We start from the raw sequence: 105,528 nt of genomic DNA on the forward strand, positions 1-105,528 counted from the left end.
AAAAAAAAAAAGTTTTTATATCTCATTTTAGTATATTTTTTGTAGCCCTGAAAAGGACTGTGGATTTTTGTTTTGATTTCAACTTTGTTTTTCATTGAAATGGAAATTTTACTTCTTTGCCTTTTTAACAGCGACTGCCTTTTTTGGCTTGGCTGCTGCTGTGGCTGATTTTGCTTTTGGCACTTTAGGTTTAGGCGCGGCTGCCTTTGCTTTTGTTGGCTTTGCCTTAACTGCACTCGTTTTTTTAACACTTTTCACTTTTGGTTTTTCCACCTTCTTTTTATCTGCACTGGCACTTTTTTTTGTTGTGGCGGCTACTTTTTTTACTTTCTTTTCACCAGACACTTTTTTTAATTTTTTGTCACCAGCAGCGGCAGCTTTTGGTTTGGCGGCAGATTTTTTCTTCTCAGCAGACTTGGCCTTTGGTTCCTTGTTGGCACTAGGCGACAATTTAAAAGAACCCGCAGCTCCTTTTCCTTTGGTTTGCACTAATTTACCACTTATTACAGCACCTTTTAAATATTTTTTTATAAACGGAGCAAGTTTTTGTACATCAACTTTGTAAGTAGCAGCAATATATTTTTTGATTGCCAAAAGGGAAGAACCACCGCGATCTTTCAATGTTTTAATTGCCGCATCCACCATTTGCTGAGTCGGAGGATGAGTTGGTGCCGATTTTGGTTTTTTTGACCCACTTGCGGCGGCAGCTTTTTTTGGTTTTTTTTCCGCAACGATTGCAGGAGACGTAGCTACAGTATCTGCCATTTTGAATTCACTATTATTAATCACTTTAGAGCACAATTTTAAGAAATAGAAACACGTTTTTGTTAAAATTGCGCCAAATCCGCACCTACAGAAACGGCTAAATGAGAATCAAAGAGAGCGAAGGTATACAAAAAATTCATTTTGTACATAATTTGTACACTTTTGCAACTTAGTTTCCTCTTAAAACTTCAAAAATTTACGTCTTTTCGACCTAAATATTATAAAACAATTGACAAAATTTATTCTTACAATAATAATAGATAATTTAATAAATAATTTGATTGAAAAAACACTATCTATCAATGCATTAATAACAATTAAAGTAAATGTTTGGTGGTATTTTTTTAATACTTACCAACAAGAATGTTTATATTTAATAAATTAAACATATTTTCAGCTTGAAATTATTTTTAACATAAAGCTGATAGTTTATTTAAACTAAATAACTAAAAATTTCATCAAATTCTTACTTAATTTCTTTTTAATAAAATTAAAACAATATGGGTAATGAAACGCGTAGCATTTTTTCCCTAGGCTGTGACTTTTTCTTAGAAAATTTGTTAAACATTATCCCAAGCAAGAAAACAAATGAAAAACTATATTTATATTATTTTGTTCATAAATATTAAATATTTAATCCATAACAAACATTAAAATACCAAAAATTTAAACAAATAATCAAGCAATCAAAACTCATAAACTATCGAATATTCGCTTGCCAAGGTTTACAAATTCACATTTGTATTACAAAAATCTGTACATTGAAAAAAAAACTTTCTTGCTTCAAAATTTGCCTTCAGATATATAAAAAAAAAACAAAGCATAGACTTATAAAATACATCATTGAAATATTAAAACACACAAAACTCAAACATTTTCGAGTATTGACTTGCTTACTAGACAAATTCACATTTTTACGAGTATTACAAAAAACTGTACATAGAAAAAAATTCTTACTTGAAAATTTGCCTTCAGACATAAAAAAAAGAAGCAATGCCTTATAAAATAACTATAATTAAAAAAGAAAAACAAAATTCATAAATTTTCGAGCATTGGCTTGCGTAGGTATAAATATTTTCATTTGTATGATAAAAACTATGCATAGAAAGCAAGCAATAACATTTTCAAAATTTGCCTTCAAAGTAAATTATCACATTATCTTTCTACCTAAAATAAAAAAAAAATCGTGGAAATCGATAGGTACGTAATTACTAGATTGAATTAAAATTCATTTATATCTCTTTTAAATATTTTGTGGTCCTGAAAAGGACCGTTGAATATTTTTTTTAACCTCGATGATTTAAGCACGTTCGCCACGGATGCGTCTGGCCAATTGAATGTCTTTTGGCATAATTGTGACACGTTTGGCATGGATGGCGCACAAATTTGTGTCTTCAAACAGGCCAACCAAATAAGCTTCACTTGCTTCTTGAAGCGCCATAACAGCTGAGCTCTGGAAACGCAAATCTGTTTTGAAATCTTGAGCAATTTCACGAACTAAACGTTGGAAAGGCAATTTACGAATTAACAATTCGGTGCTTTTCTGATAACGACGAATCTCACGAAGAGCCACTGTTCCAGGACGATAACGATGTGGTTTCTTTACACCTCCTGTTGCTGGAGCACTTTTACGAGCTGCCTTTGTTGCCAGTTGCTTACGTGGGGCTTTTCCACCAGTCGATTTACGGGCAGTTTGCTTTGTACGAGCCATGATTTCACTTTTTTTCACTTCACTAATAAACACAACACTTTTGTTCACAATTTTTTTAGAAAAATCGAATGTAGATTTCTGTTTAAGTCATTAAATTGGCTATTCATGTTTCCGTTCGACTGTTTTTTTCATTTTCGTTGTCGATTTATTTGGCCAATCAAAATTAAGAATTGTTATGAAAAATAAGTATAAATACTTGTGGTATTTCGAGCGAAGAGCCACAGTTTAACAGTGACTCTTGTGCAGTGCAGTTCTCTAGTTCAGTTTAAGTGTTTTTTTAATTAAATAAATAAAAATGACTGGTCGTGGTAAAGGAGGAAAAGGTTTGGGCAAAGGCGGAGCTAAGCGGCATCGTAAGGTATTGCGTGATAACATTCAAGGAATCACGAAACCAGCAATTCGTCGATTGGCTCGTCGTGGAGGTGTAAAACGTATTTCTGGTTTGATTTACGAAGAAACACGTGGAGTGTTGAAAGTTTTTCTGGAAAATGTTATCCGAGATGCCGTTACTTACACCGAACACGCTAAGCGTAAGACAGTTACAGCTATGGATGTAGTTTACGCTTTGAAGAGACAAGGGCGTACTCTTTACGGTTTCGGAGGTTAAGAATTTTATTCGAAACAAACAATCGGTCCTTTTCAGGACCACAATTAAATATAAAAGAGATTGAAAATAGAAATCATACACCGTTGACGAACAAAATACCTAATTTTTTTTCATTTGCCAATGAATATATGTATGTATATACCTGATGATTATCAAAAAAAATTATTTTGCTAATTTACTTACTTTTTTGTACCAAAATATTTTTTTTGAAATGGAAACATAAAATAAAATTCCTTTTTGTGAAAAATTTTTTTTTTTGCTTTAGTCGCAAAAACATATTTTATTCCTTGTATTATTCTTTTTTCGAAATGGAAACAAAAATTAAATAAAATTCCTTTTTCTGAAATTTTTTTTGTTGCTTTGCATATTTTATTCTTTTTTCCGTAGAAAAATTTTTTTTTTTTGCTGCTTAACGGATTGGATACGAACAAATATTTCTTTTTCCAAAGGAAGAAAAAACATTTGTTTGTTGCTTTCTTTTTCTTCGTACGAGAATATTTTAGAATATATACAAAAAATTGAAAAATAAACACATCTCTTAATAGAAATTATTGGATACGAACAAATATTTCTTTTTGCAGAGGAAGAAAAAAACATTTTTTGTTTGTTGGTTTCTTTTTCTTTGAAAAAAAATAAAAAATATTTTTTCCGAACTGAAAAAAAAATGTTTTGTTGCTTTACGGATTGGATACGAACAAATATTTCTTTTTCTTCGTACCAGAATATTTTAAAATTGCTATATACCTACAAGAAATTGAAAAATAACCACATCTTTTAACAGAAATTAGAATTGCATACGAACAAATATTTCTTTTTCCAAAGAAAGAAAAAAACATGTTTGTTGGTTTCTATTTCTTTGAAAAAAAAAAAATAAAAAATATTTTTTCCGAACTGAAAAAAAAATGTTTTGTTGCTTTACGGATTGGATACGAACAAATATTTCTTTTTGCAAAGGAAGAAAAAACATTTGTTTGGTTTCTTCTTCTTTGAAAAAAAAATGTGTTGCTTTACGGATTGGATACAAACAAATATTTCTTTTTGCAAAGAAAGAAAAAACATTTGTTTGTTGGTTTCTTCTTCTTCGTATTTTAAAATATATAAAAAAAATGAAAAATATACACATCTCTTAATAGAAATTATTTGTCGTCCTGAAAAGGACGGTTTTTTTTTTGTTTGCTGTCACTACATAGATTTAAGCACTTTTCTCTGTCTTCTTTGGCAACAAAACAGCTTGAATATTTGGAAGAACACCTCCTTGTGCGATTGTGACTCCAGAAAGTAATTTATTCAATTCCTCGTCGTTCCGAATAGCCAATTGCAAATGGCGGGGAATAATTCTAGTTTTTTTGTTGTCACGAGCAGCATTTCCCGCCAATTCCAAGACTTCTGCCGCCAAATATTCCATCACAGCTGCCAAATACACAGGGGCACCGGCTCCGACGCGCTCAGCATAGTTTCCCTTTCGCAGCAGACGATGAATACGACCAACAGGGAATTGTAATCCAGCACGATTAGAGCGGGACTTTGCCTTTCCCTTCACTTTTCCACCTTTACCACGACCAGACATTTTATATTATTGTTTTTTAAATATTTTTTACAAAAGAAAAAACACAAGAGAGCTCACTATTTCACTGTTCACTGTATCACTGCACACTGTAGAATGACAAAATTTTCGAACTGTGCGCTGTCTTTTATCTAAATTTTCGTATGCTCGCACACAGAAAAAAGAGGGTTGTGGCCTTAGAAAGCCGTTGTGGAAAGAGACAATATAATTCGTGAGTTTTTCAGAAAAATTCACAGTTCTCGTTCAGTCGTCATTGTGTGCAGTTCGTTAATAGTGAAAGTGAAGTGAATTATAAAAATAAAATGCCGCCAAAAACTAGTGGTAAAGCAGCTAAAAAAGCCGGAAAGGCACAAAAAAATATCACCAAGACCGATAAGAAGAAGAAGCGCAAGAGGAAGGAAAGCTACGCAATCTACATTTACAAAGTTTTGAAGCAAGTTCATCCTGACACTGGAATTTCATCGAAGGCCATGAGCATCATGAATAGTTTTGTGAACGACATCTTCGAAAGAATTGCTGCTGAAGCCTCTCGCTTAGCTCACTACAACAAGCGTTCAACAATCACAAGTCGGGAAATCCAGACTGCCGTGCGATTGTTGTTGCCTGGTGAACTAGCCAAGCATGCTGTTAGTGAAGGAACAAAGGCGGTTACCAAATACACAAGCTCGAAGTAATTTTTTTTTTATTGAATTTCTTCAAAAATGGCCCTTTTCAGGGCCGCAAAAATATCAATAAGAGATTAGAGAATTGAAAAAAAAATATTTTTTCTACCTGCGGAAAAATTCGTTAAATAAATATTTTTATTTGTGATTGAAGTAATTTTTTTTTATTTAATTTCTTCAAAAATGGCCCTTTTCAGGGCCGCAAAAATATCAATAAGAGATTAGAGAATTGACAAAAAAATATATTTTTTTTTCTACCTGCGGAAAAATTCGTTAAATAAATATTTTTATTTGTGATTGTAAGAGTATTTTCTATGAAAAAAATAAATTTTGTAAATTGTTCCAGACGCCACGTGAATCATGTCGCGTCCAATAGAAACACAAACATTTTTTTTATTGTTCTACGCATCGTGTACAGTCTCGAAGCGTCGCAAAAGTTTTAATAAGAAACTAGAGATTTGAGAAGAAAGGTATATACATATATTTTTTTTGCCTGTGGAATGATTTTATGAATCTATTTTGTTTTTCTTTGTGATTTTTGATTAGAAAATATATTTTCTATCAAAAGAAATACAAAAGTTAGTTCTGTTAATTGTTCCAGAACCACGTGTATCGTGCCGAGTCAAGTAGAAACGAAAAACATACAAAAAATACATTTTATTAAATAATTTTGTTTGTTTTGTTCTACCCATCGTGTCCAGTTATGTCGCTATGTGTACAGTGTACAGTCACGTAGCGTCACAAAAATATCTATAAAATATTAGAGAATTAAATTTGTTTGTGTTTTTTGATGTCAGATGTATGTAATTTCTATGAAAAGAAATACAAAATTCTTGTTATTTTGTTTAAGATTTTTTTTATTGTTCTACGCATCGAGTACAGTCTCGAAGCGTCACAAAATTTTTAATAAGAAACTAGAGAATTTAAAGAAATGTATGTTTTCTTTGCCTGTGGAATACATATTGTTTTTTGTTTTAATTTTTGATTACAAAATATATTTTCTATGAAAAGAAATACAAAACTTACTTTTGTTGATTGTTCCAGACACGACGTGTATCATGCCGAGTCAACTAAAAACAAAAAAATATAAATTTTGTTTGTATTGTTCTACCCATCGTGTCCAGTTATGTCGCTATGTGTACAGTCACGTAGCGTCGCAAAAACATCTAGGTATAAAATATTAGAGAATTAAATTTGTTTGTGTTTTTTGATGTCAGATGTACGTATGTAATTTCTATGAAAAGAAATACAACACTCTTGATATTTTGTTTAAGAATTTTCTTAATTGTTGCGGATATACTTCATGTCGCGTCCAGTCGATAAAAATATATGAAAATATATGTAATTTCTATGAAAAGAAATACAAAACTCTTGATAAATTGTGTAAGAATTTTTTTATTTGTTGCAGGAATGCGTCATGTCGCGTCCAGTCGATAAAAATATATGAAAAACATATGTAATTCCTGAAATAAAATACAAAACTCTTGATATTTTGTTTAAGAATTTTGTAAATTGTTGCAGGTATACGTCATGTCGCGTCTAGTCCATAAAAATACATGAAAACAAATACCTACATTTTGCCAAAGTATTTCGTTTGTATTTTTCTACGCATCGTGTACAGTCACATAGCGTGGAAACATTTCAATAATTACGTAGGTATTAGAGAAATGCAAAAAAAGAAAAATATGTTGTTGTCTTATTTGATAGTAAAAGTATTTTCTATGAAAGATATTTATTGTTGAAGGCATCGCATCGCGTCCAATCACAAAAAAGTAGAAAATAAACAGTACAGTCTCGCCCATACATATCGCATCGTACCTAGTAGCTGTAGTTAGAAAATAGGCGCAAAAATATATATTATTTATTTGTATTGATATTTCCTTTCTTTCTGCCCAATGAGAAATACATATGAATACAAATAAATTAAGTTTGCTTTTGAATACCTATTTCATAAAAAAACTATTTTCTGTAGAACAAAAAAAGGACGAAAATAAATGCAAAACTAAATACGTTTTCGGTTGTTCAGTCTCGCCCAGACAAATCGCATCGTGCCTAGCAGCTGTAGTAAGAAAATAGGCGCAAAAATATATTATTTATTTGTATTGATATTTCCTTTCTTTCTGCCCAATGAGAAAAACATATGAATACAAATAAATGAAGTTTGCATTTGCAATACCTATTTCATTAAAAAAAGTATTTTCTGTAGAACAAAAAAGCGCGAAAATAAATGCAAAACAAAATACGTTTCCGTTTGTTCAGTAGTGGTAGTCCCGTAGCGGCGACAGCGCGCGCCGGCCGCGCGGCGACGTCGCATCGCATCCAGCCACTTCACCACTTATCCCGTCGCCGTTGCTCCACCAGCCCATCGCATCTCAACGCTATCATCGAGATAGTCCAAAAATTCTCCCTCCTTTTTAATAAAAAATTAAAAAAAAAAAGTTTTTATATCTCATTTTAGTATATTTTTTGTAGCCCTGAAAAGGACTGTGGATTTTTGTTTTGATTTCAACTTTGTTTTTCATTGAAATGGAAATTTTACTTCTTTGCCTTTTTAACAGCGACTGCCTTTTTTGGCTTGGCTGCTGCTGTGGCTGATTTTGCTTTTGGCACTTTAGGTTTAGGCGCGGCTGCCTTTGCTTTTGTTGGCTTTGCCTTAACTGCACTCGTTTTTTTAACACTTTTCACTTTTGGTTTTTCCACCTTCTTTTTATCTGCACTGGCACTTTTTTTTGTTGTGGCGGCTACTTTTTTTACTTTCTTTTCACCAGACACTTTTTTTAATTTTTTGTCACCTGCAGCGGCAGCTTTTGGTTTGGCGGCAGATTTTTTCTTCTCAGCAGACTTGGCCTTTGGTTCCTTGTTGGCACTAGGCGACAATTTAAAAGAACCCGCAGCTCCTTTTCCTTTGGTTTGCACTAATTTACCACTTATTACAGCACCTTTTAAATATTTTTTTATAAACGGAGCAAGTTTTTGTACATCAACTTTGTAAGTAGCAGCAATATATTTTTTGATTGCCAAAAGGGAAGAACCACCGCGATCTTTCAATGTTTTAATTGCCGCATCCACCATTTGCTGAGTCGGAGGATGAGTTGGTGCCGATTTTGGTTTTTTTGACCCACTTGCGGCGGCAGCTTTTTTTGGTTTTTTTTCCGCAACGATTGCAGGAGACGTAGCTACAGTATCTGCCATTTTGAATTCACTATTATTAATCACTTTAGAGCACAATTTTAAGAAATAGAAACACGTTTTTGTTAAAATTGCGCCAAATCCGCACCTACAGAAACGGCTAAATGAGAATCAAAGAGAGCGAAGGTATACAAAAAATTCATTTTGTACATAATTTGTACACTTTTGCAACTTAGTTTCCTCTTAAAACTTCAAAAATTTACGTCTTTTCGACCTAAATATTATAAAACAATTGACAAAATTTATTCTTACAATAATAATAGATAATTTAATAAATAATTTGATTGAAAAAACACTATCTATCAATGCATTAATAACAATTAAAGTAAATGTTTGGTGGTATTTTTTTAATACTTACCAACAAGAATGTTTATATTTAATAAATTAAACATATTTTCAGCTTGAAATTATTTTTAACATAAAGCTGATAGTTTATTTAAACTAAATAACTAAAAATTTCATCAAATTCTTACTTAATTTCTTTTTAATAAAATTAAAACAATATGGGTAATGAAACGCGTAGCATTTTTTCCCTAGGCTGTGACTTTTTCTTAGAAAATTTGTTAAACATTATCCCAAGCAAGAAAACAAATGAAAAACTATATTTATATTATTTTGTTCATAAATATTAAATATTTAATCCATAACAAACATTAAAATACCAAAAATTTAAACAAATAATCAAGCAATCAAAACTCATAAACTATCGAATATTCGCTTGCCAAGGTTTACAAATTCACATTTGTATTACAAAAATCTGTACATTGAAAAAAAAACTTTCTTGCTTCAAAATTTGCCTTCAGATATATAAAAAAAAAACAAAGCATAGACTTATAAAATACATCATTGAAATATTAAAACACACAAAACTCAAACATTTTCGAGTATTGACTTGCTTACTAGACAAATTCACATTTTTACGAGTATTACAAAAAACTGTACATAGAAAAAAATTCTTACTTGAAAATTTGCCTTCAGACATAAAAAAAAGAAGCAATGCCTTATAAAATAACTATAATTAAAAAAGAAAAACAAAATTCATAAATTTTCGAGCATTGGCTTGCGTAGGTATAAATATTTTCATTTGTATGATAAAAACTATGCATAGAAAGCAAGCAATAACATTTTCAAAATTTGCCTTCAAAGTAAATTATCACATTATCTTTCTACCTAAAATAAAAAAAAAATCGTGGAAATCGATAGGTACGTAATTACTAGATTGAATTAAAATTCATTTATATCTCTTTTAAATATTTTGTGGTCCTGAAAAGGACCGTTGAATATTTTTTTTAACCTCGATGATTTAAGCACGTTCGCCACGGATGCGTCTGGCCAATTGAATGTCTTTTGGCATAATTGTGACACGTTTGGCATGGATGGCGCACAAATTTGTGTCTTCAAACAGGCCAACCAAATAAGCTTCACTTGCTTCTTGAAGCGCCATAACAGCTGAGCTCTGGAAACGCAAATCTGTTTTGAAATCTTGAGCAATTTCACGAACTAAACGTTGGAAAGGCAATTTACGAATTAACAATTCGGTGCTTTTCTGATAACGACGAATCTCACGAAGAGCCACTGTTCCAGGACGATAACGATGTGGTTTCTTTACACCTCCTGTTGCTGGAGCACTTTTACGAGCTGCCTTTGTTGCCAGTTGCTTACGTGGGGCTTTTCCACCAGTCGATTTACGGGCAGTTTGCTTTGTACGAGCCATGATTTCACTTTTTTTCACTTCACTAATAAACACAACACTTTTGTTCACAATTTTTTTAGAAAAATCGAATGTAGATTTCTGTTTAAGTCATTAAATTGGCTATTCATGTTTCCGTTCGACTGTTTTTTTCATTTTCGTTGTCGATTTATTTGGCCAATCAAAATTAAGAATTGTTATGAAAAATAAGTATAAATACTTGTGGTATTTCGAGCGAAGAGCCACAGTTTAACAGTGACTCTTGTGCAGTGCAGTTCTCTAGTTCAGTTTAAGTGTTTTTTTAATTAAATAAATAAAAATGACTGGTCGTGGTAAAGGAGGAAAAGGTTTGGGCAAAGGCGGAGCTAAGCGGCATCGTAAGGTATTGCGTGATAACATTCAAGGAATCACGAAACCAGCAATTCGTCGATTGGCTCGTCGTGGAGGTGTAAAACGTATTTCTGGTTTGATTTACGAAGAAACACGTGGAGTGTTGAAAGTTTTTCTGGAAAATGTTATCCGAGATGCCGTTACTTACACCGAACACGCTAAGCGTAAGACAGTTACAGCTATGGATGTAGTTTACGCTTTGAAGAGACAAGGGCGTACTCTTTACGGTTTCGGAGGTTAAGAATTTTATTCGAAACAAACAATCGGTCCTTTTCAGGACCACAATTAAATATAAAAGAGATTGAAAATAGAAATCATACACCGTTGACGAACAAAATACCTAATTTTTTTTCATTTGCCAATGAATATATGTATGTATATACCTGATGATTATCAAAAAAAATTATTTTGCTAATTTACTTACTTTTTTGTACCAAAATATTTTTTTTGAAATGGAAACATAAAATAAAATTCCTTTTTGTGAAAAATTTTTTTTTTTGCTTTAGTCGCAAAAACATATTTTATTCCTTGTATTATTCTTTTTTCGAAATGGAAACAAAAATTAAATAAAATTCCTTTTTCTGAAATTTTTTTTGTTGCTTTGCATATTTTATTCTTTTTTCCGTAGAAAAATTTTTTTTTTTTGCTGCTTAACGGATTGGATACGAACAAATATTTCTTTTTCCAAAGGAAGAAAAAACATTTGTTTGTTGCTTTCTTTTTCTTCGTACGAGAATATTTTAGAATATATACAAAAAATTGAAAAATAAACACATCTCTTAATAGAAATTATTGGATACGAACAAATATTTCTTTTTGCAGAGGAAGAAAAAAACATTTTTTGTTTGTTGGTTTCTTTTTCTTTGAAAAAAAATAAAAAATATTTTTTCCGAACTGAAAAAAAAATGTTTTGTTGCTTTACGGATTGGATACGAACAAATATTTCTTTTTCTTCGTACCAGAATATTTTAAAATTGCTATATACCTACAAGAAATTGAAAAATAACCACATCTTTTAACAGAAATTAGAATTGCATACGAACAAATATTTCTTTTTCCAAAGAAAGAAAAAAACATGTTTGTTGGTTTCTATTTCTTTGAAAAAAAAAAAAAATAAAAAATATTTTTTCCGAACTGAAAAAAAAATGTTTTGTTGCTTTACGGATTGGATACGAACAAATATTTCTTTTTGCAAAGGAAGAAAAAACATTTGTTTGGTTTCTTCTTCTTTGAAAAAAAAAATGTGTTGCTTTACGGATTGGATACAAACAAATATTTCTTTTTGCAAAGAAAGAAAAAACATTTGTTTGTTGGTTTCTTCTTCTTCGTATTTTAAAATATATAAAAAAAATGAAAAATATACACATCTCTTAATAGAAATTATTTGTCGTCCTGAAAAGGACGGTTTTTTTTTTGTTTGCTGTCACTACATAGATTTAAGCACTTTTCTCTGTCTTCTTTGGCAACAAAACAGCTTGAATATTTGGAAGAACACCTCCTTGTGCGATTGTGACTCCAGAAAGTAATTTATTCAATTCCTCGTCGTTCCGAATAGCCAATTGCAAATGGCGGGGAATAATTCTAGTTTTTTTGTTGTCACGAGCAGCATTTCCCGCCAATTCCAAGACTTCTGCCGCCAAATATTCCATCACAGCTGCCAAATACACAGGGGCACCGGCTCCGACGCGCTCAGCATAGTTTCCCTTTCGCAGCAGACGATGAATACGACCAACAGGGAATTGTAATCCAGCACGATTAGAGCGGGACTTTGCCTTTCCCTTCACTTTTCCACCTTTACCACGACCAGACATTTTATATTATTGTTTTTTAAATATTTTTTACAAAAGAAAAAACACAAGAGAGCTCACTATTTCACTGTTCACTGTATCACTGCACACTGTAGAATGACAAAATTTTCGAACTGTGCGCTGTCTTTTATCTAAATTTTCGTATGCTCGCACACAGAAAAAAGAGGGTTGTGGCCTTAGAAAGCCGTTGTGGAAAGAGACAATATAATTCGTGAGTTTTTCAGAAAAATTCACAGTTCTCGTTCAGTCGTCATTGTGTGCAGTTCGTTAATAGTGAAAGTGAAGTGAATTATAAAAATAAAATGCCGCCAAAAACTAGTGGTAAAGCAGCTAAAAAAGCCGGAAAGGCACAAAAAAATATCACCAAGACCGATAAGAAGAAGAAGCGCAAGAGGAAGGAAAGCTACGCAATCTACATTTACAAAGTTTTGAAGCAAGTTCATCCTGACACTGGAATTTCATCGAAGGCCATGAGCATCATGAATAGTTTTGTGAACGACATCTTCGAAAGAATTGCTGCTGAAGCCTCTCGCTTAGCTCACTACAACAAGCGTTCAACAATCACAAGTCGGGAAATCCAGACTGCCGTGCGATTGTTGTTGCCTGGTGAACTAGCCAAGCATGCTGTTAGTGAAGGAACAAAGGCGGTTACCAAATACACAAGCTCGAAGTAATTTTTTTTTTATTGAATTTCTTCAAAAATGGCCCTTTTCAGGGCCGCAAAAATATCAATAAGAGATTAGAGAATTGAAAAAAAAATATTTTTTCTACCTGCGGAAAAATTCGTTAAATAAATATTTTTATTTGTGATTGAAGTAATTTTTTTTTATTTAATTTCTTCAAAAATGGCCCTTTTCAGGGCCGCAAAAATATCAATAAGAGATTAGAGAATTGACAAAAAAATATATTTTTTTTTCTACCTGCGGAAAAATTCGTTAAATAAATATTTTTATTTGTGATTGTAAGAGTATTTTCTATGAAAAAAATAAATTTTGTAAATTGTTCCAGACGCCACGTGAATCATGTCGCGTCCAATAGAAACACAAACATTTTTTTTATTGTTCTACGCATCGTGTACAGTCTCGAAGCGTCGCAAAAGTTTTAATAAGAAACTAGAGATTTGAGAAGAAAGGTATATACATATATTTTTTTTGCCTGTGGAATGATTTTATGAATCTATTTTGTTTTTCTTTGTGATTTTTGATTAGAAAATATATTTTCTATCAAAAGAAATACAAAAGTTAGTTCTGTTAATTGTTCCAGAACCACGTGTATCGTGCCGAGTCAAGTAGAAACGAAAAACATACAAAAAATACATTTTATTAAATAATTTTGTTTGTTTTGTTCTACCCATCGTGTCCAGTTATGTCGCTATGTGTACAGTGTACAGTCACGTAGCGTCACAAAAATATCTATAAAATATTAGAGAATTAAATTTGTTTGTGTTTTTTGATGTCAGATGTATGTAATTTCTATGAAAAGAAATACAAAATTCTTGTTATTTTGTTTAAGATTTTTTTTATTGTTCTACGCATCGAGTACAGTCTCGAAGCGTCACAAAATTTTTAATAAGAAACTAGAGAATTTAAAGAAATGTATGTTTTCTTTGCCTGTGGAATACATATTGTTTTTTGTTTTAATTTTTGATTACAAAATATATTTTCTATGAAAAGAAATACAAAACTTACTTTTGTTGATTGTTCCAGACACGACGTGTATCATGCCGAGTCAACTAAAAACAAAAAAATATAAATTTTGTTTGTATTGTTCTACCCATCGTGTCCAGTTATGTCGCTATGTGTACAGTCACGTAGCGTCGCAAAAACATCTAGGTATAAAATATTAGAGAATTAAATTTGTTTGTGTTTTTTGATGTCAGATGTACGTATGTAATTTCTATGAAAAGAAATACAACACTCTTGATATTTTGTTTAAGAATTTTCTTAATTGTTGCGGATATACTTCATGTCGCGTCCAGTCGATAAAAATATATGAAAATATATGTAATTTCTATGAAAAGAAATACAAAACTCTTGATAAATTGTGTAAGAATTTTTTTATTTGTTGCAGGAATGCGTCATGTCGCGTCCAGTCGATAAAAATATATGAAAAACATATGTAATTCCTGAAATAAAATACAAAACTCTTGATATTTTGTTTAAGAATTTTGTAAATTGTTGCAGGTATACGTCATGTCGCGTCTAGTCCATAAAAATACATGAAAACAAATACCTACATTTTGCCAAAGTATTTCGTTTGTATTTTTCTACGCATCGTGTACAGTCACATAGCGTGGAAACATTTCAATAATTACGTAGGTATTAGAGAAATGCAAAAAAAGAAAAATATGTTGTTGTCTTATTTGATAGTAAAAGTATTTTCTATGAAAGATATTTATTGTTGAAGGCATCGCATCGCGTCCAATCACAAAAAAGTAGAAAATAAACAGTACAGTCTCGCCCATACATATCGCATCGTACCTAGTAGCTGTAGTTAGAAAATAGGCGCAAAAATATATATTATTTATTTGTATTGATATTTCCTTTCTTTCTGCCCAATGAGAAATACATATGAATACAAATAAATTAAGTTTGCTTTTGAATACCTATTTCATAAAAAAACTATTTTCTGTAGAACAAAAAAAGGACGAAAATAAATGCAAAACTAAATACGTTTTCGGTTGTTCAGTCTCGCCCAGACAAATCGCATCGTGCCTAGCAGCTGTAGTAAGAAAATAGGCGCAAAAATATATTATTTATTTGTATTGATATTTCCTTTCTTTCTGCCCAATGAGAAAAACATATGAATACAAATAAATGAAGTTTGCATTTGCAATACCTATTTCATTAAAAAAAGTATTTTCTGTAGAACAAAAAAGCGCGAAAATAAATGCAAAACAAAATACGTTTCCGTTTGTTCAGTAGTGGTAGTCCCGTAGCGGCGACAGCGCGCGCCGGCCGCGCGGCGACGTCGCATCGCATCCAGCCACTTCACCACTTATCCCGTCGCCGTTGCTCCACCAGCCCATCGCATCTCAACGCTATCATCGAGATAGTCCAAAAATTCTCCCTCCTTTTTAATAAAAAATTAAAAAAAAAAAGTTTTTATATCTCATTTTAGTATATTTTTTGTAGCCCTGAAAAGGACTGTGGATTTTCGTTTTGATTTCAACTTTGTTTTTCATTGAAATGGAAATTTTACTTCTTTGCCTTTTTAACAGCGACTGCCTTTTTTGGCTTGGCTGCTGCTGTGGCTGATTTTGCTTTTGGCACTTTAGGTTTAGGCGCGGCTGCCTTTGCTTTTGTTGGCTTTGCCTTAACTGCACTCGTTTTTTTAACACTTTTCACTTTTGGTTTTTCCACCTTCTTTTTATCTGCACTGGCACTTTTTTTTGTTGTGGCGGCTACTTTTTTTACTTTCTTTTCACCAGACACTTTTTTTAATTTTTTGTCACCAGCAGCGGCAGCTTTTGGTTTGGCGGCAGATTTTTTCTTCTCAGCAGACTTGGCCTTTGGTTCCTTGTTGGCACTAGGCGACAATTTAAAAGAACCCGCAGCTCCTTTTCCTTTGGTTTGCACTAATTTACCACTTATTACAGCACCTTTTAAATATTTTTTTATAAACGGAGCAAGTTTTTGTACATCAACTTTGTAAGTAGCAGCAATATATTTTTTGATTGCCAAAAGGGAAGAACCACCGCGATCTTTCAATGTTTTAATTGCCGCATCCACCATTTGCTGAGTCGGAGGATGAGTTGGTGCCGATTTTGGTTTTTTTGACCCACTTGCGGCGGCAGCTTTTTTTGGTTTTTTTTCCGCAACAATTGCAGGAGACGTAGCTACAGTATCTGCCATTTTGAATTCACTATTATTAATCACTTTAGAGCACAATTTTAAGAAATAGAAACACGTTTTTGTTAAAATTGCGCCAAATCCGCACCTACAGAAACGGCTAAATGAGAATCAAAGAGAGCGAAGGTATACAAAAAATTCATTTTGTACATAATTTGTACACTTTTGCAACTTAGTTTCCTCTTAAAACTTCAAAAATTTACGTCTTTTCGACCTAAATATTATAAAACAATTGACAAAATTTATTCTTACAATAATAATAGATAATTTAATAAATAATTTGATTGAAAAAACACTATCTATCAATGCATTAATAACAATTAAAGTAAATGTTTGGTGGTATTTTTTTAATACTTACCAACAAGAATGTTTATATTTAATAAATTAAACATATTTTCAGCTTGAAATTATTTTTAACATAAAGCTGATAGTTTATTTAAACTAAATAACTAAAAATTTCATCAAATTCTTACTTAATTTCTTTTTAATAAAATTAAAACAATATGGGTAATGAAACGCGTAGCATTTTTTCCCTAGGCTGTGACTTTTTCTTAGAAAATTTGTTAAACATTATCCCAAGCAAGAAAACAAATGAAAAACTATATTTATATTATTTTGTTCATAAATATTAAATATTTAATCCATAACAAACATTAAAATACCAAAAATTTAAACAAATAATCAAGCAATCAAAACTCATAAACTATCGAATATTCGCTTGCCAAGGTTTACAAATTCACATTTGTATTACAAAAATCTGTACATTGAAAAAAAAACTTTCTTGCTTCAAAATTTGCCTTCAGATATATAAAAAAAAAACAAAGCATAGACTTATAAAATACATCATTGAAATATTAAAACACACAAAACTCAAACATTTTCGAGTATTGACTTGCTTACTAGACAAATTCACATTTTTACGAGTATTACAAAAAACTGTACATAGAAAAAAATTCTTACTTGAAAATTTGCCTTCAGACATAAAAAAAAGAAGCAATGCCTTATAAAATAACTATAATTAAAAAAGAAAAACAAAATTCATAAATTTTCGAGCATTGGCTTGCGTAGGTATAAATATTTTCATTTGTATGATAAAAACTATGCATAGAAAGCAAGCAATAACATTTTCAAAATTTGCCTTCAAAGTAAATTATCACATTATCTTTCTACCTAAAATAAAAAAAAAATCGTGGAAATCGATAGGTACGTAATTATTAGATTGAATTAAAATTCATTTATATCTCTTTTAAATATTTTGTGGTCCTGAAAAGGACCGTTGAATATTTTTTTTAACCTCGATGATTTAAGCACGTTCGCCACGGATGCGTCTGGCCAATTGAATGTCTTTTGGCATAATTGTGACACGTTTGGCATGGATGGCGCACAAATTTGTGTCTTCAAACAGGCCAACCAAATAAGCTTCACTTGCTTCTTGAAGCGCCATAACAGCTGAGCTCTGGAAACGCAAATCTGTTTTGAAATCTTGAGCAATTTCACGAACTAAACGTTGGAAAGGCAATTTACGAATTAACAATTCGGTGCTTTTCTGATAACGACGAATCTCACGAAGAGCCACTGTTCCAGGACGATAACGATGTGGTTTCTTTACACCTCCTGTTGCTGGAGCACTTTTACGAGCTGCCTTTGTTGCCAGTTGCTTACGTGGGGCTTTTCCACCAGTCGATTTACGGGCAGTTTGCTTTGTACGAGCCATGATTTCACTTTTTTTCACTTCACTAATAAACACAACACTTTTGTTCACAATTTTTTTAGAAAAATCGAATGTAGATTTCTGTTTAAGTCATTAAATTGGCTATTCATGTTTCCGTTCGACTGTTTTTTTCATTTTCGTTGTCGATTTATTTGGCCAATCAAAATTAAGAATTGTTATGAAAAATAAGTATAAATACTTGTGGTATTTCGAGCGAAGAGCCACAGTTTAACAGTGACTCTTGTGCAGTGCAGTTCTCTAGTTCAGTTTAAGTGTTTTTTTAATTAAATAAATAAAAATGACTGGTCGTGGTAAAGGAGGAAAAGGTTTGGGCAAAGGCGGAGCTAAGCGGCATCGTAAGGTATTGCGTGATAACATTCAAGGAATCACGAAACCAGCAATTCGTCGATTGGCTCGTCGTGGAGGTGTAAAACGTATTTCTGGTTTGATTTACGAAGAAACACGTGGAGTGTTGAAAGTTTTTCTGGAAAATGTTATCCGAGATGCCGTTACTTACACCGAACACGCTAAGCGTAAGACAGTTACAGCTATGGATGTAGTTTACGCTTTGAAGAGACAAGGGCGTACTCTTTACGGTTTCGGAGGTTAAGAATTTTATTCGAAACAAACAATCGGTCCTTTTCAGGACCACAATTAAATATAAAAGAGATTGAAAATAGAAATCATACACCGTTGACGAACAAAATACCTAATTTTTTTTCATTTGCCAATGAATATATGTATGTATATACCTGATGATTATCAAAAAAAATTATTTTGCTAATTTACTTACTTTTTTGTACCAAAATATTTTTTTTGAAATGGAAACATAAAATAAAATTCCTTTTTGTGAAAAATTTTTTTTTTTGCTTTAGTCGCAAAAACATATTTTATTCCTTGTATTATTCTTTTTTCGAAATGGAAACAAAAATTAAATAAAATTCCTTTTTCTGAAATTTTTTTTGTTGCTTTGCATATTTTATTCTTTTTTCCGTAGAAAAATTTTTTTTTTTTGCTGCTTAACGGATTGGATACGAACAAATATTTCTTTTTCCAAAGGAAGAAAAAACATTTGTTTGTTGCTTTCTTTTTCTTCGTACGAGAATATTTTAGAATATATACAAAAAATTGAAAAATAAACACATCTCTTAATAGAAATTATTGGATACGAACAAATATTTCTTTTTGCAGAGGAAGAAAAAAACATTTTTTGTTTGTTGGTTTCTTTTTCTTTGAAAAAAAATAAAAAATATTTTTTCCGAACTGAAAAAAAAATGTTTTGTTGCTTTACGGATTGGATACGAACAAATATTTCTTTTTCTTCGTACCAGAATATTTTAAAATTGCTATATACCTACAAGAAATTGAAAAATAACCACATCTTTTAACAGAAATTAGAATTGCATACGAACAAATATTTCTTTTTCCAAAGAAAGAAAAAAACATGTTTGTTGGTTTCTATTTCTTTGAAAAAAAAAAAAAATAAAAAATATTTTTTCCGAACTGAAAAAAAAATGTTTTGTTGCTTTACGGATTGGATACGAACAAATATTTCTTTTTGCAAAGGAAGAAAAAACATTTGTTTGGTTTCTTCTTCTTTGAAAAAAAAATGTGTTGCTTTACGGATTGGATACAAACAAATATTTCTTTTTGCAAAGAAAGAAAAAACATTTGTTTGTTGGTTTCTTCTTCTTCGTATTTTAAAATATATAAAAAAAATGAAAAATATACACATCTCTTAATAGAAATTATTTGTCGTCCTGAAAAGGACGGTTTTTTTTTTGTTTGCTGTCACTACATAGATTTAAGCACTTTTCTCTGTCTTCTTTGGCAACAAAACAGCTTGAATATTTGGAAGAACACCTCCTTGTGCGATTGTGACTCCAGAAAGTAATTTATTCAATTCCTCGTCGTTCCGAATAGCCAATTGCAAATGGCGGGGAATAATTCTAGTTTTTTTGTTGTCACGAGCAGCATTTCCCGCCAATTCCAAGACTTCTGCCGCCAAATATTCCATCACAGCTGCCAAATACACAGGGGCACCGGCTCCGACGCGCTCAGCATAGTTTCCCTTTCGCAGCAGACGATGAATACGACCAACAGGGAATTGTAATCCAGCACGATTAGAGCGGGACTTTGCCTTTCCCTTCACTTTTCCACCTTTACCACGACCAGACATTTTATATTATTGTTTTTTAAATATTTTTTACAAAAGAAAAAACACAAGAGAGCTCACTATTTCACTGTTCACTGTATCACTGCACACTGTAGAATGACAAAATTTTCGAACTGTGCGCTGTCTTTTATCTAAATTTTCGTATGCTCGCACACAGAAAAAAGAGGGTTGTGGCCTTAGAAAGCCGTTGTGGAAAGAGACAATATAATTCGTGAGTTTTTCAGAAAAATTCACAGTTCTCGTTCAGTCGTCATTGTGTGCAGTTCGTTAATAGTGAAAGTGAAGTGAATTATAAAAATAAAATGCCGCCAAAAACTAGTGGTAAAGCAGCTAAAAAAGCCGGAAAGGCACAAAAAAATATCACCAAGACCGATAAGAAGAAGAAGCGCAAGAGGAAGGAAAGCTACGCAATCTACATTTACAAAGTTTTGAAGCAAGTTCATCCTGACACTGGAATTTCATCGAAGGCCATGAGCATCATGAATAGTTTTGTGAACGACATCTTCGAAAGAATTGCTGCTGAAGCCTCTCGCTTAGCTCACTACAACAAGCGTTCAACAATCACAAGTCGGGAAATCCAGACTGCCGTGCGATTGTTGTTGCCTGGTGAACTAGCCAAGCATGCTGTTAGTGAAGGAACAAAGGCGGTTACCAAATACACAAGCTCGAAGTAATTTTTTTTTTATTGAATTTCTTCAAAAATGGCCCTTTTCAGGGCCGCAAAAATATCAATAAGAGATTAGAGAATTGAAAAAAAAAATATTTTTTCTACCTGCGGAAAAATTCGTTAAATAAATATTTTTATTTGTGATTGAAGTAATTTTTTTTTTATTTAATTTCTTCAAAAATGGCCCTTTTCAGGGCCGCAAAAATATCAATAAGAGATTAGAGAATTGACAAAAAAATATATTTTTTTTTCTACCTGCGGAAAAATTCGTTAAATAAATATTTTTATTTGTGATTGTAAGAGTATTTTCTATGAAAAAAATAAATTTTGTAAATTGTTCCAGACGCCACGTGAATCATGTCGCGTCCAATAGAAACACAAACATTTTTTTTATTGTTCTACGCATCGTGTACAGTCTCGAAGCGTCGCAAAAGTTTTAATAAGAAACTAGAGATTTGAGAAGAAAGGTATATACATATATTTTTTTTGCCTGTGGAATGATTTTATGAATCTATTTTGTTTTTCTTTGTGATTTTTGATTAGAAAATATATTTTCTATCAAAAGAAATACAAAAGTTAGTTCTGTTAATTGTTCCAGAACCACGTGTATCGTGCCGAGTCAAGTAGAAACGAAAAACATACAAAAAATACATTTTATTAAATAATTTTGTTTGTTTTGTTCTACCCATCGTGTCCAGTTATGTCGCTATGTGTACAGTGTACAGTCACGTAGCGTCACAAAAATATCTATAAAATATTAGAGAATTAAATTTGTTTGTGTTTTTTGATGTCAGATGTATGTAATTTCTATGAAAAGAAATACAAAATTCTTGTTATTTTGTTTAAGATTTTTTTTATTGTTCTACGCATCGAGTACAGTCTCGAAGCGTCACAAAATTTTTAATAAGAAACTAGAGAATTTAAAGAAATGTATGTTTTCTTTGCCTGTGGAATACATATTGTTTTTTGTTTTAATTTTTGATTACAAAATATATTTTCTATGAAAAGAAATACAAAACTTACTTTTGTTGATTGTTCCAGACACGACGTGTATCATGCCGAGTCAACTAAAAACAAAAAAATATAAATTTTGTTTGTATTGTTCTACCCATCGTGTCCAGTTATGTCGCTATGTGTACAGTCACGTAGCGTCGCAAAAACATCTAGGTATAAAATATTAGAGAATTAAATTTGTTTGTGTTTTTTGATGTCAGATGTACGTATGTAATTTCTATGAAAAGAAATACAACACTCTTGATATTTTGTTTAAGAATTTTCTTAATTGTTGCGGATATACTTCATGTCGCGTCCAGTCGATAAAAATATATGAAAATATATGTAATTTCTATGAAAAGAAATACAAAACTCTTGATAAATTGTGTAAGAATTTTTTTATTTGTTGCAGGAATGCGTCATGTCGCGTCCAGTCGATAAAAATATATGAAAAACATATGTAATTCCTGAAATAAAATACAAAACTCTTGATATTTTGTTTAAGAATTTTGTAAATTGTTGCAGGTATACGTCATGTCGCGTCTAGTCCATAAAAATACATGAAAACAAATACCTACATTTTGCCAAAGTATTTCGTTTGTATTTTTCTACGCATCGTGTACAGTCACATAGCGTGGAAACATTTCAATAATTACGTAGGTATTAGAGAAATGCAAAAAAAGAAAAATATGTTGTTGTCTTATTTGATAGTAAAAGTATTTTCTATGAAAGATATTTATTGTTGAAGGCATCGCATCGCGTCCAATCACAAAAAAGTAGAAAATAAACAGTACAGTCTCGCCCATACATATCGCATCGTACCTAGTAGCTGTAGTTAGAAAATAGGCGCAAAAATATATATTATTTATTTGTATTGATATTTCCTTTCTTTCTGCCCAATGAGAAATACATATGAATACAAATAAATTAAGTTTGCTTTTGAATACCTATTTCATAAAAAAACTATTTTCTGTAGAACAAAAAAAGGACGAAAATAAATGCAAAACTAAATACGTTTTCGGTTGTTCAGTCTCGCCCAGACAAATCGCATCGTGCCTAGCAGCTGTAGTAAGAAAATAGGCGCAAAAATATATTATTTATTTGTATTGATATTTCCTTTCTTTCTGCCCAATGAGAAAAACATATGAATACAAATAAATGAAGTTTGCATTTGCAATACCTATTTCATTAAAAAAAGTATTTTCTGTAGAACAAAAAAGCGCGAAAATAAATGCAAAACAAAATACGTTTCCGTTTGTTCAGTAGTGGTAGTCCCGTAGCGGCGACAGCGCGCGCCGGCCGCGCGGCGACGTCGCATCGCATCCAGCCACTTCACCACTTATCCCGTCGCCGTTGCTCCACCAGCCCATCGCATCTCAACGCTATCATCGAGATAGTCCAAAAATTCTCCCTCCTTTTTAATAAAAAATTAAAAAAAAAAAGTTTTTATATCTCATTTTAGTATATTTTTTGTAGCCCTGAAAAGGACTGTGGATTTTTGTTTTGATTTCAACTTTGTTTTTCATTGAAATGGAAATTTTACTTCTTTGCCTTTTTAACAGCGACTGCCTTTTTTGGCTTGGCTGCTGCTGTGGCTGATTTTGCTTTTGGCACTTTAGGTTTAGGCGCGGCTGCCTTTGCTTTTGTTGGCTTTGCCTTAACTGCACTCGTTTTTTTAACACTTTTCACTTTTGGTTTTTCCACCTTCTTTTTATCTGCACTGGCACTTTTTTTTGTTGTGGCGGCTACTTTTTTTACTTTCTTTTCACCAGACACTTTTTTTAATTTTTTGTCACCAGCAGCGGCAGCTTTTGGTTTGGCGGCAGATTTTTTCTTCTCAGCAGACTTGGCCTTTGGTTCCTTGTTGGCACTAGGCGACAATTTAAAAGAACCCGCAGCTCCTTTTCCTTTGGTTTGCACTAATTTACCACTTATTACAGCACCTTTTAAATATTTTTTTATAAACGGAGCAAGTTTTTGTACATCAACTTTGTAAGTAGCAGCAATATATTTTTTGATTGCCAAAAGGGAAGAACCACCGCGATCTTTCAATGTTTTAATTGCCGCATCCACCATTTGCTGAGTCGGAGGATGAGTTGGTGCCGATTTTGGTTTTTTTGACCCACTTGCGGCGGCAGCTTTTTTTGGTTTTTTTTCCGCAACGATTGCAGGAGACGTAGCTACAGTATCTGCCATTTTGAATTCACTATTATTAATCACTTTAGAGCACAATTTTAAGAAATAGAAACACGTTTTTGTTAAAATTGCGCCAAATCCGCACCTACAGAAACGGCTAAATGAGAATCAAAGAGAGCGAAGGTATACAAAAAATTCATTTTGTACATAATTTGTACACTTTTGCAACTTAGTTTCCTCTTAAAACTTCAAAAATTTACGTCTTTTCGACCTAAATATTATAAAACAATTGACAAAATTTATTCTTACAATAATAATAGATAATTTAATAAATAATTTGATTGAAAAAACACTATCTATCAATGCATTAATAACAATTAAAGTAAATGTTTGGTGGTATTTTTTTAATACTTACCAACAAGAATGTTTATATTTAATAAATTAAACATATTTTCAGCTTGAAATTATTTTTAACATAAAGCTGATAGTTTATTTAAACTAAATAACTAAAAATTTCATCAAATTCTTACTTAATTTCTTTTTAATAAAATTAAAACAATATGGGTAATGAAACGCGTAGCATTTTTTCCCTAGGCTGTGACTTTTTCTTAGAAAATTTGTTAAACATTATCCCAAGCAAGAAAACAAATGAAAAACTATATTTATATTATTTTGTTCATAAATATTAAATATTTAATCCATAACAAACATTAAAATACCAAAAATTTAAACAAATAATCAAGCAATCAAAACTCATAAACTATCGAATATTCGCTTGCCAAGGTTTACAAATTCACATTTGTATTACAAAAATCTGTACATTGAAAAAAAAACTTTCTTGCTTCAAAATTTGCCTTCAGATATATAAAAAAAAAACAAAGCATAGACTTATAAAATACATCATTGAAATATTAAAACACACAAAACTCAAACATTTTCGAGTATTGACTTGCTTACTAGACAAATTCACATTTTTACGAGTATTACAAAAAACTGTACATAGAAAAAAATTCTTACTTGAAAATTTGCCTTCAGACATAAAAAAAAGAAGCAATGCCTTATAAAATAACTATAATTAAAAAAGAAAAACAAAATTCATAAATTTTCGAGCATTGGCTTGCGTAGGTATAAATATTTTCATTTGTATGATAAAAACTATGCATAGAAAGCAAGCAATAACATTTTCAAAATTTGCCTTCAAAGTAAATTATCACATTATCTTTCTACCTAAAATAAAAAAAAAATCGTGGAAATCGATAGGTACGTAATTACTAGATTGAATTAAAATTCATTTATATCTCTTTTAAATATTTTGTGGTCCTGAAAAGGACCGTTGAATATTTTTTTTAACCTCGATGATTTAAGCACGTTCGCCACGGATGCGTCTGGCCAATTGAATGTCTTTTGGCATAATTGTGACACGTTTGGCATGGATGGCGCACAAATTTGTGTCTTCAAACAGGCCAACCAAATAAGCTTCACTTGCTTCTTGAAGCGCCATAACAGCTGAGCTCTGGAAACGCAAATCTGTTTTGAAATCTTGAGCAATTTCACGAACTAAACGTTGGAAAGGCAATTTACGAATTAACAATTCGGTGCTTTTCTGATAACGACGAATCTCACGAAGAGCCACTGTTCCAGGACGATAACGATGTGGTTTCTTTACACCTCCTGTTGCTGGAGCACTTTTACGAGCTGCCTTTGTTGCCAGTTGCTTACGTGGGGCTTTTCCACCAGTCGATTTACGGGCAGTTTGCTTTGTACGAGCCATGATTTCACTTTTTTTCACTTCACTAATAAACACAACACTTTTGTTCACAATTTTTTTAGAAAAATCGAATGTAGATTTCTGTTTAAGTCATTAAATTGGCTATTCATGTTTCCGTTCGACTGTTTTTTTCATTTTCGTTGTCGATTTATTTGGCCAATCAAAATTAAGAATTGTTATGAAAAATAAGTATAAATACTTGTGGTATTTCGAGCGAAGAGCCACAGTTTAACAGTGACTCTTGTGCAGTGCAGTTCTCTAGTTCAGTTTAAGTGTTTTTTTAATTAAATAAATAAAAATGACTGGTCGTGGTAAAGGAGGAAAAGGTTTGGGCAAAGGCGGAGCTAAGCGGCATCGTAAGGTATTGCGTGATAACATTCAAGGAATCACGAAACCAGCAATTCGTCGATTGGCTCGTCGTGGAGGTGTAAAACGTATTTCTGGTTTGATTTACGAAGAAACACGTGGAGTGTTGAAAGTTTTTCTGGAAAATGTTATCCGAGATGCCGTTACTTACACCGAACACGCTAAGCGTAAGACAGTTACAGCTATGGATGTAGTTTACGCTTTGAAGAGACAAGGGCGTACTCTTTACGGTTTCGGAGGTTAAGAATTTTATTCGAAACAAACAATCGGTCCTTTTCAGGACCACAATTAAATATAAAAGAGATTGAAAATAGAAATCATACACCGTTGACGAACAAAATACCTAATTTTTTTTCATTTGCCAATGAATATATGTATGTATATACCTGATGATTATCAAAAAAAATTATTTTGCTAATTTACTTACTTTTTTGTACCAAAATATTTTTTTTGAAATGGAAACATAAAATAAAATTCCTTTTTGTGAAAAATTTTTTTTTTTGCTTTAGTCGCAAAAACATATTTTATTCCTTGTATTATTCTTTTTTCGAAATGGAAACAAAAATTAAATAAAATTCCTTTTTCTGAAATTTTTTTTGTTGCTTTGCATATTTTATTCTTTTTTCCGTAGAAAAATTTTTTTTTTTTGCTGCTTAACGGATTGGATACGAACAAATATTTCTTTTTCCAAAGGAAGAAAAAACATTTGTTTGTTGCTTTCTTTTTCTTCGTACGAGAATATTTTAGAATATATACAAAAAATTGAAAAATAAACACATCTCTTAATAGAAATTATTGGATACGAACAAATATTTCTTTTTGCAGAGGAAGAAAAAAACATTTTTTGTTTGTTGGTTTCTTTTTCTTTGAAAAAAAATAAAAAATATTTTTTCCGAACTGAAAAAAAAATGTTTTGTTGCTTTACGGATTGGATACGAACAAATATTTCTTTTTCTTCGTACCAGAATATTTTAAAATTGCTATATACCTACAAGAAATTGAAAAATAACCACATCTTTTAACAGAAATTAGAATTGCATACGAACAAATATTTCTTTTTCCAAAGAAAGAAAAAAACATGTTTGTTGGTTTCTATTTCTTTGAAAAAAAAAAAAATAAAAAATATTTTTTCCGAACTGAAAAAAAAATGTTTTGTTGCTTTACGGATTGGATACGAACAAATATTTCTTTTTGCAAAGGAAGAAAAAACATTTGTTTGGTTTCTTCTTCTTTGAAAAAAAAATGTGTTGCTTTACGGATTGGATACAAACAAATATTTCTTTTTGCAAAGAAAGAAAAAACATTTGTTTGTTGGTTTCTTCTTCTTCGTATTTTAAAATATATAAAAAAAATGAAAAATATACACATCTCTTAATAGAAATTATTTGTCGTCCTGAAAAGGACGGTTTTTTTTTTGTTTGCTGTCACTACATAGATTTAAGCACTTTTCTCTGTCTTCTTTGGCAACAAAACAGCTTGAATATTTGGAAGAACACCTCCTTGTGCGATTGTGACTCCAGAAAGTAATTTATTCAATTCCTCGTCGTTCCGAATAGCCAATTGCAAATGGCGGGGAATAATTCTAGTTTTTTTGTTGTCACGAGCAGCATTTCCCGCCAATTCCAAGACTTCTGCCGCCAAATATTCCATCACAGCTGCCAAATACACAGGGGCACCGGCTCCGACGCGCTCAGCATAGTTTCCCTTTCGCAGCAGACGATGAATACGACCAACAGGGAATTGTAATCCAGCACGATTAGAGCGGGACTTTGCCTTTCCCTTCACTTTTCCACCTTTACCACGACCAGACATTTTATATTATTGTTTTTTAAATATTTTTTACAAAAGAAAAAACACAAGAGAGCTCACTATTTCACTGTATCACTGCACACTGTAGAATGACAAAATTTTCGAACTGTGCGCTGTCTTTTATCTAAATTTTCGTATGCTCGCACACAGAAAAAAGAGGGTTGTGGCCTTAGAAAGCCGTTGTGGAAAGAGACAATATAATTCGTGAGTTTTTCAGAAAAATTCACAGTTCTCGTTCAGTCGTCATTGTGTGCAGTTCGTTAATAGTGAAAGTGAAGTGAATTATAAAAATAAAATGCCGCCAAAAACTAGTGGTAAAGCAGCTAAAAAAGCCGGAAAGGCACAAAAAAATATCACCAAGACCGATAAGAAGAAGAAGCGCAAGAGGAAGGAAAGCTACGCAATCTACATTTACAAAGTTTTGAAGCAAGTTCATCCTGACACTGGAATTTCATCGAAGGCCATGAGCATCATGAATAGTTTTGTGAACGACATCTTCGAAAGAATTGCTGCTGAAGCCTCTCGCTTAGCTCACTACAACAAGCGTTCAACAATCACAAGTCGGGAAATCCAGACTGCCGTGCGATTGTTGTTGCCTGGTGAACTAGCCAAGCATGCTGTTAGTGAAGGAACAAAGGCGGTTACCAAATACACAAGCTCGAAGTAATTTTTTTTTTATTGAATTTCTTCAAAAATGGCCCTTTTCAGGGCCGCAAAAATATCAATAAGAGATTAGAGAATTGAAAAAAAAATATTTTTTCTACCTGCGGAAAAATTCGTTAAATAAATATTTTTATTTGTGATTGAAGTAATTTTTTTTTATTTAATTTCTTCAAAAATGGCCCTTTTCAGGGCCGCAAAAATATCAATAAGAGATTAGAGAATTGACAAAAAAATATATTTTTTTTTCTACCTGCGGAAAAATTCGTTAAATAAATATTTTTATTTGTGATTGTAAGAGTATTTTCTATGAAAAAAATAAATTTTGTAAATTGTTCCAGACGCCACGTGAATCATGTCGCGTCCAATAGAAACACAAACATTTTTTTTATTGTTCTACGCATCGTGTACAGTCTCGAAGCGTCGCAAAAGTTTTAATAAGAAACTAGAGATTTGAGAAGAAAGGTATATACATATATTTTTTTTGCCTGTGGAATGATTTTATGAATCTATTTTGTTTTTCTTTGTGATTTTTGATTAGAAAATATATTTTCTATCAAAAGAAATACAAAAGTTAGTTCTGTTAATTGTTCCAGAACCACGTGTATCGTGCCGAGTCAAGTAGAAACGAAAAACATACAAAAAATACATTTTATTAAATAATTTTGTTTGTTTTGTTCTACCCATCGTGTCCAGTTATGTCGCTATGTGTACAGTGTACAGTCACGTAGCGTCACAAAAATATCTATAAAATATTAGAGAATTAAATTTGTTTGTGTTTTTTGATGTCAGATGTATGTAATTTCTATGAAAAGAAATACAAAATTCTTGTTATTTTGTTTAAGATTTTTTTTATTGTTCTACGCATCGAGTACAGTCTCGAAGCGTCACAAAATTTTTAATAAGAAACTAGAGAATTTAAAGAAATGTATGTTTTCTTTGCCTGTGGAATACATATTGTTTTTTGTTTTAATTTTTGATTACAAAATATATTTTCTATGAAAAGAAATACAAAACTTACTTTTGTTGATTGTTCCAGACACGACGTGTATCATGCCGAGTCAACTAAAAACAAAAAAATATAAATTTTGTTTGTATTGTTCTACCCATCGTGTCCAGTTATGTCGCTATGTGTACAGTCACGTAGCGTCGCAAAAACATCTAGGTATAAAATATTAGAGAATTAAATTTGTTTGTGTTTTTTGATGTCAGATGTACGTATGTAATTTCTATGAAAAGAAATACAACACTCTTGATATTTTGTTTAAGAATTTTCTTAATTGTTGCGGATATACTTCATGTCGCGTCCAGTCGATAAAAATATATGAAAATATATGTAATTTCTATGAAAAGAAATACAAAACTCTTGATAAATTGTGTAAGAATTTTTTTATTTGTTGCAGGAATGCGTCATGTCGCGTCCAGTCGATAAAAATATATGAAAAACATATGTAATTCCTGAAATAAAATACAAAACTCTTGATATTTTGTTTAAGAATTTTGTAAATTGTTGCAGGTATACGTCATGTCGCGTCTAGTCCATAAAAATACATGAAAACAAATACCTACATTTTGCCAAAGTATTTCGTTTGTATTTTTCTACGCATCGTGTACAGTCACATAGCGTGGAAACATTTCAATAATTACGTAGGTATTAGAGAAATGCAAAAAAAGAAAAATATGTTGTTGTCTTATTTGATAGTAAAAGTATTTTCTATGAAAGATATTTATTGTTGAAGGCATCGCATCGCGTCCAATCACAAAAAAGTAGAAAATAAACAGTACAGTCTCGCCCATACATATCGCATCGTACCTAGTAGCTGTAGTTAGAAAATAGGCGCAAAAATATATATTATTTATTTGTATTGATATTTCCTTTCTTTCTGCCCAATGAGAAATACATATGAATACAAATAAATTAAGTTTGCTTTTGAATACCTATTTCATAAAAAAACTATTTTCTGTAGAACAAAAAAAGGACGAAAATAAATGCAAAACTAAATACGTTTTCGGTTGTTCAGTCTCGCCCAGACAAATCGCATCGTGCCTAGCAGCTGTAGTAAGAAAATAGGCGCAAAAATATATTATTTATTTGTATTGATATTTCCTTTCTTTCTGCCCAATGAGAAAAACATATGAATACAAATAAATGAAGTTTGCATTTGCAATACCTATTTCATTAAAAAAAGTATTTTCTGTAGAACAAAAAAGCGCGAAAATAAATGCAAAACAAAATACGTTTCCGTTTGTTCAGTAGTGGTAGTCCCGTAGCGGCGACAGCGCGCGCCGGCCGCGCGGCGACGTCGCATCGCATCCAGCCACTTCACCACTTATCCCGTCGCCGTTGCTCCACCAGCCCATCGCATCTCAACGCTATCATCGAGATAGTCCAAAAATTCTCCCTCCTTTTTAATAAAAAATTAAAAAAAAAAAGTTTTTATATCTCATTTTAGTATATTTTTTGTAGCCCTGAAAAGGACTGTGGATTTTTGTTTTGATTTCAACTTTGTTTTTCATTGAAATGGAAATTTTACTTCTTTGCCTTTTTAACAGCGACTGCCTTTTTTGGCTTGGCTGCTGCTGTGGCTGATTTTGCTTTTGGCACTTTAGGTTTAGGCGCGGCTGCCTTTGCTTTTGTTGGCTTTGCCTTAACTGCACTCGTTTTTTTAACACTTTTCACTTTTGGTTTTTCCACCTTCTTTTTATCTGCACTGGCACTTTTTTTTGTTGTGGCGGCTACTTTTTTTACTTTCTTTTCACCAGACACTTTTTTTAATTTTTTGTCACCAGCAGCGGCAGCTTTTGGTTTGGCGGCAGATTTTTTCTTCTCAGCAGACTTGGCCTTTGGTTCCTTGTTGGCACTAGGCGACAATTTAAAAGAACCCGCAGCTCCTTTTCCTTTGGTTTGCACTAATTTACCACTTATTACAGCACCTTTTAAATATTTTTTTATAAACGGAGCAAGTTTTTGTACATCAACTTTGTAAGTAGCAGCAATATATTTTTTGATTGCCAAAAGGGAAGAACCACCGCGATCTTTCAATGTTTTAATTGCCGCATCCACCATTTGCTGAGTCGGAGGATGAGTTGGTGCCGATTTTGGTTTTTTTGACCCACTTGCGGCGGCAGCTTTTTTTGGTTTTTTTTCCGCAACGATTGCAGGAGACGTAGCTACAGTATCTGCCATTTTGAATTCACTATTATTAATCACTTTAGAGCACAATTTTAAGAAATAGAAACACGTTTTTGTTAAAATTGCGCCAAATCCGCACCTACAGAAACGGCTAAATGAGAATCAAAGAGAGCGAAGGTATACAAAAAATTCATTTTGTACATAATTTGTACACTTTTGCAACTTAGTTTCCTCTTAAAACTTCAAAAATTTACGTCTTTTCGACCTAAATATTATAAAACAATTGACAAAATTTATTCTTACAATAATAATAGATAATTTAATAAATAATTTGATTGAAAAAACACTATCTATCAATGCATTAATAACAATTAAAGTAAATGTTTGGTGGTATTTTTTTAATACTTACCAACAAGAATGTTTATATTTAATAAATTAAACATATTTTCAGCTTGAAATTATTTTTAACATAAAGCTGATAGTTTATTTAAACTAAATAACTAAAAATTTCATCAAATTCTTACTTAATTTCTTTTTAATAAAATTAAAACAATATGGGTAATGAAACGCAACAATATGGGTAATGAAACGCGTAGCATTTTTTCCCTAGGCTGTGACTTTTTCTTAGAAAATTTGTTAAACATTATCCCAAGCAAGAAAACAAATGAAAAACTATATTTATATTATTTTGTTCATAAATATTAAATATTTAATCCATAACAAACATTAAAATACCAAAAATTTAAACAAATAATCAAGCAATCAAAACTCATAAACTATCGAATATTCGCTTGCCAAGGTTTACAAATTCACATTTGTATTACAAAAATCTGTACATTGAAAAAAAAACTTTCTTGCTTCAAAATTTGCCTTCAGATATATAAAAAAAAACAAAGCATAGACTTATAAAATACATCATTGAAATATTAAAAATTAAAACACACAAAACTCAAACATTTTCGAGTATTGACTTGCTTAGTAGACAAATTCACATTTTTACGAGTATTACAAAAAACTGTACATAGAAAAAAATTCTTACTTGAAAATTTGCCTTCAGACATAAAAAAAAGAAGCAATGCCTTATAAAATAACTATAATTAAAAAAGAAAAACAAAATTCATAAATTTTCGAGCATTGGCTTGCGTAGGTATAAATATTTTCATTTGTATGATAAAAACTATGCATAGAAAGCAAGCAATAACATTTTCAAAATTTGCCTTCAAAGTAAATTATCACATTATCTTTCTACCTAAAATAAAAAAAAAATCGTGGAAATCGATAGGTACGTAATTACTAGATTGAATTAAAATTCATTTATATCTCTTTTAAATATTTTGTGGTCCTGAAAAGGACCGTTGAATATTTTTTTTAACCTCGATGATTTAAGCACGTTCGCCACGGATGCGTCTGGCCAATTGAATGTCTTTTGGCATAATTGTGACACGTTTGGCATGGATGGCGCACAAATTTGTGTCTTCAAACAGGCCAACCAAATAAGCTTCACTTGCTTCTTGAAGCGCCATAACAGCTGAGCTCTGGAAACGCAAATCTGTTTTGAAATCTTGAGCAATTTCACGAACTAAACGTTGGAAAGGCAATTTACGAATTAACAATTCGGTGCTTTTCTGATAACGACGAATCTCACGAAGAGCCACTGTTCCAGGACGATAACGATGTGGTTTCTTTACACCTCCTGTTGCTGGAGCACTTTTACGAGCTGCCTTTGTTGCCAGTTGCTTACGTGGGGCTTTTCCACCAGTCGATTTACGGGCAGTTTGCTTTGTACGAGCCATGATTTCACTTTTTTTCACTTCACTAATAAACACAACACTTTTGTTCACAATTTTTTTAGAAAAATCGAATGTAGATTTCTGTTTAAGTCATTAAATTGGCTATTCATGTTTCCGTTCGACTGTTTTTTTCATTTTCGTTGTCGATTTATTTGGCCAATCAAAATTAAGAATTGTTATGAAAAATAAGTATAAATACTTGTGGTATTTCGAGCGAAGAGCCACAGTTTAACAGTGACTCTTGTGCAGTGCAGTTCTCTAGTTCAGTTTAAGTGTTTTTTTAATTAAATAAATAAAAATGACTGGTCGTGGTAAAGGAGGAAAAGGTTTGGGCAAAGGCGGAGCTAAGCGGCATCGTAAGGTATTGCGTGATAACATTCAAGGAATCACGAAACCAGCAATTCGTCGATTGGCTCGTCGTGGAGGTGTAAAACGTATTTCTGGTTTGATTTACGAAGAAACACGTGGAGTGTTGAAAGTTTTTCTGGAAAATGTTATCCGAGATGCCGTTACTTACACCGAACACGCTAAGCGTAAGACAGTTACAGCTATGGATGTAGTTTACGCTTTGAAGAGACAAGGGCGTACTCTTTACGGTTTCGGAGGTTAAGAATTTTATTCGAAACAAACAATCGGTCCTTTTCAGGACCACAATTAAATATAAAAGAGATTGAAAATAGAAATCATACACCGTTGACGAACAAAATACCTAATTTTTTTTCATTTGCCAATGAATATATGTATGTATATACCTGATGATTATCAAAAAAAATTATTTTGCTAATTTACTTACTTTTTTGTACCAAAATATTTTTTTTGAAATGGAAACATAAAATAAAATTCCTTTTTGTGAAAAATTTTTTTTTTTGCTTTAGTCGCAAAAACATATTTTATTCCTTGTATTATTCTTTTTTCGAAATGGAAACAAAAATTAAATAAAATTCCTTTTTCTGAAATTTTTTTTGTTGCTTTGCATATTTTATTCTTTTTTCCGTAGAAAAATTTTTTTTTTTGCTGCTTTACGGATTGGATACGAACAAATATTTCTTTTTCCAAAGGAAGAAAAAACATTTGTTTGTTGCTTTCTTTTTCTTCGTACGAGAATATTTTAGAATATATACAAAAAATTGAAAAATAAACACATCTCTTAATAGAAATTATTGGATACGAACAAATATTTCTTTTTGCAGAGGAAGAAAAAAACATTTTTTGTTTGTTGGTTTCTTTTTCTTTGAAAAAAAATAAAAAATATTTTTTCCGAACTGAAAAAAAAATGTTTTGTTGCTTTACGGATTGGATACGAACAAATATTTCTTTTTCTTCGTACCAGAATATTTTAAAATTGCTATATACCTACAAGAAATTGAAAAATAACCACATCTTTTAACAGAAATTAGAATTGCATACGAACAAATATTTCTTTTTCCAAAGAAAGAAAAAAACATGTTTGTTGGTTTCTATTTCTTTGAAAAAAAAAAAAATAAAAAATATTTTTTCCGAACTGAAAAAAAAATGTTTTGTTGCTTTACGGATTGGATACGAACAAATATTTCTTTTTGCAAAGGAAGAAAAAACATTTGTTTGGTTTCTTCTTCTTTGAAAAAAAAATGTGTTGCTTTACGGATTGGATACAAACAAATATTTCTTTTTGCAAAGAAAGAAAAAACATTTGTTTGTTGGTTTCTTCTTCTTCGTATTTTAAAATATATAAAAAAAATGAAAAATATACACATCTCTTAATAGAAATTATTTGTCGTCCTGAAAAGGACGGTTTTTTTTTTGTTTGCTGTCACTACATAGATTTAAGCACTTTTCTCTGTCTTCTTTGGCAACAAAACAGCTTGAATATTTGGAAGAACACCTCCTTGTGCGATTGTGACTCCAGAAAGTAATTTATTCAATTCCTCGTCGTTCCGAATAGCCAATTGCAAATGGCGGGGAATAATTCTAGTTTTTTTGTTGTCACGAGCAGCATTTCCCGCCAATTCCAAGACTTCTGCTGCCAAATACACAGGGGCACCGGCTCCGACGCGCTCAGCATAGTTTCCCTTTCGCAGCAGACGATGAATACGACCAACAGGGAATTGTAATCCAGCACGATTAGAGCGGGACTTTGCCTTTCCCTTCACTTTTCCACCTTTACCACGACCAGACATTTTATATTATTGTTTTTTAAATATTTTTTACAAAAGAAAAAACACAAGAGAGCTCACTATTTCACTGTTCACTGTATCACTGCACACTGTAGAATGACAAAATTTTCGAACTGTGCGCTGTCTTTTATCTAAATTTTCGTATGCTCGCACACAGAAAAAAGAGGGTTGTGGCCTTAGAAAGCCGTTGTGGAAAGAGACAATATAATTCGTGAGTTTTTCAGAAAAATTCACAGTTCTCGTTCAGTCGTCATTGTGTGCAGTTCGTTAATAGTGAAAGTGAAGTGAATTATAAAAATAAAATGCCGCCAAAAACTAGTGGTAAAGCAGCTAAAAAAGCCGGAAAGGCACAAAAAAATATCACCAAGACCGATAAGAAGAAGAAGCGCAAGAGGAAGGAAAGCTACGCAATCTACATTTACAAAGTTTTGAAGCAAGTTCATCCTGACACTGGAATTTCATCGAAGGCCATGAGCATCATGAATAGTTTTGTGAACGACATCTTCGAAAGAATTGCTGCTGAAGCCTCTCGCTTAGCTCACTACAACAAGCGTTCAACAATCACAAGTCGGGAAATCCAGACTGCCGTGCGATTGTTGTTGCCTGGTGAACTAGCCAAGCATGCTGTTAGTGAAGGAACAAAGGCGGTTACCAAATACACAAGCTCGAAGTAATTTTTTTTTTATTGAATTTCTTCAAAAATGGCCCTTTTCAGGGCCGCAAAAATATCAATAAGAGATTAGAGAATTGAAAAAAAAATATTTTTTCTACCTGCGGAAAAATTCGTTAAATAAATATTTTTATTTGTGATTGAAGTAATTTTTTTTTATTTAATTTCTTCAAAAATGGCCCTTTTCAGGGCCGCAAAAATATCAATAAGAGATTAGAGAATTGACAAAAAAATATATTTTTTTTTCTACCTGCGGAAAAATTCGTTAAATAAATATTTTTATTTGTGATTGTAAGAGTATTTTCTATGAAAAAAATAAATTTTGTAAATTGTTCCAGACGCCACGTGAATCATGTCGCGTCCAATAGAAACACAAACATTTTTTTTATTGTTCTACGCATCGTGTACAGTCTCGAAGCGTCGCAAAAGTTTTAATAAGAAACTAGAGATTTGAGAAGAAAGGTATATACATATATTTTTTTTGCCTGTGGAATGATTTTATGAATCTATTTTGTTTTTCTTTGTGATTTTTGATTAGAAAATATATTTTCTATCAAAAGAAATACAAAAGTTAGTTCTGTTAATTGTTCCAGAACCACGTGTATCGTGCCGAGTCAAGTAGAAACGAAAAACATACAAAAAATACATTTTATTAAATAATTTTGTTTGTTTTGTTCTACCCATCGTGTCCAGTTATGTCGCTATGTGTACAGTGTACAGTCACGTAGCGTCACAAAAATATCTATAAAATATTAGAGAATTAAATTTGTTTGTGTTTTTTGATGTCAGATGTATGTAATTTCTATGAAAAGAAATACAAAATTCTTGTTATTTTGTTTAAGATTTTTTTTATTGTTCTACGCATCGAGTACAGTCTCGAAGCGTCACAAAATTTTTAATAAGAAACTAGAGAATTTAAAGAAATGTATGTTTTCTTTGCCTGTGGAATACATATTGTTTTTTGTTTTAATTTTTGATTACAAAATATATTTTCTATGAAAAGAAATACAAAACTTACTTTTGTTGATTGTTCCAGACACGACGTGTATCATGCCGAGTCAACTAAAAACAAAAAAATATAAATTTTGTTTGTATTGTTCTACCCATCGTGTCCAGTTATGTCGCTATGTGTACAGTCACGTAGCGTCGCAAAAACATCTAGGTATAAAATATTAGAGAATTAAATTTGTTTGTGTTTTTTGATGTCAGATGTACGTATGTAATTTCTATGAAAAGAAATACAACACTCTTGATATTTTGTTTAAGAATTTTCTTAATTGTTGCGGATATACTTCATGTCGCGTCCAGTCGATAAAAATATATGAAAATATATGTAATTTCTATGAAAAGAAATACAAAACTCTTGATAAATTGTGTAAGAATTTTTTTATTTGTTGCAGGAATGCGTCATGTCGCGTCCAGTCGATAAAAATATATGAAAAACATATGTAATTCCTGAAATAAAATACAAAACTCTTGATATTTTGTTTAAGAATTTTGTAAATTGTTGCAGGTATACGTCATGTCGCGTCTAGTCCATAAAAATACATGAAAACAAATACCTACATTTTGCCAAAGTATTTCGTTTGTATTTTTCTACGCATCGTGTACAGTCACATAGCGTGGAAACATTTCAATAATTACGTAGGTATTAGAGAAATGCAAAAAAAGAAAAATATGTTGTTGTCTTATTTGATAGTAAAAGTATTTTCTATGAAAGATATTTATTGTTGAAGGCATCGCATCGCGTCCAATCACAAAAAAGTAGAAAATAAACAGTACAGTCTCGCCCATACATATCGCATCGTACCTAGTAGCTGTAGTTAGAAAATAGGCGCAAAAATATATATTATTTATTTGTATTGATATTTCCTTTCTTTCTGCCCAATGAGAAATACATATGAATACAAATAAATTAAGTTTGCTTTTGAATACCTATTTCATAAAAAAACTATTTTCTGTAGAACAAAAAAAGGACGAAAATAAATGCAAAACTAAATACGTTTTCGGTTGTTCAGTCTCGCCCAGACAAATCGCATCGTGCCTAGCAGCTGTAGTAAGAAAATAGGCGCAAAAATATATTATTTATTTGTATTGATATTTCCTTTCTTTCTGCCCAATGAGAAAAACATATGAATACAAATAAATGAAGTTTGCATTTGCAATACCTATTTCATTAAAAAAAGTATTTTCTGTAGAACAAAAAAGCGCGAAAATAAATGCAAAACAAAATACGTTTCCGTTTGTTCAGTAGTGGTAGTCCCGTAGCGGCGACAGCGCGCGCCGGCCGCGCGGCGACGTCGCATCGCATCCAGCCACTTCACCACTTATCCCGTCGCCGTTGCTCCACCAGCCCATCGCATCTCAACGCTATCATCGAGATAGTCCAAAAATTCTCCCTCCTTTTTAATAAAAAATTAAAAAAAAAAAGTTTTTATATCTCATTTTAGTATATTTTTTGTAGCCCTGAAAAGGACTGTGGATTTTTGTTTTGATTTCAACTTTGTTTTTCATTGAAATGGAAATTTTACTTCTTTGCCTTTTTAACAGCGACTGCCTTTTTTGGCTTGGCTGCTGCTGTGGCTGATTTTGCTTTTGGCACTTTAGGTTTAGGCGCGGCTGCCTTTGCTTTTGTTGGCTTTGCCTTAACTGCACTCGTTTTTTTAACACTTTTCACTTTTGGTTTTTCCACCTTCTTTTTATCTGCACTGGCACTTTTTTTTGTTGTGGCGGCTACTTTTTTTACTTTCTTTTCACCAGACACTTTTTTTAATTTTTTGTCACCAGCAGCGGCAGCTTTTGGTTTGGCGGCAGATTTTTTCTTCTCAGCAGACTTGGCCTTTGGTTCCTTGTTGGCACTAGGCGACAATTTAAAAGAACCCGCAGCTCCTTTTCCTTTGGTTTGCACTAATTTACCACTTATTACAGCACCTTTTAAATATTTTTTTATAAACGGAGCAAGTTTTTGTACATCAACTTTGTAAGTAGCAGCAATATATTTTTTGATTGCCAAAAGGGAAGAACCACCGCGATCTTTCAATGTTTTAATTGCCGCATCCACCATTTGCTGAGTCGGAGGATGAGTTGGTGCCGATTTTGGTTTTTTTGACCCACTTGCGGCGGCAGCTTTTTTTGGTTTTTTTTCCGCAACGATTGCAGGAGACGTAGCTACAGTATCTGCCATTTTGAATTCACTATTATTAATCACTTTAGAGCACAATTTTAAGAAATAGAAACACGTTTTTGTTAAAATTGCGCCAAATCCGCACCTACAGAAACGGCTAAATGAGAATCAAAGAGAGCGAAGGTATACAAAAAATTCATTTTGTACATAATTTGTACACTTTTGCAACTTAGTTTCCTCTTAAAACTTCAAAAATTTACGTCTTTTCGACCTAAATATTATAAAACAATTGACAAAATTTATTCTTACAATAATAATAGATAATTTAATAAATAATTTGATTGAAAAAACACTATCTATCAATGCATTAATAACAATTAAAGTAAATGTTTGGTGGTATTTTTTTAATACTTACCAACAAGAATGTTTATATTTAATAAATTAAACATATTTTCAGCTTGAAATTATTTTTAACATAAAGCTGATAGTTTATTTAAACTAAATAACTAAAAATTTCATCAAATTCTTACTTAATTTCTTTTTAATAAAATTAAAACAATATGGGTAATGAAACGCGTAGCATTTTTTCCCTAGGCTGTGACTTTTTCTTAGAAAATTTGTTAAACATTATCCCAAGCAAGAAAACAAATGAAAAACTATATTTATATTATTTTGTTCATAAATATTAAATATTTAATCCATAACAAACATTAAAATACCAAAAATTTAAACAAATAATCAAGCAATCAAAACTCATAAACTATCGAATATTCGCTTGCCAAGGTTTACAAATTCACATTTGTATTACAAAAATCTGTACATTGAAAAAAAAACTTTCTTGCTTCAAAATTTGCCTTCAGATATATAAAAAAAAAACAAAGCATAGACTTATAAAATACATCATTGAAATATTAAAACACACAAAACTCAAACATTTTCGAGTATTGACTTGCTTACTAGACAAATTCACATTTTTACGAGTATTACAAAAAACTGTACATAGAAAAAAATTCTTACTTGAAAATTTGCCTTCAGACATAAAAAAAAGAAGCAATGCCTTATAAAATAACTATAATTAAAAAAGAAAAACAAAATTCATAAATTTTCGAGCATTGGCTTGCGTAGGTATAAATATTTTCATTTGTATGATAAAAACTATGCATAGAAAGCAAGCAATAACATTTTCAAAATTTGCCTTCAAAGTAAATTATCACATTATCTTTCTACCTAAAATAAAAAAAAAATCGTGGAAATCGATAGGTACGTAATTACTAGATTGAATTAAAATTCATTTATATCTCTTTTAAATATTTTGTGGTCCTGAAAAGGACCGTTGAATATTTTTTTTAACCTCGATGATTTAAGCACGTTCGCCACGGATGCGTCTGGCCAATTGAATGTCTTTTGGCATAATTGTGACACGTTTGGCATGGATGGCGCACAAATTTGTGTCTTCAAACAGGCCAACCAAATAAGCTTCACTTGCTTCTTGAAGCGCCATAACAGCTGAGCTCTGGAAACGCAAATCTGTTTTGAAATCTTGAGCAATTTCACGAACTAAACGTTGGAAAGGCAATTTACGAATTAACAATTCGGTGCTTTTCTGATAACGACGAATCTCACGAAGAGCCACTGTTCCAGGACGATAACGATGTGGTTTCTTTACACCTCCTGTTGCTGGAGCACTTTTACGAGCTGCCTTTGTTGCCAGTTGCTTACGTGGGGCTTTTCCACCAGTCGATTTACGGGCAGTTTGCTTTGTACGAGCCATGATTTCACTTTTTTTCACTTCACTAATAAACACAACACTTTTGTTCACAATTTTTTTAGAAAAATCGAATGTAGATTTCTGTTTAAGTCATTAAATTGGCTATTCATGTTTCCGTTCGACTGTTTTTTTCATTTTCGTTGTCGATTTATTTGGCCAATCAAAATTAAGAATTGTTATGAAAAATAAGTATAAATACTTGTGGTATTTCGAGCGAAGAGCCACAGTTTAACAGTGACTCTTGTGCAGTGCAGTTCTCTAGTTCAGTTTAAGTGTTTTTTTAATTAAATAAATAAAAATGACTGGTCGTGGTAAAGGAGGAAAAGGTTTGGGCAAAGGCGGAGCTAAGCGGCATCGTAAGGTATTGCGTGATAACATTCAAGGAATCACGAAACCAGCAATTCGTCGATTGGCTCGTCGTGGAGGTGTAAAACGTATTTCTGGTTTGATTTACGAAGAAACACGTGGAGTGTTGAAAGTTTTTCTGGAAAATGTTATCCGAGATGCCGTTACTTACACCGAACACGCTAAGCGTAAGACAGTTACAGCTATGGATGTAGTTTACGCTTTGAAGAGACAAGGGCGTACTCTTTACGGTTTCGGAGGTTAAGAATTTTATTCGAAACAAACAATCGGTCCTTTTCAGGACCACAATTAAATATAAAAGAGATTGAAAATAGAAATCATACACCGTTGACGAACAAAATACCTAATTTTTTTTCATTTGCCAATGAATATATGTATGTATATACCTGATGATTATCAAAAAAAATTATTTTGCTAATTTACTTACTTTTTTGTACCAAAATATTTTTTTTGAAATGGAAACATAAAATAAAATTCCTTTTTGTGAAAAATTTTTTTTTTTGCTTTAGTCGCAAAAACATATTTTATTCCTTGTATTATTCTTTTTTCGAAATGGAAACAAAAATTAAATAAAATTCCTTTTTCTGAAATTTTTTTTGTTGCTTTGCATATTTTATTCTTTTTTCCGTAGAAAAATTTTTTTTTTTTGCTGCTTAACGGATTGGATACGAACAAATATTTCTTTTTCCAAAGGAAGAAAAAACATTTGTTTGTTGCTTTCTTTTTCTTCGTACGAGAATATTTTAGAATATATACAAAAAATTGAAAAATAAACACATCTCTTAATAGAAATTATTGGATACGAACAAATATTTCTTTTTGCAGAGGAAGAAAAAAACATTTTTTGTTTGTTGGTTTCTTTTTCTTTGAAAAAAAATAAAAAATATTTTTTCCGAACTGAAAAAAAAATGTTTTGTTGCTTTACGGATTGGATACGAACAAATATTTCTTTTTCTTCGTACCAGAATATTTTAAAATTGCTATATACCTACAAGAAATTGAAAAATAACCACATCTTTTAACAGAAATTAGAATTGCATACGAACAAATATTTCTTTTTCCAAAGAAAGAAAAAAACATGTTTGTTGGTTTCTATTTCTTTGAAAAAAAAAAAAAATAAAAAATATTTTTTCCGAACTGAAAAAAAAATGTTTTGTTGCTTTACGGATTGGATACGAACAAATATTTCTTTTTGCAAAGGAAGAAAAAACATTTGTTTGGTTTCTTCTTCTTTGAAAAAAAAATGTGTTGCTTTACGGATTGGATACAAACAAATATTTCTTTTTGCAAAGAAAGAAAAAACATTTGTTTGTTGGTTTCTTCTTCTTCGTATTTTAAAATATATAAAAAAAATGAAAAATATACACATCTCTTAATAGAAATTATTTGTCGTCCTGAAAAGGACGGTTTTTTTTTTGTTTGCTGTCACTACATAGATTTAAGCACTTTTCTCTGTCTTCTTTGGCAACAAAACAGCTTGAATATTTGGAAGAACACCTCCTTGTGCGATTGTGACTCCAGAAAGTAATTTATTCAATTCCTCGTCGTTCCGAATAGCCAATTGCAAATGGCGGGGAATAATTCTAGTTTTTTTGTTGTCACGAGCAGCATTTCCCGCCAATTCCAAGACTTCTGCCGCCAAATATTCCATCACAGCTGCCAAATACACAGGGGCACCGGCTCCGACGCGCTCAGCATAGTTTCCCTTTCGCAGCAGACGATGAATACGACCAACAGGGAATTGTAATCCAGCACGATTAGAGCGGGACTTTGCCTTTCCCTTCACTTTTCCACCTTTACCACGACCAGACATTTTATATTATTGTTTTTTAAATATTTTTTACAAAAGAAAAAACACAAGAGAGCTCACTATTTCACTGTTCACTGTATCACTGCACACTGTAGAATGACAAAATTTTCGAACTGTGCGCTGTCTTTTATCTAAATTTTCGTATGCTCGCACACAGAAAAAAGAGGGTTGTGGCCTTAGAAAGCCGTTGTGGAAAGAGACAATATAATTCGTGAGTTTTTCAGAAAAATTCACAGTTCTCGTTCAGTCGTCATTGTGTGCAGTTCGTTAATAGTGAAAGTGAAGTGAATTATAAAAATAAAATGCCGCCAAAAACTAGTGGTAAAGCAGCTAAAAAAGCCGGAAAGGCACAAAAAAATATCACCAAGACCGATAAGAAGAAGAAGCGCAAGAGGAAGGAAAGCTACGCAATCTACATTTACAAAGTTTTGAAGCAAGTTCATCCTGACACTGGAATTTCATCGAAGGCCATGAGCATCATGAATAGTTTTGTGAACGACATCTTCGAAAGAATTGCTGCTGAAGCCTCTCGCTTAGCTCACTACAACAAGCGTTCAACAATCACAAGTCGGGAAATCCAGACTGCCGTGCGATTGTTGTTGCCTGGTGAACTAGCCAAGCATGCTGTTAGTGAAGGAACAAAGGCGGTTACCAAATACACAAGCTCGAAGTAATTTTTTTTTTATTGAATTTCTTCAAAAATGGCCCTTTTCAGGGCCGCAAAAATATCAATAAGAGATTAGAGAATTGAAAAAAAAATATTTTTTCTACCTGTGGAAAAATTCGTTAAATAAATATTTTTATTTGTGATTGAAGTAATTTTTTTTTATTTAATTTCTTCAAAAATGGCCCTTTTCAGGGCCGCAAAAATATCAATAAGAGATTAGAGAATTGACAAAAAAATATATTTTTTTTTCTACCTGCGGAAAAATTCGTTAAATAAATATTTTTATTTGTGATTGTAAGAGTATTTTCTATGAAAAAAATAAATTTTGTAAATTGTTCCAGACGCCACGTGAATCATGTCGCGTCCAATAGAAACACAAACATTTTTTTTATTGTTCTACGCATCGTGTACAGTCTCGAAGCGTCGCAAAAGTTTTAATAAGAAACTAGAGATTTGAGAAGAAAGGTATATACATATATTTTTTTTGCCTGTGGAATGATTTTATGAATCTATTTTGTTTTTCTTTGTGATTTTTGATTAGAAAATATATTTTCTATCAAAAGAAATACAAAAGTTAGTTCTGTTAATTGTTCCAGAACCACGTGTATCGTGCCGAGTCAAGTAGAAACGAAAAACATACAAAAAATACATTTTATTAAATAATTTTGTTTGTTTTGTTCTACCCATCGTGTCCAGTTATGTCGCTATGTGTACAGTGTACAGTCACGTAGCGTCACAAAAATATCTATAAAATATTAGAGAATTAAATTTGTTTGTGTTTTTTGATGTCAGATGTATGTAATTTCTATGAAAAGAAATACAAAATTCTTGTTATTTTGTTTAAGATTTTTTTTATTGTTCTACGCATCGAGTACAGTCTCGAAGCGTCACAAAATTTTTAATAAGAAACTAGAGAATTTAAAGAAATGTATGTTTTCTTTGCCTGTGGAATACATATTGTTTTTTGTTTTAATTTTTGATTACAAAATATATTTTCTATGAAAAGAAATACAAAACTTACTTTTGTTGATTGTTCCAGACACGACGTGTATCATGCCGAGTCAACTAAAAACAAAAAAATATAAATTTTGTTTGTATTGTTCTACCCATCGTGTCCAGTTATGTCGCTATGTGTACAGTCACGTAGCGTCGCAAAAACATCTAGGTATAAAATATTAGAGAATTAAATTTGTTTGTGTTTTTTGATGTCAGATGTACGTATGTAATTTCTATGAAAAGAAATACAACACTCTTGATATTTTGTTTAAGAATTTTCTTAATTGTTGCGGATATACTTCATGTCGCGTCCAGTCGATAAAAATATATGAAAATATATGTAATTTCTATGAAAAGAAATACAAAACTCTTGATAAATTGTGTAAGAATTTTTTTATTTGTTGCAGGAATGCGTCATGTCGCGTCCAGTCGATAAAAATATATGAAAAACATATGTAATTCCTGAAATAAAATACAAAACTCTTGATATTTTGTTTAAGAATTTTGTAAATTGTTGCAGGTATACGTCATGTCGCGTCTAGTCCATAAAAATACATGAAAACAAATACCTACATTTTGCCAAAGTATTTCGTTTGTATTTTTCTACGCATCGTGTACAGTCACATAGCGTGGAAACATTTCAATAATTACGTAGGTATTAGAGAAATGCAAAAAAAGAAAAATATGTTGTTGTCTTATTTGATAGTAAAAGTATTTTCTATGAAAGATATTTATTGTTGAAGGCATCGCATCGCGTCCAATCACAAAAAAGTAGAAAATAAACAGTACAGTCTCGCCCATACATATCGCATCGTACCTAGTAGCTGTAGTTAGAAAATAGGCGCAAAAATATATATTATTTATTTGTATTGATATTTCCTTTCTTTCTGCCCAATGAGAAATACATATGAATACAAATAAATTAAGTTTGCTTTTGAATACCTATTTCATAAAAAAACTATTTTCTGTAGAACAAAAAAAGGACGAAAATAAATGCAAAACTAAATACGTTTTCGGTTGTTCAGTCTCGCCCAGACAAATCGCATCGTGCCTAGCAGCTGTAGTAAGAAAATAGGCGCAAAAATATATTATTTATTTGTATTGATATTTCCTTTCTTTCTGCCCAATGAGAAAAACATATGAATACAAATAAATGAAGTTTGCATTTGCAATACCTATTTCATTAAAAAAAGTATTTTCTGTAGAACAAAAAAGCGCGAAAATAAATGCAAAACAAAATACGTTTCCGTTTGTTCAGTAGTGGTAGTCCCGTAGCGGCGACAGCGCGCGCCGGCCGCGCGGCGACGTCGCATCGCATCCAGCCACTTCACCACTTATCCCGTCGCCGTTGCTCCACCAGCCCATCGCATCTCAACGCTATCATCGAGATAGTCCAAAAATTCTCCCTCCTTTTTAATAAAAAATTAAAAAAAAAAAGTTTTTATATCTCATTTTAGTATATTTTTTGTAGCCCTGAAAAGGACTGTGGATTTTTGTTTTGATTTCAACTTTGTTTTTCATTGAAATGGAAATTTTACTTCTTTGCCTTTTTAACAGCGACTGCCTTTTTTGGCTTGGCTGCTGCTGTGGCTGATTTTGCTTTTGGCACTTTAGGTTTAGGCGCGGCTGCCTTTGCTTTTGTTGGCTTTGCCTTAACTGCACTCGTTTTTTTAACACTTTTCACTTTTGGTTTTTCCACCTTCTTTTTATCTGCACTGGCACTTTTTTTTGTTGTGGCGGCTACTTTTTTTACTTTCTTTTCACCAGACACTTTTTTTAATTTTTTGTCACCAGCAGCGGCAGCTTTTGGTTTGGCGGCAGATTTTTTCTTCTCAGCAGACTTGGCCTTTGGTTCCTTGTTGGCACTAGGCGACAATTTAAAAGAACCCGCAGCTCCTTTTCCTTTGGTTTGCACTAATTTACCACTTATTACAGCACCTTTTAAATATTTTTTTATAAACGGAGCAAGTTTTTGTACATCAACTTTGTAAGTAGCAGCAATATATTTTTTGATTGCCAAAAGGGAAGAACCACCGCGATCTTTCAATGTTTTAATTGCCGCATCCACCATTTGCTGAGTCGGAGGATGAGTTGGTGCCGATTTTGGTTTTTTTGACCCACTTGCGGCGGCAGCTTTTTTTGGTTTTTTTTCCGCAACGATTGCAGGAGACGTAGCTACAGTATCTGCCATTTTGAATTCACTATTATTAATCACTTTAGAGCACAATTTTAAGAAATAGAAACACGTTTTTGTTAAAATTGCGCCAAATCCGCACCTACAGAAACGGCTAAATGAGAATCAAAGAGAGCGAAGGTATACAAAAAATTCATTTTGTACATAATTTGTACACTTTTGCAACTTAGTTTCCTCTTAAAACTTCAAAAATTTACGTCTTTTCGACCTAAATATTATAAAACAATTGACAAAATTTATTCTTACAATAATAATAGATAATTTAATAAATAATTTGATTGAAAAAACACTATCTATCAATGCATTAATAACAATTAAAGTAAATGTTTGGTGGTATTTTTTTAATACTTACCAACAAGAATGTTTATATTTAATAAATTAAACATATTTTCAGCTTGAAATTATTTTTAACATAAAGCTGATAGTTTATTTAAACTAAATAACTAAAAATTTCATCAAATTCTTACTTAATTTCTTTTTAATAAAATTAAAACAATATGGGTAATGAAACGCGTAGCATTTTTTCCCTAGGCTGTGACTTTTTCTTAGAAAATTTGTTAAACATTATCCCAAGCAAGAAAACAAATGAAAAACTATATTTATATTATTTTGTTCATAAATATTAAATATTTAATCCATAACAAACATTAAAATACCAAAAATTTAAACAAATAATCAAGCAATCAAAACTCATAAACTATCGAATATTCGCTTGCCAAGGTTTACAAATTCACATTTGTATTACAAAAATCTGTACATTGAAAAAAAAACTTTCTTGCTTCAAAATTTGCCTTCAGATATATAAAAAAAAACAAAGCATAGACTTATAAAATACATCATTGAAATATTAAAAATTAAAACACACAAAACTCAAACATTTTCGAGTATTGACTTGCTTAGTAGACAAATTCACATTTTTACGAGTATTACAAAAAACTGTACATAGAAAAAAATTCTTACTTGAAAATTTGCCTTCAGACATAAAAAAAAGAAGCAATGCCTTATAAAATAACTATAATTAAAAAAGAAAAACAAAATTCATAAATTTTCGAGCATTGGCTTGCGTAGGTATAAATATTTTCATTTGTATGATAAAAACTATGCATAGAAAGCAAGCAATAACATTTTCAAAATTTGCCTTCAAAGTAAATTATCACATTATCTTTCTACCTAAAATAAAAAAAAAATCGTGGAAATCGATAGGTACGTAATTACTAGATTGAATTAAAATTCATTTATATCTCTTTTAAATATTTTGTGGTCCTGAAAAGGACCGTTGAATATTTTTTTTAACCTCGATGATTTAAGCACGTTCGCCACGGATGCGTCTGGCCAATTGAATGTCTTTTGGCATAATTGTGACACGTTTGGCATGGATGGCGCACAAATTTGTGTCTTCAAACAGGCCAACCAAATAAGCTTCACTTGCTTCTTGAAGCGCCATAACAGCTGAGCTCTGGAAACGCAAATCTGTTTTGAAATCTTGAGCAATTTCACGAACTAAACGTTGGAAAGGCAATTTACGAATTAACAATTCGGTGCTTTTCTGATAACGACGAATCTCACGAAGAGCCACTGTTCCAGGACGATAACGATGTGGTTTCTTTACACCTCCTGTTGCTGGAGCACTTTTACGAGCTGCCTTTGTTGCCAGTTGCTTACGTGGGGCTTTTCCACCAGTCGATTTACGGGCAGTTTGCTTTGTACGAGCCATGATTTCACTTTTTTTCACTTCACTAATAAACACAACACTTTTGTTCACAATTTTTTTAGAAAAATCGAATGTAGATTTCTGTTTAAGTCATTAAATTGGCTATTCATGTTTCCGTTCGACTGTTTTTTTCATTTTCGTTGTCGATTTATTTGGCCAATCAAAATTAAGAATTGTTATGAAAAATAAGTATAAATACTTGTGGTATTTCGAGCGAAGAGCCACAGTTTAACAGTGACTCTTGTGCAGTGCAGTTCTCTAGTTCAGTTTAAGTGTTTTTTTAATTAAATAAATAAAAATGACTGGTCGTGGTAAAGGAGGAAAAGGTTTGGGCAAAGGCGGAGCTAAGCGGCATCGTAAGGTATTGCGTGATAACATTCAAGGAATCACGAAACCAGCAATTCGTCGATTGGCTCGTCGTGGAGGTGTAAAACGTATTTCTGGTTTGATTTACGAAGAAACACGTGGAGTGTTGAAAGTTTTTCTGGAAAATGTTATCCGAGATGCCGTTACTTACACCGAACACGCTAAGCGTAAGACAGTTACAGCTATGGATGTAGTTTACGCTTTGAAGAGACAAGGGCGTACTCTTTACGGTTTCGGAGGTTAAGAATTTTATTCGAAACAAACAATCGGTCCTTTTCAGGACCACAATTAAATATAAAAGAGATTGAAAATAGAAATCATACACCGTTGACGAACAAAATACCTAATTTTTTTTCATTTGCCAATGAATATATGTATGTATATACCTGATGATTATCAAAAAAAATTATTTTGCTAATTTACTTACTTTTTTGTACCAAAATATTTTTTTTGAAATGGAAACATAAAATAAAATTCCTTTTTGTGAAAAATTTTTTTTTTTGCTTTAGTCGCAAAAACATATTTTATTCCTTGTATTATTCTTTTTTCGAAATGGAAACAAAAATTAAATAAAATTCCTTTTTCTGAAATTTTTTTTGTTGCTTTGCATATTTTATTCTTTTTTCCGTAGAAAAATTTTTTTTTTTTGCTGCTTTACGGATTGGATACGAACAAATATTTCTTTTTCCAAAGGAAGAAAAAACATTTGTTTGTTGCTTTCTTTTTCTTCGTACGAGAATATTTTAGAATATATACAAAAAATTGAAAAATAAACACATCTCTTAATAGAAATTATTGGATACGAACAAATATTTCTTTTTGCAGAGGAAGAAAAAAACATTTTTTGTTTGTTGGTTTCTTTTTCTTTGAAAAAAAATAAAAAATATTTTTTCCGAACTGAAAAAAAAATGTTTTGTTGCTTTACGGATTGGATACGAACAAATATTTCTTTTTCTTCGTACCAGAATATTTTAAAATTGCTATATACCTACAAGAAATTGAAAAATAACCACATCTTTTAACAGAAATTAGAATTGCATACGAACAAATATTTCTTTTTCCAAAGAAAGAAAAAAACATGTTTGTTGGTTTCTATTTCTTTGAAAAAAAAAAAAATAAAAAATATTTTTTCCGAACTGAAAAAAAAATGTTTTGTTGCTTTACGGATTGGATACGAACAAATATTTCTTTTTGCAAAGGAAGAAAAAACATTTGTTTGGTTTCTTCTTCTTTGAAAAAAAAATGTGTTGCTTTACGGATTGGATACAAACAAATATTTCTTTTTGCAAAGAAAGAAAAAACATTTGTTTGTTGGTTTCTTCTTCTTCGTATTTTAAAATATATAAAAAAAATGAAAAATATACACATCTCTTAATAGAAATTATTTGTCGTCCTGAAAAGGACGGTTTTTTTTTTGTTTGCTGTCACTACATAGATTTAAGCACTTTTCTCTGTCTTCTTTGGCAACAAAACAGCTTGAATATTTGGAAGAACACCTCCTTGTGCGATTGTGACTCCAGAAAGTAATTTATTCAATTCCTCGTCGTTCCGAATAGCCAATTGCAAATGGCGGGGAATAATTCTAGTTTTTTTGTTGTCACGAGCAGCATTTCCCGCCAATTCCAAGACTTCTGCCGCCAAATATTCCATCACAGCTGCCAAATACACAGGGGCACCGGCTCCGACGCGCTCAGCATAGTTTCCCTTTCGCAGCAGACGATGAATACGACCAACAGGGAATTGTAATCCAGCACGATTAGAGCGGGACTTTGCCTTTCCCTTCACTTTTCCACCTTTACCACGACCAGACATTTTATATTATTGTTTTTTAAATATTTTTTACAAAAGAAAAAACACAAGAGAGCTCACTATTTCACTGTTCACTGTATCACTGCACACTGTAGAATGACAAAATTTTCGAACTGTGCGCTGTCTTTTATCTAAATTTTCGTATGCTCGCACACAGAAAAAAGAGGGTTGTGGCCTTAGAAAGCCGTTGTGGAAAGAGACAATATAATTCGTGAGTTTTTCAGAAAAATTCACAGTTCTCGTTCAGTCGTCATTGTGTGCAGTTCGTTAATAGTGAAAGTGAAGTGAATTATAAAAATAAAATGCCGCCAAAAACTAGTGGTAAAGCAGCTAAAAAAGCCGGAAAGGCACAAAAAAATATCACCAAGACCGATAAGAAGAAGAAGCGCAAGAGGAAGGAAAGCTACGCAATCTACATTTACAAAGTTTTGAAGCAAGTTCATCCTGACACTGGAATTTCATCGAAGGCCATGAGCATCATGAATAGTTTTGTGAACGACATCTTCGAAAGAATTGCTGCTGAAGCCTCTCGCTTAGCTCACTACAACAAGCGTTCAACAATCACAAGTCGGGAAATCCAGACTGCCGTGCGATTGTTGTTGCCTGGTGAACTAGCCAAGCATGCTGTTAGTGAAGGAACAAAGGCGGTTACCAAATACACAAGCTCGAAGTAATTTTTTTTTTATTGAATTTCTTCAAAAATGGCCCTTTTCAGGGCCGCAAAAATATCAATAAGAGATTAGAGAATTGAAAAAAAAATATTTTTTCTACCTGCGGAAAAATTCGTTAAATAAATATTTTTATTTGTGATTGAAGTAATTTTTTTTTATTTAATTTCTTCAAAAATGGCCCTTTTCAGGGCCGCAAAAATATCAATAAGAGATTAGAGAATTGACAAAAAAATATATTTTTTTTTCTACCTGCGGAAAAATTCGTTAAATAAATATTTTTATTTGTGATTGTAAGAGTATTTTCTATGAAAAAAATAAATTTTGTAAATTGTTCCAGACGCCACGTGAATCATGTCGCGTCCAATAGAAACACAAACATTTTTTTTATTGTTCTACGCATCGTGTACAGTCTCGAAGCGTCGCAAAAGTTTTAATAAGAAACTAGAGATTTGAGAAGAAAGGTATATACATATATTTTTTTTGCCTGTGGAATGATTTTATGAATCTATTTTGTTTTTCTTTGTGATTTTTGATTAGAAAATATATTTTCTATCAAAAGAAATACAAAAGTTAGTTCTGTTAATTGTTCCAGAACCACGTGTATCGTGCCGAGTCAAGTAGAAACGAAAAACATACAAAAAATACATTTTATTAAATAATTTTGTTTGTTTTGTTCTACCCATCGTGTCCAGTTATGTCGCTATGTGTACAGTGTACAGTCACGTAGCGTCACAAAAATATCTATAAAATATTAGAGAATTAAATTTGTTTGTGTTTTTTGATGTCAGATGTATGTAATTTCTATGAAAAGAAATACAAAATTCTTGTTATTTTGTTTAAGATTTTTTTTATTGTTCTACGCATCGAGTACAGTCTCGAAGCGTCACAAAATTTTTAATAAGAAACTAGAGAATTTAAAGAAATGTATGTTTTCTTTGCCTGTGGAATACATATTGTTTTTTGTTTTAATTTTTGATTACAAAATATATTTTCTATGAAAAGAAATACAAAACTTACTTTTGTTGATTGTTCCAGACACGACGTGTATCATGCCGAGTCAACTAAAAACAAAAAAATATAAATTTTGTTTGTATTGTTCTACCCATCGTGTCCAGTTATGTCGCTATGTGTACAGTCACGTAGCGTCGCAAAAACATCTAGGTATAAAATATTAGAGAATTAAATTTGTTTGTGTTTTTTGATGTCAGATGTACGTATGTAATTTCTATGAAAAGAAATACAACACTCTTGATATTTTGTTTAAGAATTTTCTTAATTGTTGCGGATATACTTCATGTCGCGTCCAGTCGATAAAAATATATGAAAATATATGTAATTTCTATGAAAAGAAATACAAAACTCTTGATAAATTGTGTAAGAATTTTTTTATTTGTTGCAGGAATGCGTCATGTCGCGTCCAGTCGATAAAAATATATGAAAAACATATGTAATTCCTGAAATAAAATACAAAACTCTTGATATTTTGTTTAAGAATTTTGTAAATTGTTGCAGGTATACGTCATGTCGCGTCTAGTCCATAAAAATACATGAAAACAAATACCTACATTTTGCCAAAGTATTTCGTTTGTATTTTTCTACGCATCGTGTACAGTCACATAGCGTGGAAACATTTCAATAATTACGTAGGTATTAGAGAAATGCAAAAAAAGAAAAATATGTTGTTGTCTTATTTGATAGTAAAAGTATTTTCTATGAAAGATATTTATTGTTGAAGGCATCGCATCGCGTCCAATCACAAAAAAGTAGAAAATAAACAGTACAGTCTCGCCCATACATATCGCATCGTACCTAGTAGCTGTAGTTAGAAAATAGGCGCAAAAATATATATTATTTATTTGTATTGATATTTCCTTTCTTTCTGCCCAATGAGAAATACATATGAATACAAATAAATTAAGTTTGCTTTTGAATACCTATTTCATAAAAAAACTATTTTCTGTAGAACAAAAAAAGGACGAAAATAAATGCAAAACTAAATACGTTTTCGGTTGTTCAGTCTCGCCCAGACAAATCGCATCGTGCCTAGCAGCTGTAGTAAGAAAATAGGCGCAAAAATATATTATTTATTTGTATTGATATTTCCTTTCTTTCTGCCCAATGAGAAAAACATATGAATACAAATAAATGAAGTTTGCATTTGCAATACCTATTTCATTAAAAAAAGTATTTTCTGTAGAACAAAAAAGCGCGAAAATAAATGCAAAACAAAATACGTTTCCGTTTGTTCAGTAGTGGTAGTCCCGTAGCGGCGACAGCGCGCGCCGGCCGCGCGGCGACGTCGCATCGCATCCAGCCACTTCACCACTTATCCCGTCGCCGTTGCTCCACCAGCCCATCGCATCTCAACGCTATCATCGAGATAGTCCAAAAATTCTCCCTCCTTTTTAATAAAAAATTAAAAAAAAAAAGTTTTTATATCTCATTTTAGTATATTTTTTGTAGCCCTGAAAAGGACTGTGGATTTTTGTTTTGATTTCAACTTTGTTTTTCATTGAAATGGAAATTTTACTTCTTTGCCTTTTTAACAGCGACTGCCTTTTTTGGCTTGGCTGCTGCTGTGGCTGATTTTGCTTTTGGCACTTTAGGTTTAGGCGCGGCTGCCTTTGCTTTTGTTGGCTTTGCCTTAACTGCACTCGTTTTTTTAACACTTTTCACTTTTGGTTTTTCCACCTTCTTTTTATCTGCACTGGCACTTTTTTTTGTTGTGGCGGCTACTTTTTTTACTTTCTTTTCACCAGACACTTTTTTTAATTTTTTGTCACCAGCAGCGGCAGCTTTTGGTTTGGCGGCAGATTTTTTCTTCTCAGCAGACTTGGCCTTTGGTTCCTTGTTGGCACTAGGCGACAATTTAAAAGAACCCGCAGCTCCTTTTCCTTTGGTTTGCACTAATTTACCACTTATTACAGCACCTTTTAAATATTTTTTTATAAACGGAGCAAGTTTTTGTACATCAACTTTGTAAGTAGCAGCAATATATTTTTTGATTGCCAAAAGGGAAGAACCACCGCGATCTTTCAATGTTTTAATTGCCGCATCCACCATTTGCTGAGTCGGAGGATGAGTTGGTGCCGATTTTGGTTTTTTTGACCCACTTGCGGCGGCAGCTTTTTTTGGTTTTTTTTCCGCAACGATTGCAGGAGACGTAGCTACAGTATCTGCCATTTTGAATTCACTATTATTAATCACTTTAGAGCACAATTTTAAGAAATAGAAACACGTTTTTGTTAAAATTGCGCCAAATCCGCACCTACAGAAACGGCTAAATGAGAATCAAAGAGAGCGAAGGTATACAAAAAATTCATTTTGTACATAATTTGTACACTTTTGCAACTTAGTTTCCTCTTAAAACTTCAAAAATTTACGTCTTTTCGACCTAAATATTATAAAACAATTGACAAAATTTATTCTTACAATAATAATAGATAATTTAATAAATAATTTGATTGAAAAAACACTATCTATCAATGCATTAATAACAATTAAAGTAAATGTTTGGTGGTATTTTTTTAATACTTACCAACAAGAATGTTTATATTTAATAAATTAAACATATTTTCAGCTTGAAATTATTTTTAACATAAAGCTGATAGTTTATTTAAACTAAATAACTAAAAATTTCATCAAATTCTTACTTAATTTCTTTTTAATAAAATTAAAACAATATGGGTAATGAAACGCGTAGCATTTTTTCCCTAGGCTGTGACTTTTTCTTAGAAAATTTGTTAAACATTATCCCAAGCAAGAAAACAAATGAAAAACTATATTTATATTATTTTGTTCATAAATATTAAATATTTAATCCATAACAAACATTAAAATACCAAAAATTTAAACAAATAATCAAGCAATCAAAACTCATAAACTATCGAATATTCGCTTGCCAAGGTTTACAAATTCACATTTGTATTACAAAAATCTGTACATTGAAAAAAAAACTTTCTTGCTTCAAAATTTGCCTTCAGATATATAAAAAAAAACAAAGCATAGACTTATAAAATACATCATTGAAATATTAAAAATTAAAACACACAAAACTCAAACATTTTCGAGTATTGACTTGCTTAGTAGACAAATTCACATTTTTACGAGTATTACAAAAAACTGTACATAGAAAAAAATTCTTACTTGAAAATTTGCCTTCAGACATAAAAAAAAGAAGCAATGCCTTATAAAATAACTATAATTAAAAAAGAAAAACAAAATTCATAAATTTTCGAGCATTGGCTTGCGTAGGTATAAATATTTTCATTTGTATGATAAAAACTATGCATAGAAAGCAAGCAATAACATTTTCAAAATTTGCCTTCAAAGTAAATTATCACATTATCTTTCTACCTAAAATAAAAAAAAAATCGTGGAAATCGATAGGTACGTAATTACTAGATTGAATTAAAATTCATTTATATCTCTTTTAAATATTTTGTGGTCCTGAAAAGGACCGTTGAATATTTTTTTTAACCTCGATGATTTAAGCACGTTCGCCACGGATGCGTCTGGCCAATTGAATGTCTTTTGGCATAATTGTGACACGTTTGGCATGGATGGCGCACAAATTTGTGTCTTCAAACAGGCCAACCAAATAAGCTTCACTTGCTTCTTGAAGCGCCATAACAGCTGAGCTCTGGAAACGCAAATCTGTTTTGAAATCTTGAGCAATTTCACGAACTAAACGTTGGAAAGGCAATTTACGAATTAACAATTCGGTGCTTTTCTGATAACGACGAATCTCACGAAGAGCCACTGTTCCAGGACGATAACGATGTGGTTTCTTTACACCTCCTGTTGCTGGAGCACTTTTACGAGCTGCCTTTGTTGCCAGTTGCTTACGTGGGGCTTTTCCACCAGTCGATTTACGGGCAGTTTGCTTTGTACGAGCCATGATTTCACTTTTTTTCACTTCACTAATAAACACAACACTTTTGTTCACAATTTTTTTAGAAAAATCGAATGTAGATTTCTGTTTAAGTCATTAAATTGGCTATTCATGTTTCCGTTCGACTGTTTTTTTCATTTTCGTTGTCGATTTATTTGGCCAATCAAAATTAAGAATTGTTATGAAAAATAAGTATAAATACTTGTGGTATTTCGAGCGAAGAGCCACAGTTTAACAGTGACTCTTGTGCAGTGCAGTTCTCTAGTTCAGTTTAAGTGTTTTTTTAATTAAATAAATAAAAATGACTGGTCGTGGTAAAGGAGGAAAAGGTTTGGGCAAAGGCGGAGCTAAGCGGCATCGTAAGGTATTGCGTGATAACATTCAAGGAATCACGAAACCAGCAATTCGTCGATTGGCTCGTCGTGGAGGTGTAAAACGTATTTCTGGTTTGATTTACGAAGAAACACGTGGAGTGTTGAAAGTTTTTCTGGAAAATGTTATCCGAGATGCCGTTACTTACACCGAACACGCTAAGCGTAAGACAGTTACAGCTATGGATGTAGTTTACGCTTTGAAGAGACAAGGGCGTACTCTTTACGGTTTCGGAGGTTAAGAATTTTATTCGAAACAAACAATCGGTCCTTTTCAGGACCACAATTAAATATAAAAGAGATTGAAAATAGAAATCATACACCGTTGACGAACAAAATACCTAATTTTTTTTCATTTGCCAATGAATATATGTATGTATATACCTGATGATTATCAAAAAAAATTATTTTGCTAATTTACTTACTTTTTTGTACCAAAATATTTTTTTTGAAATGGAAACATAAAATAAAATTCCTTTTTGTGAAAAATTTTTTTTTTTGCTTTAGTCGCAAAAACATATTTTATTCCTTGTATTATTCTTTTTTCGAAATGGAAACAAAAATTAAATAAAATTCCTTTTTCTGAAATTTTTTTTGTTGCTTTGCATATTTTATTCTTTTTTCCGTAGAAAAATTTTTTTTTTTTGCTGCTTTACGGATTGGATACGAACAAATATTTCTTTTTCCAAAGGAAGAAAAAACATTTGTTTGTTGCTTTCTTTTTCTTCGTACGAGAATATTTTAGAATATATACAAAAAATTGAAAAATAAACACATCTCTTAATAGAAATTATTGGATACGAACAAATATTTCTTTTTGCAGAGACTGACAAAATTTTCGAACTGTGCGCTGTCTTTTATCTAAATTTTCGTATACTCGCACACAGAAAAAAGAGGGTTGTGGCCTTAGAAAGCCGTTGTGGAAAGAGACAATATAATTCGTGAGTTTTTCAGAAAAATTCACAGTTCTCGTTCAGTCGTCATTGTGTGCAGTTCGTTAATAGTGAAAGTGAAGTGAATTATAAAAATAAAATGCCGCCAAAAACTAGTGGTAAAGCAGCTAAAAAAGCCGGAAAGGCACAAAAAAATATCACCAAGACCGATAAGAAGAAGAAGCGCAAGAGGAAGGAAAGCTACGCAATCTACATTTACAAAGTTTTGAAGCAAGTTCATCCTGACACTGGAATTTCATCGAAGGCCATGAGCATCATGAATAGTTTTGTGAACGACATCTTCGAAAGAATTGCTGCTGAAGCCTCTCGCTTAGCTCACTACAACAAGCGTTCAACAATCACAAGTCGGGAAATCCAGACTGCCGTGCGATTGTTGTTGCCTGGTGAACTAGCCAAGCATGCTGTTAGTGAAGGAACAAAGGCGGTTACCAAATACACAAGCTCGAAGTAATTTTTTTTTTATTGAATTTCTTCAAAAATGGCCCTTTTCAGGGCCGCAAAAATATCAATAAGAGATTAGAGAATTGAAAAAAAAATATTTTTTCTACCTGCGGAAAAATTCGTTAAATAAATATTTTTATTTGTGATTGAAGTAATTTTTTTTTATTTAATTTCTTCAAAAATGGCCCTTTTCAGGGCCGCAAAAATATCAATAAGAGATTAGAGAATTGACAAAAAAATATATTTTTTTTTCTACCTGCGGAAAAATTCGTTAAATAAATATTTTTATTTGTGATTGTAAGAGTATTTTCTATGAAAAAAATAAATTTTGTAAATTGTTCCAGACGCCACGTGAATCATGTCGCGTCCAATAGAAACACAAACATTTTTTTTATTGTTCTACGCATCGTGTACAGTCTCGAAGCGTCGCAAAAGTTTTAATAAGAAACTAGAGATTTGAGAAGAAAGGTATATACATATATTTTTTTTGCCTGTGGAATGATTTTATGAATCTATTTTGTTTTTCTTTGTGATTTTTGATTAGAAAATATATTTTCTATCAAAAGAAATACAAAAGTTAGTTCTGTTAATTGTTCCAGAACCACGTGTATCGTGCCGAGTCAAGTAGAAACGAAAAACATACAAAAAATACATTTTATTAAATAATTTTGTTTGTTTTGTTCTACCCATCGTGTCCAGTTATGTCGCTATGTGTACAGTGTACAGTCACGTAGCGTCACAAAAATATCTATAAAATATTAGAGAATTAAATTTGTTTGTGTTTTTTGATGTCAGATGTATGTAATTTCTATGAAAAGAAATACAAAATTCTTGTTATTTTGTTTAAGATTTTTTTTATTGTTCTACGCATCGAGTACAGTCTCGAAGCGTCACAAAATTTTTAATAAGAAACTAGAGAATTTAAAGAAATGTATGTTTTCTTTGCCTGTGGAATACATATTGTTTTTTGTTTTAATTTTTGATTACAAAATATATTTTCTATGAAAAGAAATACAAAACTTACTTTTGTTGATTGTTCCAGACACGACGTGTATCATGCCGAGTCAACTAAAAACAAAAAAATATAAATTTTGTTTGTATTGTTCTACCCATCGTGTCCAGTTATGTCGCTATGTGTACAGTCACGTAGCGTCGCAAAAACATCTAGGTATAAAATATTAGAGAATTAAATTTGTTTGTGTTTTTTGATGTCAGATGTACGTATGTAATTTCTATGAAAAGAAATACAACACTCTTGATATTTTGTTTAAGAATTTTCTTAATTGTTGCGGATATACTTCATGTCGCGTCCAGTCGATAAAAATATATGAAAATATATGTAATTTCTATGAAAAGAAATACAAAACTCTTGATAAATTGTGTAAGAATTTTTTTATTTGTTGCAGGAATGCGTCATGTCGCGTCCAGTCGATAAAAATATATGAAAAACATATGTAATTCCTGAAATAAAATACAAAACTCTTGATATTTTGTTTAAGAATTTTGTAAATTGTTGCAGGTATACGTCATGTCGCGTCTAGTCCATAAAAATACATGAAAACAAATACCTACATTTTGCCAAAGTATTTCGTTTGTATTTTTCTACGCATCGTGTACAGTCACATAGCGTGGAAACATTTCAATAATTACGTAGGTATTAGAGAAATGCAAAAAAAGAAAAATATGTTGTTGTCTTATTTGATAGTAAAAGTATTTTCTATGAAAGATATTTATTGTTGAAGGCATCGCATCGCGTCCAATCACAAAAAAGTAGAAAATAAACAGTACAGTCTCGCCCATACATATCGCATCGTACCTAGTAGCTGTAGTTAGAAAATAGGCGCAAAAATATATATTATTTATTTGTATTGATATTTCCATTCTTTCTGCCCAATGAGAAATACATATGAATACAAATAAATTAAGTTTGCTTTTGAATACCTATTTCATAAAAAAACTATTTTCTGTAGAACAAAAAAAGGACGAAAATAAATGCAAAACTAAATACGTTTTCGGTTGTTCAGTCTCGCCCAGACAAATCGCATCGTGCCTAGCAGCTGTAGTAAGAAAATAGGCGCAAAAATATATTATTTATTTGTATTGATATTTCCTTTCTTTCTGCCCAATGAGAAAAACATATGAATACAAATAAATGAAGTTTGCATTTGCAATACCTATTTCATTAAAAAAAGTATTTTCTGTAGAACAAAAAAGCGCGAAAATAAATGCAAAACAAAATACGTTTCCGTTTGTTCAGTAGTGGTAGTCCCGTAGCGGCGACAGCGCGCGCCGGCCGCGCGGCGACGTCGCATCGCATCCAGCCACTTCACCACTTATCCCGTCGCCGTTGCTCCACCAGCCCATCGCATCTCAACGCTATCATCGAGATAGTCCAAAAATTCTCCCTCCTTTTTAATAAAAAATTAAAAAAAAAAAGTTTTTATATCTCATTTTAGTATATTTTTTGTAGCCCTGAAAAGGACTGTGGATTTTTGTTTTGATTTCAACTTTGTTTTTCATTGAAATGGAAATTTTACTTCTTTGCCTTTTTAACAGCGACTGCCTTTTTTGGCTTGGCTGCTGCTGTGGCTGATTTTGCTTTTGGCACTTTAGGTTTAGGCGCGGCTGCCTTTGCTTTTGTTGGCTTTGCCTTAACTGCACTCGTTTTTTTAACACTTTTCACTTTTGGTTTTTCCACCTTCTTTTTATCTGCACTGGCACTTTTTTTTGTTGTGGCGGCTACTTTTTTTACTTTCTTTTCACCAGACACTTTTTTTAATTTTTTGTCACCAGCAGCGGCAGCTTTTGGTTTGGCGGCAGATTTTTTCTTCTCAGCAGACTTGGCCTTTGGTTCCTTGTTGGCACTAGGCGACAATTTAAAAGAACCCGCAGCTCCTTTTCCTTTGGTTTGCACTAATTTACCACTTATTACAGCACCTTTTAAATATTTTTTTATAAACGGAGCAAGTTTTTGTACATCAACTTTGTAAGTAGCAGCAATATATTTTTTGATTGCCAAAAGGGAAGAACCACCGCGATCTTTCAATGTTTTAATTGCCGCATCCACCATTTGCTGAGTCGGAGGATGAGTTGGTGCCGATTTTGGTTTTTTTGACCCACTTGCGGCGGCAGCTTTTTTTGGTTTTTTTTCCGCAACGATTGCAGGAGACGTAGCTACAGTATCTGCCATTTTGAATTCACTATTATTAATCACTTTAGAGCACAATTTTAAGAAATAGAAACACGTTTTTGTTAAAATTGCGCCAAATCCGCACCTACAGAAACGGCTAAATGAGAATCAAAGAGAGCGAAGGTATACAAAAAATTCATTTTGTACATAATTTGTACACTTTTGCAACTTAGTTTCCTCTTAAAACTTCAAAAATTTACGTCTTTTCGACCTAAATATTATAAAACAATTGACAAAATTTATTCTTACAATAATAATAGATAATTTAATAAATAATTTGATTGAAAAAACACTATCTATCAATGCATTAATAACAATTAAAGTAAATGTTTGGTGGTATTTTTTTAATACTTACCAACAAGAATGTTTATATTTAATAAATTAAACATATTTTCAGCTTGAAATTATTTTTAACATAAAGCTGATAGTTTATTTAAACTAAATAACTAAAAATTTCATCAAATTCTTACTTAATTTCTTTTTAATAAAATTAAAACAATATGGGTAATGAAACGCGTAGCATTTTTTCCCTAGGCTGTGACTTTTTCTTAGAAAATTTGTTAAACATTATCCCAAGCAAGAAAACAAATGAAAAACTATATTTATATTATTTTGTTCATAAATATTAAATATTTAATCCATAACAAACATTAAAATACCAAAAATTTAAACAAATAATCAAGCAATCAAAACTCATAAACTATCGAATATTCGCTTGCCAAGGTTTACAAATTCACATTTGTATTACAAAAATCTGTACATTGAAAAAAAAACTTTCTTGCTTCAAAATTTGCCTTCAGATATATAAAAAAAAAACAAAGCATAGACTTATAAAATACATCATTGAAATATTAAAAATTAAAACACACAAAACTCAAACATTTTCGAGTATTGACTTGCTTAGTAGACAAATTCACATTTTTACGAGTATTACAAAAAACTGTACATAGAAAAAAATTCTTACTTGAAAATTTGCCTTCAGACATAAAAAAAAGAAGCAATGCCTTATAAAATAACTATAATTAAAAAAGAAAAACAAAATTCATAAATTTTCGAGCATTGGCTTGCGTAGGTATAAATATTTTCATTTGTATGATAAAAACTATGCATAGAAAGCAAGCAATAACATTTTCAAAATTTGCCTTCAAAGTAAATTATCACATTATCTTTCTACCTAAAATAAAAAAAAAATCGTGGAAATCGATAGGTACGTAATTACTAGATTGAATTAAAATTCATTTATATCTCTTTTAAATATTTTGTGGTCCTGAAAAGGACCGTTGAATATTTTTTTTAACCTCGATGATTTAAGCACGTTCGCCACGGATGCGTCTGGCCAATTGAATGTCTTTTGGCATAATTGTGACACGTTTGGCATGGATGGCGCACAAATTTGTGTCTTCAAACAGGCCAACCAAATAAGCTTCACTTGCTTCTTGAAGCGCCATAACAGCTGAGCTCTGGAAACGCAAATCTGTTTTGAAATCTTGAGCAATTTCACGAACTAAACGTTGGAAAGGCAATTTACGAATTAACAATTCGGTGCTTTTCTGATAACGACGAATCTCACGAAGAGCCACTGTTCCAGGACGATAACGATGTGGTTTCTTTACACCTCCTGTTGCTGGAGCACTTTTACGAGCTGCCTTTGTTGCCAGTTGCTTACGTGGGGCTTTTCCACCAGTCGATTTACGGGCAGTTTGCTTTGTACGAGCCATGATTTCACTTTTTTTCACTTCACTAATAAACACAACACTTTTGTTCACAATTTTTTTAGAAAAATCGAATGTAGATTTCTGTTTAAGTCATTAAATTGGCTATTCATGTTTCCGTTCGACTGTTTTTTTCATTTTCGTTGTCGATTTATTTGGCCAATCAAAATTAAGAATTGTTATGAAAAATAAGTATAAATACTTGTGGTATTTCGAGCGAAGAGCCACAGTTTAACAGTGACTCTTGTGCAGTGCAGTTCTCTAGTTCAGTTTAAGTGTTTTTTTAATTAAATAAATAAAAATGACTGGTCGTGGTAAAGGAGGAAAAGGTTTGGGCAAAGGCGGAGCTAAGCGGCATCGTAAGGTATTGCGTGATAACATTCAAGGAATCACGAAACCAGCAATTCGTCGATTGGCTCGTCGTGGAGGTGTAAAACGTATTTCTGGTTTGATTTACGAAGAAACACGTGGAGTGTTGAAAGTTTTTCTGGAAAATGTTATCCGAGATGCCGTTACTTACACCGAACACGCTAAGCGTAAGACAGTTACAGCTATGGATGTAGTTTACGCTTTGAAGAGACAAGGGCGTACTCTTTACGGTTTCGGAGGTTAAGAATTTTATTCGAAACAAACAATCGGTCCTTTTCAGGACCACAATTAAATATAAAAGAGATTGAAAATAGAAATCATACACCGTTGACGAACAAAATACCTAATTTTTTTTCATTTGCCAATGAATATATGTATGTATATACCTGATGATTATCAAAAAAAATTATTTTGCTAATTTACTTACTTTTTTGTACCAAAATATTTTTTTTGAAATGGAAACATAAAATAAAATTCCTTTTTGTGAAAAATTTTTTTTTTTGCTTTAGTCGCAAAAACATATTTTATTCCTTGTATTATTCTTTTTTCGAAATGGAAACAAAAATTAAATAAAATTCCTTTTTCTGAAATTTTTTTTGTTGCTTTGCATATTTTATTCTTTTTTCCGTAGAAAATTTTTTTTTTTTTTGCTGCTTTACGGATTGGATACGAACAAATATTTCTTTTTCCAAAGGAAGAAAAAACATTTGTTTGTTGCTTTCTTTTTCTTCGTACGAGAATATTTTAGAATATATACAAAAAATTGAAAAATAAACACATCTCTTAATAGAAATTATTGGATACGAACAAATATTTCTTTTTGCAGAGGAAGAAAAAAACATTTTTTGTTTGTTGGTTTCTTTTTCTTTGAAAAAAAATAAAAAATATTTTTTCCGAACTGAAAAAAAAATGTTTTGTTGCTTTACGGATTGGATACGAACAAATATTTCTTTTTCTTCGTACCAGAATATTTTAAAATTGCTATATACCTACAAGAAATTGAAAAATAACCACATCTTTTAACAGAAATTAGAATTGCATACGAACAAATATTTCTTTTTCCAAAGAAAGAAAAAAACATGTTTGTTGGTTTCTATTTCTTTGAAAAAAAAAAAAATAAAAAATATTTTTTCCGAACTGAAAAAAAAATGTTTTGTTGCTTTACGGATTGGATACGAACAAATATTTCTTTTTGCAAAGGAAGAAAAAACATTTGTTTGGTTTCTTCTTCTTTGAAAAAAAAATGTGTTGCTTTACGGATTGGATACAAACAAATATTTCTTTTTGCAAAGAAAGAAAAAACATTTGTTTGTTGGTTTCTTCTTCTTCGTATTTTAAAATATATAAAAAAAATGAAAAATATACACATCTCTTAATAGAAATTATTTGTCGTCCTGAAAAGGACGGTTTTTTTTTTGTTTGCTGTCACTACATAGATTTAAGCACTTTTCTCTGTCTTCTTTGGCAACAAAACAGCTTGAATATTTGGAAGAACACCTCCTTGTGCGATTGTGACTCCAGAAAGTAATTTATTCAATTCCTCGTCGTTCCGAATAGCCAATTGCAAATGGCGGGGAATAATTCTAGTTTTTTTGTTGTCACGAGCAGCATTTCCCGCCAATTCCAAGACTTCTGCCGCCAAATATTCCATCACAGCTGCCAAATACACAGGGGCACCGGCTCCGACGCGCTCAGCATAGTTTCCCTTTCGCAGCAGACGATGAATACGACCAACAGGGAATTGTAATCCAGCACGATTAGAGCGGGACTTTGCCTTTCCCTTCACTTTTCCACCTTTACCACGACCAGACATTTTATATTATTGTTTTTTAAATATTTTTTACAAAAGAAAAAACACAAGAGAGCTCACTATTTCACTGTTCACTGTATCACTGCACACTGTAGAATGACAAAATTTTCGAACTGTGCGCTGTCTTTTATCTAAATTTTCGTATGCTCGCACACAGAAAAAAGAGGGTTGTGGCCTTAGAAAGCCGTTGTGGAAAGAGACAATATAATTCGTGAGTTTTTCAGAAAAATTCACAGTTCTCGTTCAGTCGTCATTGTGTGCAGTTCGTTAATAGTGAAAGTGAAGTGAATTATAAAAATAAAATGCCGCCAAAAACTAGTGGTAAAGCAGCTAAAAAAGCCGGAAAGGCACAAAAAAATATCACCAAGACCGATAAGAAGAAGAAGCGCAAGAGGAAGGAAAGCTACGCAATCTACATTTACAAAGTTTTGAAGCAAGTTCATCCTGACACTGGAATTTCATCGAAGGCCATGAGCATCATGAATAGTTTTGTGAACGACATCTTCGAAAGAATTGCTGCTGAAGCCTCTCGCTTAGCTCACTACAACAAGCGTTCAACAATCACAAGTCGGGAAATCCAGACTGCCGTGCGATTGTTGTTGCCTGGTGAACTAGCCAAGCATGCTGTTAGTGAAGGAACAAAGGCGGTTACCAAATACACAAGCTCGAAGTAATTTTTTTTTTATTGAATTTCTTCAAAAATGGCCCTTTTCAGGGCCGCAAAAATATCAATAAGAGATTAGAGAATTGAAAAAAAAATATTTTTTCTACCTGCGGAAAAATTCGTTAAATAAATATTTTTATTTGTGATTGAAGTAATTTTTTTTTTATTTAATTTCTTCAAAAATGGCCCTTTTCAGGGCCGCAAAAATATCAATAAGAGATTAGAGAATTGACAAAAAAATATATTTTTTTTTCTACCTGCGGAAAAATTCGTTAAATAAATATTTTTATTTGTGATTGTAAGAGTATTTTCTATGAAAAAAATAAATTTTGTAAATTGTTCCAGACGCCACGTGAATCATGTCGCGTCCAATAGAAACACAAACATTTTTTTTATTGTTCTACGCATCGTGTACAGTCTCGAAGCGTCGCAAAAGTTTTAATAAGAAACTAGAGATTTGAGAAGAAAGGTATATACATATATTTTTTTTGCCTGTGGAATGATTTTATGAATCTATTTTGTTTTTCTTTGTGATTTTTGATTAGAAAATATATTTTCTATCAAAAGAAATACAAAAGTTAGTTCTGTTAATTGTTCCAGACACCACGTGTATCGTGCCGAGTCAAGTAGAAACGAAAAACATACAAAAAATACATTTTATTAAATAATTTTGTTTGTTTTGTTCTACCCATCGTGTCCAGTTATGTCGCTATGTGTACAGTGTACAGTCACGTAGCGTCACAAAAATATCTATAAAATATTAGAGAATTAAATTTGTTTGTGTTTTTTGATGTCAGATGTATGTAATTTCTATGAAAAGAAATACAAAATTCTTGTTATTTTGTTTAAGATTTTTTTTATTGTTCTACGCATCGAGTACAGTCTCGAAGCGTCACAAAATTTTTAATAAGAAACTAGAGAATTTAAAGAAATGTATGTTTTCTTTGCCTGTGGAATACATATTGTTTTTTGTTTTAATTTTTGATTACAAAATATATTTTCTATGAAAAGAAATACAAAACTTACTTTTGTTGATTGTTCCAGACACGACGTGTATCATGCCGAGTCAACTAAAAACAAAAAAATATAAATTTTGTTTGTATTGTTCTACCCATCGTGTCCAGTTATGTCGCTATGTGTACAGTCACGTAGCGTCGCAAAAACATCTAGGTATAAAATATTAGAGAATTAAATTTGTTTGTGTTTTTTGATGTCAGATGTACGTATGTAATTTCTATGAAAAGAAATACAACACTCTTGATATTTTGTTTAAGAATTTTCTTAATTGTTGCGGATATACTTCATGTCGCGTCCAGTCGATAAAAATATATGAAAATATATGTAATTTCTATGAAAAGAAATACAAAACTCTTGATAAATTGTGTAAGAATTTTTTTATTTGTTGCAGGAATGCGTCATGTCGCGTCCAGTCGATAAAAATATATGAAAAACATATGTAATTCCTGAAATAAAATACAAAACTCTTGATATTTTGTTTAAGAATTTTGTAAATTGTTGCAGGTATACGTCATGTCGCGTCTAGTCCATATAAAATACATGAAAACAAATACCTACATTTTGCCAAAGTATTTCGTTTGTATTTTTCTACGCATCGTGTACAGTCACATAGCGTGGAAACATTTCAATAATTACGTAGGTATTAGAGAAATGCAAAAAAAGAAAAATATGTTGTTGTCTTATTTAATAGTAAAAGTATTTTCTATGAAAGATATTTATTGTTGAAGGCATCGCATCGCGTCCAATCACAAAAAAGTAGAAAATAAACAGTACAGTCTCGCCCATACATATCGCATCGTACCTAGTAGCTGTAGTTAGAAAATAGGCGCAAAAATATATATTATTTATTTGTATTGATATTTCCTTTCTTTCTGCCCAATGAGAAATACATATGAATACAAATAAATTAAGTTTGCTTTTGAATACCTATTTCATAAAAAAACTATTTTCTGTAGAACAAAAAAAGGACGAAAATAAATGCAAAACTAAATACGTTTTCGGTTGTTCAGTCTCGCCCAGACAAATCGCATCGTGCCTAGTAGCTGTAGTAAGAAAATAGGCGCAAAAATATATTATTTATTTGTATTGATATTTCCTTTCTTTCTGCCCAATGAGAAAAACATATGAATACAAATAAATGAAGTTTGCATTTGCAATACCTATTTCATTAAAAAAAGTATTTTCTGTAGAACAAAAAAGCGCGAAAATAAATGCAAAACAAAATACGTTTCCGTTTGTTCAGTAGTGGTAGTCCCGTAGCGGCGACAGCGCGCGCCGGCCGCGCGGCGGCGTCGCATCGCATCCAGCCACTTCACCACTTATCCCGTCGCCGTTGCTCCACCAGCCCATCGCATCTCAACGCTATCATCGAGATAGTCCAAAAATTCTCCCTCCTTTTTAATAAAAAATTAAAAAAAAAGTTTTTATATCTCATTTTAGTATATTTTTTGTAGCCCTGAAAAGGACTGTGGATTTTTGTTTTGATTTCAACTTTGTTTTTCATTGAAATGGAAATTTTACTTCTTTGCCTTTTTAACAGCGACTGCCTTTTTTGGCTTGGCTGCTGCTGTGGCTGATTTTGCTTTTGGCACTTTAGGTTTAGGCGCGGCTGCCTTTGCTTTTGTTGGCTTTGCCTTAACTGCACTCGTTTTTTTAACACTTTTCACTTTTGGTTTTTCCACCTTCTTTTTATCTGCACTGGCACTTTTTTTTGTTGTGGCGGCTACTTTTTTTACTTTCTTTTCACCAGACACTTTTTTTAATTTTTTGTCACCAGCAGCGGCAGCTTTTGGTTTGGCGGCAGATTTTTTCTTCTCAGCAGACTTGGCCTTTGGTTCCTTGTTGGCACTAGGCGACAATTTAAAAGAACCCGCAGCTCCTTTTCCTTTGGTTTGCACTAATTTACCACTTATTACAGCACCTTTTAAATATTTTTTTATAAACGGAGCAAGTTTTTGTACATCAACTTTGTAAGTAGCAGCAATATATTTTTTGATTGCCAAAAGGGAAGAACCACCGCGATCTTTCAATGTTTTAATTGCCGCATCCACCATTTGCTGAGTCGGAGGATGAGTTGGTGCCGATTTTGGTTTTTTTGACCCACTTGCGGCGGCAGCTTTTTTTGGTTTTTTTTCCGCAACGATTGCAGGAGACGTAGCTACAGTATCTGCCATTTTGAATTCACTATTATTAATCACTTTAGAGCACAATTTTAAGAAATAGAAACACGTTTTTGTTAAAATTGCGCCAAATCCGCACCTACAGAAACGGCTAAATGAGAATCAAAGAGAGCGAAGGTATACAAAAAATTCATTTTGTTCATAATTTGTACACTTTTGCAACTTAGTTTCCTCTTAAAACTTCAAAAATTTACGTCTTTTCGACCTAAATATTATAAAACAATTGACAAAATTTATTCTTACAATAATAATAGATAATTTAATAAATAATTTGATTGAAAAAACACTATCTATCAATGCATTAATAACAATTAAAGTAAATGTTTGGTGGTATTTTTTTAATACTTACCAACAAGAATGTTTATATTTAATAAATTAAACATATTTTCAGCTTGAAATTATTTTTAACATAAAGCTGATAGTTTATTTAAACTAAATAACTAAAAATTTCATCAAATTCTTACTTAATTTCTTTTTAATAAAATTAAAACAATATGGGTAATGAAACGCGTAGCATTTTTTCCCTAGGCTGTGACTTTTTCTTAGAAAATTTGTTAAACATTATCCCAAGCAAGAAAACAAATGAAAAACTATATTTATATTATTTTGTTCATAAATATTAAATATTTAATCCATAACAAACATTAAAATACCAAAAATTTAAACAAATAATCAAGCAATCAAAACTCATAAACTATCGAATATTCGCTTGCCAAGGTTTACAAATTCACATTTGTATTACAAAAATCTGTACATTGAAAAAAAAACTTTCTTGCTTCAAAATTTGCCTTCAGATATATAAAAAAAAAACAAAGCATAGACTTATAAAATACATCATTGAAATATTAAAAATTAAAACACACAAAACTCAAACATTTTCGAGTATTGACTTGCTTAGTAGACAAATTCACATTTTTACGAGTATTACAAAAAACTGTACATAGAAAAAAATTCTTACTTGAAAATTTGCCTTCAGACATAAAAAAAAGAAGCAATGCCTTATAAAATAACTATAATTAAAAAAGAAAAACAAAATTCATAAATTTTCGAGCATTGGCTTGCGTAGGTATAAATATTTTCATTTGTATGATAAAAACTATGCATAGAAAGCAAGCAATAACATTTTCAAAATTTGCCTTCAAAGTAAATTATCACATTATCTTTCTACCTAAAATAAAAAAAAAATCGTGGAAATCGATAGGTACGTAATTACTAGATTGAATTAAAATTCATTTATACCTCTTTTAAATATTTTGTGGTCCTGAAAAGGACCGTTGAATATTTTTTTTAACCTCGATGATTTAAGCACGTTCGCCACGGATGCGTCTGGCCAATTGAATGTCTTTTGGCATAATTGTGACACGTTTGGCATGGATGGCGCACAAATTTGTGTCTTCAAACAGGCCAACCAAATAAGCTTCACTTGCTTCTTGAAGCGCCATAACAGCTGAGCTCTGGAAACGCAAATCTGTTTTGAAATCTTGAGCAATTTCACGAACTAAACGTTGGAAAGGCAATTTACGAATTAACAATTCGGTGCTTTTCTGATAACGACGAATCTCACGAAGAGCCACTGTTCCAGGACGATAACGATGTGGTTTCTTTACACCTCCTGTTGCTGGAGCACTTTTACGAGCTGCCTTTGTTGCCAGTTGCTTACGTGGGGCTTTTCCACCAGTCGATTTACGGGCAGTTTGCTTTGTACGAGCCATGATTTCACTTTTTTTCACTTCACTAATAAACACAACACTTTTGTTCACAATTTTTTTAGAAAAATCGAATGTAGATTTCTGTTTAAGTCATTAAATTGGCTATTCATGTTTCCGTTCGACTGTTTTTTTCATTTTCGTTGTCGATTTATTTGGCCAATCAAAATTAAGAATTGTTATGAAAAATAAGTATAAATACTTGTGGTATTTCGAGCGAAGAGCCACAGTTTAACAGTGACTCTTGTGCAGTGCAGTTCTCTAGTTCAGTTTAAGTGTTTTTTTAATTAAATAAATAAAAATGACTGGTCGTGGTAAAGGAGGAAAAGGTTTGGGCAAAGGCGGAGCTAAGCGGCATCGTAAGGTATTGCGTGATAACATTCAAGGAATCACGAAACCAGCAATTCGTCGATTGGCTCGTCGTGGAGGTGTAAAACGTATTTCTGGTTTGATTTACGAAGAAACACGTGGAGTGTTGAAAGTTTTTCTGGAAAATGTTATCCGAGATGCCGTTACTTACACCGAACACGCTAAGCGTAAGACAGTTACAGCTATGGATGTAGTTTACGCTTTGAAGAGACAAGGGCGTACTCTTTACGGTTTCGGAGGTTAAGAATTTTATTCGAAACAAACAATCGGTCCTTTTCAGGACCACAATTAAATATAAAAGAGATTGAAAATAGAAATCATACACCGTTGACGAACAAAATACCTAATTTTTTTTCATTTGCCAATGAATATATGTATGTATATACCTGATGATTATCAAAAAAAATTATTTTGCTAATTTACTTACTTTTTTGTACCAAAATATTTTTTTTGAAATGGAAACATAAAATAAAATTCCTTTTTGTGAAAAATTTTTTTTTTTGCTTTAGTCGCAAAAACATATTTTATTCCTTGTATTATTCTTTTTTCGAAATGGAAACAAAAATTAAATAAAATTCCTTTTTCTGAAATTTTTTTTGTTGCTTTGCATATTTTATTCTTTTTTCCGTAGAAAAATTTTTTTTTTTTGCTGCTTTACGGATTGGATACGAACAAATATTTCTTTTTCCAAAGGAAGAAAAAACATTTGTTTGTTGCTTTCTTTTTCTTCGTACGAGAATATTTTAGAATATATACAAAAAATTGAAAAATAAACACATCTCTTAATAGAAATTATTGGATACGAACAAATATTTCTTTTTGCAGAGGAAGAAAAAAACATTTTTTGTTTGTTGGTTTCTTTTTCTTTGAAAAAAAATAAAAAATATTTTTTCCGAACTGAAAAAAAAATGTTTTGTTGCTTTACGGATTGGATACGAACAAATATTTCTTTTTGCAAAGGAAGAAAAAACATTTGTTTGGTTTCTTCTTCTTTGAAAAAAAAATGTGTTGCTTTACGGATTGGATACAAACAAATATTTCTTTTTGCAAAGAAAGAAAAAACATTTGTTTGTTGGTTTCTTCTTCTTCGTATTTTAAAATATATAAAAAAAATGAAAAATATACACATCTCTTAATAGAAATTATTTGTCGTCCTGAAAAGGACGGTTTTTTTTTTGTTTGCTGTCACTACATAGATTTAAGCACTTTTCTCTGTCTTCTTTGGCAACAAAACAGCTTGAATATTTGGAAGAACACCTCCTTGTGCGATTGTGACTCCAGAAAGTAATTTATTCAATTCCTCGTCGTTCCGAATAGCCAATTGCAAATGGCGGGGAATAATTCTAGTTTTTTTGTTGTCACGAGCAGCATTTCCCGCCAATTCCAAGACTTCTGCCGCCAAATATTCCATCACAGCTGCCAAATACACAGGGGCACCGGCTCCGACGCGCTCAGCATAGTTTCCCTTTCGCAGCAGACGATGAATACGACCAACAGGGAATTGTAATCCAGCACGATTAGAGCGGGACTTTGCCTTTCCCTTCACTTTTCCACCTTTACCACGACCAGACATTTTATATTATTGTTTTTTAAATATTTTTTACAAAAGAAAAAACACAAGAGAGCTCACTATTTCACTGTTCACTGTATCACTGCACACTGTAGAATGACAAAATTTTCGAACTGTGCGCTGTCTTTTATCTAAATTTTCGTATGCTCGCACACAGAAAAAAGAGGGTTGTGGCCTTAGAAAGCCGTTGTGGAAAGAGACAATATAATTCGTGAGTTTTTCAGAAAAATTCACAGTTCTCGTTCAGTCGTCATTGTGTGCAGTTCGTTAATAGTGAAAGTGAAGTGAATTATAAAAATAAAATGCCGCCAAAAACTAGTGGTAAAGCAGCTAAAAAAGCCGGAAAGGCACAAAAAAATATCACCAAGACCGATAAGAAGAAGAAGCGCAAGAGGAAGGAAAGCTACGCAATCTACATTTACAAAGTTTTGAAGCAAGTTCATCCTGACACTGGAATTTCATCGAAGGCCATGAGCATCATGAATAGTTTTGTGAACGACATCTTCGAAAGAATTGCTGCTGAAGCCTCTCGCTTAGCTCACTACAACAAGCGTTCAACAATCACAAGTCGGGAAATCCAGACTGCCGTGCGATTGTTGTTGCCTGGTGAACTAGCCAAGCATGCTGTTAGTGAAGGAACAAAGGCGGTTACCAAATACACAAGCTCGAAGTAATTTTTTTTTTATTGAATTTCTTCAAAAATGGCCCTTTTCAGGGCCGCAAAAATATCAATAAGAGATTAGAGAATTGAAAAAAAAATATTTTTTCTACCTGCGGAAAAATTCGTTAAATAAATATTTTTATTTGTGATTGAAGTAATTTTTTTTTTATTTAATTTCTTCAAAAATGGCCCTTTTCAGGGCCGCAAAAATATCAATAAGAGATTAGAGAATTGACAAAAAAATATATTTTTTTTTCTACCTGCGGAAAAATTCGTTAAATAAATATTTTTATTTGTGATTGTAAGAGTATTTTCTATGAAAAAAATAAATTTTGTAAATTGTTCCAGACGCCACGTGAATCATGTCGCGTCCAATAGAAACACAAACATTTTTTTTATTGTTCTACGCATCGTGTACAGTCTCGAAGCGTCGCAAAAGTTTTAATAAGAAACTAGAGATTTGAGAAGAAAGGTATATACATATATTTTTTTTGCCTGTGGAATGATTTTATGAATCTATTTTGTTTTTCTTTGTGATTTTTGATTAGAAAATATATTTTCTATCAAAAGAAATACAAAAGTTAGTTCTGTTAATTGTTCCAGACACCACGTGTATCGTGCCGAGTCAAGTAGAAACGAAAAACATACAAAAAATACATTTTATTAAATAATTTTGTTTGTTTTGTTCTACCCATCGTGTCCAGTTATGTCGCTATGTGTACAGTGTACAGTCACGTAGCGTCACAAAAATATCTATAAAATATTAGAGAATTAAATTTGTTTGTGTTTTTTGATGTCAGATGTATGTAATTTCTATGAAAAGAAATACAAAATTCTTGTTATTTTGTTTAAGATTTTTTTTATTGTTCTACGCATCGAGTACAGTCTCGAAGCGTCACAAAATTTTTAATAAGAAACTAGAGAATTTAAAGAAATGTATGTTTTCTTTGCCTGTGGAATACATATTGTTTTTTGTTTTAATTTTTGATTACAAAATATATTTTCTATGAAAAGAAATACAAAACTTACTTTTGTTGATTGTTCCAGACACGACGTGTATCATGCCGAGTCAACTAAAAACAAAAAAATATAAATTTTGTTTGTATTGTTCTACCCATCGTGTCCAGTTATGTCGCTATGTGTACAGTCACGTAGCGTCGCAAAAACATCTAGGTATAAAATATTAGAGAATTAAATTTGTTTGTGTTTTTTGATGTCAGATGTACGTATGTAATTTCTATGAAAAGAAATACAACACTCTTGATATTTTGTTTAAGAATTTTCTTAATTGTTGCGGATATACTTCATGTCGCGTCCAGTCGATAAAAATATATGAAAATATATGTAATTTCTATGAAAAGAAATACAAAACTCTTGATAAATTGTGTAAGAATTTTTTTATTTGTTGCAGGAATGCGTCATGTCGCGTCCAGTCGATAAAAATATATGAAAAACATATGTAATTCCTGAAATAAAATACAAAACTCTTGATATTTTGTTTAAGAATTTTGTAAATTGTTGCAGGTATACGTCATGTCGCGTCTAGTCCATAAAAATACATGAAAACAAATACCTACATTTTGCCAAAGTATTTCGTTTGTATTTTTCTACGCATCGTGTACAGTCACATAGCGTGGAAACATTTCAATAATTACGTAGGTATTAGAGAAATGCAAAAAAAGAAAAATATGTTGTTGTCTTATTTGATAGTAAAAGTATTTTCTATGAAAGATATTTATTGTTGAAGGCATCGCATCGCGTCCAATCACAAAAAAGTAGAAAATAAACAGTACAGTCTCGCCCATACATATCGCATCGTACCTAGTAGCTGTAGTTAGAAAATAGGCGCAAAAATATATATTATTTATTTGTATTGATATTTCCTTTCTTTCTGCCCAATGAGAAATACATATGAATACAAATAAATTAAGTTTGCTTTTGAATACCTATTTCATAAAAAAACTATTTTCTGTAGAACAAAAAAAGGACGAAAATAAATGCAAAACTAAATACGTTTTCGGTTGTTCAGTCTCGCCCAGACAAATCGCATCGTGCCTAGCAGCTGTAGTAAGAAAATAGGCGCAAAAATATATTATTTATTTGTATTGATATTTCCTTTCTTTCTGCCCAATGAGAAAAACATATGAATACAAATAAATGAAGTTTGCATTTGCAATACCTATTTCATTAAAAAAAGTATTTTCTGTAGAACAAAAAAGCGCGAAAATAAATGCAAAACAAAATACGTTTCCGTTTGTTCAGTAGTGGTAGTCCCGTAGCGGCGACAGCGCGCGCCGGCCGCGCGGCGACGTCGCATCGCATCCAGCCACTTCACCACTTATCCCGTCGCCGTTGCTCCACCAGCCCATCGCATCTCAACGCTATCATCGAGATAGTCCAAAAATTCTCCCTCCTTTTTAATAAAAAATTAAAAAAAAAAAGTTTTTATATCTCATTTTAGTATATTTTTTGTAGCCCTGAAAAGGACTGTGGATTTTTGTTTTGATTTCAACTTTGTTTTTCATTGAAATGGAAATTTTACTTCTTTGCCTTTTTAAAAGCGACTGCCTTTTTTGGCTTGGCTGCTGCTGTGGCTGATTTTGCTTTTGGCACTTTAGGTTTAGGCGCGGCTGCCTTTGCTTTTGTTGGCTTTGCCTTAACTGCACTCGTTTTTTTAACACTTTTCACTTTTGGTTTTTCCACCTTCTTTTTATCTGCACTGGCACTTTTTTTTGTTGTGGCGGCTACTTTTTTTACTTTCTTTTCACCAGACACTTTTTTTAATTTTTTGTCACCAGCAGCGGCAGCTTTTGGTTTGGCGGCAGATTTTTTCTTCTCAGCAGACTTGGCCTTTGGTTCCTTGTTGGCACTAGGCGATAATTTAAAAGAACCCGCAGCTCCTTTTCCTTTGGTTTGCACTAATTTACCACTTATTACAGCACCTTTTAAATATTTTTTTATAAACGGAGCAAGTTTTTGTACATCAACTTTGTAAGTAGCAGCAATATATTTTTTGATTGCCAAAAGGGAAGAACCACCGCGATCTTTCAATGTTTTAATTGCCGCATCCACCATTTGCTGAGTCGGAGGATGAGTTGGTGCCGATTTTGGTTTTTTTGACCCACTTGCGGCGGCAGCTTTTTTTGGTTTTTTTTCCGCAACGATTGCAGGAGACGTAGCTACAGTATCTGCCATTTTGAATTCACTATTATTAATCACTTTAGAGCACAATTTTAAGAAATAGAAACACGTTTTTGTTAAAATTGCGCCAAATCCGCACCTACAGAAACGGCTAAATGAGAATCAAAGAGAGCGAAGGTATACAAAAAATTCATTTTGTACATAATTTGTACACTTTTGCAACTTAGTTTCCTCTTAAAACTTCAAAAATTTACGTCTTTTCGACCTAAATATTATAAAACAATTGACAAAATTTATTCTTACAATAATAATAGATAATTTAATAAATAATTTGATTGAAAAAACACTATCTATCAATGCATTAATAACAATTAAAGTAAATGTTTGGTGGTATTTTTTTAATACTTACCAACAAGAATGTTTATATTTAATAAATTAAACATATTTTCAGCTTGAAATTATTTTTAACATAAAGCTGATAGTTTATTTAAACTAAATAACTAAAAATTTCATCAAATTCTTACTTAATTTCTTTTTAATAAAATTAAAACAATATGGGTAATGAAACGCGTAGCATTTTTTCCCTAGGCTGTGACTTTTTCTTAGAAAATTTGTTAAACATTATCCCAAGCAAGAAAACAAATGAAAAACTATATTTATATTATTTTGTTCATAAATATTAAATATTTAATCCATAACAAACATTAAAATACCAAAAATTTAAACAAATAATCAAGCAATCAAAACTCATAAACTATCGAATATTCGCTTGCCAAGGTTTACAAATTCACATTTGTATTACAAAAATCTGTACATTGAAAAAAAAACTTTCTTGCTTCAAAATTTGCCTTCAGATATATAAAAAAAAAACAAAGCATAGACTTATAAAATACATCATTGAAATATTAAAAATTAAAACACACAAAACTCAAACATTTTCGAGTATTGACTTGCTTAGTAGACAAATTCACATTTTTACGAGTATTACAAAAAACTGTACATAGAAAAAAATTCTTACTTGAAAATTTGCCTTCAGACATAAAAAAAAGAAGCAATGCCTTATAAAATAACTATAATTAAAAAAGAAAAACAAAATTCATAAATTTTCGAGCATTGGCTTGCGTAGGTATAAATATTTTCATTTGTATGATAAAAACTATGCATAGAAAGCAAGCAATAACATTTTCAAAATTTGCCTTCAAAGTAAATTATCACATTATCTTTCTACCTAAAATAAAAAAAAAATCGTGGAAATCGATAGGTACGTAATTACTAGATTGAATTAAAATTCATTTATACCTCTTTTAAATATTTTGTGGTCCTGAAAAGGACCGTTGAATATTTTTTTTAACCTCGATGATTTAAGCACGTTCGCCACGGATGCGTCTGGCCAATTGAATGTCTTTTGGCATAATTGTGACACGTTTGGCATGGATGGCGCACAAATTTGTGTCTTCAAACAGGCCAACCAAATAAGCTTCACTTGCTTCTTGAAGCGCCATAACAGCTGAGCTCTGGAAACGCAAATCTGTTTTGAAATCTTGAGCAATTTCACGAACTAAACGTTGGAAAGGCAATTTACGAATTAACAATTCGGTGCTTTTCTGATAACGACGAATCTCACGAAGAGCCACTGTTCCAGGACGATAACGATGTGGTTTCTTTACACCTCCTGTTGCTGGAGCACTTTTACGAGCTGCCTTTGTTGCCAGTTGCTTACGTGGGGCTTTTCCACCAGTCGATTTACGGGCAGTTTGCTTTGTACGAGCCATGATTTCACTTTTTTTCACTTCACTAATAAACACAACACTTTTGTTCACAATTTTTTTAGAAAAATCGAATGTAGATTTCTGTTTAAGTCATTAAATTGGCTATTCATGTTTCCGTTCGACTGTTTTTTTCATTTTCGTTGTCGATTTATTTGGCCAATCAAAATTAAGAATTGTTATGAAAAATAAGTATAAATACTTGTGGTATTTCGAGCGAAGAGCCACAGTTTAACAGTGACTCTTGTGCAGTGCAGTTCTCTAGTTCAGTTTAAGTGTTTTTTTAATTAAATAAATAAAAATGACTGGTCGTGGTAAAGGAGGAAAAGGTTTGGGCAAAGGCGGAGCTAAGCGGCATCGTAAGGTATTGCGTGATAACATTCAAGGAATCACGAAACCAGCAATTCGTCGATTGGCTCGTCGTGGAGGTGTAAAACGTATTTCTGGTTTGATTTACGAAGAAACACGTGGAGTGTTGAAAGTTTTTCTGGAAAATGTTATCCGAGATGCCGTTACTTACACCGAACACGCTAAGCGTAAGACAGTTACAGCTATGGATGTAGTTTACGCTTTGAAGAGACAAGGGCGTACTCTTTACGGTTTCGGAGGTTAAGAATTTTATTCGAAACAAACAATCGGTCCTTTTCAGGACCACAATTAAATATAAAAGAGATTGAAAATAGAAATCATACACCGTTGACGAACAAAATACCTAATTTTTTTTCATTTGCCAATGAATATATGTATGTATATACCTGATGATTATCAAAAAAAATTATTTTGCTAATTTACTTACTTTTTTGTACCAAAATATTTTTTTTGAAATGGAAACATAAAATAAAATTCCTTTTTGTGAAAAATTTTTTTTTTTGCTTTAGTCGCAAAAACATATTTTATTCCTTGTATTATTCTTTTTTCGAAATGGAAACAAAAATTAAATAAAATTCCTTTTTCTGAAATTTTTTTTGTTGCTTTGCATATTTTATTCTTTTTTCCGTAGAAAAATTTTTTTTTTTTGCTGCTTTACGGATTGGATACGAACAAATATTTCTTTTTCCAAAGGAAGAAAAAACATTTGTTTGTTGCTTTCTTTTTCTTCGTACGAGAATATTTTAGAATATATACAAAAAATTGAAAAATAAACACATCTCTTAATAGAAATTATTGGATACGAACAAATATTTCTTTTTGCAGAGGAAGAAAAAAACATTTTTTGTTTGTTGGTTTCTTTTTCTTTGAAAAAAAATAAAAAATATTTTTTCCGAACTGAAAAAAAAATGTTTTGTTGCTTTACGGATTGGATACGAACAAATATTTCTTTTTGCAAAGGAAGAAAAAACATTTGTTTGGTTTCTTCTTCTTTGAAAAAAAAATGTGTTGCTTTACGGATTGGATACAAACAAATATTTCTTTTTGCAAAGAAAGAAAAAACATTTGTTTGTTGGTTTCTTCTTCTTCGTATTTTAAAATATATAAAAAAAATGAAAAATATACACATCTCTTAATAGAAATTATTTGTCGTCCTGAAAAGGACGGTTTTTTTTTTTGTTTGCTGTCACTACATAGATTTAAGCACTTTTCTCTGTCTTCTTTGGCAACAAAACAGCTTGAATATTTGGAAGAACACCTCCTTGTGCGATTGTGACTCCAGAAAGTAATTTATTCAATTCCTCGTCGTTCCGAATAGCCAATTGCAAATGGCGGGGAATAATTCTAGTTTTTTTGTTGTCACGAGCAGCATTTCCCGCCAATTCCAAGACTTCTGCCGCCAAATATTCCATCACAGCTGCCAAATACACAGGGGCACCGGCTCCGACGCGCTCAGCATAGTTTCCCTTTCGCAGCAGACGATGAATACGACCAACAGGGAATTGTACTCCAGCACGATTAGAGCGGGACTTTGCCTTTCCCTTCACTTTTCCACCTTTACCACGACCAGACATTTTATATTATTGTTTTTTAAATATTTTTTACAAAAGAAAAAACACAAGAGAGCTCACTATTTCACTGTTCACTGTATCACTGCACACTGTAGAATGACAAAATTTTCGAACTGTGCGCTGTCTTTTATCTAAATTTTCGTATGCTCGCACACAGAAAAAAGAGGGTTGTGGCCTTAGAAAGCCGTTGTGGAAAGAGACAATATAATTCGTGAGTTTTTCAGAAAAATTCACAGTTCTCGTTCAGTCGTCATTGTGTGCAGTTCGTTAATAGTGAAAGTGAAGTGAATTATAAAAATAAAATGCCGCCAAAAACTAGTGGTAAAGCAGCTAAAAAAGCCGGAAAGGCACAAAAAAATATCACCAAGACCGATAAGAAGAAGAAGCGCAAGAGGAAGGAAAGCTACGCAATCTACATTTACAAAGTTTTGAAGCAAGTTCATCCTGACACTGGAATTTCATCGAAGGCCATGAGCATCATGAATAGTTTTGTGAACGACATCTTCGAAAGAATTGCTGCTGAAGCCTCTCGCTTAGCTCACTACAACAAGCGTTCAACAATCACAAGTCGGGAAATCCAGACTGCCGTGCGATTGTTGTTGCCTGGTGAACTAGCCAAGCATGCTGTTAGTGAAGGAACAAAGGCGGTTACCAAATACACAAGCTCGAAGTAATTTTTTTTTTATTGAATTTCTTCAAAAATGGCCCTTTTCAGGGCCGCAAAAATATCAATAAGAGATTAGAGAATTGAAAAAAAAATATTTTTTCTACCTGCGGAAAAATTCGTTAAATAAATATTTTTATTTGTGATTGAAGTAATTTTTTTTTTATTTAATTTCTTCAAAAATGGCCCTTTTCAGGGCCGCAAAAATATCAATAAGAGATTAGAGAATTGACAAAAAAATATATTTTTTTTTCTACCTGCGGAAAAATTCGTTAAATAAATATTTTTATTTGTGATTGTAAGAGTATTTTCTATGAAAAAAATAAATTTTGTAAATTGTTCCAGACGCCACGTGAATCATGTCGCGTCCAATAGAAACACAAACATTTTTTTTATTGTTCTACGCATCGTGTACAGTCTCGAAGCGTCGCAAAAGTTTTAATAAGAAACTAGAGATTTGAGAAGAAAGGTATATACATATATTTTTTTTGCCTGTGGAATGATTTTATGAATCTATTTTGTTTTTCTTTGTGATTTTTGATTAGAAAATATATTTTCTATCAAAAGAAATACAAAAGTTAGTTCTGTTAATTGTTCCAGACACCACGTGTATCGTGCCGAGTCAAGTAGAAACGAAAAACATACAAAAAATACATTTTATTAAATAATTTTGTTTGTTTTGTTCTACCCATCGTGTCCAGTTATGTCGCTATGTGTACAGTGTACAGTCACGTAGCGTCACAAAAATATCTATAAAATATTAGAGAATTAAATTTGTTTGTGTTTTTTGATGTCAGATGTATGTAATTTCTATGAAAAGAAATACAAAATTCTTGTTATTTTGTTTAAGATTTTTTTTATTGTTCTACGCATCGAGTACAGTCTCGAAGCGTCACAAAATTTTTAATAAGAAACTAGAGAATTTAAAGAAATGTATGTTTTCTTTGCCTGTGGAATACATATTGTTTTTTGTTTTAATTTTTGATTACAAAATATATTTTCTATGAAAAGAAATACAAAACTTACTTTTGTTGATTGTTCCAGACACGACGTGTATCATGCCGAGTCAACTAAAAACAAAAAAATATAAATTTTGTTTGTATTGTTCTACCCATCGTGTCCAGTTATGTCGCTATGTGTACAGTCACGTAGCGTCGCAAAAACATCTAGGTATAAAATATTAGAGAATTAAATTTGTTTGTGTTTTTTGATGTCAGATGTACGTATGTAATTTCTATGAAAAGAAATACAACACTCTTGATATTTTGTTTAAGAATTTTCTTAATTGTTGCGGATATACTTCATGTCGCGTCCAGTCGATAAAAATATATGAAAATATATGTAATTTCTATGAAAAGAAATACAAAACTCTTGATAAATTGTGTAAGAATTTTTTTATTTGTTGCAGGAATGCGTCATGTCGCGTCCAGTCGATAAAAATATATGAAAAACATATGTAATTCCTGAAATAAAATACAAAACTCTTGATATTTTGTTTAAGAATTTTGTAAATTGTTGCAGGTATACGTCATGTCGCGTCTAGTCCATAAAAATACATGAAAACAAATACCTACATTTTGCCAAAGTATTTCGTTTGTATTTTTCTACGCATCGTGTACAGTCACATAGCGTGGAAACATTTCAATAATTACGTAGGTATTAGAGAAATGCAAAAAAAGAAAAATATGTTGTTGTCTTATTTGATAGTAAAAGTATTTTCTATGAAAGATATTTATTGTTGAAGGCATCGCATCGCGTCCAATCACAAAAAAGTAGAAAATAAACAGTACAGTCTCGCCCATACATATCGCATCGTACCTAGTAGCTGTAGTTAGAAAATAGGCGCAAAAATATATATTATTTATTTGTATTGATATTTCCTTTCTTTCTGCCCAATGAGAAATACATATGAATACAAATAAATTAAGTTTGCTTTTGAATACCTATTTCATAAAAAAACTATTTTCTGTAGAACAAAAAAAGGACGAAAATAAATGCAAAACTAAATACGTTTTCGGTTGTTCAGTCTCGCCCAGACAAATCGCATCGTGCCTAGCAGCTGTAGTAAGAAAATAGGCGCAAAAATATATTATTTATTTGTATTGATATTTCCTTTCTTTCTGCCCAATGAGAAAAACATATGAATACAAATAAATGAAGTTTGCATTTGCAATACCTATTTCATTAAAAAAAGTATTTTCTGTAGAACAAAAAAGCGCGAAAATAAATGCAAAACAAAATACGTTTCCGTTTGTTCAGTAGTGGTAGTCCCGTAGCGGCGACAGCGCGCGCCGGCCGCGCGGCGACGTCGCATCGCATCCAGCCACTTCACCACTTATCCCGTCGCCGTTGCTCCACCAGCCCATCGCATCTCAACGCTATCATCGAGATAGTCCAAAAATTCTCCCTCCTTTTTAATAAAAAATTAAAAAAAAAAAGTTTTTATATCTCATTTTAGTATATTTTTTGTAGCCCTGAAAAGGACTGTGGATTTTTGTTTTGATTTCAACTTTGTTTTTCATTGAAATGGAAATTTTACTTCTTTGCCTTTTTAAAAGCGACTGCCTTTTTTGGCTTGGCTGCTGCTGTGGCTGATTTTGCTTTTGGCACTTTAGGTTTAGGCGCGGCTGCCTTTGCTTTTGTTGGCTTTGCCTTAACTGCACTCGTTTTTTTAACACTTTTCACTTTTGGTTTTTCCACCTTCTTTTTATCTGCACTGGCACTTTTTTTTGTTGTGGCGGCTACTTTTTTTACTTTCTTTTCACCAGACACTTTTTTTAATTTTTTGTCACCAGCAGCGGCAGCTTTTGGTTTGGCGGCAGATTTTTTCTTCTCAGCAGACTTGGCCTTTGGTTCCTTGTTGGCACTAGGCGATAATTTAAAAGAACCCGCAGCTCCTTTTCCTTTGGTTTGCACTAATTTACCACTTATTACAGCACCTTTTAAATATTTTTTTATAAACGGAGCAAGTTTTTGTACATCAACTTTGTAAGTAGCAGCAATATATTTTTTGATTGCCAAAAGGGAAGAACCACCGCGATCTTTCAATGTTTTAATTGCCGCATCCACCATTTGCTGAGTCGGAGGATGAGTTGGTGCCGATTTTGGTTTTTTTGACCCACTTGCGGCGGCAGCTTTTTTTGGTTTTTTTTCCGCAACGATTGCAGGAGACGTAGCTACAGTATCTGCCATTTTGAATTCACTATTATTAATCACTTTAGAGCACAATTTTAAGAAATAGAAACACGTTTTTGTTAAAATTGCGCCAAATCCGCACCTACAGAAACGGCTAAATGAGAATCAAAGAGAGCGAAGGTATACAAAAAATTCATTTTGTACATAATTTGTACACTTTTGCAACTTAGTTTCCTCTTAAAACTTCAAAAATTTACGTCTTTTCGACCTAAATATTATAAAACAATTGACAAAATTTATTCTTACAATAATAATAGATAATTTAATAAATAATTTGATTGAAAAAACACTATCTATCAATGCATTAATAACAATTAAAGTAAATGTTTGGTGGTATTTTTTTAATACTTACCAACAAGAATGTTTATATTTAATAAATTAAACATATTTTCAGCTTGAAATTATTTTTAACATAAAGCTGATAGTTTATTTAAACTAAATAACTAAAAATTTCATCAAATTCTTACTTAATTTCTTTTTAATAAAATTAAAACAATATGGGTAATGAAACGCGTAGCATTTTTTCCCTAGGCTGTGACTTTTTCTTAGAAAATTTGTTAAACATTATCCCAAGCAAGAAAACAAATGAAAAACTATATTTATATTATTTTGTTCATAAATATTAAATATTTAATCCATAACAAACATTAAAATACCAAAAATTTAAACAAATAATCAAGCAATCAAAACTCATAAACTATCGAATATTCGCTTGCCAAGGTTTACAAATTCACATTTGTATTACAAAAATCTGTACATTGAAAAAAAAACTTTCTTGCTTCAAAATTTGCCTTCAGATATATAAAAAAAAAACAAAGCATAGACTTATAAAATACATCATTGAAATATTAAAAATTAAAACACACAAAACTCAAACATTTTCGAGTATTGACTTGCTTAGTAGACAAATTCACATTTTTACGAGTATTACAAAAAACTGTACATAGAAAAAAATTCTTACTTGAAAATTTGCCTTCAGACATAAAAAAAAGAAGCAATGCCTTATAAAATAACTATAATTAAAAAAGAAAAACAAAATTCATAAATTTTCGAGCATTGGCTTGCGTAGGTATAAATATTTTCATTTGTATGATAAAAACTATGCATAGAAAGCAAGCAATAACATTTTCAAAATTTGCCTTCAAAGTAAATTATCACATTATCTTTCTACCTAAAATAAAAAAAAAATCGTGGAAATCGATAGGTACGTAATTACTAGATTGAATTAAAATTCATTTATACCTCTTTTAAATATTTTGTGGTCCTGAAAAGGACCGTTGAATATTTTTTTTAACCTCGATGATTTAAGCACGTTCGCCACGGATGCGTCTGGCCAATTGAATGTCTTTTGGCATAATTGTGACACGTTTGGCATGGATGGCGCACAAATTTGTGTCTTCAAACAGGCCAACCAAATAAGCTTCACTTGCTTCTTGAAGCGCCATAACAGCTGAGCTCTGGAAACGCAAATCTGTTTTGAAATCTTGAGCAATTTCACGAACTAAACGTTGGAAAGGCAATTTACGAATTAACAATTCGGTGCTTTTCTGATAACGACGAATCTCACGAAGAGCCACTGTTCCAGGACGATAACGATGTGGTTTCTTTACACCTCCTGTTGCTGGAGCACTTTTACGAGCTGCCTTTGTTGCCAGTTGCTTACGTGGGGCTTTTCCACCAGTCGATTTACGGGCAGTTTGCTTTGTACGAGCCATGATTTCACTTTTTTTCACTTCACTAATAAACACAACACTTTTGTTCACAATTTTTTTAGAAAAATCGAATGTAGATTTCTGTTTAAGTCATTAAATTGGCTATTCATGTTTCCGTTCGACTGTTTTTTTCATTTTCGTTGTCGATTTATTTGGCCAATCAAAATTAAGAATTGTTATGAAAAATAAGTATAAATACTTGTGGTATTTCGAGCGAAGAGCCACAGTTTAACAGTGACTCTTGTGCAGTGCAGTTCTCTAGTTCAGTTTAAGTGTTTTTTTAATTAAATAAATAAAAATGACTGGTCGTGGTAAAGGAGGAAAAGGTTTGGGCAAAGGCGGAGCTAAGCGGCATCGTAAGGTATTGCGTGATAACATTCAAGGAATCACGAAACCAGCAATTCGTCGATTGGCTCGTCGTGGAGGTGTAAAACGTATTTCTGGTTTGATTTACGAAGAAACACGTGGAGTGTTGAAAGTTTTTCTGGAAAATGTTATCCGAGATGCCGTTACTTACACCGAACACGCTAAGCGTAAGACAGTTACAGCTATGGATGTAGTTTACGCTTTGAAGAGACAAGGGCGTACTCTTTACGGTTTCGGAGGTTAAGAATTTTATTCGAAACAAACAATCGGTCCTTTTCAGGACCACAATTAAATATAAAAGAGATTGAAAATAGAAATCATACACCGTTGACGAACAAAATACCTAATTTTTTTTCATTTGCCAATGAATATATGTATGTATATACCTGATGATTATCAAAAAAAATTATTTTGCTAATTTACTTACTTTTTTGTACCAAAATATTTTTTTTGAAATGGAAACATAAAATAAAATTCCTTTTTGTGAAAAATTTTTTTTTTTGCTTTAGTCGCAAAAACATATTTTATTCCTTGTATTATTCTTTTTTCGAAATGGAAACAAAAATTAAATAAAATTCCTTTTTCTGAAATTTTTTTTGTTGCTTTGCATATTTTATTCTTTTTTCCGTAGAAAAATTTTTTTTTTTTGCTGCTTTACGGATTGGATACGAACAAATATTTCTTTTTCCAAAGGAAGAAAAAACATTTGTTTGTTGCTTTCTTTTTCTTCGTACGAGAATATTTTAGAATATATACAAAAAATTGAAAAATAAACACATCTCTTAATAGAAATTATTGGATACGAACAAATATTTCTTTTTGCAGAGGAAGAAAAAAACATTTTTTGTTTGTTGGTTTCTTTTTCTTTGAAAAAAAATAAAAAATATTTTTTCCGAACTGAAAAAAAAATGTTTTGTTGCTTTACGGATTGGATACGAACAAATATTTCTTTTTCTTCGTACCAGAATATTTTAAAATTGCTATATACCTACAAGAAATTGAAAAATAACCACATCTTTTAACAGAAATTAGAATTGCATACGAACAAATATTTCTTTTTCCAAAGAAAGAAAAAAACATGTTTGTTGGTTTCTATTTCTTTGAAAAAAAAAAAAATAAAAAATATTTTTTCCGAACTGAAAAAAAAATGTTTTGTTGCTTTACGGATTGGATACGAACAAATATTTCTTTTTGCAAAGGAAGAAAAAACATTTGTTTGGTTTCTTCTTCTTTGAAAAAAAAATGTGTTGCTTTACGGATTGGATACAAACAAATATTTCTTTTTGCAAAGAAAGAAAAAACATTTGTTTGTTGGTTTCTTCTTCTTCGTATTTTAAAATATATAAAAAAAATGAAAAATATACACATCTCTTAATAGAAATTATTTGTCGTCCTGAAAAGGACGGTTTTTTTTTTGTTTGCTGTCACTACATAGATTTAAGCACTTTTCTCTGTCTTCTTTGGCAACAAAACAGCTTGAATATTTGGAAGAACACCTCCTTGTGCGATTGTGACTCCAGAAAGTAATTTATTCAATTCCTCGTCGTTCCGAATAGCCAATTGCAAATGGCGGGGAATAATTCTAGTTTTTTTGTTGTCACGAGCAGCATTTCCCGCCAATTCCAAGACTTCTGCCGCCAAATATTCCATCACAGCTGCCAAATACACAGGGGCACCGGCTCCGACGCGCTCAGCATAGTTTCCCTTTCGCAGCAGACGATGAATACGACCAACAGGGAATTGTAATCCAGCACGATTAGAGCGGGACTTTGCCTTTCCCTTCACTTTTCCACCTTTACCACGACCAGACATTTTATATTATTGTTTTTTAAATATTTTTTACAAAAGAAAAAACACAAGAGAGCTCACTATTTCACTGTTCACTGTATCACTGCACACTGTAGAATGACAAAATTTTCGAACTGTGCGCTGTCTTTTATCTAAATTTTCGTATGCTCGCACACAGAAAAAAGAGGGTTGTGGCCTTAGAAAGCCGTTGTGGAAAGAGACAATATAATTCGTGAGTTTTTCAGAAAAATTCACAGTTCTCGTTCAGTCGTCATTGTGTGCAGTTCGTTAATAGTGAAAGTGAAGTGAATTATAAAAATAAAATGCCGCCAAAAACTAGTGGTAAAGCAGCTAAAAAAGCCGGAAAGGCACAAAAAAATATCACCAAGACCGATAAGAAGAAGAAGCGCAAGAGGAAGGAAAGCTACGCAATCTACATTTACAAAGTTTTGAAGCAAGTTCATCCTGACACTGGAATTTCATCGAAGGCCATGAGCATCATGAATAGTTTTGTGAACGACATCTTCGAAAGAATTGCTGCTGAAGCCTCTCGCTTAGCTCACTACAACAAGCGTTCAACAATCACAAGTCGGGAAATCCAGACTGCCGTGCGATTGTTGTTGCCTGGTGAACTAGCCAAGCATGCTGTTAGTGAAGGAACAAAGGCGGTTACCAAATACACAAGCTCGAAGTAATTTTTTTTTTATTGAATTTCTTCAAAAATGGCCCTTTTCAGGGCCGCAAAAATATCAATAAGAGATTAGAGAATTGAAAAAAAAATATTTTTTCTACCTGCGGAAAAATTCGTTAAATAAATATTTTTATTTGTGATTGAAGTAATTTTTTTTTTATTTAATTTCTTCAAAAATGGCCCTTTTCAGGGCCGCAAAAATATCAATAAGAGATTAGAGAATTGACAAAAAAATATATTTTTTTTTCTACCTGCGGAAAAATTCGTTAAATAAATATTTTTATTTGTGATTGTAAGAGTATTTTCTATGAAAAAAATAAATTTTGTAAATTGTTCCAGACGCCACGTGAATCATGTCGCGTCCAATAGAAACACAAACATTTTTTTTATTGTTCTACGCATCGTGTACAGTCTCGAAGCGTCGCAAAAGTTTTAATAAGAAACTAGAGATTTGAGAAGAAAGGTATATACATATATTTTTTTTGCCTGTGGAATGATTTTATGAATCTATTTTGTTTTTCTTTGTGATTTTTGATTAGAAAATATATTTTCTATCAAAAGAAATACAAAAGTTAGTTCTGTTAATTGTTCCAGACACCACGTGTATCGTGCCGAGTCAAGTAGAAACGAAAAACATACAAAAAATACATTTTATTAAATAATTTTGTTTGTTTTGTTCTACCCATCGTGTCCAGTTATGTCGCTATGTGTACAGTGTACAGTCACGTAGCGTCACAAAAATATCTATAAAATATTAGAGAATTAAATTTGTTTGTGTTTTTTGATGTCAGATGTATGTAATTTCTATGAAAAGAAATACAAAATTCTTGTTATTTTGTTTAAGATTTTTTTTATTGTTCTACGCATCGAGTACAGTCTCGAAGCGTCACAAAATTTTTAATAAGAAACTAGAGAATTTAAAGAAATGTATGTTTTCTTTGCCTGTGGAATACATATTGTTTTTTGTTTTAATTTTTGATTACAAAATATATTTTCTATGAAAAGAAATACAAAACTTACTTTTGTTGATTGTTCCAGACACGACGTGTATCATGCCGAGTCAACTAAAAACAAAAAAATATAAATTTTGTTTGTATTGTTCTACCCATCGTGTCCAGTTATGTCGCTATGTGTACAGTCACGTAGCGTCGCAAAAACATCTAGGTATAAAATATTAGAGAATTAAATTTGTTTGTGTTTTTTGATGTCAGATGTACGTATGTAATTTCTATGAAAAGAAATACAACACTCTTGATATTTTGTTTAAGAATTTTCTTAATTGTTGCGGATATACTTCATGTCGCGTCCAGTCGATAAAAATATATGAAAATATATGTAATTTCTATGAAAAGAAATACAAAACTCTTGATAAATTGTGTAAGAATTTTTTTATTTGTTGCAGGAATGCGTCATGTCGCGTCCAGTCGATAAAAATATATGAAAAACATATGTAATTCCTGAAATAAAATACAAAACTCTTGATATTTTGTTTAAGAATTTTGTAAATTGTTGCAGGTATACGTCATGTCGCGTCTAGTCCATATAAAATACATGAAAACAAATACCTACATTTTGCCAAAGTATTTCGTTTGTATTTTTCTACGCATCGTGTACAGTCACATAGCGTGGAAACATTTCAATAATTACGTAGGTATTAGAGAAATGCAAAAAAAGAAAAATATGTTGTTGTCTTATTTAATAGTAAAAGTATTTTCTATGAAAGATATTTATTGTTGAAGGCATCGCATCGCGTCCAATCACAAAAAAGTAGAAAATAAACAGTACAGTCTCGCCCATACATATCGCATCGTACCTAGTAGCTGTAGTTAGAAAATAGGCGCAAAAATATATATTATTTATTTGTATTGATATTTCCTTTCTTTCTGCCCAATGAGAAATACATATGAATACAAATAAATTAAGTTTGCTTTTGAATACCTATTTCATAAAAAAACTATTTTCTGTAGAACAAAAAAAGGACGAAAATAAATGCAAAACTAAATACGTTTTCGGTTGTTCAGTCTCGCCCAGACAAATCGCATCGTGCCTAGTAGCTGTAGTAAGAAAATAGGCGCAAAAATATATTATTTATTTGTATTGATATTTCCTTTCTTTCTGCCCAATGAGAAAAACATATGAATACAAATAAATGAAGTTTGCATTTGCAATACCTATTTCATTAAAAAAAGTATTTTCTGTAGAACAAAAAAGCGCGAAAATAAATGCAAAACAAAATACGTTTCCGTTTGTTCAGTAGTGGTAGTCCCGTAGCGGCGACAGCGCGCGCCGGCCGCGCGGCGGCGTCGCATCGCATCCAGCCACTTCACCACTTATCCCGTCGCCGTTGCTCCACCAGCCCATCGCATCTCAACGCTATCATCGAGATAGTCCAAAAATTCTCCCTCCTTTTTAATAAAAAATTAAAAAAAAAGTTTTTATATCTCATTTTAGTATATTTTTTGTAGCCCTGAAAAGGACTGTGGATTTTTGTTTTGATTTCAACTTTGTTTTTCATTGAAATGGAAATTTTACTTCTTTGCCTTTTTAACAGCGACTGCCTTTTTTGGCTTGGCTGCTGCTGTGGCTGATTTTGCTTTTGGCACTTTAGGTTTAGGCGCGGCTGCCTTTGCTTTTGTTGGCTTTGCCTTAACTGCACTCGTTTTTTTAACACTTTTCACTTTTGGTTTTTCCACCTTCTTTTTATCTGCACTGGCACTTTTTTTTGTTGTGGCGGCTACTTTTTTTACTTTCTTTTCACCAGACACTTTTTTTAATTTTTTGTCACCAGCAGCGGCAGCTTTTGGTTTGGCGGCAGATTTTTTCTTCTCAGCAGACTTGGCCTTTGGTTCCTTGTTGGCACTAGGCGACAATTTAAAAGAACCCGCAGCTCCTTTTCCTTTGGTTTGCACTAATTTACCACTTATTACAGCACCTTTTAAATATTTTTTTATAAACGGAGCAAGTTTTTGTACATCAACTTTGTAAGTAGCAGCAATATATTTTTTGATTGCCAAAAGGGAAGAACCACCGCGATCTTTCAATGTTTTAATTGCCGCATCCACCATTTGCTGAGTCGGAGGATGAGTTGGTGCCGATTTTGGTTTTTTTGACCCACTTGCGGCGGCAGCTTTTTTTGGTTTTTTTTCCGCAACGATTGCAGGAGACGTAGCTACAGTATCTGCCATTTTGAATTCACTATTATTAATCACTTTAGAGCACAATTTTAAGAAATAGAAACACGTTTTTGTTAAAATTGCGCCAAATCCGCACCTACAGAAACGGCTAAATGAGAATCAAAGAGAGCGAAGGTATACAAAAAATTCATTTTGTTCATAATTTGTACACTTTTGCAACTTAGTTTCCTCTTAAAACTTCAAAAATTTACGTCTTTTCGACCTAAATATTATAAAACAATTGACAAAATTTATTCTTACAATAATAATAGATAATTTAATAAATAATTTGATTGAAAAAACACTATCTATCAATGCATTAATAACAATTAAAGTAAATGTTTGGTGGTATTTTTTTAATACTTACCAACAAGAATGTTTATATTTAATAAATTAAACATATTTTCAGCTTGGAATTATTTTTAACATAAAGCTGATAGTTTATTTAAACTAAATAACTAAAAATTTCATCAAATTCTTACTTAATTTCTTTTTAATAAAATTAAAACAATATGGGTAATGAAACGCGTAGCATTTTTTCCCTAGGCTGTGACTTTTTCTTAGAAAATTTGTTAAACATTATCCCAAGCAAGAAAACAAATGAAAAACTATATTTATATTATTTTGTTCATAAATATTAAATATTTAATCCATAACAAACATTAAAATACCAAAAATTTAAACAAATAATCAAGCAATCAAAACTCATAAACTATCGAATATTCGCTTGCCAAGGTTTACAAATTCACATTTGTATTACAAAAATCTGTACATTGAAAAAAAAACTTTCTTGCTTCAAAATTTGCCTTCAGATATATAAAAAAAAAACAAAGCATAGACTTATAAAATACATCATTGAAATATTAAAAATTAAAACACACAAAACTCAAACATTTTCGAGTATTGACTTGCTTAGTAGACAAATTCACATTTTTACGAGTATTACAAAAAACTGTACATAGAAAAAAATTCTTACTTGAAAATTTGCCTTCAGACATAAAAAAAAGAAGCAATGCCTTATAAAATAACTATAATTAAAAAAGAAAAACAAAATTCATAAATTTTCGAGCATTGGCTTGCGTAGGTATAAATATTTTCATTTGTATGATAAAAACTATGCATAGAAAGCAAGCAATAACATTTTCAAAATTTGCCTTCAAAGTAAATTATCACATTATCTTTCTACCTAAAATAAAAAAAAAATCGTGGAAATCGATAGGTACGTAATTACTAGATTGAATTAAAATTCATTTATACCTCTTTTAAATATTTTGTGGTCCTGAAAAGGACCGTTGAATATTTTTTTTAACCTCGATGATTTAAGCACGTTCGCCACGGATGCGTCTGGCCAATTGAATGTCTTTTGGCATAATTGTGACACGTTTGGCATGGATGGCGCACAAATTTGTGTCTTCAAACAGGCCAACCAAATAAGCTTCACTTGCTTCTTGAAGCGCCATAACAGCTGAGCTCTGGAAACGCAAATCTGTTTTGAAATCTTGAGCAATTTCACGAACTAAACGTTGGAAAGGCAATTTACGAATTAACAATTCGGTGCTTTTCTGATAACGACGAATCTCACGAAGAGCCACTGTTCCAGGACGATAACGATGTGGTTTCTTTACACCTCCTGTTGCTGGAGCACTTTTACGAGCTGCCTTTGTTGCCAGTTGCTTACGTGGGGCTTTTCCACCAGTCGATTTACGGGCAGTTTGCTTTGTACGAGCCATGATTTCACTTTTTTTCACTTCACTAATAAACACAACACTTTTGTTCACAATTTTTTTAGAAAAATCGAATGTAGATTTCTGTTTAAGTCATTAAATTGGCTATTCATGTTTCCGTTCGACTGTTTTTTTCATTTTCGTTGTCGATTTATTTGGCCAATCAAAATTAAGAATTGTTATGAAAAATAAGTATAAATACTTGTGGTATTTCGAGCGAAGAGCCACAGTTTAACAGTGACTCTTGTGCAGTGCAGTTCTCTAGTTCAGTTTAAGTGTTTTTTTAATTAAATAAATAAAAATGACTGGTCGTGGTAAAGGAGGAAAAGGTTTGGGCAAAGGCGGAGCTAAGCGGCATCGTAAGGTATTGCGTGATAACATTCAAGGAATCACGAAACCAGCAATTCGTCGATTGGCTCGTCGTGGAGGTGTAAAACGTATTTCTGGTTTGATTTACGAAGAAACACGTGGAGTGTTGAAAGTTTTTCTGGAAAATGTTATCCGAGATGCCGTTACTTACACCGAACACGCTAAGCGTAAGACAGTTACAGCTATGGATGTAGTTTACGCTTTGAAGAGACAAGGGCGTACTCTTTACGGTTTCGGAGGTTAAGAATTTTATTCGAAACAAACAATCGGTCCTTTTCAGGACCACAATTAAATATAAAAGAGATTGAAAATAGAAATCATACACCGTTGACGAACAAAATACCTAATTTTTTTTCATTTGCCAATGAATATATGTATGTATATACCTGATGATTATCAAAAAAAATTATTTTGCTAATTTACTTACTTTTTTGTACCAAAATATTTTTTTTGAAATGGAAACATAAAATAAAATTCCTTTTTGTGAAAAATTTTTTTTTTTGCTTTAGTCGCAAAAACATATTTTATTCCTTGTATTATTCTTTTTTCGAAATGGAAACAAAAATTAAATAAAATTCCTTTTTCTGAAATTTTTTTTGTTGCTTTGCATATTTTATTCTTTTTTCCGTAGAAAAATTTTTTTTTTTTGCTGCTTTACGGATTGGATACGAACAAATATTTCTTTTTCCAAAGGAAGAAAAAACATTTGTTTGTTGCTTTCTTTTTCTTCGTACGAGAATATTTTAGAATATATACAAAAAATTGAAAAATAAACACATCTCTTAATAGAAATTATTGGATACGAACAAATATTTCTTTTTGCAGAGGAAGAAAAAAACATTTTTTGTTTGTTGGTTTCTTTTTCTTTGAAAAAAAATAAAAAATATTTTTTCCGAACTGAAAAAAAAATGTTTTGTTGCTTTACGGATTGGATACGAACAAATATTTCTTTTTGCAAAGGAAGAAAAAACATTTGTTTGGTTTCTTCTTCTTTGAAAAAAAAATGTGTTGCTTTACGGATTGGATACAAACAAATATTTCTTTTTGCAAAGAAAGAAAAAACATTTGTTTGTTGGTTTCTTCTTCTTCGTATTTTAAAATATATAAAAAAAATGAAAAATATACACATCTCTTAATAGAAATTATTTGTCGTCCTGAAAAGGACGGTTTTTTTTTTGTTTGCTGTCACTACATAGATTTAAGCACTTTTCTCTGTCTTCTTTGGCAACAAAACAGCTTGAATATTTGGAAGAACACCTCCTTGTGCGATTGTGACTCCAGAAAGTAATTTATTCAATTCCTCGTCGTTCCGAATAGCCAATTGCAAATGGCGGGGAATAATTCTAGTTTTTTTGTTGTCACGAGCAGCATTTCCCGCCAATTCCAAGACTTCTGCCGCCAAATATTCCATCACAGCTGCCAAATACACAGGGGCACCGGCTCCGACGCGCTCAGCATAGTTTCCCTTTCGCAGCAGACGATGAATACGACCAACAGGGAATTGTAATCCAGCACGATTAGAGCGGGACTTTGCCTTTCCCTTCACTTTTCCACCTTTACCACGACCAGACATTTTATATTATTGTTTTTTAAATATTTTTTACAAAAGAAAAAACACAAGAGAGCTCACTATTTCACTGTTCACTGTATCACTGCACACTGTAGAATGACAAAATTTTCGAACTGTGCGCTGTCTTTTATCTAAATTTTCGTATGCTCGCACACAGAAAAAAGAGGGTTGTGGCCTTAGAAAGCCGTTGTGGAAAGAGACAATATAATTCGTGAGTTTTTCAGAAAAATTCACAGTTCTCGTTCAGTCGTCATTGTGTGCAGTTCGTTAATAGTGAAAGTGAAGTGAATTATAAAAATAAAATGCCGCCAAAAACTAGTGGTAAAGCAGCTAAAAAAGCCGGAAAGGCACAAAAAAATATCACCAAGACCGATAAGAAGAAGAAGCGCAAGAGGAAGGAAAGCTACGCAATCTACATTTACAAAGTTTTGAAGCAAGTTCATCCTGACACTGGAATTTCATCGAAGGCCATGAGCATCATGAATAGTTTTGTGAACGACATCTTCGAAAGAATTGCTGCTGAAGCCTCTCGCTTAGCTCACTACAACAAGCGTTCAACAATCACAAGTCGGGAAATCCAGACTGCCGTGCGATTGTTGTTGCCTGGTGAACTAGCCAAGCATGCTGTTAGTGAAGGAACAAAGGCGGTTACCAAATACACAAGCTCGAAGTAATTTTTTTTTTATTGAATTTCTTCAAAAATGGCCCTTTTCAGGGCCGCAAAAATATCAATAAGAGATTAGAGAATTGAAAAAAAAATATTTTTTCTACCTGCGGAAAAATTCGTTAAATAAATATTTTTATTTGTGATTGAAGTAATTTTTTTTTTATTTAATTTCTTCAAAAATGGCCCTTTTCAGGGCCGCAAAAATATCAATAAGAGATTAGAGAATTGACAAAAAAATATATTTTTTTTTCTACCTGCGGAAAAATTCGTTAAATAAATATTTTTATTTGTGATTGTAAGAGTATTTTCTATGAAAAAAATAAATTTTGTAAATTGTTCCAGACGCCACGTGAATCATGTCGCGTCCAATAGAAACACAAACATTTTTTTTATTGTTCTACGCATCGTGTACAGTCTCGAAGCGTCGCAAAAGTTTTAATAAGAAACTAGAGATTTGAGAAGAAAGGTATATACATATATTTTTTTTGCCTGTGGAATGATTTTATGAATCTATTTTGTTTTTCTTTGTGATTTTTGATTAGAAAATATATTTTCTATCAAAAGAAATACAAAAGTTAGTTCTGTTAATTGTTCCAGACACCACGTGTATCGTGCCGAGTCAAGTAGAAACGAAAAACATACAAAAAATACATTTTATTAAATAATTTTGTTTGTTTTGTTCTACCCATCGTGTCCAGTTATGTCGCTATGTGTACAGTGTACAGTCACGTAGCGTCACAAAAATATCTATAAAATATTAGAGAATTAAATTTGTTTGTGTTTTTTGATGTCAGATGTATGTAATTTCTATGAAAAGAAATACAAAATTCTTGTTATTTTGTTTAAGATTTTTTTTATTGTTCTACGCATCGAGTACAGTCTCGAAGCGTCACAAAATTTTTAATAAGAAACTAGAGAATTTAAAGAAATGTATGTTTTCTTTGCCTGTGGAATACATATTGTTTTTTGTTTTAATTTTTGATTACAAAATATATTTTCTATGAAAAGAAATACAAAACTTACTTTTGTTGATTGTTCCAGACACGACGTGTATCATGCCGAGTCAACTAAAAACAAAAAAATATAAATTTTGTTTGTATTGTTCTACCCATCGTGTCCAGTTATGTCGCTATGTGTACAGTCACGTAGCGTCGCAAAAACATCTAGGTATAAAATATTAGAGAATTAAATTTGTTTGTGTTTTTTGATGTCAGATGTACGTATGTAATTTCTATGAAAAGAAATACAACACTCTTGATATTTTGTTTAAGAATTTTCTTAATTGTTGCGGATATACTTCATGTCGCGTCCAGTCGATAAAAATATATGAAAATATATGTAATTTCTATGAAAAGAAATACAAAACTCTTGATAAATTGTGTAAGAATTTTTTTATTTGTTGCAGGAATGCGTCATGTCGCGTCCAGTCGATAAAAATATATGAAAAACATATGTAATTCCTGAAATAAAATACAAAACTCTTGATATTTTGTTTAAGAATTTTGTAAATTGTTGCAGGTATACGTCATGTCGCGTCTAGTCCATAAAAATACATGAAAACAAATACCTACATTTTGCCAAAGTATTTCGTTTGTATTTTTCTACGCATCGTGTACAGTCACATAGCGTGGAAACATTTCAATAATTACGTAGGTATTAGAGAAATGCAAAAAAAGAAAAATATGTTGTTGTCTTATTTGATAGTAAAAGTATTTTCTATGAAAGATATTTATTGTTGAAGGCATCGCATCGCGTCCAATCACAAAAAAGTAAACAGTACAGTCTCGCCCATACATATCGCATCGTACCTAGTAGCTGTAGTTAGAAAATAGGCGCAAAAATATATATTATTTATTTGTATTGATATTTCCTTTCTTTCTGCCCAATGAGAAATACATATGAATACAAATAAATTAAGTTTGCTTTTGAATACCTATTTCATAAAAAAACTATTTTCTGTAGAACAAAAAAAGGACGAAAATAAATGCAAAACTAAATACGTTTTCGGTTGTTCAGTCTCGCCCAGACAAATCGCATCGTGCCTAGCAGCTGTAGTAAGAAAATAGGCGCAAAAATATATTATTTATTTGTATTGATATTTCCTTTCTTTCTGCCCAATGAGAAAAACATATGAATACAAATAAATGAAGTTTGCATTTGCAATACCTATTTCATTAAAAAAAGTATTTTCTGTAGAACAAAAAAGCGCGAAAATAAATGCAAAACAAAATACGTTTCCGTTTGTTCAGTAGTGGTAGTCCCGTAGCGGCGACAGCGCGCGCCGGCCGCGCGGCGACGTCGCATCGCATCCAGCCACTTCACCACTTATCCCGTCGCCGTTGCTCCACCAGCCCATCGCATCTCAACGCTATCATCGAGATAGTCCAAAAATTCTCCCTCCTTTTTAATAAAAAATTAAAAAAAAAAAGTTTTTATATCTCATTTTAGTATATTTTTTGTAGCCCTGAAAAGGACTGTGGATTTTTGTTTTGATTTCAACTTTGTTTTTCATTGAAATGGAAATTTTACTTCTTTGCCTTTTTAAAAGCGACTGCCTTTTTTGGCTTGGCTGCTGCTGTGGCTGATTTTGCTTTTGGCACTTTAGGTTTAGGCGCGGCTGCCTTTGCTTTTGTTGGCTTTGCCTTAACTGCACTCGTTTTTTTAACACTTTTCACTTTTGGTTTTTCCACCTTCTTTTTATCTGCACTGGCACTTTTTTTTGTTGTGGCGGCTACTTTTTTTACTTTCTTTTCACCAGACACTTTTTTTAATTTTTTGTCACCAGCAGCGGCAGCTTTTGGTTTGGCGGCAGATTTTTTCTTCTCAGCAGACTTGGCCTTTGGTTCCTTGTTGGCACTAGGCGATAATTTAAAAGAACCCGCAGCTCCTTTTCCTTTGGTTTGCACTAATTTACCACTTATTACAGCACCTTTTAAATATTTTTTTATAAACGGAGCAAGTTTTTGTACATCAACTTTGTAAGTAGCAGCAATATATTTTTTGATTGCCAAAAGGGAAGAACCACCGCGATCTTTCAATGTTTTAATTGCCGCATCCACCATTTGCTGAGTCGGAGGATGAGTTGGTGCCGATTTTGGTTTTTTTGACCCACTTGCGGCGGCAGCTTTTTTTGGTTTTTTTTCCGCAACGATTGCAGGAGACGTAGCTACAGTATCTGCCATTTTGAATTCACTATTATTAATCACTTTAGAGCACAATTTTAAGAAATAGAAACACGTTTTTGTTAAAATTGCGCCAAATCCGCACCTACAGAAACGGCTAAATGAGAATCAAAGAGAGCGAAGGTATACAAAAAATTCATTTTGTACATAATTTGTACACTTTTGCAACTTAGTTTCCTCTTAAAACTTCAAAAATTTACGTCTTTTCGACCTAAATATTATAAAACAATTGACAAAATTTATTCTTACAATAATAATAGATAATTTAATAAATAATTTGATTGAAAAAACACTATCTATCAATGCATTAATAACAATTAAAGTAAATGTTTGGTGGTATTTTTTTAATACTTACCAACAAGAATGTTTATATTTAATAAATTAAACATATTTTCAGCTTGAAATTATTTTTAACATAAAGCTGATAGTTTATTTAAACTAAATAACTAAAAATTTCATCAAATTCTTACTTAATTTCTTTTTAATAAAATTAAAACAATATGGGTAATGAAACGCGTAGCATTTTTTCCCTAGGCTGTGACTTTTTCTTAGAAAATTTGTTAAACATTATCCCAAGCAAGAAAACAAATGAAAAACTATATTTATATTATTTTGTTCATAAATATTAAATATTTAATCCATAACAAACATTAAAATACCAAAAATTTAAACAAATAATCAAGCAATCAAAACTCATAAACTATCGAATATTCGCTTGCCAAGGTTTACAAATTCACATTTGTATTACAAAAATCTGTACATTGAAAAAAAAACTTTCTTGCTTCAAAATTTGCCTTCAGATATATAAAAAAAAAACAAAGCATAGACTTATAAAATACATCATTGAAATATTAAAAATTAAAACACACAAAACTCAAACATTTTCGAGTATTGACTTGCTTAGTAGACAAATTCACATTTTTACGAGTATTACAAAAAACTGTACATAGAAAAAAATTCTTACTTGAAAATTTGCCTTCAGACATAAAAAAAAGAAGCAATGCCTTATAAAATAACTATAATTAAAAAAGAAAAACAAAATTCATAAATTTTCGAGCATTGGCTTGCGTAGGTATAAATATTTTCATTTGTATGATAAAAACTATGCATAGAAAGCAAGCAATAACATTTTCAAAATTTGCCTTCAAAGTAAATTATCACATTATCTTTCTACCTAAAATAAAAAAAAAATCGTGGAAATCGATAGGTACGTAATTACTAGATTGAATTAAAATTCATTTATACCTCTTTTAAATATTTTGTGGTCCTGAAAAGGACCGTTGAATATTTTTTTTAACCTCGATGATTTAAGCACGTTCGCCACGGATGCGTCTGGCCAATTGAATGTCTTTTGGCATAATTGTGACACGTTTGGCATGGATGGCGCACAAATTTGTGTCTTCAAACAGGCCAACCAAATAAGCTTCACTTGCTTCTTGAAGCGCCATAACAGCTGAGCTCTGGAAACGCAAATCTGTTTTGAAATCTTGAGCAATTTCACGAACTAAACGTTGGAAAGGCAATTTACGAATTAACAATTCGGTGCTTTTCTGATAACGACGAATCTCACGAAGAGCCACTGTTCCAGGACGATAACGATGTGGTTTCTTTACACCTCCTGTTGCTGGAGCACTTTTACGAGCTGCCTTTGTTGCCAGTTGCTTACGTGGGGCTTTTCCACCAGTCGATTTACGGGCAGTTTGCTTTGTACGAGCCATGATTTCACTTTTTTTCACTTCACTAATAAACACAACACTTTTGTTCACAATTTTTTTAGAAAAATCGAATGTAGATTTCTGTTTAAGTCATTAAATTGGCTATTCATGTTTCCGTTCGACTGTTTTTTTCATTTTCGTTGTCGATTTATTTGGCCAATCAAAATTAAGAATTGTTATGAAAAATAAGTATAAATACTTGTGGTATTTCGAGCGAAGAGCCACAGTTTAACAGTGACTCTTGTGCAGTGCAGTTCTCTAGTTCAGTTTAAGTGTTTTTTTAATTAAATAAATAAAAATGACTGGTCGTGGTAAAGGAGGAAAAGGTTTGGGCAAAGGCGGAGCTAAGCGGCATCGTAAGGTATTGCGTGATAACATTCAAGGAATCACGAAACCAGCAATTCGTCGATTGGCTCGTCGTGGAGGTGTAAAACGTATTTCTGGTTTGATTTACGAAGAAACACGTGGAGTGTTGAAAGTTTTTCTGGAAAATGTTATCCGAGATGCCGTTACTTACACCGAACACGCTAAGCGTAAGACAGTTACAGCTATGGATGTAGTTTACGCTTTGAAGAGACAAGGGCGTACTCTTTACGGTTTCGGAGGTTAAGAATTTTATTCGAAACAAACAATCGGTCCTTTTCAGGACCACAATTAAATATAAAAGAGATTGAAAATAGAAATCATACACCGTTGACGAACAAAATACCTAATTTTTTTTCATTTGCCAATGAATATATGTATGTATATACCTGATGATTATCAAAAAAAATTATTTTGCTAATTTACTTACTTTTTTGTACCAAAATATTTTTTTTGAAATGGAAACATAAAATAAAATTCCTTTTTGTGAAAAATTTTTTTTTTTGCTTTAGTCGCAAAAACATATTTTATTCCTTGTATTATTCTTTTTTCGAAATGGAAACAAAAATTAAATAAAATTCCTTTTTCTGAAATTTTTTTTGTTGCTTTGCATATTTTATTCTTTTTTCCGTAGAAAAATTTTTTTTTTTTGCTGCTTTACGGATTGGATACGAACAAATATTTCTTTTTCCAAAGGAAGAAAAAACATTTGTTTGTTGCTTTCTTTTTCTTCGTACGAGAATATTTTAGAATATATACAAAAAATTGAAAAATAAACACATCTCTTAATAGAAATTATTGGATACGAACAAATATTTCTTTTTGCAGAGGAAGAAAAAAACATTTTTTGTTTGTTGGTTTCTTTTTCTTTGAAAAAAAATAAAAAATATTTTTTCCGAACTGAAAAAAAAATGTTTTGTTGCTTTACGGATTGGATACGAACAAATATTTCTTTTTCTTCGTACCAGAATATTTTAAAATTGCTATATACCTACAAGAAATTGAAAAATAACCACATCTTTTAACAGAAATTAGAATTGCATACGAACAAATATTTCTTTTTCCAAAGAAAGAAAAAAACATGTTTGTTGGTTTCTATTTCTTTGAAAAAAAAAAAAATAAAAAATATTTTTTCCGAACTGAAAAAAAAATGTTTTGTTGCTTTACGGATTGGATACGAACAAATATTTCTTTTTGCAAAGGAAGAAAAAACATTTGTTTGGTTTCTTCTTCTTTGAAAAAAAAATGTGTTGCTTTACGGATTGGATACAAACAAATATTTCTTTTTGCAAAGAAAGAAAAAACATTTGTTTGTTGGTTTCTTCTTCTTCGTATTTTAAAATATATAAAAAAAATGAAAAATATACACATCTCTTAATAGAAATTATTTGTCGTCCTGAAAAGGACGGTTTTTTTTTTGTTTGCTGTCACTACATAGATTTAAGCACTTTTCTCTGTCTTCTTTGGCAACAAAACAGCTTGAATATTTGGAAGAACACCTCCTTGTGCGATTGTGACTCCAGAAAGTAATTTATTCAATTCCTCGTCGTTCCGAATAGCCAATTGCAAATGGCGGGGAATAATTCTAGTTTTTTTGTTGTCACGAGCAGCATTTCCCGCCAATTCCAAGACTTCTGCCGCCAAATATTCCATCACAGCTGCCAAATACACAGGGGCACCGGCTCCGACGCGCTCAGCATAGTTTCCCTTTCGCAGCAGACGATGAATACGACCAACAGGGAATTGTAATCCAGCACGATTAGAGCGGGACTTTGCCTTTCCCTTCACTTTTCCACCTTTACCACGACCAGACATTTTATATTATTGTTTTTTAAATATTTTTTACAAAAGAAAAAACACAAGAGAGCTCACTATTTCACTGTTCACTGTATCACTGCACACTGTAGAATGACAAAATTTTCGAACTGTGCGCTGTCTTTTATCTAAATTTTCGTATGCTCGCACACAGAAAAAAGAGGGTTGTGGCCTTAGAAAGCCGTTGTGGAAAGAGACAATATAATTCGTGAGTTTTTCAGAAAAATTCACAGTTCTCGTTCAGTCGTCATTGTGTGCAGTTCGTTAATAGTGAAAGTGAAGTGAATTATAAAAATAAAATGCCGCCAAAAACTAGTGGTAAAGCAGCTAAAAAAGCCGGAAAGGCACAAAAAAATATCACCAAGACCGATAAGAAGAAGAAGCGCAAGAGGAAGGAAAGCTACGCAATCTACATTTACAAAGTTTTGAAGCAAGTTCATCCTGACACTGGAATTTCATCGAAGGCCATGAGCATCATGAATAGTTTTGTGAACGACATCTTCGAAAGAATTGCTGCTGAAGCCTCTCGCTTAGCTCACTACAACAAGCGTTCAACAATCACAAGTCGGGAAATCCAGACTGCCGTGCGATTGTTGTTGCCTGGTGAACTAGCCAAGCATGCTGTTAGTGAAGGAACAAAGGCGGTTACCAAATACACAAGCTCGAAGTAATTTTTTTTTTATTGAATTTCTTCAAAAATGGCCCTTTTCAGGGCCGCAAAAATATCAATAAGAGATTAGAGAATTGAAAAAAAAATATTTTTTCTACCTGCGGAAAAATTCGTTAAATAAATATTTTTATTTGTGATTGAAGTAATTTTTTTTTATTTAATTTCTTCAAAAATGGCCCTTTTCAGGGCCGCAAAAATATCAATAAGAGATTAGAGAATTGACAAAAAAATATATTTTTTTTTCTACCTGCGGAAAAATTCGTTAAATAAATATTTTTATTTGTGATTGTAAGAGTATTTTCTATGAAAAAAATAAATTTTGTAAATTGTTCCAGACGCCACGTGAATCATGTCGCGTCCAATAGAAACACAAACATTTTTTTTATTGTTCTACGCATCGTGTACAGTCTCGAAGCGTCGCAAAAGTTTTAATAAGAAACTAGAGATTTGAGAAGAAAGGTATATACATATATTTTTTTTGCCTGTGGAATGATTTTATGAATCTATTTTGTTTTTCTTTGTGATTTTTGATTAGAAAATATATTTTCTATCAAAAGAAATACAAAAGTTAGTTCTGTTAATTGTTCCAGACACCACGTGTATCGTGCCGAGTCAAGTAGAAACGAAAAACATACAAAAAATACATTTTATTAAATAATTTTGTTTGTTTTGTTCTACCCATCGTGTCCAGTTATGTCGCTATGTGTACAGTGTACAGTCACGTAGCGTCACAAAAATATCTATAAAATATTAGAGAATTAAATTTGTTTGTGTTTTTTGATGTCAGATGTATGTAATTTCTATGAAAAGAAATACAAAATTCTTGTTATTTTGTTTAAGATTTTTTTTATTGTTCTACGCATCGAGTACAGTCTCGAAGCGTCACAAAATTTTTAATAAGAAACTAGAGAATTTAAAGAAATGTATGTTTTCTTTGCCTGTGGAATACATATTGTTTTTTGTTTTAATTTTTGATTACAAAATATATTTTCTATGAAAAGAAATACAAAACTTACTTTTGTTGATTGTTCCAGACACGACGTGTATCATGCCGAGTCAACTAAAAACAAAAAAATATAAATTTTGTTTGTATTGTTCTACCCATCGTGTCCAGTTATGTCGCTATGTGTACAGTCACGTAGCGTCGCAAAAACATCTAGGTATAAAATATTAGAGAATTAAATTTGTTTGTGTTTTTTGATGTCAGATGTACGTATGTAATTTCTATGAAAAGAAATACAACACTCTTGATATTTTGTTTAAGAATTTTCTTAATTGTTGCGGATATACTTCATGTCGCGTCCAGTCGATAAAAATATATGAAAATATATGTAATTTCTATGAAAAGAAATACAAAAC

General features: G+C 31.8%; 16 protein-coding genes across 16 annotated transcripts; all 16 read right to left on the reverse strand.

Annotated features, from left to right (window-relative positions):
* Nucleotides 1-2,065: 2,065 nt before the first annotated feature.
* Nucleotides 2,066-10,212, reverse strand: LOC129950574 (histone H3-like). The gene is made up of 2 exons (XM_056062503.1): nucleotides 9,814-10,212; nucleotides 2,066-2,476 (listed from the first exon to the last, which is right to left on the reverse strand). The coding sequence occupies exons 1-2, from the start codon at nucleotides 10,210-10,212 to the stop codon at nucleotides 2,066-2,068; spliced, it is 810 nt and encodes a 269-aa protein (XP_055918478.1).
* A 7,328-nt stretch (nucleotides 10,213-17,540) lies between these two features.
* Nucleotides 17,541-25,691, reverse strand: LOC129950575 (histone H3-like). Its single transcript, XM_056062504.1, has 2 exons — nucleotides 25,293-25,691; nucleotides 17,541-17,951 (listed from the first exon to the last, which is right to left on the reverse strand). The coding sequence occupies exons 1-2, from the start codon at nucleotides 25,689-25,691 to the stop codon at nucleotides 17,541-17,543; spliced, it is 810 nt and encodes a 269-aa protein (XP_055918479.1).
* On the reverse strand, nucleotides 19,753-20,127 carry LOC129950250 (histone H2A). The gene has a single exon (XM_056062126.1). It carries the CDS (start codon nucleotides 20,125-20,127, stop codon nucleotides 19,753-19,755), a length of 375 nt encoding a protein of 124 aa, XP_055918101.1.
* Nucleotides 25,692-25,695: 4 nt separating the features above from the next.
* LOC129950576 (histone H2A-like) lies at nucleotides 25,696-27,866 on the reverse strand. Its single transcript, XM_056062506.1, has 2 exons — nucleotides 27,502-27,866; nucleotides 25,696-25,708 (listed from the first exon to the last, which is right to left on the reverse strand). Exons 1-2 carry the CDS (start codon nucleotides 27,864-27,866, stop codon nucleotides 25,696-25,698), a joined length of 378 nt encoding a protein of 125 aa, XP_055918481.1.
* A 5,172-nt stretch (nucleotides 27,867-33,038) lies between these two features.
* LOC129950577 (histone H3-like) lies at nucleotides 33,039-41,164 on the reverse strand. Its single transcript, XM_056062507.1, has 2 exons — nucleotides 40,766-41,164; nucleotides 33,039-33,449 (listed from the first exon to the last, which is right to left on the reverse strand). Exons 1-2 carry the CDS (start codon nucleotides 41,162-41,164, stop codon nucleotides 33,039-33,041), a joined length of 810 nt encoding a protein of 269 aa, XP_055918482.1.
* Nucleotides 41,165-42,965: 1,801 nt separating this feature from the next.
* Nucleotides 42,966-43,340, reverse strand: LOC129950238 (histone H2A). The gene has a single exon (XM_056062108.1). It carries the CDS (start codon nucleotides 43,338-43,340, stop codon nucleotides 42,966-42,968), a length of 375 nt encoding a protein of 124 aa, XP_055918083.1.
* A 5,157-nt stretch (nucleotides 43,341-48,497) lies between these two features.
* On the reverse strand, nucleotides 48,498-56,651 carry LOC129950578 (histone H3-like). Its single transcript, XM_056062508.1, has 2 exons — nucleotides 56,253-56,651; nucleotides 48,498-48,908 (listed from the first exon to the last, which is right to left on the reverse strand). The coding sequence occupies exons 1-2, from the start codon at nucleotides 56,649-56,651 to the stop codon at nucleotides 48,498-48,500; spliced, it is 810 nt and encodes a 269-aa protein (XP_055918483.1).
* On the reverse strand, nucleotides 50,709-51,083 carry LOC129950275 (histone H2A). The gene has a single exon (XM_056062159.1). The coding sequence runs from the start codon at nucleotides 51,081-51,083 to the stop codon at nucleotides 50,709-50,711; it is 375 nt and encodes a 124-aa protein (XP_055918134.1).
* A 6,256-nt stretch (nucleotides 56,652-62,907) lies between the features above and the next one.
* Nucleotides 62,908-71,064, reverse strand: LOC129950579 (histone H3-like). The gene is made up of 2 exons (XM_056062509.1): nucleotides 70,666-71,064; nucleotides 62,908-63,318 (listed from the first exon to the last, which is right to left on the reverse strand). The coding sequence occupies exons 1-2, from the start codon at nucleotides 71,062-71,064 to the stop codon at nucleotides 62,908-62,910; spliced, it is 810 nt and encodes a 269-aa protein (XP_055918484.1).
* LOC129952130 (histone H2A) lies at nucleotides 65,120-65,494 on the reverse strand. The gene has a single exon (XM_056064577.1). The coding sequence runs from the start codon at nucleotides 65,492-65,494 to the stop codon at nucleotides 65,120-65,122; it is 375 nt and encodes a 124-aa protein (XP_055920552.1).
* Nucleotides 71,065-72,625: 1,561 nt separating the features above from the next.
* Nucleotides 72,626-73,000, reverse strand: LOC129952502 (histone H2A). The gene has a single exon (XM_056065108.1). The coding sequence runs from the start codon at nucleotides 72,998-73,000 to the stop codon at nucleotides 72,626-72,628; it is 375 nt and encodes a 124-aa protein (XP_055921083.1).
* A 5,160-nt stretch (nucleotides 73,001-78,160) lies between these two features.
* LOC129950580 (histone H3-like) lies at nucleotides 78,161-86,079 on the reverse strand. Its single transcript, XM_056062510.1, has 2 exons — nucleotides 85,681-86,079; nucleotides 78,161-78,571 (listed from the first exon to the last, which is right to left on the reverse strand). The coding sequence occupies exons 1-2, from the start codon at nucleotides 86,077-86,079 to the stop codon at nucleotides 78,161-78,163; spliced, it is 810 nt and encodes a 269-aa protein (XP_055918485.1).
* Nucleotides 86,080-87,879: 1,800 nt separating this feature from the next.
* Nucleotides 87,880-88,254, reverse strand: LOC129952729 (histone H2A). The gene has a single exon (XM_056065531.1). It carries the CDS (start codon nucleotides 88,252-88,254, stop codon nucleotides 87,880-87,882), a length of 375 nt encoding a protein of 124 aa, XP_055921506.1.
* Nucleotides 88,255-93,413: 5,159 nt separating this feature from the next.
* On the reverse strand, nucleotides 93,414-101,324 carry LOC129950581 (histone H3-like). The gene is made up of 2 exons (XM_056062511.1): nucleotides 100,929-101,324; nucleotides 93,414-93,824 (listed from the first exon to the last, which is right to left on the reverse strand). The coding sequence occupies exons 1-2, from the start codon at nucleotides 101,322-101,324 to the stop codon at nucleotides 93,414-93,416; spliced, it is 807 nt and encodes a 268-aa protein (XP_055918486.1).
* Nucleotides 95,386-95,760, reverse strand: LOC129952373 (histone H2A). The gene has a single exon (XM_056064927.1). It carries the CDS (start codon nucleotides 95,758-95,760, stop codon nucleotides 95,386-95,388), a length of 375 nt encoding a protein of 124 aa, XP_055920902.1.
* Nucleotides 101,325-103,124: 1,800 nt separating the features above from the next.
* On the reverse strand, nucleotides 103,125-103,499 carry LOC129952374 (histone H2A). Its single transcript, XM_056064929.1, has one exon. It carries the CDS (start codon nucleotides 103,497-103,499, stop codon nucleotides 103,125-103,127), a length of 375 nt encoding a protein of 124 aa, XP_055920904.1.
* Nucleotides 103,500-105,528: the final 2,029 nt, after the last annotated feature.

This window comes from Eupeodes corollae, chromosome 3, assembly GCF_945859685.1.
Source record: "Eupeodes corollae chromosome 3, idEupCoro1.1, whole genome shotgun sequence".
NCBI classification, from domain to species: Eukaryota; Metazoa; Arthropoda; class Insecta; order Diptera; family Syrphidae; genus Eupeodes; species Eupeodes corollae.

Coding starts and splice junctions, on each gene's coding strand:
- LOC129950576 (XM_056062506.1), bottom strand. CDS start 27,866: ATGTCTGGTCGTGGTAAAGGTGGAAAAGTGAAGGGAAAGGCAAAGTCC.
- LOC129950577 (XM_056062507.1), bottom strand. CDS start 41,164: ATGGCTCGTACAAAGCAAACTGCCCGTAAATCGACTGGTGGAAAAGCC. Junction 33,450..40,765: donor TGGCCAGACGCATCCGTGGC/GAACGTGCTTAA, acceptor AAAAGTGAAATC/ATGGCTCGTACAAAGCAAAC.
- LOC129952502 (XM_056065108.1), bottom strand. CDS start 73,000: ATGTCTGGTCGTGGTAAAGGTGGAAAAGTGAAGGGAAAGGCAAAGTCC.
- LOC129952130 (XM_056064577.1), bottom strand. CDS start 65,494: ATGTCTGGTCGTGGTAAAGGTGGAAAAGTGAAGGGAAAGGCAAAGTCC.
- LOC129950579 (XM_056062509.1), bottom strand. CDS start 71,064: ATGGCTCGTACAAAGCAAACTGCCCGTAAATCGACTGGTGGAAAAGCC. Junction 63,319..70,665: donor TGGCCAGACGCATCCGTGGC/GAACGTGCTTAA, acceptor AAAAGTGAAATC/ATGGCTCGTACAAAGCAAAC.
- LOC129950575 (XM_056062504.1), bottom strand. CDS start 25,691: ATGGCTCGTACAAAGCAAACTGCCCGTAAATCGACTGGTGGAAAAGCC. Junction 17,952..25,292: donor TGGCCAGACGCATCCGTGGC/GAACGTGCTTAA, acceptor AAAAGTGAAATC/ATGGCTCGTACAAAGCAAAC.
- LOC129950275 (XM_056062159.1), bottom strand. CDS start 51,083: ATGTCTGGTCGTGGTAAAGGTGGAAAAGTGAAGGGAAAGGCAAAGTCC.
- LOC129952373 (XM_056064927.1), bottom strand. CDS start 95,760: ATGTCTGGTCGTGGTAAAGGTGGAAAAGTGAAGGGAAAGGCAAAGTCC.
- LOC129950574 (XM_056062503.1), bottom strand. CDS start 10,212: ATGGCTCGTACAAAGCAAACTGCCCGTAAATCGACTGGTGGAAAAGCC. Junction 2,477..9,813: donor TGGCCAGACGCATCCGTGGC/GAACGTGCTTAA, acceptor AAAAGTGAAATC/ATGGCTCGTACAAAGCAAAC.
- LOC129950250 (XM_056062126.1), bottom strand. CDS start 20,127: ATGTCTGGTCGTGGTAAAGGTGGAAAAGTGAAGGGAAAGGCAAAGTCC.
- LOC129950238 (XM_056062108.1), bottom strand. CDS start 43,340: ATGTCTGGTCGTGGTAAAGGTGGAAAAGTGAAGGGAAAGGCAAAGTCC.
- LOC129950578 (XM_056062508.1), bottom strand. CDS start 56,651: ATGGCTCGTACAAAGCAAACTGCCCGTAAATCGACTGGTGGAAAAGCC. Junction 48,909..56,252: donor TGGCCAGACGCATCCGTGGC/GAACGTGCTTAA, acceptor AAAAGTGAAATC/ATGGCTCGTACAAAGCAAAC.
- LOC129952729 (XM_056065531.1), bottom strand. CDS start 88,254: ATGTCTGGTCGTGGTAAAGGTGGAAAAGTGAAGGGAAAGGCAAAGTCC.
- LOC129950581 (XM_056062511.1), bottom strand. CDS start 101,324: ATGGCTCGTACAAAGCAAACTGCCCGTAAATCGACTGGTGGAAAAGCC. Junction 93,825..100,928: donor AATTGGCCAGACGCATCCGT/GGCGAACGTGCT, acceptor AAAAGTGAAATC/ATGGCTCGTACAAAGCAAAC.
- LOC129950580 (XM_056062510.1), bottom strand. CDS start 86,079: ATGGCTCGTACAAAGCAAACTGCCCGTAAATCGACTGGTGGAAAAGCC. Junction 78,572..85,680: donor TGGCCAGACGCATCCGTGGC/GAACGTGCTTAA, acceptor AAAAGTGAAATC/ATGGCTCGTACAAAGCAAAC.
- LOC129952374 (XM_056064929.1), bottom strand. CDS start 103,499: ATGTCTGGTCGTGGTAAAGGTGGAAAAGTGAAGGGAAAGGCAAAGTCC.